The sequence below is a fragment of the Theobroma cacao genome, chromosome 2 (assembly GCF_000208745.1).
Source record: "Theobroma cacao cultivar B97-61/B2 chromosome 2, Criollo_cocoa_genome_V2, whole genome shotgun sequence".
NCBI lineage: Eukaryota > Viridiplantae > Streptophyta > Magnoliopsida > Malvales > Malvaceae > Theobroma > Theobroma cacao.
In genome coordinates, this window is record NC_030851.1 from 36,480,252 (window position 1) to 36,623,605 (window position 143,354).

The 143,354-nt window shown below is 33.3% G+C and overlaps 14 protein-coding genes across 19 annotated transcripts; 5 read left to right on the top strand and 9 right to left on the bottom strand.

The window, feature by feature from the left end:
* On the bottom strand, window positions 9,756-10,934 carry LOC18609870 (probable calcium-binding protein CML25). Its single transcript, XM_018114659.1, has one exon. The coding sequence runs from the start codon at window positions 10,578-10,580 to the stop codon at window positions 9,981-9,983; it is 600 nt and encodes a 199-aa protein (XP_017970148.1). The 5' UTR covers window positions 10,581-10,934; the 3' UTR covers window positions 9,756-9,980.
* Window positions 14,112-17,380, top strand: LOC18609871 (ankyrin repeat-containing protein At2g01680). The gene is made up of 3 exons (XM_007045199.2): window positions 14,112-14,638; window positions 15,218-15,627; window positions 16,238-17,380. The coding sequence occupies exons 1-3, from the start codon at window positions 14,320-14,322 to the stop codon at window positions 17,111-17,113; spliced, it is 1,605 nt and encodes a 534-aa protein (XP_007045261.2). The 5' UTR covers window positions 14,112-14,319; the 3' UTR covers window positions 17,114-17,380.
* On the bottom strand, window positions 18,187-28,642 carry LOC18609872 (protein VAC14 homolog). Its single transcript, XM_007045200.2, has 20 exons — window positions 28,260-28,642; window positions 28,037-28,150; window positions 27,859-27,924; window positions 24,894-24,983; window positions 24,682-24,801; window positions 24,560-24,588; window positions 24,302-24,444; window positions 24,123-24,217; window positions 23,784-23,870; window positions 23,535-23,642; window positions 23,314-23,405; window positions 23,042-23,123; window positions 22,230-22,295; window positions 21,210-21,325; window positions 20,915-21,035; window positions 20,629-20,790; window positions 20,370-20,498; window positions 19,592-19,660; window positions 19,036-19,326; window positions 18,187-18,689 (listed from the first exon to the last, which is right to left on the bottom strand). Exons 1-20 carry the CDS (start codon window positions 28,347-28,349, stop codon window positions 18,591-18,593), a joined length of 2,169 nt encoding a protein of 722 aa, XP_007045262.1. The 5' UTR covers window positions 28,350-28,642; the 3' UTR covers window positions 18,187-18,590.
* Window positions 39,328-51,501, top strand: LOC18609874 (nuclear pore complex protein NUP155). The gene is made up of 13 exons (XM_007045203.2): window positions 39,328-39,813; window positions 40,359-40,528; window positions 42,843-42,969; window positions 44,305-44,567; window positions 44,818-46,477; window positions 46,558-46,770; window positions 46,915-47,162; window positions 47,260-47,674; window positions 47,872-48,077; window positions 48,549-48,906; window positions 49,417-49,635; window positions 49,827-50,155; window positions 51,236-51,501. The coding sequence occupies exons 1-13, from the start codon at window positions 39,655-39,657 to the stop codon at window positions 51,351-51,353; spliced, it is 4,485 nt and encodes a 1,494-aa protein (XP_007045265.2). The 5' UTR covers window positions 39,328-39,654; the 3' UTR covers window positions 51,354-51,501.
* Window positions 56,305-62,895, bottom strand: LOC18609876 (E3 ubiquitin protein ligase RIE1). The gene is made up of 5 exons (XM_018115412.1): window positions 62,023-62,895; window positions 59,429-59,548; window positions 58,789-58,921; window positions 58,540-58,698; window positions 56,305-56,856 (listed from the first exon to the last, which is right to left on the bottom strand). Exons 1-5 carry the CDS (start codon window positions 62,532-62,534, stop codon window positions 56,695-56,697), a joined length of 1,086 nt encoding a protein of 361 aa, XP_017970901.1. The 5' UTR covers window positions 62,535-62,895; the 3' UTR covers window positions 56,305-56,694.
* On the bottom strand, window positions 64,620-72,297 carry LOC18609877 (probable UDP-3-O-acyl-N-acetylglucosamine deacetylase 2). 2 transcript variants are annotated; one of them, XM_007045207.2, is made up of 7 exons: window positions 72,152-72,297; window positions 71,772-72,080; window positions 71,039-71,245; window positions 69,631-69,729; window positions 68,101-68,165; window positions 67,243-67,387; window positions 64,620-65,490 (listed from the first exon to the last, which is right to left on the bottom strand). In XM_007045207.2, exons 1-7 carry the CDS (start codon window positions 72,269-72,271, stop codon window positions 65,437-65,439), a joined length of 999 nt encoding a protein of 332 aa, XP_007045269.2. In that variant the 5' UTR covers window positions 72,272-72,297; the 3' UTR covers window positions 64,620-65,436. The 2 variants fall into 2 exon arrangements, with proteins under 2 accessions (XP_007045269.2, XP_017970902.1); XM_018115413.1 differs by lacking the exon at window positions 64,620-65,490 and adding an exon at window positions 65,497-66,891.
* Window positions 73,322-75,141, bottom strand: LOC18609878. The gene is made up of 3 exons (XM_007045208.2): window positions 75,022-75,141; window positions 74,859-74,935; window positions 73,322-74,328 (listed from the first exon to the last, which is right to left on the bottom strand). The coding sequence occupies exons 1-3, from the start codon at window positions 75,096-75,098 to the stop codon at window positions 73,517-73,519; spliced, it is 966 nt and encodes a 321-aa protein (XP_007045270.2). The 5' UTR covers window positions 75,099-75,141; the 3' UTR covers window positions 73,322-73,516.
* On the bottom strand, window positions 75,546-87,512 carry LOC18609879 (cleavage and polyadenylation specificity factor subunit 3-II). Of its 2 annotated transcripts, XM_007045209.2 has the most exons (13): window positions 87,397-87,512; window positions 87,132-87,309; window positions 86,953-87,025; window positions 86,732-86,846; window positions 85,906-85,979; window positions 84,847-84,983; window positions 83,623-83,686; window positions 82,194-82,259; window positions 80,806-80,875; window positions 79,332-79,436; window positions 78,129-78,270; window positions 77,431-77,527; window positions 75,546-76,568 (listed from the first exon to the last, which is right to left on the bottom strand). In XM_007045209.2, the coding sequence occupies exons 1-13, from the start codon at window positions 87,419-87,421 to the stop codon at window positions 75,741-75,743; spliced, it is 1,974 nt and encodes a 657-aa protein (XP_007045271.2). In that variant the 5' UTR covers window positions 87,422-87,512; the 3' UTR covers window positions 75,546-75,740. The 2 variants fall into 2 exon arrangements, with proteins under 2 accessions (XP_007045271.2, XP_017970900.1); XM_018115411.1 differs by lacking the exon at window positions 79,332-79,436.
* Window positions 88,176-91,045, bottom strand: LOC18609880 (pentatricopeptide repeat-containing protein At2g01740). Of its 4 annotated transcripts, XM_018114672.1 has the most exons (3): window positions 89,166-90,630; window positions 88,670-88,795; window positions 88,176-88,561 (listed from the first exon to the last, which is right to left on the bottom strand). In XM_018114672.1, the coding sequence occupies exons 1-2, from the start codon at window positions 90,550-90,552 to the stop codon at window positions 88,716-88,718; spliced, it is 1,467 nt and encodes a 488-aa protein (XP_017970161.1). In that variant the 5' UTR covers window positions 90,553-90,630; the 3' UTR covers window positions 88,176-88,561; window positions 88,670-88,715. The 4 variants fall into 4 exon arrangements, 2 of the variants coding, with proteins under 2 accessions (XP_017970161.1, XP_017970160.1); XR_001926349.1 differs by lacking the exons at window positions 88,176-88,561; window positions 89,166-90,630 and adding an exon at window positions 90,644-90,946 and having other exon boundaries at window positions 88,675-88,795; XR_001926348.1 differs by lacking the exons at window positions 88,176-88,561; window positions 89,166-90,630 and adding an exon at window positions 90,644-90,941 and having other exon boundaries at window positions 88,703-88,891.
* LOC18609881 (microtubule-associated protein 70-2) lies at window positions 101,604-107,981 on the top strand. The gene is made up of 11 exons (XM_007045213.2): window positions 101,604-102,122; window positions 102,263-102,348; window positions 103,595-103,660; window positions 103,746-103,916; window positions 104,036-104,206; window positions 104,324-104,479; window positions 104,584-104,730; window positions 104,819-104,890; window positions 104,979-105,494; window positions 105,578-105,759; window positions 107,407-107,981. Exons 1-11 carry the CDS (start codon window positions 101,864-101,866, stop codon window positions 107,444-107,446), a joined length of 1,866 nt encoding a protein of 621 aa, XP_007045275.1. The 5' UTR covers window positions 101,604-101,863; the 3' UTR covers window positions 107,447-107,981.
* Window positions 109,399-125,053, top strand: LOC18609882 (dynamin-related protein 1C). Its single transcript, XM_018116327.1, has 16 exons — window positions 109,399-109,667; window positions 109,760-109,823; window positions 110,197-110,301; window positions 111,451-111,552; window positions 112,747-112,797; window positions 112,911-112,972; window positions 116,350-116,440; window positions 116,560-116,624; window positions 116,981-117,175; window positions 117,293-117,412; window positions 117,509-117,579; window positions 118,118-118,343; window positions 119,980-120,030; window positions 121,569-121,809; window positions 122,130-122,269; window positions 124,614-125,053. The coding sequence occupies exons 1-16, from the start codon at window positions 109,536-109,538 to the stop codon at window positions 124,737-124,739; spliced, it is 1,842 nt and encodes a 613-aa protein (XP_017971816.1). The 5' UTR covers window positions 109,399-109,535; the 3' UTR covers window positions 124,740-125,053.
* Window positions 132,765-137,101, top strand: LOC18609883 (adagio protein 3). Its single transcript, XM_007045219.2, has 2 exons — window positions 132,765-133,130; window positions 135,184-137,101. Exons 1-2 carry the CDS (start codon window positions 132,835-132,837, stop codon window positions 136,787-136,789), a joined length of 1,902 nt encoding a protein of 633 aa, XP_007045281.2. The 5' UTR covers window positions 132,765-132,834; the 3' UTR covers window positions 136,790-137,101.
* On the bottom strand, window positions 138,422-139,808 carry LOC18609885 (glutathione S-transferase U9). The gene is made up of 2 exons (XM_018115233.1): window positions 139,482-139,808; window positions 138,422-138,820 (listed from the first exon to the last, which is right to left on the bottom strand). Exons 1-2 carry the CDS (start codon window positions 139,806-139,808, stop codon window positions 138,476-138,478), a joined length of 672 nt encoding a protein of 223 aa, XP_017970722.1. The 3' UTR covers window positions 138,422-138,475.
* Window positions 141,023-142,476, bottom strand: LOC108660723 (RING finger protein 150-like). The gene is made up of 2 exons (XM_018114997.1): window positions 141,785-142,476; window positions 141,023-141,164 (listed from the first exon to the last, which is right to left on the bottom strand). Exons 1-2 carry the CDS (start codon window positions 142,474-142,476, stop codon window positions 141,023-141,025), a joined length of 834 nt encoding a protein of 277 aa, XP_017970486.1.

Here is a 143,354-nt window from a genome sequence, read left to right on the forward strand (position 1 = left end):
TGAGCACTCTTTCGACCTTGTATGAGAGGGACACCTAAGTACTTCCTCATATCCTCTAAAAAAGAAAAATCAAAACATGATATGGAGCTGTTAATGTTTTCTTTGAAAACATATTGAGAACTTTAAAAGGATGATTTCCCCACACTTACCCGTTCCTCTGAACAAGCACAGAAGTCCTCAAGATCACCCTTAATTGTCTCCATCTGAGTAACAGAAGCTTCCGCAAATAATATTAAATCGACTGAGTAATCTCAAGGCAGCAGAAAAACATGCAGAAGAAAGTGAAAAGTTATTTCAACAGGAGCAGTCACCTGCAAACTGGAAGCACCTACAACTATCATATGCTAAGCTTAACCACCTGCTAAGTATAGAAGATATGTATTGGCAGCAAAAATCAGGCGTCCGTTGGCTGGTAAAGGGAGAACGAAATACAAGGTTCTTTCATATGCGGATGCAAAAAAAACGTGTGAAAAACTTTATTTTCAGAACTACGAACAGTGAAGGAATTATTCTTGAGGAACCGGAGCAGATTGAATCTTCAGCAGTAGATTATTTTGCAAATCTTTTGAAGGTTGAATCTGCCAACTGATTTAATTCCTCATTTAATCTCTGATAATGATAATCATGTCTTATGTGCAGAACCTACGATGGCAGAACTGAAGGCAGCGGTTTTTGATATTGAAAAGGACAGTGTTGCAGGGCTGATGGTTTCTCATCAATTTTTAACCGGCAATGTTGGCATATAATTGCATATGATCTTTTGACAGCTGTGAGAGATTTCTTCAATGGAGCAACGCTTCCAAGGGGGTAACTTATACAATTTTCGTCCAATAAGTTAATGTACTGTATTAAATAAAATAATTACTAAACTATTGGCGAACCGGTTAGCTAAAGTTTTACCTTCTTTAATTTCGGATAATCAAAGTGGCTTTGTAAGTGGCAAATTAATTAGTGACAATATTATGTTAGCTCAGGAGTTAGTCGGCAAAATCGACTACAAAGCTCGAGGTGGCAATGTGATTTTGAAGCTTGATATGATAAAGGCCTATGACAGATTGAATTGGGATTTTCTATACTTAATCTTAGAGACATTTGGCTTCAACTCTCATTGGATTGACATGATCAGGAGGTGCATTTCTAATTGTTGGTTTTCCTTATTAATTAATGGGCATTTGATCGGTTACTTCAAATTGGAGAAAGGCTTAAGACAAGGTGATTCCATCTTACCTCTATTGTTTGCATTGGCTACTAAATATTTATCTAAAGGCCTCATTTCTTTATTTGCTCAATATGGTTCCTTACACTTTCATTCCGGTCGTTCCATGAATATTAACCACCTTGCCTTTGCGGATGATATTATGATATTTACTAATGAAAGCAAATCAGCTTTGGAGAAAATTCTTGGCTTTTTATAAGAATATGAGTAGATTTGGGATAGAGTAAACCATTAGAAAAGTTGTTTTGTTACAACTCGTAATATGCCTAACTCCAGGAGGCAAATTATTCTCAAACCACATGGTTTCTTCAATAGACTTTGCCAATTATATATTTGGGTGCACCTCTTTACAAAAGTTCTAAGAAGGTAATGCCTTTTGACTCACTCATTACTAAAATTCGTGAGCGGATCACTAGTTGGGAAAATAAAGTTCTTTCTCCTGAAGGCCGTATCACACTTTTGCGGAGTGTTCTCGCTTCTTTGCTAATATACCTGCTGCAAGTTTTCAAGCCCCTGATGAGCATTATTGAAAAAATAGATAGACTTTTTAACAGTTTTTTATATGGAGGTTCCACGAACAGCAAATGAATACATTGGACATCTTGGAATAAAATTACTTTTCCTAGCTCAGAAGGTGGTCTGGACATTTGTAGTTTGAAAGATGTTTTTGAGGCTTTTACAGCAAAGCTTTGGTGGAGATTTCTAACATGCAGAAACTTGTGGGCACAATATATGCAAGTCAAATTTTGCACTGGGCGAATTCCTCATACAATTGCTACTAAGCTGCATGATTCCCCAACATGGAAGTTACTAATTGATGGTCGAGATATAACTAGGCAGCAAATGCGATGAAGGTTAGGTAAGGGAGAATTGTTCTTCTGGCATGATGCTTGGCTAGGTGACAAGCCTCTGGTAAATTCTTTCCCTTCATATCATCATTCCATGATTAAAGTTAATTATTTTTTTCATGATAATGAGTGGGATGTGGATAAGCTCAAAACTGAATTACCAGACATAATTGTTGATGAGATCTTGTGGATTCTTATTTGCAGCAACAAGGAGGATTTGGCATACTAGGCTCTCACACCAAATGGGGAATTCACTACTAAAATTGCATGGGAACTACTTCACCAAAGAAAACTTACAAATCCATTAGGTAAGTTTATTTGGCATAAGAGCATTCCACTAACTGTGTCTTTTTTCTTATGGCGCCTAGAGCATAATTGGATTCCTGTGGAGTTACGGATGAAAACAAAAGGCTTCCATTTAGCATTAAATGTCTTTGTTGCCAATTAGAGGAAACAGTATTACACGTCTTATGGGGAAGTCCAGTTGCACAACAAGTTTAGAATTTTTTTGCAAAATTCTTTCAAATCTATTTTCATAATCCTCAAAATGTTATACATGTTCTCCATTCTTGGTACTACTCAGGAGATAATTCTAAACCTGGTCATATTCAGATATTGTTTCCTTTACTAATTTTTTGGTTCTTGGTATCTATCCTGATAAAGTGATATGGCAAATTATGAAAATGTTGAGGCAGCCCTTTCAGGGGAACTTATTATGTAAATGGCAATGGAAATGAGACCTTGACATTGCTGCACATTAGGGCTTCCGATTTGAACAAGAGAGCCATGAACCACCAAAAATTATTTACTGGACTAAACCATTGATAGGGGAACTAAAGTTGAATGTTGATGGTAGCTCCAAAGATGCCTTTCAGAATGCTGTTGGAGAAGGAGTTCTTAGGGACCATACAAGTACTATTATTTTTTACATTTTTAAAAATTTTGGGCCACTTAACTCATTGCAGGCAGAATTAATAACATTACATCGCGGTTTGCTCTTATGCATTGAGTATAATGTGTCTCAAGTACGGATAGAAATAGATGCTAAGGTGGTTGTGCAAATGATCCAGGAAGGGCATAAAGGTTCCTCCCAAATTCGTTATTTGTTGGAATCCATCAGAAAATGTTTGAGTGTCATGTCTTTTCGCATTTCGCACATTCATAGAGAAGGGAACCAGGCTGCAGACTATCTCCTTAATCATGGATATATGCACCAGAATCTTCAATTGTTTTCCCAGGCACAAGGTGAGCTTTGAGGAATCCCTAGATTAGAGAAATTAAATTTACCTTGTGGTCGTTTTAAATAAATGTAAAAGAATAGTACTCCTAATTTACAATTCTTTCTTTTTCATAGAATCTTATATTGAAGTAATATTACTTTCTAGTTACATTCTAAATCATTATGCATGGGAAGTAATATCTTTAATAGGTGAGCTTTATCCTTTTTTATCATGTTTTTCATGTAATTTTGGAGTTACCGTTTATGTCCCCCTCCATTTTATACCTTTATTGTCATCAATAAAATTTTAACAGGATAGCTGGGCCCTATGGGAACTTTCACCATAAAATAATAATAATAATAATAATGATATTATTATTATTAGTATTATTAAATCATCAAGAAAAAATAGATGAATTGGAGGTAAGCATTGTCTACTCAATCTAATTAGTTTCCATAAGCCTTGCGACACAACCATTTAAATACCATGGGCGAGTCTCTCCATGCATAATACAAAAAGATATAGTAATAACGAGTCATCCTATCTCACCCCTCTAGAAAGAATAAATTTATCTGATGACAACTCATTCCATGAAATCTAGAAGCCATGACTCTTCAACTACGAATTAATATATCAATAACCTTACTTGGGATTCGAGCTTTCAATAAAGTATCATGGATAAACTCCCATCTAAGTCAATCATAAGCTTTCTCGAAGTCAATTAAATCATCATCCACCTAACTCTCCCTTGTTTTTTCGTAAATGAATGCATCACTTCCTGGGCAACAATTATGTCATCAATAATCTACCTCCTTGGGATGAAGCTTGCTTGCGTCTCTACTATCAACGAGCTTATACATGGCTTTATTCTATTAGTAATCACTTTCATTAATACTTTGTAGACTATCGATAACAAACTGATAAGCCGAAATTGAGAGATGTACTTTGGTGAGGTAGTTTTTGGAATTAGAGCTATTAATGAGCTACATAAACTATCACCAATCTCTGCTCCATCAAATACATCCGAATATAATCAATCAATTTTTGTCCCACCACATTCCTTAATCACAAAAGCTATTCAAATGCATATATTTATTATTAAATTAAATGTTCGGATGTATAAAATGAGAGTATTTGGAAATTGTGTGCTAAGTAGATTCATCCAAAAATAAATTCAACACTTAATTACTTGTGCAATGCCATTTCATTAATATTTTTCTTGTTTTTTATTAAAAAATAAATTAATATATAATATTAATCTGAGAATAAATAAGCAATTAGCTATTACAAAACCTAAAAGTAACTCAAGCTTGGCTTAACATTTTGAAATTTATTTAGAATTCAAACTATGCAATATTTTCCATTATGATATGAAAATGGTTGTGGATATTACACATTTTGTTTATGGAAATTTTTTTAAAATTACTTCATACTCATATTATGGATGTAAATATCGGATATTATTGTCAATCGAGTTAAGATAAAATTTGAATATGAAAACATACATGTATATATCATTTAATCAAATATTAAGATAAAATTTGATATAATTACTTATTTCAAAGAAAAATAAATAAATTTTCTTAAAAAAAGAATAAATTGCATTGATCCATAGCATTTGCACACTCTTTCATGTTTTAGAAAAAAAATCCAATTACAAGTTGACAGTGAATAGTCAATGAAGTTAAATCACAACATGATTAGTTTCGACTTTCAATAATTTACAGGTTCTTCGAATAGACTTCTCACTCATTCTTGATGGCACGTTTTGTTCGAAATAATAACTAAATTATTCTTCTTTTATTTCATTTTGCAAACTAAATGTTTTGTAAGTTATATATGTAGATTTACGATACAACTTCAATCTTTTTTGTAAATAACTTAAATTAATATTACTTTTTACTAATCAATTTCTTTTTAGGCTATTATTATTAATAACAAATCTATTACCTACAATTGAAAGGGAGGTCAAAAAAACCCTACGTTTGGCCACGCTTTTTGCTTGCTTTGATTGCTACATTTAGGGGTCCTTTGTGTGACACGTGGACTTTTGGATGCCTCAGCAAAGCTCCTAGCCTTTGCAATGCTTTTGGCCTCTGTGAGTCATATTGGGTTACACGTGAACAAGTTTTATTGGCGTTTTTGTTTTGCACATGGAAGGAAGAAGTCAACAGAGGAGCCCGTGGGGCTTTGCAATGTTTTTAAGTGTTGGTGTTGTAAACGTTTAATTTGGTTTCTTTTTCTCTTTTTGGTTTTGGCACTCTCCATTCAATGTCTTTACGTCCTTTCTTTCCCCGTGCTACAGGATCTTTTTTTTTGTCCTTTTCAATTTTTGCACTCCATCCACTCTCTCTCTTCTCTTTCTTTCTCTAATCTGTTCTATACTTTGTTTTCTTCTTGGGATTCCTGCCCTCGTTTTCTTTTTTTGTCCTTTTGTCATCTTCTATTCTTTGGTTTCTTCCTCTCTTTTTAAACTACGATACATTACAAAAAAGAAAGAGAACTTGAGTCACTCAATTGCTTCGTTTTTATTGCACGCACGGTAGCAATGAAATCTTCTTTAAGAAGGCAGTTTCTCAATCACGTCAATGTGCTAGCAATGTGGACACGTGATTGTCCTCTTCACTCCTCACTCACTTTTTGCCTAATGTCAAAAAAAATCTCTTCACTAAGAATTCTCTCACAAAACGCGACTAGAGTGGGTAGGTTTTGTTTGTATTCAACAAAGAAGAATGGTTCAAAAGTGAGCTTTTATACTTAGGTTAAAAACAGTTTTGGATTTTATTAAAGATGTAATATTATAACTATTTATAATATTGATCACATACTTAATTAAATTAATTTTAATTAAGTTTTTGAAAATTAAAACCCAATGTATGATTTAAATTCAACTTAAATCATCACATTCTCAATTTAATCCTTATTGTCACTTATTGTGTATGACACATTAGATTCTTAGCATGTTGGTAATAATCTTAATATGTAATCCATAAATTAAATTTAGGATTAGATAAATTCAAACCACTTTAAAATTATCATTGATCATATCAACCACTTTATGATTATAGACTATGAATGAGATTTAGCAACTTATCATGGTCACTTAATTATTAGAAGAGTTAAATGGTTCTTTAACAATCTTTCAATGTCCAGACTATTAGTGTAATTCATTCCCTCATCATGTATATCACAAAAAGAATGAGAGTATGGTATAGTGTCTACTCTCATATCCTTTTGTGTTAGTTCTTTTGGGCTTCACCACTAGTTCTATTTGAAACTTAGGAAACTCTTTTCCTTATCTCCAAGTCGCATTGGCCAAGGACTTCGTATGGCTAGTGTGAACAAAGAACAAGTAGAATATGTCCCTTAAATCACTTAGAGTGATGATTCTTCTCTTGACCGCTCATTTATCTCCATGTGTTTCATACTATACCTAACATTAATCCTTTTTAAGCATCTTTAGTTTGGACTCAGAGAGTTGAAGTCAAAGCATAACAATCCACACATGAGACAACTTGGTGTCTCAAGTCTAAAGAGTATTTACACAATTAACACATGAGAAGTGTTCCATATACAAAAATATAAAAATATTTTTATATTCTTACAAAAATATTTACTTCATTTTTTCATTTCATTTAAATTGCATAATATAAAAAAAATTATATCTCATTTCATAATAAAAAGCCATAATACATTAATTAACAAGGAGTATCCGCTACAATCTATATGATTGGCTTTTGCGCTTATTCCAATAGCTTTTTAGTTTGCTTTGTAGAAAATCATGGATGAGGCATTTGAAAAGCTTAAAAAAAGAGGAATTCAAGTGTTGGGTGTGGTTTGTCATGTGTCAAATGCACAACAAAGGAAGGATCTTATTCAAAAGGCTATTGAGGTTAATATTTGCCGCAATGATTTTCTGTTCTTAATAACACTAAGTTATCATTTCCTTCCATATGATTCTCTTTTGAAATTGGAAATTCCAAACTTAATCTTAAAGTGCCTGAAAATGAAATTTTTACTTTGGAAAATACAATCCAATAGTAAAGTTCAGCTGTAAGTCTGTTTATGTAACAAGAATATCTTTTTTTTTTCTTGAAAGGTTGTAGCAAGAACATCTTTAATTTAAAAGTTATTGGTTTTGTTTCAAAACTGTGGAAAGATAGATGTAGTTGTATTAAATGTTGTTGTAAATCTAATGGTGGATCCCATTTGTTGCAAACCCAAGAATCTCCTTTTCACAAGTTATGGGAAATAACCATGAAAGCAACTGTACTTCTATTACAGGTAAATCACTTTGGTCAAGAATAATGTTGGGAAATAAAAGAACATATATGCTTTAGGGTAGCGTATATAATGTACGTATTATTGTGAGTAAATTGTTGGTGTTGCATTGTTTAGCTATACCGTAGTTTTCCATAGTGATTTACTTGGTTATATTCGAATCCGAGACAAGGTACCATTTTTATACAAATAACAAATAATGTGTGAGAGAAAAGGATTTAGAATTACAAATAGCTTTACTTACTGCACTTCTTTATCCTATCATAAATTTTTTGGTTTAATGCAAAAACAACTTAATGCAAGACAAAGCAACAGGACCCAAAAAGGACTCCACGTCAACTTGATAACACAGTTTAATGCAAGGCAACAGCACCCAAAAAGAACTCCAAGCAAAGCTGATTAACATCTTTCTCTTTAATCTTTATCCCACTCGTCTTAATTACAAGTTTCTATTGACTACCAAGTTACCAGCCTAAAGACAAGAAGGATTGTCACGGTCTATGGTATGATTAAACTTTTGTGTTTTCATTGTTTCTATTTATCATCTAGTTTTGATTTTTCTATCCATGTAACAATAGTTTTTTCCCTATTTCTTTGTTTTTTATTATTTTTTCTTGTCTTATCTTATTGTAATGTTCAATTTGTTTTTGTTCCTTATTTATTGTTCATTAATAACCGATTAGTTATTTTATGAATTTTTATTTAAAATTTTAATAAACTTTGTATATGGCTAATTTTTATCCCTTTCTATCATTTTCTTTTACGGTTAATTTTCACAATTTGTTAAGTTCACCAACAGTTTCTTCTGTCATTGATGATCCATTAGTTGTTGGAAAAAATCGTTTTCGTTGTTAAGGGAAGAATTGGCTGAAAAAGAAAGGCTACTACCAACCATAGCTCATCTTGATTCATTTCGTTTCGCAAATCACATATTGAATTTGGACCGTTCCTTGACAACACAACCATTATTAAAATAATACAATTGGCAAAGAACGCACTACCAAATTACATGAATTTTATGACTGTTAATATAGTGATGGTAATAATTATCGATATAAAATTTATTTCATACATGATAAATTCTTGCCAAAAAATAATTTTTAGTCATTTGTTTTAATGTATTTTCAGTTCTGTTTAGTTTGTTTAGTCTTTCATCTATTATTAAGAAAATGTTGTGCCCTTTGACTTTTTCCATAATCTTTTATCCGAGGTTATAATAAACTTTATATATCTATCGGTGTTTATTTTTTATTTTGTCACATGTACATAGTTTTCGTCTTTCTTAGTTTGTTTTCTATTTTCATTGAGGCTTTATGCTATCATTCATAACAAAATGCCGCTAATACCAACACAGCTCAACTACAAACTTTTTACCCACTTACTTTTAACGATCAGTTACTAAATTTTTAACTGTCAGAATGTACCTTTTTTGCATCAAGGCAGCATACCATATTCAACACTTTGATCACAAATTTTAGCAATATATTGGCAAACCATCTTGATTGTCGAACATTTTCAGCTACGTCAAAATCCAAACAATTAAAAAGAAAATTATATTTTATTAATAAAGTAGGAATGAATGTACAAAATGATAAACACTAACGATATAAGCCTTCATTTTGTTTTTGCGATTATAATAGTTTTTGTATTCAATTTTTCTTGAAAAACAATCAAGAATAGGTTCTATATAAATGAATATACACAACTATACCATCCGAAGTCCTTTTCAAGTAGAAGGTAAATGGATGGTTAAAATATAACAAAGATTCAAATTTTAGATTTCAATTTTTAGAAAAAAAAATTTAAGAATCGTTAAAATATCGTATAATTCATAATTAAAAAAGAAATGTTTTGTTTTTAAATAAAATCTGTAAAATCATTAAAATATTATATAATTCGTAATTTAAAAAAATATTTCACTTTTATATAAAATCTTTTAATTTATGTATAATTTCTTTCGATTTAAAAGAAATGAAAAGTGATTTAAAAGCAAGTTTGACCTTCAATTCATTAAGAGCTTCATTAAGAAAGTGTTTAGTTTGCGAAATTGAATAAAACAAGTGAAATAATTATTTCGTTAAAATAGAATAAAGTAAAAATAATTATTATATAGTTTAATTTATAGAATTGAAAGACTATTTAAATTTGTGTCTCCCATGGAAGCAAATATAAAGAAGCTGAAATTTATACTACTGCTGAAATAACCATTCAATTCCATAGAAAGTAAAATCCAAAATAATCCAAGAATATACACAATTTCCATAACAACCAATAAGAAATTAAAAAGGAAAAAAAAAAGTTGATCCTAACCAATCAAGCAGCCACCTTAGATCCAGAAAACCAGAGAGAAGAAAAACAAAAACAGAAATAAAAGCCCCTAAAAGATCATCGTTCGATTTTGACAGTAACATCTCTCTAAGATTCAATGGAATCATACCTGGCCCCAGCCATCATCATAACCTTAAATTCTTCAAAATCAATCATCCCATCTCCATCGCTATCCACTCCACTTATCATCTTCCTACATTCTGCAATCGAACATTCATCTCCAAGGCTTTTCAGAACCTCGTGAAGTTCCTCGGCCGAAATCGAGCCGTTCCCGTCTATGTCATAGACCGAGAAAGCGTCCTTGAGGTTCTCCAAAACCTCGTCCGAGTCGACTCCTTTGGTGTTCAGCTCGACGAATTCTTTGAAATTTATGGACCCATCACCGTCAGCATCGAATTCTTTGATCATCTTTTGGAGTTCGTCTTCGGAGGGCTTGTGGCCGAGGGAACCCATGATGGAACCGAGTTCGGATGACGAGATCTTGCCGTCGCCATTGACATCGAACTTCTTGAAGACTTCTTCGAGCTCTTGGAGTTGGGTTTGGGTTAAATTTCTCGTCGGGGTTCGCATTGGAGATTGAAGGAACGATGATCCATTGGCCCCGACGGCTGGAGAACCTGTTAAATTCGAGGCGTTCGAAAGAGAATGTCGCTTCTTTTTCCGATTGAAAATCGACCCAAATCCCATTAGATTGCTGGCTCTTCGTTTCAAAGATCGATATAACCCCAAAAAAAAAAAACCCCCGAAGTTGAAAGGAGATCGGAGAAAGAAGAAAGAGCAATGCTAGAGATTAAGAACGCAGAAAATTGGTTTTGGGAGAGAGGGGAAATCGGGGTTGGTGGTTATATATTGAAGTTGTAACCGGAGCCGGATTTCGATTCGGGTTTTCGTTTTGGGAGTTTAAAAGTATCGTTGGATGCTAAATATGGAGGATCGGTGGGTTTGTTTTAGAGGGAGTTTAGGCGTGATTGCATCGTAACAATTTGTGGAGAACAACAGAACTTGTGAGCATGTCTTTTCAATTTTGATTTTGCGTGAGACATATTTGGCATGGGAAATGCCATAGTGGGGCTAAGCTCCTTCATTGTTTTTTTCTTAAATTTCTCCCAATAACATTTTGACACCTGTAAATCCGCCTCAAAACATTAACTTCCCTTCCTTCCTTTATGATTTTTCCTTCTAAACTTTCCTCCAACAAAACATCAGAGAGCAGTCATAAATGGGTGAGTTATTTGCTGAGCAAGCCGACTTTTAAAGAAAGATTTTACGGAATCTCATCTAAGTTTTAAAAGAAAGATTTGCATATGTAGGGTAGTTGGATTTTTACCATGCTCTATTTGGATTCAAAAGAGATTAAATTGGACTTCAATGCGTGATAATAGTTAATAACCCATGATTTTCGGGATTTTTGTTGAGATTTGTTTCCTTAATTGAAGAGATTTGAGATTTTTTTGTATATATTGATTTACTATTTTAATTTTTAAATAAATATTTCTATTGTGTCAAAAGCAAAAATAAATTGTAACTAGGTATTAATTTTAACATGGTATGAGATTTAATAGAGTAAATTCACTCTACTCATGCAAAGTCATTACTTCCATTTATTAGGAAAAAAAATATTATATTCATCTAAACATTTTTCTCTCGATTAATAAGATAAAATTTTATCATTTTAATTTTAAACATATATATATATATAACACTCGAACATTTGATTCAATAATTAATATATCAGTTTTCTTAATCTTTGTTTAGGGTTCAAATTCACCTAATTCGATAAAAAATTACGAATCTATTTAATGGACCAAAAATGCATTAAAAAATAGAATCATATTGTAAGTGTGAAAGGACTCTTTGGTGCTGTTTCATTAAGCAGCTGCAACTCTCGTGAAACATGCAAAGTCGATGATCAAATTGCACAAACCCTTTTTATACTATAGTTAAAGCAGCCTATTCAAATTTTAGCGGCTTACTGTTGACCAAAATCAAGTTTTTCTTTTATTTTTATAAAATAAATATATTTCCGGAGCCCGCCACGTGCCCTTCAACTTTCCTCATTCTCTGTCGGTGTGCTTCTGGTATTTTATTTTTATTTATTCCCACTTATCTGCTTCGATTGCCTTTTCATCTCTTGTGTCAAACATAAGTAAATAATAAATAATGTTTAATATTTTAAAAAAAATTCTTAAACTAATTTTATATTTTTTTTTGAATTAAATAATTTTTTATGATTTGTAGTTATTAATTATTATTAGTTAAAGTATCATTTTATCATTAATAAAAGTTTATTTAACTTAAAATAAAAATATAAAAATTTAATTGAATATAATAAAAAATTAAAAATATTATATTAATATTATTTTTTTTGTTATTTTACTTTCCTTCTTACCGGCCCATCAGAAAAAGTATATTGAGTAAGGATTTGGGCTTCCTCGAACCAAACCCATCCAATTCAGGTCTGACCCACCATGGCTATGAAGTTACCAAATGAACTTATGGTTCCAATTTTATTTGTTGTTCTTTCCAATAGGCCCAAGATTAAAAAGCTCAGGAATCCAAAGGTCACAAATGGGCCTCTGTAAATCTTTTGTTGCGGCTTTAGTCTAAATACGAGTTGATTTACTTAGTTACCATCTTTTTATCTCATTCATTTATTTTTAATCAAAATATATATACTATACAATTAATTAAAAAAAATTTCATTATTTACACAACGTATTCTAAGCTCCCTTTTGTGAATGTTTTTGCTACTTTTTTCTACTTTAATAAAAGTTTCTTTTAAATATAAAAATATTTTTTAGATATTCAAATAGTAAAATTATGTTTAATTAAAAGTCAACAACTGCCAATTGGTTAAAGTATAATACCAATTTAGATATAGTTATTCCATATAAATAAAATCATGCATTTTATTTCAAATATTTTTTACTTTTACATCAAACTCAATTTTTAATTTTACTTCCATAACCAAGCTTTAAGTGATAAGAAGTATTAAATGTTGAAATGTAGAGGTAGATATTTGACATAATATCTTAAAAAGCTCTTAACCTATTAAAAAAATTTAAATAAGATCTTATATTTTTTTGAGTCAAATAAGTTCTTATATTTTTATTTTAAGTTAGTTTTTATGATTAATGGCTGACTTAATCAAAATGTAATTTATCGTTTTTTATGTCACATGTCACTAACGTGGTATGTTAATATGCCATAATGGATAATGACATAACATATTGATGTAGCATTATGACATCGTCATATTGCATTTTTAATCTTTCGCATAAGACAATTGAGTGTCACATGGATATAAAATGATAATGGACATTTTGATTAAAAATAATTAGTCAATCATTAGTTATAAAGATTTATTTGAGTCAAAACAAAAATAAAAAATTTGATTGAACGCAATAAAAAAATAAAAACTTAATTAATTTTTTTTTAATAATTTAAGATTTTTTTTAACACTATGCCTAAATACTTCAACAGAAAAAAATGCAAGAGGTTGAAAAGGAAAAAGGCAACTAGAAAGACTTCTTTTTTTTACTTGTTCCTTTTTCATTCTACTTATTCAATACTAACTAAATTTTAATAAAATCTCAGGTTGAATTAATTCAAAGTCATAAAGAATTCAATCCAATTCAAACTGATTAATATTTTATAGTCACAATCATATGTAAATTTGAACAAAAAAAAATTATATATTGAATTTCTTCTGGTTGGAGTATATTATATAGTAGAATTTCAAACAGGGCAGAGGCCGAATGGTTTTCTGGAAGCTGCTCAGTCCTCCTCAGTCCTTACCTGAAGAAGAAAAGAATAAAAAGAAAGATCAGGAAAACAAAAAGAGAGGTACAAGTCTAAAAGACAAATAGACATGAAAGTTACTTTCACGAAACAAAACATCTAACTGATGTCACTCCCAAAATGTTAAGTGTTGCATTGTACAACTTACTTACCCAACAGCAACTGACCCAAGAAAGAGCAACGAATTCCTTAAGGAAAAAAAAAGAAACCCAACAGTTGAGATTCTTAGATTCTTGACAGCATTTAAGCTTCCATATGTATGCATATTAGATTATAGTATTACAATTACAGGACATACCAAAAATCCAACAGTGAAAAACAACTATGCTGTTTGTCGAGTTACCAGGTTCTTGCTTTTCCTTAATAGTCAACTCTGCCACATGATTGCAAATACAGACCCCATGACATTTCTCAATCATTCAAATAAACCATTACCATAAAACCAAAAGGTCTTGTTGAGGAAATTCAAAGGCTACCACCACTCGTACGCCATAGCTCCATTATCCTTTTCAGCCAAGAAAACAACAAGAAACTTTAGAGAAAAGAAAAAAAAAAACAACCCTGTAAATGAATAGGAAAGGAGAGTGAAAAACTGACGAAGAATAAGAAGAAGAAGGCAGAAGCTATGGTGATGGAGTCAAAGCCTTTACGTTTCCTTACTCAGCAATCTTTCTTTGCAGCTGTCCGATCTGGGGACCTTGAGTCTGTCAAGCAGTTGTTGGATAAGTTGACAAAAGAAGAATCGCCTGATGGATCATCGGCGGTGTCTGATCTGATGGCAGCACAGAGTGAGTCAGGAGCTAGTGGATTGTATATTGCTGCAGAGAGCAATTTTCAAGAGATTTTCAGTTACTTGCTCAAGTTCTGTGATGTTGAGATTGTTAAGATCAGGTCTAAGTCTGATATGAACACTTTTCATGTTGCTGCTAAGTTAGGACACTTAGGTATGATTCTGATTCCTTTGCCTAATTTTTGAAATTGGGTTCTATTATTTAGCTTGATTTTGATGATGGGAAATTTTCTTTCTTTCTTTCTTTCTTTCTTTTATGTGTTTTTGGTGGTGGGGGGATGAATTTTGATGGAAAAGATGCATCTGGTGGAGGAATTGAAAGATTTTGTGTAATCGGTTTAACTATTCAATCAACTCATAATTTTGTCATTGCCTTGTGTATGTACTGTTGTTTAGCTGTGTTCCTTTATAAGTTGGGATAACACATAGAGTTGAATAGATTTTTGGAGCTTGGTTTTGCCTGGTTGCTCAATCAGTCCAGTAAAGCAGACCCAAATACCCGCAACTTTGAGCTGAAAACGGGTATTGTTGTTGTGTAGCCTTGCAAATATTAACTTCCATGTGATTTAGGAACGTTAACAATATGGCTACGTCTTGATCAATTAAAATTGAGCCTGTTCCTCGTAGGATTGTTATTGTTATCTTGGTGCATCTTTATCTTCGATTGCATCTTGCCTACAGTTTCTTACTATTTCTGAATCGTGATTGACAAATATGGATTAATGCATTGTAGGTATAGTGAAGGAACTTTTGGGCATTTGGCCGGAGCTTTGTAAGTTTTGTGACCCTACAAACACCAGCCCGCTTTATTCTGCAGCTGTTAAAGATCATTTGGATGTGGTAAATGCTATACTGAATGCTGATGCAAGCTGCATAAGGATAGTGCGCAAAAATGGAAAGACAGCATTGCATACAGCTGCAAGGTATGGCCTTACTAATATAGTTAAAGCTCTTATAGACTGCGATCAAGGAATTGTGAGCATCAAAGATAAGAAAGGCCAAACTGCACTCCATATGGCTGTGAAGGGTCAGAATACTGCTGTAGTAGATGAAATATTGCTTGCTGATCACTCCATACTGAATGAACGTGACAAAAAGGAAAACACAGCATTGCATATAGCTACCAGGAAATCTCGTCCGCAGGTATCCCTCTTTCTCATCTCACACTCTCTGCCATATACCAGATATGGTGACAGCAGATTTCTATCTATCTATACATTTGTCTGCTTTAGATAAAAGTAAAATTAATTGTTCGTTTTTATAATGAACATTCCTCATTTCCTCCCATTTTCAGTTACTTTCCGGTAGTTCTGGCGCTACTAATTAAAGTCAGCGCTTCTATTGACATTCAAGGAGAGAGGATTGTTAGTACATTTCTGTAATTATACCATAAATGGTGGCAGTGAAATTTTTATTATTTGATAATGAGCTTATTTTGAGAGGATAATTCAAATTATGTGCTGCTTGCCAAAAGTCAGTCTCCTCAGTTCACCCTTCAAAAGGTATTAATGAGGCAAGGCAAGTTCACTTAAGAAAGAATATAATAGAATCTCAACGAGAACTAAAAATGATACTTCACTTCTGCACACTAGCAGCTACATCTCTCAATCGCATGAGAATCTCTTCATCTGAGACTAGCGAATCACACAAGTTATGAGTTATAACTTAAGATTATGAATGTTGAGGATTATGTAATCCTCATATTCATTTTTGGTCTTGTTCCTCTACTCATATTCTGTTTTCTGCTTTTCAGATTGTGAGCTTGTTGCTAACTTATAGATCTATCGATGTCAACACCATTAATAATCAGTGTGAAACTGCAATGGATTTGGCTGATAAACTCCAGTACGGAGAACCTGCACAGGAAATTAAAGAAGCTCTGACAGAGGCGGGTGCTAAGCATGCTAGGTATGTTGGCCAAGTAGATGAAGCCATGGAACTTAAGAGGACTGTGATTGATATTAAGCATGAGGTGCACTCACAATTTCTACAAAATGAAAAAACCAACCGAAGAGTTTCTGGAATTGCCAAGGAACTTAGGAAGCTTCACAGAGAAGCTGTCCAGAGCACCACCAATTCTGTTACTGTTGTTGCTGTGCTCTTTGCATCAATAGCTTTCTTGGCTATCTTCAACTTGCCTGGTCAATATGTAACAGATGGACCAGATGCGGGGAAGGCTAACATAGCTTATCACGTAGGTTTCCGTGTGTTCTGCCTCCTGAATGCTATATCCCTCTTCATATCTCTGGCCGTAGTCGTTGTTCAGATCACTTTGGTTGCATGGGACACAACAGCTCAGAAGCAGGTAGTATCAGTAGTTAACAAGCTGATGTGGGCTGCCTGCGCTTGCACTTGTGGAGCGTTTTTGGCCGTAGCTTTTGTGGTTGTGGGAAAAGGGAGTTCATGGATGGCTGTTACCATAACCATAGTGGGAACACCGATTCTTGTTGGCACACTCGCGAGCATGTGCTATTTTGTTTTTCGACAACATTTTGGGATATTTCGCAGCGACTCTCAGAGACGAATAAGAAGGGCAAGTGGGAGCAAGTCTTTTTCATGGTCATACTCAGCAAATATATCAGACGAGGATGAGTATAATTCTGACCTTGAGAAGATATATGCTTTATAAACACTAGTAATAAAATTAAGCCTGTAAAAAGCGTGGTACAGCTGCAGAAAGTCTTCGTGGTATTAAGTATGCCTCCTTGTAATTAAATGTCCGGTGATTTCTTCTAGAATTCTAGTATCGAGCAGACAGTTTTGAAATCCAGTGGCTGTATAAAAGAGTTGGTTTCATGCTTTCTAGTTGGCAGATCTCAAGGCTGAATATAGATTTGTGTATAGCCAGGTTCATATAGGAACAGTCTATTAAACTCTTGGTTACATGGTTTGGCTATACTGTCTACAGGTGCTAGACTGGGGAGCTTGGCAAATTACAAATAGAGAGTGGATATAAGGGCTAAGAGGATTGTTTGAGTAGCTCATATGACAGTTTTGAACTGTAAATAGGCAACTGCTTGTAGTTGATGATAGTCTTAACACAAGCATAATCTGGCTGAGCAACTGCTGGATTCTAGACCCAGTCTTAATCTTAAAATAACAACCATTTAGCTTAATCATTGGTGCATAATTCTTTTTCTTAAAAGAGCACGATTCGAATAAGATATGAGGACTGCTACATGAAAAGCATGGAACAAGTTGGAGCCATGGAAACGTTAGTGGTTCAACAGCCACCAATCAACGTGCCAGCAATAACGCGGCATTTAATATGTTGTTTCAAAGAAAGATAATTAACTCGGGGGGCAGGAGAGGAGGTTTTTATGCTTTGTTTGACTCGAGAAATGGAAGGAAAAAGACCCGACTCGTACAGGCACTCCTTCTCCGTTGTTCAGACCATGACAAAGACGAAAAAGGCATCACGACTCAGGAGGGACCATCAACAAATGTCTTTCTCATTTATTATTCTCACCTATTTCTTCCAATTAAATTATCACTTAAATCATTTTCTATATGTTTTACTATATAATTAAGAAAAAAAATTGACTGAGAAAAAACATTTGAAGTTCATATATTGAATAAAAAATATATAATAATGATTGAATTAAATTCTTGAATACTCAAACCCAGACCCGAGGGTTAGCTCATAAATATGATATGTGTGGAGTCAGCGGGCAACAAATGAGAGAGTACTACACAACCCAATAGAATCAATTATGCATGGAATAAAAGAGTAGATGCATAATTTCACCAAAGATGTATTTGTACATGAATTAGCGATTCCCTTATTTAGTAAGATCGCTATGAGACATGAACGGATTTATAAAAAAAAAACAAACTGCATTTTCTAGAATAATTATCTCCCTCTAATCCATGTGGTTTTCAATAAAAAATAACAGAACCACATGTGGTTTTCCTGTTTACAAAGGAAAAATGAATAGCTTGGAAAACCCCCAAGCTTATATTCAAATCCCAATTTTTCACCATCCCAACTCCCATTAAGCTTAATAAAACAAACTACTATGATATACAATTTTACAAACTATACCACATCTCACCCTTTGAGATCGTAGTATAATTGACCTTCAACTACCAACTGGCAACGAGAATTAAAGTTGCAACTGCCCCGGGCCTTTCCTAGATGATCTTGAAGGAGGCCTGCTTGTGTCTGATGTAGGAGGTCGCCGAGTTAGTGCTTTTTGTCCTTCCTGCATATACACAAGGAGATAGGAGATAAGTGACAAGTTGATCATCGGTATGGCAATCCGGAAAGATGTAAATAAAGGTGAAGCATTATAAAGAAAGGACAGCCAACACGACCTTTCTATTTCTGCCAATAGCACGACATACAGCATAATAAGAGTATGAAGCCAACTTTCTTACAGGAGGGGCTTTGTTTGACCTCTCCCTAACATTCAACTAAATGTTCTAATTTGCAGTTATTCCACTCTTTTTTAGCCTAATTCACAATATACTGCCATACATCTAACACAAATCATTAAAATAATGATGCAAGACAATGAAAATGAGACTATCAACACGCAGCTCACACACCTTTGATAATGAACTGGAACTGTTTCGTAGTTGTGCTTGTGATTTTGCAAGCAAACGGTGTTGTTGCTGCATTTGCTCAAACTGTTGCAGCCTCAAAGCAAAGTTAATTCCATTCTGTAAATTCCCATTATCTTGGCTTATATCACCATCCTCAGTGATTTGAGATCCACTGTGATGTAAAATTTGGGTGTATGGGTTCCCTGATGATGTTCGTTTGAGTTGATCACCATTGAAGGAGTATGATGGCACGGTTTTTAAACGAGTTTGCAGTATCTTGAATGCAGCACTTTGCTGCAGTTAAATCATATGGTCAGTATCATTTAGACATGAAAAACTAATTCACAATGTGTGTGTGTGTTCAGTTTGTGACTAGCTCAAAAACACACAGTGAGATCTGCATTGTCCCCTTAAAACCAACCAACCATCCACATAGCCAACACTAGAGTAAAAGAAATGTTTTGATGAGGTCAAGTTTGCACCAATGTTCTTTCTTTTTTTTTCTTTTTTTTTTAGTTTGGGAGAAGGGTGCCTAAAAAAGAAAGCAGCACAGACATACCTGTGGAAGTAGCATTAGAAGACCATATAATAGTTTCAACAACCATATATATCTTCCGGGTTCAAGAAGCTGGAAATCAGAAAAAGGATCAGCTACATAAGAAATCTTCTAGATTCAGAAGACAAACAAGCAAAATAGAAATAAAGCAATTACTTGAAAAAAAAAATGCAACTACAACGACAACTAATTAATCAATTTTCAAAAAAAAATGGGACAACTATTTAATCCACCTAAGGCTAATATAGTTTGGCACACTAAAATGACCAGAAAGCTGCAGACTACCCTTAAGTACATGAAGATATGCAACTATCTAATAAGGACACTTGTTCATCATATAAAAGTCTGTTGACCAATCACTAAAATGCTGATGCATAACCTTTTCAATAAGGAAGGTTTCAGAATGCCCATCATTATCCCATCATAAAATGCTTGTGCTAAGGCAAATTTTTTGACATCACCATGTGAGTATGCATCTATATTATGGCAAAAAAAAAAAACAAACAAACAAACAAAAAATAGCATATGCGATAGCATAGTTTTGTTTAATAGAGTAAAATACAACAGCGCATACCCACTTAGAGAAAGACATTATAGGTAGACAAAAAATCATGAATCAAAATACTGTTCAAGACTAGCAGGAATATAAGCAAATATCAGAAGCAAACCAAAACCTAAATAAAGAGAGAACTTATGCAATGTTACAATCTCCTGTAAGTCATGTTAAAGCTATTAAAGGACAAGATTGTAAAGGCGAGTGGCTAGTATATAATTTAAGCACCTGCAATCTAAGATAAGCGAAGATTGGTGTCTCGAGCAAGCGAACCAATTTATCAAGCTGGACCAAGAATTTGACATTAATATCTTCCTCGACCAGGGACTGAATCACAGCACTTGCATGCTGGTACGTCTATCAAGCAAATAAATACAAGATTAACAACCACAAAAGTAGATGGTGCAACCCTGCACCTCTTCCCTCAGCCCATCACACACAAAAAGAGCATGACTGGCTTGCCATTTAAAGGAGTTTAGATTCTTACCTGAGCTAATAAACAAAGACTTATGATTGCCATGGGTGAATGGCACCATGAAGCATACAAAGAAACAAATAAATCTTTTCCAGCAGCATTAACCAGTGACTTTTTCAAAAGTTCCCTAAGCTCGGATAGCTCAGCAGAAGTGAGTAGAATTAAATTCAAAGCCTGAAACACAAGAGGAGAAAATTTATAGTCGGGTTCTTAATCGCAATACCATTCTACTAATAAAGACCTGAAGAAACTATTTCAACGTTACTGCATTATTGTATTCTTAAATACATGACAGGACCTGAACCATAATGCAGGCAAAATCTAAGTCTGCTTCTCCCTCAAGTATGGTGGATAGCTCACGGTAGACCCTTTCAGCATCCAAGAGAACACAAAGTCTACGGATTATCAAAGCACCACGCCTAAGAAAACAGGGGAATGATTTGCAAATGAGATGATTAACATGTATGTAATTCCAACAACCATAGCAAGTAGGCCATGTAGCCTACCTGAGTGCTCAACAAAACAATTCATAATAATAATATTTTTCTAATTAAAAAGAAAAATGGAACTGGGGCTTGAAGGGCCTAAAATACCTCTCTAGAAGAGAATGATCAACCCGGAAATTATGCACCAGAAAAACAACAAGCTGGCGGAAGTGTAGGGGATCTTGTGCTATGCATGCATGAATGTCAAGAACAAGAAGCACCACCTGACGCAAAAAATCCAAATTGCAGATAAATTAGTATACACAAACAACAGCACCTTTAGGTCAACACCACACAAACACACACATATTAACAAAGAGACAATCTGTAAATAGTTGGACTTCCAAATCATAAAATCATATATGAACAGTTTTAAATTTCAATTTTATGACAATACCAGGTACTTGAGAGTAAAAGCAGACGCTACATAAGATGTGTTCCAACATAATGACATCCATTTATATATAGGCAAAGAAAATTCCCTAACCATTGTTTCATTATCATCCATTCAGCATAATAGAAGGACAAAAAATTCGGTAACAAGCTTCAAGATAAAGATAGCAGCAAGCAGAGCGAATTGTTGGAAAAAAAGCACAGCCACAAATGATGGAAGATTCTAGGAATGAAACAAAAGACACTAAAAAATGAATGTTAAATGGACTGACTAGTAGTAACTTGTACCTAATTTTGGAATAATGTCAAATGGATTAAGATAGAAGTTATTCTAGCAAAATGAAGAAAACAATCATAAGGACGGTAACAGAAGCAAACTAAATTGAGTGCTCTCACAGCAAAATATAGGAATTTTAGCCTCCTTCAAAAATTTTCTATTTTACAAATTCCTGCCTCACCCCCCCCCCCCNCCCCCCTCCTTCTCCATTTGTTATATTTTAGGTCCAATGTTTGACAACAGAAATGAGATGATGACTACAGAGATATTGCCATGCCAGCTGAGTTAGCTAGAATTTTCAGTAACAGTTTCATCCAAGGTGCAAAATAATACATATTGGGAACATTCTATTGAAATTGTAATTATAGTGAAACCAATATACAACACAAAAATAAAGAAAAGAAAAACCTTAATAGAAAAATTAAATACAGAACACTTAAGCAGAAGCACAAATTTACCTCATCAGAAGAGTCAGATAGAGCTTTCAAAAGGGTGTCAAATATGTCATTTAGAAAACACAAGACCTGTTTCAGGTGAAAAACCAAACATCATCTATATTAGAGCAACACTGGCATCAGAAACTGCAAACAAATATAACATTCAAATTACAAATTTGATATGAGGTTATCCACTCTTTTCAATTTATGTTGAAATTATCATGCCTCTACACAGGCACTGTGGTCATTATCATACATGAAAAGATTTAAGGTATGCAGCATCACATATGCTTCCTCCAAAAGTGCTTACAATGCTCCAAAGAAAGGTCAATTATGTCTTTTATTCAAATGCAGATACTATGCATATCCATTACCAAAAGAAGAAGTAAAGAAGGTTTGTTTGTTTTTGGCAGCCATCAAGATCTCATGGTTGGCTGTTATATCAAGTCTACTTATATTATAGTTCAGAATAAAAAAGGCTAGTTTAAGTTTTGATCAAGACCTCTTGAACTTTGCATCTACCTTTAATTTAACAACCATCTTCAAGTGCCAATACAATGCATATAAAGAGAGAGACACTCCTTGAAACTTCAAAGTGAAGATAATGGTAGAAAAGAACATAAACATGAAAAAACAGCCATCCTAGAGGCATAACGTTGAAAGATTTGAGATTTATCACAAAGAATTTTTAAATATTTCAATAATACAAACTTGAACTTTGATGACGTTTTTGTGCAAATAAGATCAATATGATGATAGTAAAAAACTAAAATGATGAGAAAACAGGCACACAACCAGATGTACATGAAATTAACAAATAACTGCCTCCTCACCTCAGCACGATGTCTGTTTAAAAGGGTTGATATCCAGTGCAATGCTTCAATTCTAGTGGCCTCCCACTCACTAAGCAGTTGCCTGATCGATCAAAAGAACTAGTAATTACTAGAAAATCATTGCAAAGTTAAATTATTTCAGGAGTAAAACAAGACACCATTTTAAGCACTTTTCTATAGCTCTTCAAAATACAGAAGAGCTATATATTGGACATGCAAACTGCTAGTAACATTTCAAACCTAGCATTTTTCCCAGGTTACAAAAACTACACCTCCTCGCAATGGAGAGAATGGCTCCCACATCAAATGCTTCTGCTGGATCAGCCTTGATTGCACGAAGCTCCTCATTGGTTTCACGAGCAACCTAATACAAAAATATGAAAACAAACACACAAAATGAACACAAAGGAAAGAACTCCACATGAGTTTCTAAAAGACATGGCAGATAGTCCTTTAAGATACATTAAGGAGACTCTAGAAGAAACAAACTTACAACTCTAATTTTCTCTTCTTTATCAGATATGCAGGGGAGAATGGCTCCCAGTATGTCAGCGTAATAAGGAACAAGCTGATCTCCACCAAGTTTTACAAACTCATTTATCTGTACAACAAGAAAAATAAAAAATATCATAGTATGGACAAATGAATTGACTGCAGAAGATTCCATTTTAAGATTCTTTACATCTTTTCTGCTTTAAACATTTTCCCTTTCTACGGCAACATAAAGTCCAATTCTACTTACCCATGTGATAGCTGTTAACCGAGTGAATTCATCAGGAGAAGCTGCCCTCTGCACCAGTATTTCAGCCATGCGACCATAATCTACAGACTTCAAGAGTAGCACTGCTCGAGTCAGAAAATTACAAATGAACAAAAGATTTTCTTTTTATGAGAAATACTTTGGTAAATGCTACATAATAAAGTCATAACTTCTTTTACTAAAAACGGTTGAAGGTATCAGTCATGTTATTCCCATAAAGATGTTAAAAAAGACAATTATTGGTGTAAGAAACTTAAAAAAAAAAAGTGGCCATGGAGCCAATCCAATGTGCAAAGAGTAAAAAGTTAGTAGAAGTCCTACTGGGGAGTTCTTGATCTCTTGGAGAAACTCTGAAAGTGCTGAATCAGCTTGTTGTCGTATTTCATGACTAGAATCACTTAACATATTAAACAAACCTGAAAGTTATCAAGAGCTAATTAATTAAAATAATTTCTCATAGAGAGGGAGCACATTAGTTTAAAAGAACAAAACTTTATTACCATCAAGAAAATCAGGGAGAAAACCCAACATGTCAATATCTGGAACACTATCCAGTACAGTTATCCATCCAACCAAAAACTGACGGACGTAGGGATTCAGGACATTCATGCGCTCTCTCAACAATGGTATGAATTCTTCAATACTGAAGAAGAAGCAACCATACAAATAACATTATAACAAAAGGTCCCAGACTATTCCCAATAGAGCTCTAAATATAATAGATTCATGGAATGAAATTGGAAGAGAATGAAGCACACCTGAACTGGTCACTTTCAGTAACAATGTCCTGTTTCACATGGTAAAATAGAAGAGCAATAAATTCCCATATTTCACATAATTACCAAGATGCCAACATTTAGATCAGGGAGCAATAATTAACCTTCACAAGCCTATCTAAAAGGTGAGCAGCACTCTGTACATTGGCATCTGAATCAGCCGATAGCTTGCATAAAGCGTCAAAGATCTGATTAAAGAATATGATAAAATCTCCTCTGACAACCTGTACAGCAGAAGACAGAATACCTGTCCACTATTAGTCCAGAAAAAAAGAAATGATAAAAAAAAATTATAAGCAACCTAATCTCCTTTCACCTTTGCAATGTTATATAGAGCTTCGCAAGCATAATAACGAACTCTGCTATCTTGGTCAGAAAAAGAATTAAGCACAGGCGGAACAATTTGCTGGCAGATTAAATTGAAAGCAAATTAGTCATTAAATTATATACAAAAGAAGAGGAGAGAATAGATGTCAACAAAATAAACAATTGACTGGGAAAAAAAACTGACACTTTTTTCAAACACAGTAATAATCATCCAACATAACAGCAGGCAAAATTTTTCCAATTTTACTTTCCATTCTAATTGAGAAAGAATATCATTTGAAACAAGGGCAGGGTTCCCTTTTAACTACATGAAACAACATACAATCTCAACCCCTATAGTCTGCCACAGCCCAACACTCACCCTCTCTCCCCCTACAAGACTAAAAGGGAGAGGAAAAAGATAAAGACCCTGCCACCCAAGCTAAGCTGCATAGACTGGCAGAGAATAGAAACCTACTGATAGATGCAGTCAGAATACCAGGCTATTCCGTGGTTTGGGAGCTTTTAAATCAACCTTTTTCTCAGGAATAAGATATAAAACCAAAGGAAACAATAATTTAAGGACTTGCTCAATTATATGTCATTAGATGTGCATCAAATGTCAAATTCAATCTTTCTAAGTGTTTCCAATTCTTTAGAAGCGTATACAAGTGTAATCCAAAAATGAGAAAAGAACTCACATGTGCACATTAAACAAATAAGAAAATACACCAATGCATTACCAATTACCAGAATGCCTTGGCTTGCATTTCTACACAGCTTTGATTAGTGGCACACAAGGGAGTTTTTTGCACTTTTTTTTTTTTCAGTGATAAATTATCCATGGTAGTCAAGTATAAAATCCATTCTAGGAATGGATTCATGCTCCCAAGAGCAGTAAGTCATTTCTCTGGAAATTAAACTTGATTTCCCACTCAATAAAGATATTTTCTAAAATAATCTGTTTTTATAACCAAAACTATGAACAGGAAAGAGCCAAAAAAAACAAAAGAAATTCTCTGTAAGTTATTTTCATTAAGTAAACAGGCGTAAAATTAGAGTATAATAGCAAATTGTTTACTAGAGTCTTTTTAGTTTTCCTACTTTTCTTATGCCCAAAGGTAAACTAATTCCTTCATACCTTGTCTTTCAAAACAAAAAGCAATTCGCTTAAAAACATGAATGAGCAAGAACTCAAACCTCAATACTCTATAACGAAAAAATTTCCTTCCAACATTCCATAAGATGAATATATACCATCTAGTGGTATTTTAGAAAGAAAAGGTCACACCACCTCCTTATCAAATCCTTCTCCAATTAAAAGCATCAATGATAAAATATTCAAGTGATAGTTGAAAGGAATTAATGCTGCAAAAGAACATTGTCAGCTGCCACCATCCTCTGAAGCCAACCTAGCTAAGCTACTAAGTAGGACCCACATGACGTGATGCTAAATTATCAATTCCCATTGCCCAATCTAGCTGGTTTTGTTGTCCACCCTCAATAATATGGGAAGCAGTACACTCACAGGCTCAAAACAACTTACCAATGACTTTAGCTCACAATCCTCAAGCTAAACCTATACCTCCATGACAAAGCAATCTTGCATAAAGATAGCTCTAGCAACATTTTTTAGAAAAGTTTAGCTGCATTGATATAATGCCTCTCACATCCACACAAATGGCACAAAAGCAAGGGGTTAGAGAAGAACAACTACAGTGATCAAAGCATCATCCAAGCTGTTCTCTACAACTTATATGACAAATAGGAATGGGCTAAGCTCACAATATGAACATCATGCAGGTAATCATAATAACAATGTTCAACAAAGCAACCATGGCAATTCTAGAAACTCTCCAACTAATTCTGTAAAAAGAGGATTATTTATATCCCATTAAGATTTCAGCAAAAGCCAGCCTGATTTCCCATTATGAGTAGTAGGACTGCGCACAGGTCGGATTTAACCGCTCAACCAACCAGAATCGACAGTTTCGGCCCCAAACGGGCTGGTTATTCAGTGCCGGTTTCCTCAGCTAATCGGTTTGGTCGCAAAACCAAGGGGGGATTATTTTTATTATTTTTAATATATGGGGGAGTGGAATCCTATTATAACCTTCATTAATTCCCCTTCCCCCCCCCCATTTCCGTCCCCCTCCCCCAATCAGCAGCNTAAAGAGCCCCTAAAATTAAAAACCCTCCCTCCCTCCATCTTCACTTGCCATCTGCTACTCTGCCGCCAGCCACCACCGCATCACATGTGCACTCGCAGGCCGCCTTAGTCTTCCTTATGCATTTATTTACAAGGTAAAATGAGCATTTATAGCTGAACTTTATGTAATAAATGAGTGATTTATGTAATAAATGGTTAAATAGTTGAGCTTGAGCATTAATAGATGCTGTGAATGGAATGGGTATTTCATATTTGAGAATTAATGCTATAAAATCTATAACTGAAACCTACATGGTCGATTTTGGTTTGACCAGGTTTTCATGATGACCTGTCGGCTTCAGTCGGTTATCCTAGAGCATCAGTTTGGTCAGTTTTGGTTTCCCCATTAACTGAAACCGACCAACGTTCAGCCCTAATGAGTATATATCTCCAACTTCCCACTAGAGATCACAGAAGTCCAAAGGTCAAAAACTAAAGTTTATTAAATCTAGGATGAAAAATCTCATAGCTTATGTCAGGTAATAACTAATAAGGCAAACCAAATGTATGCCTACTGGCAGTTGCTTTGATATTCATAAACAGTCGCAATACCCACATTAACAGCGCTAGAACATTATGATCACACTTCCCCTACCTTCAATATCAACAAAACTTATGTATTCCAATCATAGAGCAGAAATCTTTAAACCTTGAAAGACGATTCTTAGTTCTCAAATACCATTGCCACGGTAAAATTATTCTACATGTTTCTAATAAGATTTTATCATGTTTATATAGAGCTATATAAAGGCAAACTAATCCTTACCTCAAGATGTTGGGCAGCTTCAGAAGTCAACCCAACAGTGGCAGCAGCTAAACCTATCAATCCTCCCTACATGAACGCAACACCAAAATTTAACAAAAATAAGCCAGAACTGAAATTAAATAGATACAAATTCTCATAAAAAAATCAAATTTCTCGAAATTATTCATCATCCACCAACCTTACGATGATTTGCTTGTGGCGAATAGGTAAATTCCGTTGTCAACAAATTGATCACCGCCGATATCTTCTCGTGATCTCCCGACGACGCCAGCTGCTTCACAATTCCTTCAACCTGCACATAATTATGATAACAAAATATTAAGCAATTCAATTACTAAACCAAAAAAAAACCCTAGAAATGAAATTCCATGGAAATTCAGAAAAGAAAAGGAAAGAAAAACCTCAAGAGCCGCATTCTTTCGCTTCTCGTACAGCTTGTCGGAGAGATTACGGAGAACGGAAGCGGGAATCACGGAGAGAGCGTCGGCCATAACGGGAAATGTTTTTTTTAAAAAAAAAAAACAGAACGAGAAAAAGGAACAAACTAAAAAAATTTCCCTGTATTAAATCAAATTCGTTTCCTGATCTTTTCAAATTCGAATCTGAACATAGCTTTCTTTATTTTCTTTTTGCTCTTTTCGGTCTTTTTAGGGTTTGCTGTTTGTTTTGGGATCGACAAATGAAAATTGAGGGAAACCAGATCTGGTGAAATTGAGAAAAAAAAAAACGAATCCGGATTTTGATTTTTAAAAGGCGACCGAATTTTCTATTTTTCTTTCTTTCTTCTGTACTTTCTTTTTCTGATTACGTGAATTTGTTTTTAATTTAATTTTTTTGAGCAAATTTGGGGTTTTGGATTGTGTCGCTGTTGTTTGTGTAAAAATGATGGAGAAAACAGACAAGGAGTTTGGGAAGTGACGTGGATTTAAATGAAATGACCAAATTACTCTTTCAGTCTTTTGTGCAAGTTTACAACAAGCCAAGCGTGTCAGACGGCCTACCCAGATAAATTAGTCGAGGGTGGGGCTTAAGGATAAAATTGGAATTTCAAAGTTTTAGAAAAAAGGAGGTACTTTGTGCATCTAATTTTACCAATAATTAATCACCTTTACTTTTTCTAATTGGTGGATTAATCCACTTTAATGTTTTCAATAAATTTTGGTAACTAAATTAAAAATAGCATAATACTTAAAATAATTTTTAATTATTTAAAAAATTTTAAGAAAATTTTTATTTTTTTATTATATTTAATCAAGTTTTTATTTTTTTATTTTAAATTAAATAACTTTTTATAATAAACAATTAACTAATTGACGTTCGTCAAAGATTATTTATTATTTTTATACCATATAGTGTTAACATGGCACGTTGACATGTCACTATAAATAATAACGTAGCATAATGATGTGGTACAATGATATGGTAACTTGATATTTTTCACCTTTCATATTAGTGTAATATTGGCATAAAATGATAAATCGTATTATGACTTGTTGTAGTTAATCAACCGTTAGTTATAAAAACATATTTAATCCAAAATAAATGTAAAAGAACTTAATTGAACATAATAAAATAATAAAAGTTTATTTGAATTTTTTTAAATAGTTTATAACTTTTTTAAAATATAATGCTAGTAAAAATTAATTGTTTAAACAAAGAAAGAGGAAAAAAAGTTTCTGCTAAAAATTTTTAAGAGAATTTGATTTGGTTAGCTTAAATGACAATGAAATAAGGGTGAGTCACCAAGAAGAGGTGAATTGAAATGTTATAAACTTTTTGCAATTTTGAAAGTAACAAATATTTGCAAGCTTGGAAACCTTTTTGAAACTTTTATAGCACACTAAACTCTTGTGAAAATTTGATCTTTAGTAAAATAATAGTTTGAGAGTATTAAAAAGTAGTTTAACTTCTCTATCTTTTCAATGATTAAGATATAATCAACCATCTACCTTTTAATAGTTAAGGCATAACCTCTCTCAAAATGTAACAAATAAAGATGTACAAGCTAAGATGCCTCTCTGAGGTCGATAAATTCAATTAACACAGAAAATTTGAGAAATAAATAATGAGAAGTAAATGAATTTCAACTCAATAAATATAACGCTTTGAAGATTTTAAAATAAAAGGTAGAGAGAGAGAGAGAGAGTGAAGATGTACTTAATGCTTGAAACTTGTACCTCTCTTGTTGTATTTTTCAGAGGCTTCTCTCTTCATACATGTGGTGGGAAGCTTGTCGGACCCGTTGGAGTGCATTTAATGCCAAAAAAGGCCATTGGTTACTTGGATTTTGTGCCCAATAGTCAGTATTGATACTTTTAGGCGTAATAATATTTAAATATGTTAGGATTGTTAATTTTATAATAATAAAAAAAAATCTAAGAGGGGATGAATCGAAGTTTTAAAATTTTTTTTTAATAAATTTAACTTTTTATGAAGGTAAGTTTGAAAATAAATTTTTCAAATTTGTTTTCACTTTAAAACATGTTAAAAGTAATTTAAGTAAAATAATGACCAAATAAGTTGAAAATAAATTTTTAAACTCTTTTAAGGTAAAATGCACTAGTGTAAAATTTTCTCAAGCTTTCAATCAAGTCAAGTTAAAAATAATTTTCATAAATTTGTTTTTCTATCAAAGTGAGCCAATAATAATTTGAAGATTAAATTAAAAATAAGCAAGTTAAGAACAAATTTGATAAAATTTTTAATGTAAATGCGTAAATTCAAGGAATGAAAAATAAAAAAAAGAAGACACAATGTTTTTATAAAGGTTCTGCCTCCTTACCTACGTCCTTTCTCTTAACTCATTAGGAAATTTCAAATCTACTATGAAAATTACTTTTTAAAGCTCAAGCAAAACCATCACAATGACTTTCAAGGATAAAGCACAATCTCTTAATACAATGTCTTTTATGGATCAAGCACAACCTTTACAATACCTTTTAAGGCCAAGGCACAACATTTTCTCTCTTACAATTTTGAATAACAAATATACCTCAAAGGTGAGGTTTGCTAAATAAGTACAATATAGGAAAAGTATGATGAGTATAAAAATGATTACAAAAGATAGGAATGAAGGCACAAAGGAATTATGGCTTAAGAAAGCTTAAAAGCTTGGTGGAAGAATTGAATTTGCTTGCTCTAACTTAGTTTTTCTCTCTTTTTCTGTATAAGGTTTTATTCTTATTCAAATGATATCTTTCTCCACTCTTCTAACCTTGTACATGTGTTGGAGAAGTTATTTTTATAGTAAGAGAAGCTTTAAAGCCATTTGAGAAGGTTTGATGAAAAAAATAGTCATTTTTTTTTATTTTCGTATGTAACGGCTAGTTCTAAGCTAAATGTATCGATACATTTAGAAATATATCGATATATTTTGAAATGTATTTGTACATTTTGGGCAAAATCATTCTATTTAAAATATCGATACTTATAGATTAAAACATAGAAAATTCTTCTTTTTGAACCCAAATTCATGCCAAATATTAGAACATTTCAACATTAAACGCAAAGGGAGGTTTAAACCTAATTTAAACAAGTTTTAAAAACTATTCAAACAAGTTCAAAAATCATTAAAGCAATTTCAAAAATCATTCAAATAATTTTGAAACTTTTCACATAAAAACACTTAGGCATTTCAAAACTTATTTAAAAAAGTTTAAAAACTATTCAAACAAATTCAAAAACTCATTCAAGCAACTTCAAATATTATTCAAACAAGTTCAAAAATCATTCAAGTAATTTTGATCATTTTTCATAAAGAAACACTTATACACTTCAAAAGCAAATGTATGAAAGTTTTTAGCATTAATAAATTAAATTCAAAACATATTTAAACAACTTCAAAAATCATTCAAACTTGCTGTCAAGTGGACTTGATGATGTCATAACTAAGTAATTAATCATAAAATAATTAATTTATTGGTTGAATTATTTTAAAAACACATAGTTGAACCAATTCACTTTTGTGTCATATATTTATCGTTTGAGATAATTTGAAGATAATACTTAAATTGGACCAACCAAAATTTAATTATTGGTCACATAATTTGTCTCTAAATAAATGAAGATAATTTAGAGATAATATTCATATTTTTGATCAATCAAAATTTAGTTATTGGTCATATAATTTGTCTATAAATAAAGCAAGATAATTTAAAGATAATATTCATATTTTTGACCAATCTAAATTTAATTATTGGTCATCTAATTTATCTCTAATAATTATGCCAATTTAGAGATAAAAATCAAATTTGATTATTTAATTTATCTCTAAATAAATTAAGATAATTTAAAGATAATACTTAACTTCGGTCAATCAAAATTCAATGACTCAAATTTCGAGCAATCAAAAGACTTTCAATGAGTTGTAGACACTAAAAAAATAAATAAAATAAATAAAATATATAAAATATATATATATAAAAAAAAAGAGGAGTACTGGCAGGGCTTGAACACCCCTGCCAGTACCCGTACTACCACCACTACAGTACTAGATGCGAAAAACTCGCATCTGGCAAGGTAGTGGAGCGTGCTCCCTCTAGAGGCCAAGAATCGGGTATAAAAGGGAGGGGGCACTGTAGTAATGAGGCCACAACCAGCAATGAAAAAACCAACAACCTATAAAAATTCATAAGCTTCCTAGCAGTTGAGAAACCACAACCAAAAAATTCCTAAGTTCTTTAGCAGCCAGAAGAACCCACAGAAAAATCAAAAAAAAATATATACCAAACAATACCCAAAAATACAAAAAAAATGTGTGTAGTGAGAATGGGTTGTGCCGCCGGTGTTGGGTTATTTGCCACTAGTGGGTAATTAGGGGTTTTGAGATCCATAGGATAGGAAGGTTTTTAAGGGTAACTATCGGTGGAAGGAAGGCTGAAAGCTGGGTCTTAGGTAACTGCTGGCGCAAGGGAAAGAAAGGTTACCGGTTAAGGGAGAGAGTGAGGATTTGGGGTTTTTGGGACCTGATTCATTGCCGCGGTGACAATAAGAAGGGAAACAGAGCTCGATCCTGGCAACAAAGAAAGAGTAAATCTAGGCGCCGGCCGGTGAAGGGTTTTTGAGAGAGAGAAGCTGACGCCGATGGTGGGGTTCTTTTTAGAGTTAGGTTTGTGCTACCGGTGGGCCAATTAGGAGCCAGCAAAATGCATGGAAGATAGGAGAGAGAGTGGCCGACGGCTTGGGTAGAGAGAAGAGAGAGAGTATGGGTTTTAGAGAGAGAAATAAGAAGGAAGAAATGAAGAAAGAAGGGAGAGATGAGAGTTTAAATACCTAGGGTTAGAAGCGTTAAACGACGTCATTTTGGGCACATCAAGGGCTGCTGATCAAGGCACCGAAACGGTGCAATTTGGAAGAGATCTGTTGGCTCTAGAATATCATATTGGACTGAAGCAGGCTGGGTAGTTGGGACAGTTTGGCCCCCAAAGGTATATTCCTTATCATTTTCTTTTGTTGTGATTTGGGTTAGTCCATCTGGTTGATCCTTAGGATTATTGATTAATAATTATGTAGGATTAGGATCATATTATGTTAGTATAATATTTTTTTTAAAAAAATTTATATATTATTTTTAGGATTAAAAAGATGATAAAAATAGAGGATTATAAATATATATAAATATTAATAAAAAATATAAGCAAGGAAAATTAAATGTAAGATAATATTTATTAAAAGAATTTTAGCTAAGGTAAGTGAAGTATATATATATAAATATAAAAAAAAAATGAATTGCAAATTGGGATGTGTTTCTAGAGAAATGTAGATGGAGATAAATAATGAATATAAAAATGAATGAAACAAATAAATGATAGACTAAACAACATATATAGATTAAATTAAAAAATTAAAAAATATTAGATTAATTATTAAAATAATTACAATAAAATAGTTATGAGAATCAATCTTAGAAAATTTAACTCTTAAAAAAATACCATGATATTACTTACAAATATAATATACCAATGATGGGATGGTTGGTCAGGACGCGAGAAGTCGTAATCCCGAGCTAATTTTTTCTAGGTTCGGAATTCGAATTAAGGCTCCACCAGTACGATGGGAGGACCTCGATTTCGAAATCTCGAAATTTTTTACAAAAATAAAAATTAACAACACAAAATCATCGAAAAATAATAAATAAACAAATAATAGATAAAAAATAATAAATAAAATAAAACAATAATGATAATAATTCAGATATGTAAAAAGGTAATATCCATGACATTAAATAAATAGAAAAAATAAAAAATAAATAATAATAATAATAATAATAAATATAAAATACAAAAATGATAAGAAAGAGTAAAATTTAAAATTTTTATTCACTAAAACAACATGGAATCCTAAACAACTTATCTAATTATAAAAAAAATATAAAAATATAAGAGAAATTTAGAATAAAAAATGTAAAGTATGAAAAAATAATAATTAGAAATATAAAAAGAAAATATGATAATAAAGAATAAAATAAAATAAAAATAATAATTAAACAATAAAAATAACAATAAAATAGATAATTGCATTAGCCTAGCATATATATGTTGCATCATGCTTATCATTGCATATAAATATTTTTGTTTTCGAGTTTAAGCCTCGATAATGGGATCTTCCGAGGATCTTGCGAAGGTGGGTATTCCTCGAAAAGTTTCTTAAGTGAAAAAATATCCTCGGGTCCCACTAGTATGATGGGAGGGCTCGAGAAATATCTTTAATAAAAGGCTTTGACTCGAATTAGGTTCATATGCAAGAAAATATTATTTTAAAAGAAAATGTATGATGATTTCGATGATGGGAATTATTCGTTGAATTTACGAAGGCGAGTTTGTCGGATAATTTCCTAGGTGAGAGAACACTCCGGATCCCAACAGTATGATGGGCGGATTTGGGAAAATGTCAACGATAAGAAGTTATTCGTCCGACATTTTTATCTCACGCCATGCATCTCATCTTTCCTCACATTTGCATACCATTTTAGGTTAAATATGAGATAAAATAAGAGAACAACGACTAAGGAAATGTAGTGAATTTAAAAATCAAAGCCTAATAGGATAATCTAAAATATGGTACCGTTCATGGAACGGGCATCCTGGGGATGCTAATCCTTCCCTGGGCGTAATCGTACTTCCGAACTTAGATCTAGAAAAACGTATACCAGTTTAAGGTTCTTTTTGGTGGGCTTAAAATTAATTTAAGGCTTCATCGATTAGAATCGAGTCAATAGGTGGCCAATCGCACCTAGTAAAAAAAGATTGGTGGCGACTCCTAACTCTTAGTTTTTAGTGAGTTTTCACATCACGTCTGGCGGTCGGGTTCCCGGACCTGCACGTTACGACATGAGTCATCATAATTTATCTCTAAATATATTAAAATAATTTAGAGATAATTCAAAAAAACTACATTCTCATCAAAGTCTCCCATCTAGCATTATAAATAAAGGGCTCATCCAAGCCATTTTCATTCATTTGGAAGCATTCGAAGATTGGGAGGCATTCGAAGATTAAGAGCATTCAAGAGATCAAGATGAGTAGAAGATTTTTGAAGTGAAGATCAAGCGGCAATGAAGTTCGTGATCAAGATCAAGCAGTAGCGAAGATCGTGATTAAGCGGCAGCGAAGTTTGTGATCAAGATATCAAGCGAAGTTGTACAAAATAATTTATACACATAAATTTCTAGTCGAAATTTCTTGACTTGAAAATTATGAGACAAATATAAATATTTGACGATGTGAGTTATAATCTCTGAAAAATTCTCTAATTAATTTCTTCACTTCGTCTTTAAGAGTCACGAACTCAGACTTAGTCTTGATCACGAACTTCGCTTCAAGGATCTTAACGACTTAATCTTGATCACGAACACTTGATATCTTGCTCACAAACTTCGTTTGATCTTCACTTCAAGGGTCTTAACGACTTAATCTTGATCACAAACACTTAATATCTTCACTTCAAGAATCTTCACGACTTAATCTTGATCATGAACTTCGCTTGATATCTTGATCATGAACTTCACTGTCGCTTGACCTTGATAACGAACTTCGTTGCCACTTGATCTTAATCACAAACTTCGTTGTCGCTTGATCACGAACTTCGTTTTTGCTTGAACACGAACTTTGCTGCTGCTTGATCTTGATCACAAACTTTGTTGCCACTTGATTTTCACTTTAGAAATCTTCTACTCTTCTCGATCTTTGAAATGCTCTCTATCTTCCAATGTCTCCCAATCTCAGAATGCTTCCAAATTAATGAAAATGGCTTGGAGGAGGCCCTTATTTATAATGCTAGATGAGAAGCTTTGATTAGAATGTAATCTCTTTAAATTATCTCTAAATTATTTTAATATATTTAGAGATAAATTATGATGGCTCATTGAAAATTTTTTGATTGGTCAGACTTTAAATCCTTCAATTTTGATTGGCCGAAGTTAGGTATTATCTTTAAATTATCTTAATTTATTTAGAGATAAATTAAATAATCAAATTTGATTTTTATCTTTAAATTAGCATAATTATTAAAGATAAATTAGATGACTAATAATTAAATTTTGATTGGTCAAAAATATAAATATTATCTCTAAATTATCTTGATTTATTTAGAGACAAATTATATGACCAATAATTAAATTTTGATTTGTCCAATTTAAATATTATCTTCAATTATCTCAAGGGATAAATATATGACACATGTGAATTGGTTCAACTACGTGTCTTTGAAATAATCTAACCAATAAATTAATTATATGGTTATGACATCATCAAGTTTACGTGGTGGCACATTATTGGCTCATAATTTTTCTCATTCTACATTAACATAAAACTGAATTGCAGACAAAGACATATAACGCAAATTTTCTTATAGTTTCTCTTACTTTCTCACTAGCCAAACAAACTTTAACTCCAAACCTCTCTAAGTTATTTTGTCTCCATCCTTCTTTCTCCCTTTCAAACAACCATTTTAGTGTAGGTAAGAGAAACCTTCCTTAAAGATAAGCCATAGCATACCTTCCTTCTCTTGTCATACTCAAAATTGGATGAGTTGAAATTTCAAACTCCAAATACGATGGCTACATTGTCCTGACCGTTGATTTCATGCTTAACGTATTCTTTGTAAAAGCACCTCCAACTCCTACCAACCCTTATCCCCATCCCCACCCCGTTTCCCTTATCCCTTATAATTCTCTCATTAGTTGAGAACGTTTGTGTTAGGAATGGTGATGAGTTAAAAGGATATGATAGAAAAAGAGCGATGACCTAATCGGAAAGGGGAGGTGAAGAGAGAAGGATAAAAAGAAAGAAAGTCCAAAATTACACTTTAAATATCATAAAATTTCAAAAATAGGTATCAACTATAGAGAAAATTGTGTAGCTTAGAATCATTATAGTTTAGATTAAAACATCATTGGTAAGAATGTTTCTAAGAATTAAATGAAAATTTCACAAAATTAAATATAATGTTTGGATAATTCTTCATTTATTACTCAAATTATAACCAAATATTTGATTTAGTATTTAAAAAATATATAATGTTGTAAAAAGTTTCTATTCAAAAAGTTTTAATAAATTTTTTTATTACGTTTAATTAAATTCATGTACTTTTATTTTGGATTAAATAGATTCTTATGACTAATAATTGACTAAATGTTATTAGTTAAAACACTACTTGTCATTTTAATACCTATGTGGTGTTTATGTGAATGGTAAAAATAACACATGATCATGTTATCATATAACATCAACATATCACGTCACCATACATTATGACATTCCAGTATTCACAACAACATTATAGTAACGTTTAGTATGAAGGAAGTAGGAGTATATTCCTGCAATGTACTCAATTAAAATTACATTACAGTAGTTTGTTATTACAATGCAATCACATTAATTGTAGTCGAAAATCAATACAATCAGATTGTATTGTACTATATAATGTTATTAAAGTTTTTTAACCCTTCAACTTTTAATAAAATTACTCACAATTTTTTTAAAACTCTACTCATTATCACTCTGGCTTACTTTACTCCTTGCTGCTTCTTCTTCATCAAGCTAAGGTCCTTGTTTCTTCTCCGTCTAGTTGAGAAGTCCAAAATTGTGGGTTGAAATCTCCCATTCTTCTCTTCCTTTCTCTTTTTTATATTCTTTCTTGCATGCTTCAAATTATTTTTTTTAATTTAAGTTTCTTTTATATTTATCATTGTTATTTTACTAGTGTAACAATTTGACCTTTGATTGACAAGAGGCATTGGGTTTTTTTCTAAATGGAGAATAATAACCAAGAAAGGGTAGAACAAACCTGTTGGCTTGATTTTGTTCTGAATTGATTTTGCTTGAATAATTTTTTGTATGTTTTACGGGATGGCTGCTTTGTTTGTAAAGGAGTAGGTTTTCTTCTTTATTTTGGACAGGGGTTGCCATTGTAAAGTGAAGATGGGATTTGTTTGGATGCAAGCTGTTTTTGTGTTGCCTGCTTTTGTACACGGGAATGAAGTTTCAAAGGAAAACCTCATTGCTGTACAAGTTTATATTAATGATATTAATGCCTATTCCTATAAAGCTTAAAAATTTTAAAAATTAAGCTAAATAGAGTAAAAAATAAAAAGTTAATTTGTTTTTATTTTTATATATATATTTTGAGAGATATCTTTTTGTTACTTTTAATAGTAATTTTTTTTAGATTACGATTGTCAATAACATTTATATTATTTTTAAAAGAAAAAAGTTAAATTAAAATATATAATAAAAAATAAAAATAATATATATAATATTAAAAATATATTTAAAGGATGATATTATATAAAAATTAATAATAAAAATATAAATATATTAAACTTTCATTTTAATATATAAAAATAATTTTGAAAATTGATATTACATTTTCAATAAAATATTTATAAACCAAACGTTGTAATGTCATTTTTTTTTTTACATTTTAATTATTATTTTACTTATATGTCAAACACTATGATGTCATATTTTTTTACAATTACATTGCATTATAAGATACCAAATGTCACTTATATAATATAAAATAACAAGTAACATTTTGAATAACGATAATCAATAAACTATCAATCATAATTACTTATTCGACTTAAAATTAAAATATAAAATCTTGATGAAATATAATAAAAAAATAAAAATTTATTTGAATTATCATAAATAATTCAAAATTTTTTTAGATATTATATTTTTATAAAAAAGAACTGGCAATGAAATGCTTGACCTTTCACATAATTTATTAGATTGCACATTTTGTTAAACTTTGTTAATCAAAAACTATGTATTCTAGACCTCCAATGACAACAAACCAATTGTCCTATAAATGCCAAGTCATTCGACACGTGTCTAAAAAATTTCATGTCAATTTAACGCTGCAAATAGTATCACATTTTTGTTAAACAACATTTTAAGTAAAAAAAGGTTTACCAATTATTGTGAGAGACTGATGATTTATTGATCAAATTCGTAACGGGCTAAAGCACTTGAAAACTCAAAAGTTGAAGAACCGCTCTTCCAGAAGTGGCTTAATTTGCCCGCCACTGCCAAAAACCCTTGAATAAACCCTATTGTTTACACTCACGCTTTTACGCTCCCTTTCTTCTTCCTGGGCTTTGCTTCCATTTCACTAACCGCTCTGCTCTCTCTTTCCCTCTCTGGTTTCAATTCAAAATACCTCTTCACCAGAACTCAAAATCAAATCTACGCTTTCATTCAATTTCACGCCCCTAAACAAAAACCCTGGGGCTCTTCTTTTCGAATTAAATCCCATTCTCTCTCCCCCACTTTCTGATTCTAGGGTTTGTCGATGTCGTGGGAGGAGGAGATTGTGATGCGCGATGTCACCAATGCGGGGCTCGTCGTCAGCGACCGCATTGGCCGTGAAGTGGCGGCGCAGTTGGACCTCGAGGAAGCTCTAGAAGCCTCTAGATACGCTAGCCATCCCTACTCTACTCACCCCAGAGAGGTACTCTTTTAGCCAATTCCGTAAAAAAAGAAGCCTTTACAATTTTTTTTTTTGCTTATTCAATTAGACATTGATGAAGAATTGGGATCTTTTAGTTTCATTTACTTGGTTGGAAGATTTGTTTTTCTGTCCAATATGAAATTGAAATTCTTTTTTGTTTTTTTCTTTCCTTTTATGTTGAAATTTGTAAAGGTTCAAATGTTGGTTAGTCTTATTTCTTCTATGTAGGTACTAAGCATTCATTGGGACTCTAGAATGTTTCTTTCTCATTTGATAATTTGGCTTTGTAAAATAAGAATGCTATCTTTAAGTTTCATTAGTAGATGTTGTTTTGCCAATACCATGTTCGGCATTCAGGTAGCAGCTTAGATGCTTATTGCTAATTTACATTTCAGTTCATTTCTAGTGAATGTCCCTTCTCTATCTCTTTTATTAGTTATAATCCAACATTTTGGATGGCACAGTTGGCCGGTCTAAATAGGTTGCATGGTTTAAGATGAGTTACCCTCCTTATAAATGAATCATGGTGTCATATTCCACTGCAGTGGCCTCCTTTGATTGAAGTGGTGGATACTTGGGAGCTGCCTCCTGTACTCATTGAAAGATATAATGCAGCTGGTGGAGAAGGAACTGCATTATGTGGAATATTTCCAGAGATACGCAGGGCATGGGCATCTGTGGATAATTCTTTGTTTCTTTGGCGTTTTGACAAATGGTGAGATTTTTGTTCTTTGCTTTAATGTAGTGATTTTGTAATTTATTAGACCACCCATTTCATTTTTGTGAGTTTTAGTTGGCTGCTTGTTGAATATCTAAAAAATCTTAAACTATTTTGGTGTAATAGGTATGAATCTTTGAGTAAGAGAAATAACTTGGTTGAAGGCAGCATTAAAGTTTACATAATTTAGAAATTGGAAATAATTTTGGTAATTATTGAGCATCTAAAGTATCAAGAGGTTTGCTATAAAAAAAAAAAAAACAAAAAGAAAAGAAAAGAAGGTGGCAAATTTGTCAAAATATGAGAAATCGGACAATTGACTTACCCGGCCAGTCTTTCATTTGCGTTGATGGTCGTGAATTTTATTTTAAAAAAATTCTGCTTTTTTGATTCAGGATTATAGGGTTTAATACTATAATTCAAATGTAGCATTTGTGAATTAGAATTAGGATTCGCAATTCAATCTAAAAAAGCACCCACAAAGAATTCAATCTGAAAATAGGTTGGGATAATAACGAGGATGTCTGGTTGTGGGCAGTAGGGTAATTAGGAGCTAGAATTTTGAGGACAGCAATTAAATAGTATTTCTGAGGATCGTGGGTTAAAATTGAAACGAAGGTGAATTAGAGATTTAGAATTGTTCTTTGAGGGGTTTGAAGAACAGAACAATGGCTGTCTGTTCATGTTATTACTATTGGAAAAAGAGAATTCAATTCAACAAGTAGGCTAAGGGATCACAATAAGGATTTGCATTTGTGCATAAGGTTACCTGTTCAATCACACCTAGGAAAGAAGAAATGCATATCCTTAGAAATAGCTTAAATCTTCTTACCATTTTAAGTAGGAGTCCAAACTTTAGGGTGTATTGAATTTGGAAGATTCTGGACTCAACCTAATCAAGCTTGGTTCACAAGGAATTTTAGAGTTGGACTGGAATTCTTGAAGAACCAATCCAAAGCTTTGGGTTCTTGGGTCTGAATTTCTGAAGAATTGACAGACCTAAAATTGGTTTTGAGCAAGTTAACTCAATGAACATTCTGAGAGCATTTACTTGTTTTTAACCTTTTATTTTTTCTCATTTCCTCTATCTTAAGCAAATGGTACCAATCAAAAGCAAACCCAAATCTCATTGAACAAAACAACAAATAAAAAAAAAACAAAAAGAAATGACCCAGGAACTGGGTTCTGTTTTAGATTCAGATCTTTTCTGTAAGAGCCAAGAAAATTTTCTTTCATAATTTCACACAGTTCACTTGCTATAGATCTGCACCTGTGGCTTTTTTGGACCCAACAATTGTTGGCTTTGGGCACAATTAATAGCAAAATGTCATTGGTGCTTATTCAATTTGAAAGATAAAGCACCTAAGAAGTTATTTAGAGAGTTGCTTTTACCCATATTTTTGTTCTTCATTGTTCATGTTTTTTTCACATTCAAATACATGCGTTATGCATTGTATCTATTTTTAGTAGCTGCCTTGCCATGTAGATGGGGTGTTAATTAGAGTCCATGCCCTGTCTGGAAAGCCTGATATATTTAAATGTTTTAGTCCACAACTCTCATGAGTGTCTCCTTGGCAACTGTTGGTTCTTGCATTATTTTATCGAGCTAAGAAACTGGTTTCCCTGTTCTCTTTTCCTAGGTGGCACATGTTTGTGTGATGCTGGGAACAGGATAGGTGAACAATGGTTTGATTTCACCCCTCATTGACCTGTTCATAATGTTCTAATGTAACTGTGCAAGAAGATATGTATGTATGCCAAGATTATTGAAAGCCACAATGTAGCCAAAAATTTTAGTTAAGCTTTATTATAAAAGAGGTTGATATGCTACCAAGATAAGAGGACGTCTATCACAAACAGGGAAATAACCTCTACCAAATGTAATGTTTTCTCGTAGAATCTTGCTTTGTTAAAATGTCTCCAATTTAAATTAGAAGGTAAACTACGTGTCGTTTAAGTCAAATCATACCCCTTTTTGGATGAAATATTGAGGCCCTTGCTAGGTGTCTCAGTTTGATATATTTGGCGTTTGGTATACCTTGTGCTCTTTTTTTGTTTAATGGATTAGCTACATCACGATGGATAGCCTCCACTTTTTCTGAAGCCCCCTAAATCCCAGGAGCCATTTTTTGTTTGAAATTTAGGACCTGCATACTTCACCCCTCAAGTGATGCTTCTTGAGCAACCAGACTAAAGGCACTGTTTGCACTTCACGATTTTTAGTAAAAAGTGCTTGTCTTCTTATATCTTGTCTAGACTTTTATATGATATTTATTTGTTTACCCTTCTTGACATCTTTTCTTTTGATTAGGGATGGCCAATGTCCTGAATACAATGCAGAGGAACAAGCAATATGTGCTGTTGGACTCGCTAAATCTAGACCTGGCATTTTTGTTGAAGCTATACAGTATCTTTTAATATTAGCAACTCCTGTTGAGGTAACAATTTGGCTTTTTATATGCCTCTGGAAGATGTTATATTCTGAATATCCAATTTAGGTTTTCAGACTTAGTATTGGTAGAGTATCATATCAAGTTATTACCAGCCAAGAGACATCCTTGTAACTGCTGGCAGTCTGTTTTGCCCTAGCCACTGAAAGGAAAAAGAGTGAGTTAGTAGTTTAAAACATCAAGATCTTACACATGTACTAATTACAATTAATTTTTTTGGCTGGATATTATATGCATCTTGTTTAAGAAGGATTTTAAGCTTCAACCTCATTCTTGGATTAGCTATTGCTAAAGCTTCTCATTCCTTTTACTTTTTTTTTTTTGGGCGGGGGGGGGGGGGGGTGGGTTATTTTGGTGCATGAAGATTAGTTTGGTTTGATAGATATTTGGACATTTGCTTGATTCTACGAGGTGTGGTTGTGAATGTGAGTTTCTGGTTGTGTGGCATTGAACTTGTATGATTGGCTCTTTTCCAACCTTAACTCACTCAATTGACTGATAATGCCTGAATCACTATTTTAATGGAAAGGTGCATATCTACAAGATAGTCTGAAAACAATATAGTGATGTCTCTTGCCAGTATTAAATTTGGAAATAATAAAATGAATATTATGAATGTTTTATAATTTGTATAGAACATGTATTATGAATCATAGTCATGATGAAAGCCAATTAAAAGAAAAAATATAAAACTACAAAATAATGAATTAATCATCATTACAGAGATTTTTATATTTAGTAAGGAAACTACTATCTTATATGATATTTTAGTTCATAAATCCTGATATCCATTAGACCTTTTTGTTCTGATTTTTGGTTGGGAAGTGTAGAAAAATAAATAACAAATGTATGTGGTGTTTGTACTTATAATTCTGCTCCTATAAGTTCTATTACAGTTAGTTCAGTTGATTAAAATGATAAATTTTGATGCCTCAAATGAAGAATGCCCTGTAACCACGCACTGAGGCTAATACTTGTGAAACATGGTTAAATTCATTATCTTTTACGCTGAATTAACATACAACATGTGAAGCTAGAACAGATATTGTCAGTAATTGTAAAGGTTAGTTAATTTTTTTTTTCTTTGGGTGGGTGGGTTGGGAAGGTGGGTGTTGAAGCTGTTAATTTTTTTCTGAACATTCTTGTGGACATGGATTTTTCCCTTTTTCAGTTTTTATAAATTTCATTGCACTTTTAACATCATTATTGATTTTTTTTTTAAAGTTTCTAACTTTCTATTGAGTTGCATTTTTCTTCCTAATTTATCCTTGTCTGTAGGTAAATGAAATGATATCTTTCTTACCAGCTTTTGCTTGTTATCAGTTGATTCTTGTAGGAGTGTGCTGTTCTGGAGGGGGTGATGGTACAGATCCTTATGCAGAAGTTTCACTGCAGCCTTTGCCAGAGTATACAGTACCTTCTGATGGAGTTACTATGACATGTATAAATTGTACTGATAAGGGTCGTATTTTCATGGCTGGCCGAGATGGCCACATCTATGAACTGCATTATACGACTGGTTCAGGATGGCATAAACGTTGTCGTAAAGTTTGCCTCACTGCAGGTGTAGGCAGTGTGATTTCGAGGTGCATTCTGTTATTCAATCCTTCTGGTTTGTCTGGCAATTTCACTTTTTTATCTCACGTATATGTTAGGAAGTTGTATTTTTACATGATTTATCCCCTTCTGAATTTAAAAGTTCTATACAATCTCACTCATGAGGACCTTGAATTTTTATGGTTTTTCTTTCATTAACTTGTGTGTAATGATTTTAGTTTTTAGTTTGGTAAGTTTTCAACAATTGCTTATAAAATGGAGATCTTTGTTGGTTTTCAGGTGGGTCATACCAAATGTGTTCAAGTTTGGAGTTGTAGATTCCATTGTTGAAATGGTTGTTGATAATGAAAGACAGATTTTATATGCAAGAACTGAAGAGATGAAAATTCAAGTTTTTGTTATGGGGCCAAATGGAGATGGTCCATTGAAGAAAGTGGCTGAAGAAAGGAATCTGTTAAATCAGAAAGATGGACATTATGGAGGTAGACAAACAGCGGCACCAAGAGCCTCAAATCGATCAGCAAAACCATCCATCGTTTCAATTTCCCCATTATCCACACTAGAATCGAAGTGGCTGCACCTTGTTGCTATTTTATCAGATGGTAGGAGGATGTACCTTTCCACCTCCTCATCTAGTGGAAGTAATGGTACTGTTGGAGGTTTGGGTGGATTTAACAATCATCACCACAGGCCAAGCTGTTTAAAAGTTGTAACAACTAGGCCTTCGCCTCCTTTAGGGGTTAGCGGTGGACTTACCTTTGGGGCAATGTCTTTGGCTGGTAGGACCCAGACTGAGGATCTCTCACTGAAGGTAGAAACATCATACTATTCTGCTGGAACTCTTGTCCTTTCTGATGCGTCACCACCAACCATGTCTTCTCTTCTCATTGTGAGCAGGGAGTCAAGCTCACAGTCATCTCAGTCAGGTGGCTTGGGAGCAAGTGCTAGGAGTTCCCGTGCATTACGAGAATCTGTTTCTTCCTTGCCCGTTGAAGGACGGATGCTCTTTGTAGCTGATGTTCTTCCTTTACCAGATGCAGCTGCCACTGTGTTATCACTGTATTCTGAGCTTGAATTTTGCGGATTTGAAAGCTCAGCAGAGTCCTGTGAAAAGGCATCAGGAAAGCTGTGGGCTAGAGGTGACCTTTCAACTCAGCATATACTGCCAAGGAGGAGAATAGTTGTTTTCAGCACCATGGGCATGATGGAAGTGGTTTTCAATCGGCCTGTTGATATTTTGAGAAGATTGTTGGAGTCGAACTCTCCAAGATCAATATTGGAGGACTTATTTAATCGTTTTGGTGCTGGTGAAGCAGCTGCAATGTGTTTGATGCTAGCTGCAAGGATAGTTCATTGTGAAAACCCTATAAGCAATGTTGTTGCAGAGAAGGCAGCTGAAGCTTTTGAGGACCCAAGAATTGTTGGAGTGCCACAACTCGAGGGCAGTAGTGGATTATCAAACACTAGAACAGCAGCTGGGGGTTTTAGCATGGGGCAGGTTGTTCAGGAGGCTGAACCTGTTTTCTCTGGTGCACATGAAGGGCTCTGCCTTTGCTCTTCAAGGTTGCTATTTCCTGTTTGGGAGCTCCCTGTTATGGTTGCAAAAGGTGGTCAAGATGCTGCATCAGAAAATGGGGTGATTGCATGCAGACTTTCTGTTGGAGCTATGCAAGTCCTTGAGAACAAGATTCGTGCATTGGAGAAGTTCTTAAGGTCTAGAAGGAACCAAAGAAGGGGGCTCTATGGATGTGTAGCTGGTTTAGGTGACTTGACTGGTTCTATTTTGTATGGAACTGGTTCAGAATTAGGTGCGGGTGATAGGAGCATGGTAAGAAATTTATTTGGTGCTTACTCCCGGAGTGTGGAGTCTAATGGAGGTGGAGCATCGAATAAAAGACAGAGACTGCCATATAGTCCAGCTGAGTTGGCTGCAATGGAGGTGGGGTGGATTTTCTTGATGCATTCATTTATCATGTACTTGTCCTGATTTCTATTTCTTATAAGAGTGTTGTGCTACAGGTGAGGGCAATGGAATGTATCAGACAGTTGCTTCTTAGGTCTGCTGAAGCTCTGTTTTTACTACAGCTTGTTTCTCAGCATCATGTAACACGCTTGGTTCAGGGGTTTGATGCTAATCTCCGCCAGGCATTGCTTCAATTGACTTTTCACCAACTTGTTTGTTCTGAGGAGGGTGACCGCCTTGCTACAAGACTTATTTCTGCTCTGATGGAGGTAATTGAGTCTTATATATGGTATCATAGGAGAAGTTCCAGTTAATGAGCTCTAATCTCAAGTCTCAAGATCTTCTCTTCTCCTCCTAAATATATGTTAGAGTTGCTGAATTATTTCATTGATAAATGTTGTGCATTGCTCCAGTATTATACTGGCCCTGATGGCAGGGGAACAGTTGATGATATTAGTGGGAAATTACGTGAGGGATGTCCAAGCTATTTCAAGGAGTCTGACTATAAGTTCTTCTTGGCGGTGGAATGTCTTGAAAGAGCTGCTGTAACTCCTGATCCTGATGTAAAGGAAAATCTTGCCAGGGAGGCCTTCAATTTCCTAAGTAAAGTTCCAGAATCTGCTGATTTAAGAACCGTTTGCAAACGGTTCGAAGACTTGAGGTGAGTTTATCATTCAACTAAGAGGCTAGAATAGGCTCTTTTAATGAGATAATACTTAAATTAGATTGTTGCTCTTTAACTTGAGATTTCATCACAGATTTTACGAGGCTGTGGTTCGCTTATCTCTACAAAAGGCTCAGGCACTTGACCCTGCAGGTGATGCCTTCAATGAGCAAATTGATCCAGCAATCAGAGAATATGCAATTGCACAGCGTGAACAGTGCTATGAGATAATTACTAGTGCTTTACGTTCTCTAAAAGATGGGGGCTCACAGAGGGAATTTGGGTCTCCTGCTAGGCCTGTTGCTGTGCGATCTACCCTTGATCAGGCTTCACGGAGAAAATACATATGTCAGATTGTTCAGCTTGGTGTTCAATCACCTGACAGATTATTTCATGAGTATTTGTATAGAGCTATGATTGACTTAGGTCTTGAAAATGAGTTGTTGGAGTATGGAGGTCCAGACTTGGTGCCTTTTCTGCAGACTGCTGGTCGTGAACCTGTGCAAGAGGTATTGTTTTTTATTTCCTGTGATCTTTTGGGTCTTGTTTCAAGCAGTAAAGTTGGGTCATCCTGTATTCTCAAAGTTTTGACTATCTTAACTTGTTATGACCACTCTGTTTTGTTTCTTCAGAGCTTAGACAATGTATTTCTGTAATAATTTTTGCGTTTAGTTTTGTCCTCATTTTTTTATTATCTGCCTTGTAGGTTCAAGCTCTCTCTGCATTGACATCTGCAACCCCTTCAATGGGTCAACCAGGAGCACCTATTCATTCTGATCAAGCCAAATATTTTGATCTTTTGGCTCGATATTATGTCTTAAAGCGGCAGCATGTACTTGCAGCGCATGTGTTATTGAGGTTGGCTGAAAGACGCTCAACTGATGGGAGCAATGCTCCTACTCTGGAACAGAGGTTGACAGCTTCTTTCATTTTATAATTTTTATCCATGAACTCTGAGCCTTTATAGATAGACGTGCTCTGGGTTGTCAATCAGTAAATTCTTCTCTATAAGCATATATGCTAATCTAATTTCTCGTTGGCATGTTGAAATCTCAAATCAGTGTTCTTTGCTTTTTAATCTATTTTACATTTAATAACAAGATTAAGAGGAAGAGCTGCTGTCCTTCGGCTTTCTGGAGTTCATCACACTGGCATGAAAAGCATACAACATGCTAGTTGTGGTTTTGGACAGTAGTTCTAAAATTTGGTGCTGAATGAATCTTAAGTTGTTTCTATTAGCTGGTTTCTGTATACTTCTACTCTATCAATGATGTAACCCACTCAAGGTTGGGTTTTGCTAATAAGAAAAAAAAAAGGAATAAAAAGATCTCTTCCCTTTCACAATTATTTGTCTAATTATTATTTTGATTCTGTCAATGCCAGGCGTCAATACCTAAGCAATGCTGTTCTCCAGGCCAAGAGTGCAAGTAATAATGATGGTCTGGTAGGTTCTAGCCGGGGTGCTTTTGACAGTGGATTGCTAGATTTACTTGAAGGGAAACTTACTGTTCTCCAGTTTCAAATAAAAATAAAAGAGGAACTGGAGGCAATTGCTTCCAGGTTAGAAGCTACACCTGTTACATCCGAATCTGTTCAAAATGGATCTGTCCCTGATAGCAGGTATAATGGGGATGCCCATTTAGCAAATGCTGCAAGGGAGAAGGCCAAGGAGTTATCATTAGATTTGAAGAGCATTACTCAGTTGTATAATGAATATGCAGTTCCTTTTGAGCTTTGGGAGGTATAGATTCTGGTTTTTCATTCTCTTTCCCTCTGTTTTTATGTTCTTAGTCGAAATTTTGTATATAAGGGAAAGGTAAAAAAATTAATTACACATGTATTTATTCGTATGTACGCACAACAGAAAATCTGCTTGGATGTTTGAAAGCTGGGAAAAATACTTTGGATGTCCACAGCAGAGCATTGGGTAGCAAAATGAGGGGGAGGGAGAAATTATATCTTATGTAAATTTGTTTCACTTGTATTAGCAGATAGCTGAAACTTTCTTAAACTAACAATTGCATTTCCAAATTTTTTTAGCATTATTTTAGGAATCATTTTACATTATGGCTTTTTTAGGGTAATAAGTTTTTTTTCTCAGATAAAGCTTCCAGGAACTGAGTTGAACTTCCCAATGTCTTAGCATCATTTCCTTTTATCTAGTTACACGATAACAATTTATTTGTATGTTTTTTATTGCTATTCTTCTTGTTGTTAATGAGATTCTTTGCTTTTTCATTTCTGCTTTTAGATATGTCTGGAAATGTTGTACTTTGCAAACTATTCTGGTGATGCTGATAGTAGCATTATACGAGAAACCTGGGCTAGACTAATTGATCAAGCTCTTTTGAGGGGTGGAGTTGCTGAAGCTTGCGCTGTTCTGAAGAGGGTTGGTTCTAGAGTATATCCTGGAGATGGAACTGTTTTACCTCTGGACACTCTATGCCTTCATCTAGAGAAGGCTGCATTGGTATATCTTTATCTTTAGCTAGTTTCATTTAAATAATTATGTAAACTTATTTGATTCTCTTGTTCACAAAAAAAAAAAAAAAGAGAAAAAGAACTTATTTGATTCTCCTTACAGTAGCTTCCTTGAATGCCAATTTGGTTCCTGTTTTATTGATTACTCTTTTTTCCCTTGCATCTTCTTCCATTTGGTAGGAGAGGGTGGAATCTGGACTTGAAACTGTTGGAGATGAAGATGTGGCAAGGGCTCTTCTTGCTGCTTGCAAGGGTGCAGCTGAACCTGTATTGAACACTTATGATCAATTATTATCAAATGGGGCTATTTTGCCATCACCAAACCTCAGATTACGCCTTCTTCGATCAGTGCTAGTGATACTTCGTGAGTGGGCAATGTCTGTCTATGCACAGAGAATGGGCACAAGTTCTACTGGTGCTTCTTTAATTTTAGGTGGAACATTCTCACTGGAGCAGACAACAGTTTTAAATCAAGGGATTAGAGACAAGATCACGAGTGCAGCAAATAGGTGAGTTTCTTCATTTTCTGCTTATTCAACATGAGCTATAAAGCATTAAATGTAATCTTTTAGTGTTGGATTGTCTCAAATTACTTTCTATTAAATCATAAATTAAATAGTTAAGCTAGCTTCTTAATGTTTTCACCAATTCTGCCTAAATTGATGGCCCAGGTTTCATGCCTTAATATGAAATAAAATTGGTTTCCCATCTTCTACTATAACTCATCTACCCTGGACATTCATTTCCTTCCTCATGAGAATATTAGATAATTGGAGCAGTCAAATAGCCCCTCGTATTTTCATCTTTTCTCAATTTTCATGGTGCCAATTCTGCCAGGAATGTTCTGGTCTCAGGCTTTAGTCATTAATAATCTTCTACTATTGCATTTAATACAAAAATTATCACCATAGTGATTTAAATCAAATTAGAAGAAAAAGTCTGGCGATAGAGACATAAATGGCTCTTGAATATACATAAAGGTCAATGTGGCCTTTGAATTGAAAATTTGTTAAAGGTTTCTCTGTTGATCTTTAAATAAAAGATCGAATGTGATAGGGATTACATGAGTATTCAGATTTAGGTTCACTTAAATATAATTGGGGATAGAAATCCCTACCGTGTAAGCAATATTTTCATGTAACTTCCTATTGCCAAGAAAAGGCAGTATGGTATTTATGTTATTATTATTTTTGTAAATGTGTGGCTGGTCATTTTCATTACTATGTTTAGATATATGTTTTATTAGAATGGTGGTCAACATCAGCATTTGTTTGTGTTGGATGTTGCCCTATATTCATTTGAGAGAATCTTAATTACCTAGCTTTCATGAAAACTGGTAATGTCTTTTCTGCTTAGTCAATATGCTACTGGCACTGTTGATACTGAGAGAAAGTAGGGAATAAAGGAAATTGAAATTGCATGGTAGGGAAATGATTCGAGTTTCCGTATCTGGTCTTTTGTTATAATATGGATGTCTACTGCTTTTTCATCTCTTCTACTGTTGAATTGGTGTGTTGTGGCTGCAAAGGATTTACCATCTTCAGTTTAGAGATTGAAATGTTCTCTTTGATTTTGATTTGGGGTTGCAGGTTCATGACCGAGGTGCGGAGGTTGGCCCTCCCACAGAGTCGGACTGAGGCTGTTTATAGAGGATTTCGGGAACTTGAGGAGTCTTTGATAAGTCCATTTTCTTTTGATCGATTTTGATTTGATAATTTGTTCAAAACATGTTGTTGTATGATAAGCATATAAACAAAATATATTTTGACTCAAATTTGCTAAAGAAGATGGAAAGTGAATTGTGTTTCAGTATGCGACCAAAATAATTGACACCCCATTCCTTGTTTCTCTATCATTCCACTCCCATCTCCTTTCCTTTGTCTCTTTCCATCAAATGCAAGTTAAGGGCCCAAGACTAGTGTAATTGCTGTGGTAAGAAGTTTGGATATTTTCCGAGGATACTACAAGTTGAGGAGGAAAAGCCATATCGAAGCAGGATTGCTTTGCCACCGCAACTGCTTTAAGTGCAGTGATGATGCTCTGTTTCTAGAGTGTGTTTGGTGTTATGTTGGTAGGAATGAATCGAACAAGAATCCAAAGGATAATAAGATGGAAAAATTGATTCAAGGAGAAACTCGACTTCCAGCAAATTTGTTATAAGTTGAGAGAGCTATTCTATTCCCGTGTCTTCTGAGTAGAGAACTAACTTCAACATACATTTTCCTCTTCATTTCTTCCACGCCATGTACCTCCAAATGCAGGCAGAGTTATGAATCTCTGTTTGCCTAGAAAGCAAAGAGAAGAAGAAAACTTGTTTAGCTAAACTAGAAAATATGTAATACAGAAACAAATATGCACAAGTATGAAGGAATTTCAAGAAAACATTAAAACCAATGCGGCTCACGTTTCATTTCGTTTTCAATTAACAATTCACCGAGTCAATAAATTTTGATAAAATTATCCAACTTTTTCAAAAATTTGATAACAAAAAATAGAAAATTCCACCATAATCTACTAATTAAGTACCATTGATGTGACTTTATTCATACCCAAAAATGAAAACGATTGTCTAAAAAAAAAGAAAAGTGAAAATAAGTTAGAATATCACCTATTTTCTTAAACAAATTCATCGTTTTTAAGAAAAATGATATCTTACATGTGAGCAAGTGAACAACTCCAAATTCTCAGCTAACAAAGGATTAAAGTTTTCCTCGACCCCATGAACAATCACACTACCGTCATTGTAGATATTCCAATGGGTGAGTGATTCTAACGTTGTTAATGGTAGGGATTTCATTGTGGTAGTTTGCCATAAGAGTGCCCCAGTGGGGATAAAAGGATGGCAGACTTAAGCAGTCTGAGAAATCTCCACTATCGATTTTCACAGCTGCAATTTGATATCGATAATGTATTCGATTCCATTCCTTGAATGAGATAGCCTCATTTGGCGGAACAAATATGGTGATTTTGCTACCGTTGTATAAAGTAATCGTGTTGTTATTCTTTTTATAAGTACCATCTTCTTGGGTTTCAAAATCTGAATCTGCATAAGGTACTAGTGAAGGAAGATTTCTGGCAAGAATCAATGCCATGAGTTTGAAACCTGTAAGCCATAGAGCTTTTGTGATTTTAGCAACTCGTATAACTACTTTATGACTATCTGGTCTTGGTTTGAAATTGGAGTAAAGCTGGTCCCAGCTCAAACCATCGCTCTCAGTCGAGACATACTGCGAGGGGTTAGTTTCATTAGGTGAAGTTTGACGACGACGATGAATAAGAAGGAAGATAATGGCAAAGAGGAAACACTGGAAGATGATAGAATAAAGGAAACGCTTGGAAGCCATGACACAATACTATATATACAGGGGCTAATGTAAGTTTCAAGTCTCAAAAGAAGGTAAATTCTTATTTAAGTGGACTTCTTACTTAGATAAATTATAGTTTTTTTCTGTTGCTTGTATTTTCTTCTTAATTAATCAAAAGGTGTAATCATTCCCAATAAAAATTGGATTATTAATTCTCATGAATTTGACATAAATATCTAAAACACAAATGTCAATTATATATTATTTTTTTATAAAAAAAATTTTATGATTCAAATTTAAGAACTTTATCCAAATCCTGTCTCGATCTAATTATCATTCTAACTAAATTCAAACCGATGGAAATTGTAGTTTAAGTTGTTAGTTTATTGATGTCCCTTTTTTCTCTTAATTAATTACATTATTTGTTTTTAACATATATTTTGTGAAATTGAAATTAATCATCTATTAGAATTTTTAAGTATTTGACTCAATGTTGGATGTATATATGCCTCTCTTTATTTAAAAGTGTCATATTTAAATCCCTCTATTTCATAATTAAAAAAATAAAAATTATTCATAAAAATTTAATATATTACGTAAAAAATGTAAAAGTTGAATTACAATCTAATGCTAGATCCCTTTACTTCTGATGTGATAACAACAAACTATTTTTATCTTCAATTTATATTACGACCTGTTGGATGAGCATAGGTTTATCACTTGATTAATTAAGTAGCATTGGAAGACTTTCAGAAGTCACAATTGAAAAACTGGTGAACTCCATGAACAATTATGTGACCATCATCGTAAATGTTCTTCCAGTGTGTTATGTTAACATTGTTGATGGATCCATAACCATTAACAAGGACATTGCAATACGAATGGCATGTGAGCAACTCGGAGCCTAGTTGGAGGGCTCCCGAATCGAAAGCTTCTTTATCAACCTTGGCAGTCACAAACTGGTACTCCAACACCTTCCAATGTTCATCATCGGAGAAAGATTCGTCCGCCGGAGCAAATATGGTGATTGTGTTGTTGTTGTATACGATCACACTGGGTCTGGCATGACAAAGGCGACAGCCAAAAGGATACCTATCACCGAATGGAACCAACGGTGCGGAGATGGTTTTGGAGAGTGAGAGACATGATTCTGAAGCCAGCATCCCACACAGCTTCGATAATCCCATCAACTTCTACAATGGCTCTGGTATCTGATGGCTTGAACGTCAAGATGTGCTCTTTTCTTGGTCGAAATGGAAGTTGACATGATTAAAATGTAGGCAGAGTATGAACAAGGACAATAGCAACAAGCAAGGCTCGGGTGTATTTGGATGCCATGATCAGGATTCAGATATAGGATTAATAGTAGAACAAATCCCACCTCAGCTGGAGGCTAATAGTGGGAATTAATGCATTAGGATTATTGTTGGATTTAATTAATGAGGGAAGGTGTATAATTTGATACCAACTCAGTAACTAGGAAGGATGCAGCTGGCTTCAAATTAAATTATTAAATTTTTAGAGATAATGCATGGAGTCTTTTAAGGACTGTGACCTTATAAATATGTATGATCAGAATATTTTGTTAGTTAACTCAATGATAGGAAATAATTTTTCTATGCAGTTAATATATAAAAGTCAGATTATAATGCTAATTTTGATTAACAGGTAATATGAAATCAATTTTCATTATAAATTAGATTTGAATGATTTATTGATAAATGAATAGTTCATAGAACATCAATATTTGAATAATTTTATTTTAAAACTTTATTTATTAAATAATGAATTTATATTTATCAGACATCAAATGATTCCACCTCACCGAAAAATAAATTTAAGCATTTAAAAGATTTAAAAATAAATATTTTATTTATAAAAGTGAATAAAATTTTTTTTTCTCTCTCTAACTCCCTCTCACCCAATCTCCTTTTCTTCTACCCTGTTTTTCTTCCATTAACAGCAAAAAAAAAAAAAAAAATTCCAAAACACAATTCTTAATTTTGATTCTTGAAAATAATATTTATTTCACTCTTTTATCTTAATTTACCCACTTGTTTTATAATATTTATGGCTGAGCTAGTTTTAAATTCAACTAGAATATGACCTGTGCGTGACATATAAGCCTCTTTGCACCTCTCTTGCCCTCTTGACATTTTTTGGTCTCTTATAAAATATAGAAAAAGTAGAACTATCAGAGAAGCTGTGAATATCTCTCTATCTCTCTTTCTTCAAAACTGAGCTTCTGTTGTTGTTATTGTTGTGTTTTACAAAAATTTTACCCGAAAGAGAAAAACTAATGACATGCTTGATTTACTGAAAAGAATAAAATAGGAATAGAATAGTCATTCCAAGAAAATAGAATAGAAGAAAAATAGTTATTATGTAGATTGGTTCATGAGAATGAAATAGGATAGAAATTACTATTATTATTTATTTTATTATTTGGTTAATAGGAATAATTTCAGCTCTAAGTTCAGCTCTATTTGTTTTTACTCTTATTTTTTTTATGTTAAAAAAATCCAAGAAAGAACAAAGTCTAACTCTTTTGCGGGTAATTTCAAAATCTACTATTGTACTCTGATAGAATTGTTAAGAAACAATTTTTATTTTTATAATTTTACTCTCACGTTTAGACAATTTAAGATTTTTTTAAAAAACTTCTAAAACTTTTGAAATCCGCTCCTTGAAGCCTTACACGCCCCTTTGGGGCTTCCTTTTAATAATGTCGTAGATAATAACAATTGATAACTAACTTTCATGGACTCCCACCCATGCAAAGAGACCTGGCAGGCAATCTTTATTTATATTTGCAAATTAAGGAGGAATATCCTTCACCCACTCCGATTGGTTTTCGGGTTAGCCTGCTTTCCCCATGGGGTTGACCTCATTTACATGTCAAATTTCTGGCCACCAAAGAAAGTGTATGCCTAGGTTTTAGCCAACCAAAGTATATTTTTCTTTATACAGAAATACTGGAATTCATTGTACAACTTACTATCTACAATCTACAAATTTGCCTCTACAAAATATGCTTACAACCTAAAATATAAGTCATATATATGTCGACCCACAAGCATATCTATATATCAATATCTCTTTCCATCACCCATATATTTCTGTCTCCTTTAAAATAATGGGCCTTATCACTTTTGGGGGAGTGCTCATGGAGTAGTTTTCAGTTGAAACAAGCAAAGTTTGGACTTCCACTAAAGAATCAGTTCTCCAACTAAGCCAAGTTTGCATTTCTAATCCTCAAGGTATGGCACTTTTACACCTACATAACTCTTCATTTGTCTTCTAAACATGAAACAAACTGTAAATAAGTGTATATTCATACAAAGCAATTCCCATGTGCAGTGCGGAAATAGGGAAATTCACTGGCAAAAATTCAATGTCAACATTCCTCAGCCGAAAAAAAAAGTACACTGTGTATGATTCACAAGTGAGGTTGATGCAGAAACAAATATACAAATAAGCATTGATATTCAATTCTACCGATAATGAAGCAAGTACGACTGATAAACATTTGAAGCACGAAAATTATTTCCATATTCTTGAAGAGTGTGTCGAAGAACTCACACAGGGCTGAGAGGAATCAAGTCAACTCCAAAAGGCCAGTTAAATGAAAAATGTAGCTAAAAATATAAAGGACTATCGCTCTTCATGATCTGGTTTCTTCTGTACATATGCAGATAGTGTTGACAACTGAATCCAGCATTTGAGGCCCGCTCTGCTTTCTTTCATACCTGTTCATTTCCCTTCAAAATATTGTACTTGCAGAGAGGGCATGTTGCATTCATCTTAAGCCATTTCACAATGCAAGCTGAATGAAAATGATGGTTGCAAGGAAGAGCATGGAGGTCCGCACCATCTTCATATGAACTTAGGCATATACAGCATTCCTACAGAAAAGGAGAATAATGGCAAAGCAATTAGGCAAAAAAGTTGCATTCTTCTTAATATAGTAGGCAGTAAAATGCCAATAAACTGTGTCATATAGAGACCATCACTAGTCTTCATTTTTTTTTTCTCTTTGACAAAAGGAAAAAGAGATGAAGAATGTTGACTGCACTCTTTTATAAAGAGATCATCACTCATCCTTTTGGCTTCCCAGGAGAGGTGGGAACAAGGCCAGAATTAAGAACGCAGATAAAAGGGAAGGCTATATTCCTTAGCAAACAATGATGCATCTCCAGGCATCTGAGATGGGCATAACACACACACAAACATGGGCTGCATGCTAAAATTTGTCATCTATCAGTGGCTGCATATTATGCAACTCTTGCTAAAGCAGTAGGAAACACTGCCTGGAGTTATTGCAAATCAAAAATCTGATTTACACATCCAAGACAGCACAAAAAGTAGTTGCAGAATGTCTAAACAAACCAGGCTTGCTAATTTTGATATTTGCAGGTTTCAATTTGGTTTTCACCCCAATGTTTTCAAGCAAAAAATGGAGAAGTTCTTAATTTAATTGCATTAATAATGATAAGAGAAGTACAACCTGAAAACAGAAATTAATGGCATATTACCAAAAAGCTTTGCTTTACTAATTGTAAACTCAAACTCAAACCAGATATCAGACAAGTCCTCAACATCCAGCTCCTCAGATTGTTTATGTCCACTTGTTCCCAAAGCTCTTAATTATATCAGAGAAATTTATCTAAAGTTAGCCGCTTCATCTATTTCAAGATGACCACACAATTTGTGCCATTCTGGTCTCATCTAAACCAGAAAAATGTCACTTTTTGGGGTGATTCACTGATACCTAAAGCAAATAAAGCCATTAATAATATCTGAAATCTTATTGTGATGAAAGATTTAAAAATCACCCAATGATTATATGTATCGGCAATTCCAGGCTTCTGATTATGCATAGCCAATTACCAGATCACCAAACATTTATTCTCTGAAAATATACTTGCCTTAAACTCTCATAACTGTTTCTAAGTGTTCTCTATGCCTCCTCTACCTCCCTTCATAATCCCTTTTCTTTACCCTCAACAAACTTCAAACAAAGACTGCTTAATCTTCTTCTGTAACAAGAACATGAAAAACCTTAACACAATTTCTTTTCAACTATTTGTTGACACGCTATGCAGCTAGTCATATCTAACAAGAAAAGCTTTTAAGTGATCTCCACACTCCAGACATAAGGAATACATCTTTAATTATCCCTTTTATTAAGCTTTGTTAAACAACATAGAGAAATTATTTAGTCCAAACATGTTACAAATACCAAATCATTTCTTTGGAACCTTTAGCAAAAATAAATAACTATATACTTTCTTTGAAGCAAAAGAATGGGAAAAAAAAAGTTGCAACATTCTAAAGATTAAATGCTCCTTATACTGAAACTTTAAACACTCAATTCCAATTTCCTATATATGCTTATAAATTGTTGGAACATAGGAAACAAACAGAAAATACAGCATTCCGCCAAACCCTCCCCCACCCCCCCCCCCCCCCCTCCCCCCAACAAAACAAAAGCATGCGAGATAGAAGGGAGTGGGGCAACAATAATGTGATGGATTAGCATCATTGTGAAAAACCATTTTAAACTCAATGATAAAGTTGTAACTTACTGCATCCTCAGGTAAGAGTATGCGCTCATTTGCCAAGTATCCACTGCTTGTTTCTACTGGGACCATTTTCCCAGCCCCCACACTAGCCTTCCCACCATTGTTTATAATCTGAAACCTATATTTTGGAAGGATACTAAGATCTGCTTCTGATGCACCTTCCTAATGAATAGCACAAGAAATGAAATTGTAAGCTATTACCAATTTGTTTGAGATTTTCATTCAGTATAACCAATAAGTTTTCTTTCACACCTGTCCTGCAACAGCATAAAGAATTGCAATGATGCATGGCAAGCAGCAGCAGAGAGCAATCCCAATCAAACATGCCAAAACAACACAAAAGATTGCAAAGAACACATCAAATGCCAGAAAAACCACAGCCAACCTGCAGATATCACAAATAAGAGATCCTGAAGCCTTTGCATACACCATAGTATAACACATGCCACAAACAATAGAAGACAAGAAGGGTCTAGACATACTTTTAGGAAACTATTTTTGAAAATATGATATAATTAACAGGTAAAAACCCTCTGCTTCTTTTTCTTTCATTTTTTCCTGCTTAACCTAATACATTAACTTTAATAATGGCACAAGTTGAAAAACAGGGAAAGATATTCTAAATGTGGCAGCTAGATTGTGATCACATTTCAAGGAGACAGAATATCATAGATGAATCATTTTATTATGAGGTTGGCCAAAAAAAAGTCATTTAGTATGAGGTGATAACTGCTTTGCAATTCTTCAATAACTTGGCAACTGAAGGTAGAAACTCTTGTAGACATTTCTTGTCTCCATGAGGATGGAAGTCCAAATATTTTATAAACAAATATGTTACACCTAAACTGGCAAATAAGTTGCTTGTTAAATAACAGGTTGGTTAGAGGCATACCAGTATAAACGTGGAGCATTTTGCAGAAGGTAATCACCACCGGAAACTACCCAATAGAAGCCAACTATCCACCAGAGAAATGATGCCATAGTATTCACTGATTCACAACGTTTAGTTACACTGCCCATTCATCACCAAAACTGTATGAGAATAATAATTTAATCATCCTAAAATCACAGCTTTTGAAACAGCAAAGAATTTGCAACTTCAGATGGAAAATACAAGTAAAAAATCCACTCAAATGAAAGCATGCATAGTTTAGAGCTTGATCAATTGGTAAGTGGTAATCAAAATAAATAACTATCTGGCCAATAGATAAGTTGGTATGACGAGTTTAGAGACATCAACTTAGTTCATAAAATTACAAAACAAAAAAACAGAGAGGGAAAATAATAAAAATACATAGAAAAAGGAACATTTTAGTGATTTACATTCCTACAATTCAGGACTTGGGTCTCACATCTTTTTACACTAACTTAGTTATTTATTCAAATTAAATTTCTTTTTAACTTATTTATCCTCTCTCCTGAATAATTGTATGTTTGGTTATTTCCACACTTCTTCTCTTTTATGTCTTCAAATAACATGTTATATTTAAAACTATAAACTTTTTTATTCTCTCATTATGAAAATTTATTAAAAGATAAAAGAGATATTTATTTTTTCACCCATGTCGTGGGTGTGCATAGAACTAGTATAGCTGACACAAATCTGCTCCAGAAAGAATCTCCCATATTGTACACTGTTCTAAAATGCAAGAAATGCTTATGAAGCTCAAACATTTCCAACAATACCATCTTCGAGGCTTCATCTGAATATCTCCCATCCACATAGCAGATGCAGTAAAAGATACACATGCTATGCTTGTGAACTTCAATCATTATATACCCAAGCTACCCCTGTCGAATTCTTGTCTGACCTCTTAGACCACTTATCTCCAGCACAGAACCAGTACACCATCTATATCCATGCTTCAGGGTCAAACATTACTTGAGGTATGTTCAAATGGAATTTCTCCATAATTTAACCAATTAGACTCTAAACATGGTAATTATCAGCATTAAGAAAATACAAATTAAGAGCTTTCCAAAAGCAGTTTTGTTGGATATAAAGACAGATATTCAGTTTCTCTTTTTCAGAGAAGAATAAATTTCGACAGCAAATTTGAAAGCCAAACAGAAAGCATTCTCTAGATGGATGGACGGGAAATCAGAAAGCGATGCTTTACAATAACATTGCAGAATCAGGATAGGAGGAAACAAATATCCATCTTCTCTTTTTCATAGGAGAATATATTTCTTCCACAAATTCAAAGTTCAATAAGAAAGTAAGTTTGTGACATGACTATAACTCAAGAGACATTTTGCAGAACAGTCAGGTCAAAGGTTGCATTGAAGCAAGGACCTGCACTAAATGAGACACAAAGCCAAAAAGAAAAAGCACCCACCCGGCTGAAGTAAGACATTAATTGCTGAAGAATTTAATGAAGAAATATTAAAAAAACAAACTTATATTTATAAAACCTAATAAAAACTTTAAAATATATAATTTTGTTAATAAAACTAAAAAAAGGTGATCCATTGCATTGCCTAATGTATTTCACAAATCAACTTAAGTAAAAGGCATGCCCAATCTAAGTTTCCTTCACTTAAATCTCCAACAAGATGCTACAAACTAACAACATTAGCCTTTTCTTAATTTTGTAAAAGAAATATAATCATCCTTTTTTTTAAAAAAAAAAAAAGGGGCACTTAACTCAAGTGTGGCTCTTGCTTTCAAGGCGCTTGCCTACACATGTTCCTCACTATGACCACATTGTTTTAGTTAGTGAGATGGCCACTTGATGCTTAAAAGGAAAAGAATGGGGCAGGTAATCCATTGTCTTGCTAATAAAGTATTTTTGCAAAGGCTGCTTTCGTCAGGGCAGCTTTATCTAAATACGTTTTTGACACACCATCCTGGCCAGAGAAAAGGTTACCTCAAATTAACCATCTTTTGAGATTGAAGACAAAAGGGCACTCTTTCACGCCATCTTATTCATTATGATGATTGGTGATCACTTCCAGTAACTTAGCAGTTCACCACATTTGGTTAAAATGAAGAGCTCTATCTTGAGCAGAGGGAGTTATACATATTAGGTCATTGACTTCCATCAATGTTGTAAATACTTACCACAAACCATCAATAAGTGCCATAACTGGCATATGATAACACCAAAACAAAACCTTCCAATTCCTTGGGAATACACCAGAGACTCAATCCTTCAAAAACCCAGACAGCCAAAATCACATTCAAACCCTTATGTAATTCCATTTCAAAAACCAATAAAATCCCAAATTGAACTAAAACCCTCATCCAGTTCAGCACAAAAACAAGCAATACTTCCGTCCAAATTCTTATTTAAAAAACATAAAACCTCATGCTACTATACAAATTCAGTTCCAAAAGAGGAAAAAAGAAGGCTAAAGCCACATCCAAATTCATCTTAAAAAATAATAATTAATCACTCAAAAATCTCAAATTGAACAAACAAAAAAAAAGAAAAACAAAAAGCCACATCAAATTTCAAGTCAACCCATACGAAAAAAACTGACCTTGATTGATTTGAACCGAAAGCACTCCTTTCAATTCCATCTTGTTCATCTTCACTATCATTAGCATCCCCAGAAGTAGCATCTCCTCTCTCCTCATCCCTAGCAGATGTTCTTCTAACGTTCCTTCTCCTATACTCCAACCACACCAAAACTACATGCACCAAGCACTGCAAAGCATACCCACAGATCCACAGTCTAATAGGAGTATTAGTCCTCTCATCCACCGTACAGATCAACATCGCCACTGACACCGCCACGAACGCCGTATTCCACAGCATGTCCAGCGCCACCACCGGCTTCGAGTACCCCCAGTCCGCCCGTCGCTCCTCTAACTCACGTGCCGCGGTCTCCCTCACCAGCATGGAAGCGCCACGCCGCCCCGTGGCCCGCCCCAACAGAAGCGCCAGCGTGGCAGGGCGAGCAGCCGAGGCATCGGGCTGGCGGGGGCGGAGGAGCGGCGCGTGGGAATCAGACGCCACCGTAGTAGTCTCGGACAAAGATGTGGAAGACATGTGGGAATTTGATTCCGGGTTTAAATTTCTAATTTTCTGTGGGGTTTAGATTTTAGAATGAGCAAATGGGCATAATTGAACTTTTATTAGCCCCCAAAACCAAAAGTCTATTCCTTTGTTTAAAAAAGAAAGAAAGAAAGGAGACGAAAGGGAGGTGAGAGAAAGGTTGTTGAAGGGAAAGTCATAGCAATTATAGAAAGGAAAGTGAAACAAGGGAATGTTTGGATCCAATTGTTGTTGTTGGTTTGGTTTAAGAGCAGAGCTGACTGTTAGATGGCAAAGGGCTTCTGTTTCTGTTGTGTTAGAAACAAAAGGATATACCTGTTGTTTTTGCTCCCCCTTCACTTATTTTTGCCCTTTCGCGCTTTCTTTTTCCTTTTGCCCTTTTACCGGGTCGGCACCCCATCGCAACGGCGCGACCTATCTATGCCGTTCCCCATCTGCCACGTCTTGTTGTCTTTTTTCCTTTGTTCCTTTTTTTTTAAATTTGACAAAAAAAATATTGAAGCTAATTATTTTCATTCGATTCATTAATTAATGGTAAAGATCATTCGATTTGATTTTCTAAAATACTCTCAATCTATTTCTATGATATAATATTTTTAAATTTTTAAATAAATTACTAATTATTTATGATATTCTATCAAACTTTTATATTTTATTTTAAATGAAATAAATCTTGATTGATCAATTATTATTAATCAAAACATCACTTATTATTTTATATTCATATGATATTGATATAAAAAATAAAAAATATTACATGAGTATTTTAATCATACCATATCAATACATCATATTATTATCCATTATAACACGTCAGTATGTTGTGTTAGTATCATATGACTTAAAATTATAAGTGACATTATGAAAAAAGATCATTAATCATAAAATTTTCTTTTATTTTGTATTCATCAAAAAATAAATTTTGAAAATTTCATTTTTATTAAGATGATTATATTTACATAACATTTTTTTAATATATTAAAATTTATCATATTTAATAATATAAAAATTTGTTACTACTAAAAAACTAAACCAACTAATTAAAGCTATTGGAAGAATTAAGAGTATGAAACACCCATACCTACAGTTAGCTTCTTTGCATTTAATTGGCTTCCACTTGATACTTGAGGAAATTTACTTTTGGCTATTTCTTCTTTTAAAAGTCTTCCTTTATTTTATGACTAAATCTTATGATAACTCTTTAATAATGTCAATCATCAGTTCATCACTGCCCTCACTTCATCTTTTGCTAAGTAATTCACGTTTTCTTGAACCTCATCTTACTCTTATTGCTCTTAATCATTCAAATTTATTATTAATAAACTTATTATTATCTCCACCATTTAATACTGTCCTTTTCAAATTAATATTTCTGGATCTATGAATAATTACACCATAATGTTAAAATGCATGAAAAAATGGTTAAATGCTCATTTTAAAATTTAATAATCTTCAAATTGTTTATTTTAGAATTTAATTTATTAATTTTTTGAATTATATTTTGAGGAAATTAGTTCTTAAAATTTGAAACAAATTATTTTAACCCTTACAAATTTAAAAAATAACTCGATAGTTTATTCTCTTAACATTATAAGGAAATTGTCCTCGCACGTGAAAGCTGACATGTAAATTAATTATTTCTTAAAAATATGTTTATTTATGTGTTTTATTATTATTATATTTAATTTTTCCAAACACAATAATCGATCTTTTAACAAAGATAATAAATAATTAGGTATTGACGCGTCCAGAGCATGGCATTCATAAGACATGACATGTGGTGTTTGACTTTCATTCACTCGAAGAATAACACACGTGTCCTTGGCCCATCGCTTTTCCAGTGGCTGGATTGGAGGTGAACTTTTCATTACGTTTTTTTTTTTTAAAAAAAAAGAAGGTTGTGAAACTCTTCATTAAAAATATTGAGTTAAAATTTAAAATTAATAAAGCTTAATATAAAGATCAAGAATATATAAAACTTAATTAATTCATACATAAAATTCAATGAAAGAATATTGAAGAATAAAAACTTAGTTATAAATTTTAATAAAAATGATTGTTTAAATAAAATATAAAAACTTACTCAAATAGTACACCTGATTTACATTGGAAAAAGAAAATGAAGCTGCAACGTCAAGTTAACATACAAGAATAAATGATTGGAAAACGAAGGTTTCCTGTGTTTTGGTTTTTCCTCACCAAGATTCAAGAGCCTTCATTTGTCTGTAATCTGTACAAGTTTTCAGTTTCTCCTCACCTTTTGTAGTACTCACACCACTTGAACAAGAAATTCATCATAAAGAGAAATGAAAATAAAAAGGAAAAACCAAAATAATAAATGCACCCAAAATATGTTAACAAAGATTAATGATGACGTAACAGGAAAAACCAATTTTGAGCTATAAAAAGACAACAAGCTCATCTCTCAAAAGCCTAAAAAAAACACAAGCGGCGGTTGACCCAATCAAAATATAAGCATACCCCCATGTGGTATTTCCATCTGGAAATTTCCTCCAACAGTTTACCCGTATCGGACAACTAATTTACCTATGCTTTCTGGTATGTTTGAGCAGCGTATATAGGAAGAATGTTGCTAGCGGAAATTGAAGCAGACAAGTCCAAGCAACGAAGCAAAGACTCATCAAGAATTTTAGTCAGCCCTGAAACTGAACACTTCCTAACCTTTTTCTTCTACTAACAGAAACCATCCTCAATTAACTTCAGTCAAAACTTCCCCATCCCTTGGACATCCCTAATCTCATACTTGAAGGCAAAGCATCAACACTATGCAAAACAAAGTGTTAGACCTCTAACATTGTTTTGAACTAGTCATACTAATAGGTAAACCTTTGACCATTCAACTAGAGAAATTCTGAAGAGGTACAACATATGCTGCTCATATGATTCCAGATAGTCGGCGTACAAAATCAGCATGTAGTGAATGGCCACCCTGTATCATGTTCAAAATTGCAAAGTCAATTGAATGGTTTAAAGCTACTGACAAAAAGGAAAATTTTAGCGCTGATGATATCAAAACCATCACGTCCAAGGTACATCATATTATACTAACTACCAGCAAAGTAATGAGGCTAACACACTAGCACCAGTGTAAACTCGGGATGATTATAAACTATCACTTTAAAACAGAAATGTTGTACCATGAATAAATGAAGATTCCACTGACTACCAAACATTTTGAGTAGGATTTATTTTTGGTCAAAAACTTACAAGATATTAGATGGAAAGAAATATGCACAAGGTCTTAGAAATCAATCACAAGCAACAAAGCAAAAGAGTATCAGAAAGTATGCAATTCGCTGAATCTATCTCTACATAAATCTACAGTTAGTTCAGACTTCAAGCTACATGTTTCCAGTTGTGAAAAGAGAATGCCAAAATCAATTCATGACTACTATCTCATTGCCCCGCTAGCAGTCTACAGCTATACAGAAGAAAACATATCCCAATCTCTGTTCAGCTGCTTGTTATGAAAAATAGAGGAAAATTTTCAAGGATAAAAGCACCATCCACACTGCCTCAGCTCATCAGATGTCAAAGGAGAGAAGAGAGGTCCGCAGGTAGCATGCATACCTGGAGGCCAAAATTATTGCTGCCAATATTTCACAGAAAAATTACCACCGCCAGTCTTCCTCCCTAAACCCAAACTAAGTGCTTCACATGTATACTAGATCATGGTCAATCTTCATTCAACTAGAATGGAAGGAAGACAAAAAGCCTACTATGATCAACCATGGAAGTAATTTTCATGATCCACCAAATCAACACTCGATTGCCACAGTGACACAGATTCTTTGATGTACTAATCAAGTGATGTAAAAGATTAGGAAGTAAAGGAACACACTTCACCAATGTGATAATGCATGGTGGAAACTTGAAATGAGAGGGGGTGCAGGTGGAGAGGGTGGCAACATGAACCTTGCTTTTGCATGTAAACAGAGAGATGAGGGCCAATAGAGGATGTAGACTTATACAACTGGAATGGACTAACTAGGATAATGGTATAATGAAATCAAGCATTATTGGAATTATGACTTGGGAGTTCTGAAGTTCAGGAACACATACCTCCACCATGTCTTTTGTTTCTTTAATAAACACATACACCGTTGTTGGAATGGAAAGAGAATCAAAATGTCAGGTCAGTTTTCATTATTTTCTTAGTATAATTAAAAGGAAGAGACTTTAAAACAGTTCTGGGTCTCATTTCCACTTTCCTGTGAAGCTAAAAATTCAGCTCATAGAGCACGAAACAGAAATACAGAATGAATTATATACAACACCATGATCATGAGAGGTCAATGCTGTCCTTGCTGTATAACTAGGTACAATGAACCTAAAGAGCAAACGAATGGAAAAGAATCAAAATCGTTGCTAAGAACTTATAGCCTACACTGACTCATTAGTAAAAACTAGACCATATGTTAAATTCCAAATGATATAAACAAAAAAAATGAAATTGGCCAAAGAATTTTCTGCTCAAGGAAACACACAACAATAAATTTGGTGCACCAGATCCCAACATCAAAACCATGGCATAAAACTCAAGTCCATATCCACAGATCTCAGATTTAACTTGCACATGGCATTAATCATCTTTAACCACTTTTTACATGAAAAAAAATTATCAGTAATAAACAGATCACATATGCCAAGATGATAAAATAAAGTGAGAAGAAACACATACCTTGAAAGCCACTATGTGTGCCACGGGAAATCCTTGACTACCAGGCGATGCAAAAAGGGAAAGGTCACCTATAAGATCCAAGACCTTATGGCGACAAGGTTCATCATGGAAACGAAGAGGTGGGTTCAACCATCCTTTACTGGCACTGCAGAAGAAAAAGAGTTCTAAGTATTTCATGCACGCAGAAAGAAAATCAACTAATTCTTGGTTTCTAATATTCCACAGCATGCAAGTCATGTCAAGAAGACAAGAATGTTTTTGATGTTTGAACAATTTTACATGATTTTTTTATGTTCAAATATGAACCTCATAAGTTATCTAACACAGCTCAATGTTTGTCAAGCAACCATTTGTTACTCATCTAAAACAGAATCAAGGTTTGCTTCAGCATGGATCAATGATTCATGAACAGAAAACAAAAACCCAATACCATCTGTGTTGCTTGTCCTACATCAGATTGTACTCAACCTAGAACCAGGTAACAGCAATGTTGTGTTCCATCTTGTTTATTTATGTATTAATAACATAACTACTTAGTAACTCACGAAACTATTTGCTCAACTTCACCAATGTTTCACAATTACAAGTTGTAACTTTTACAAAACAGAAAGCTCAATATAAAAGTTTCCCAACTTGCAGAATTATTTGTTTTAATATAGATTGTACTATGAGGTTCAGCAGAAAAAGTTACAACATAACCCACATTTATCATAGATTGCTCAGGAAGCAAAGATGCTTGCTATAAATGGAGTATAAAATTAGTTTTGCCATGTGGGGTTGTGTGTGCGCGTAAATGACACCACATACAGGGATCACATGATCAGCTAATCTGACTTAAACTTAGCATTAGCATCTTACCTACACACGATTGCATTGTCTAGTGAGCCCCCTTTAATGAGTCCTGCATTGCACATTTGCTCCACCTGAAAGGATTTCACATAGATTTACCTTTAGCAACATAGAACAACAATGAACTACTTAAATTTTTTGTGACAAGACATGCGAGAGAAAGAAATATAGCTAGCTGAGAAATAAACTTCCCTGACGTGATACAGCAAAGTGTAACCAAATAGAAATATAGATAATTTTCTTTCAGTTCGGTCAGAAAAGCAGCACGACATTGATGTGACACTCCCTCCATCCCCCCAAAAAATTTGTCCCCTTTGCATGCTTTTAGTTATCCAAAAATTGATGTCAGTTTCTCTGTTTCTCAAAGTCAAAACCCACTATCTAGCTTTCCCATGATCTCCTAAACCAGTACTACAACAATCTTTTTTAATTTTTCCACATATCTCCAACTTCAATGCATATACTCTCAGGACAATTTTGGATAAAAATTCTCATTTCAGAGAGCTAATGCTGCTACCCAGATTAATTTTTATAAGACATAGCAGCAAGTTATTGATGTTATAATTTACCCTCTGCTCTTTGAAATATGCATAATATTTATAAAGTCACGGTTGATAACATTCTTTATATGTATAAGCTCTTCCTCTCTTTTCTCCTTTTCTTTTCCCAAGAAAAACAGTAATCCAAGGTGCTGACAAAAGGATATTAAACTAGACAGGAATAAGGTGTGAATCAAGTCCTCCTAGGCAAAATCAAGTTGAGCAGAGCAACATAGCAATCTTAGTTCATTACTTAAAAATGTTTTCACACAGAATGTACTGGCACTAATATTAATCTTGGAGATATAAAAGTTCATAAAGGCTCTGATTCTCATGGGCTAATGAAAAGTAGCATGTGGAGATAGGAAAATGCATGGGAAACAAGCATCAAGTGCAGCAATATAACATCATTCTGCTATTCGCTTTAGCTTATCTGATGGGGGACATAGTTGTTCAAGAAGATAAAACAAAGAGAGAGATGGTAATGACTTCTGACATGTTGCCACAGTAACATTCCAGATGAATTGCATATTTTTTTTACTTTTTCAGCACGATGTCTTCATGGTGTTTCAATTGAAAAGAATCTGAAAAGAAAAATTCATGGTTGAAGATGCCACCGATTCTATGGACAACTGAAAAGGATAAAATAATACTTCATACATAGAAAAGTCCAATTGAAGTTTATATATTGCTATATTTTTCTAATGAATCTACTTAGCAACAACAAAGAGATTGTCAATTTTTATCCCTGGATGTGTGAAAGAAATTTGTCATTGATAAAAGAAAATTTCACTAAGTAGCTTCAAATCACTCCTTAACATACATCAGCTACGATGTACATGAACTAGCACCTTTCAAATTTAGTGCAAGAAGAGACTAAATTTATTTTTCTATTGTAATGGCAAGGTTGATAAGCATTCATGTCTCCAAAGATTATATAACCATAACAAAAAAGCAGGAAATGAAAAAAAGGATCCAGATTGGAAAAAGTTGAATTAACCTCCTCATAGATACAAAAAGTTCTTGAAGAAGCTATATGCTTTTTGTAAAAGTCACCAAAAGCAGTTGAAGAAAACCATTGGCATCCAATTGCAGGCACCTGCAAACATTTTTAAAAAGGTATTGAGCATAATCCAATAACATATGATAAGTAAATCGTATTTTTCCACATAAATCAAAAGCATTCCAGATAAATTGTGTGTCAGAATCAATGACCAACAATCTTCTTAATCTTTGGTTGTAAACATCAAGCTGCCAAACTCTAAAAATAAGCAATAGACAACTAAAATGGAGATGTAAACACAAACAGAGTGTCAAGGTAAAACAATTGAATTGAGCTAACCTATCTAGGGCAGTAAATGAAACAGTGTGCTCGTTGAACAGCTCATTAACAAGCTCCATTAGGCCTCACTTGTGTTTATTTTTTAAGCTCGATGGATGACTTTTGAATGAGATTTATAGGCTCATTTACTTTAAGCTCAATCAATAAACAAGCCAAGTTCGAAAAAAGGCAGGTGCGACTGGCTAAGACTGGTGAACAAACTCAGTGTAAAAATGTCTAAAGCATGCTTTTAAGTTTTTATTATGCTTTAAAAACTTAGATCCACAGTACTATATTATTATGCATACTATATTTCACATTCTTGTACATGTTAACCATAAGATATTCAAATATTTGATACTATAAGGCATGTAACTTTGAAAGAGATCCGTAAGCCATTCAAATGAGAGGAAATAGAGGGGTCAAATTATGTGCAAAGCTCCTTCCACTATCAAGGATATTACTCTCCTGAATACTACAATCCCACATCATGGGGAAAGCTGAGGGAAGGTCATGTGCCTATAAATGGCCCCCCACCCTTCTTCTTTGTTCTGAGGGGGGGTGCCAGCACTTTGAAAATCCCCATTAACAGTGTTTGGTTTGTTCAGTGATGAATATTAGTATATCTTTTCACCATCTAGTTGGACTCTAGTCCCACATCTGAGCCAAGATATATATGCTTGAAAGCAATACTAATTTCTTTTAACAGTAGCAAGCAATTACTAGTACAGTTATTTAAATTGTCTTCACATTTGTGCTTGATTCATTCTAAGGACATTTAAGATAGCAACTTATTGAACTTGAAATACTCCCTATGATAGAAATTTTATATCAATCCAATACCACAGAAGATCTACTCATTTCAATAAACAGAAGGAGCAAGCACAAAAGTAGTGATGCACATATCTTAGACAGTAAGGAGAAAATAAAGTGGGAAAAGGACAAAATAAAGATCACTACATGGGACAGAATAAAAGATGGTACAGTTTCAGTTTTCCACAAAAGAGAGAAACAAGATAAAAACAAGAAAATTCCCATTTTGAATTCAAAGTGAAGAACAATCAAAACTGAGAACAGCAGATCTTACCTTTGGAAAGTCAATTCCATAACTTATGCGAACCTTTGGAGAAGGGAATGCAACCATAAAAGAATCATTCCTTGAAACATGCAATGGTTCATTCAAATATGGTGCCAGTTTCTCAGCATTGTTGCCACACCGATCCAAGGCCTCCTTTCTGCCAACTTTATCTATTGCCTCTACCCATGCACTTGCTGACCCATCAAAAATAGGAACCTGTGTTAATGTTAGTTGACATTCCCATGTCACCTCCTATATAATTGTATTAGAAAAGACTCATGAGTATCATTATAGTGTTTGTACATTTTACCACCACATTATATGTTCCACTAAACAGTTCTCTATACAAATTCATTCAACATGTTCCTAAGGCCGGGATGCATAATTGCAGAAAAGACTTAGTATTTACAATATGGCCTTCATAGATTCTGTTTAGTTGTTGCTTCAGGCTATTTGCTAGTCGAGAACTTTTACAAAGAAAAAGAACCATTAACTAAAATGCAAAATCGATTTTGATATATTTGTTCCGTATAAAAGTAAAATCATGCATTTTATTATCTAAAAAACTGGCAATTTTTTCAATATAAGCAAAGTGGACTTTTTATTTTTTAAAAAGAAAAAGGAAAGAACTAATTAAAGTAACAATCAAATGAGAAATGAATCATATAAGCTTCAAATTTATTGCACACGTTTAAGCATATTAAGTCAAGTTAGATAACCAAACAAAACTTATGGTACCAACCTCGACCTCAGGATCCTCAGAACCGAAACTTTGAATCTGAATTCTACAATTATCAATGCCTCTAGCTTCCAAGGCCGAAAGCAAATGCTCGACGGTCCGAATCTTGTATCCGTCTTTGCAAAGTGTGGTGCACAGCGGCGATTCTTGGGCAAAATCAATGCATGCAGGAATTAATTTCGATTGAAACTTAAAGTACCTTCCTTCGCCGGCGAATCCCGGCCATATCTTTACCATCGAAACCTTCCCCGAGTGAAGTGTTTTTCCCATCAGCTCTATGCATCCCGCCAGGGTTTGTTGAAGCGTACCGGTCTGTGATCAGAGTAGAATTTACAAAAAGAAAGATTATATGAGGGTTGTTTCGAGAGAGAGAGAGAGAATACCGATTTCCATGAGATGAGATTGGAGGACTTGAGGGAGTTAAAGGCGGCGGAGAGACTGTTACTTCCCATTCCCGCGGCGGAAAAGGTTCGAGGTTTCTTACAACTAACAAAGCAGACCATTTTTTGGGTTTTGTTTACGTCGCAGTTTGAGCAAGCAAACGTCGTGTTTGTTTTCTAATTAGAATGCTTGTAAGAAATTAAAAATAATTTTAAAAAATGATGTTTTAAAAATGTTCTAAATTATTAGAAAAATTTTAATAAATTTTTATTTTAAACTAAATATATCTTTTTAATTAATTATTAATTAATTGTCATACTAATTAAAATATTATTTATAATTTTATATCAAAATATCACTATTTATTTTCTATTCACATGATAATAGTATGTTACATGATCATATTATCATACCACATCAAAATATTATATCATCGTCTCTATAACATATCTACATGTCAAATAAGCTCACATGATATAAAATAAAAAATAATATTTTGAATAAAAAACATCAAATAATCGGTTAGTTATAAAATTTTATTTATTTTAAAATAAAAGTTTAAATATTTGATTAAATATAATAAAATAATTAAAATTATTTGAATTTTTTTAATTGTTCAGAAATTTTTTTAAGTATTAGGTCGAAAAAAAATAATTCTTATAATTTCTTAAAAAAAACCTACAATTAACCTATTATTATCCAAGCCACAGGTTAAATTTCAAATTATTTATTCATATTATTAAATCTGTAACAGAATAAATTAATTCTATGAGATATGGAAATAATGGTAAATCCCAAATAAATTTAATCAGAGGATTTTTTTTTTTCTTTCATTTTGCTCTCATTTATGAAATGGTTGGATTTTATTTTAATTTCTATCTGGTACATTAATTGGATTTTATGTTTATGCAAAAAATAGCAAAATACCACCATTTTTCTTCTTATTTTCTTGCTAGCAAACAATAAAAAAAAATAGCTTTTCCTTTTTACACATATCTTTCCTCTCCTATCAAATTACCTATAACTATCAACCTTAACAAAACAAAATAAAAATGTTCAGCCATGGCATAAATGAAGAGAATGTAAGTAATAGAATTAGAAAAATACAAATCCCACAGAACCAACCATCTGAGAAGCAAAGTGGGATTTGAATACAGAAAAGGCAGCAAGTGTTAAGAGTAAGGAAAATCATTGAAGAGTAATTAAAGAAATAGTTTTTTGTATTTCTAAACAACATTGCACTGAGAATTTTCTAAATGAAGCAAGATCTTATATGGAGTGCTGAGGACATTCATAGCACAATGCCAGAAGACTCAAATAATATACAGGTAAGCTAGTTAATGTCAAAGAGGAGCAGAAAATATTGCTTATCGCTTCTGTGCTTTCCTACGTCTAGACTGTGCCTTCTGCCATTTCTTTTTGGGAACCAGCTTGCTTTTTGGTTTCAACTTTAATTCAGGTGAGAACTTATAGTTCGGATCCCTCATGTGTGCTTGAATATCCTTAAAAAACTGCATATCCAATTTCTTAGGTCCCCCTTGTCGAAGCTCCTCATACTCCGGTCCAGAAACAATATTTTCAAAAGCTCCAATTAAAATGTCTATATCACTCATGACTTCCCAAACATTAGTATAACGTCCATCTGGCCCTTTCTTCAGTTTCTTCAAGGCGTTTTCGACTGCAAGTTTCCTTGCTTTTTTTCCTGGGGATAACTCCTCAGGTTCCTTTTCAGATTTCAAAAGTTCCGAGATGGTCCGGTATTTAGGTTTTTCCTCAAACTCAAAAAGTTTATCTATATACTTATCACTAGTTTCATTAGGGTAAGCTTCTGTAGGAATATCATCATCATCATCACATTCACTACCAGTCCACAAAGTCTTTTCCTCATCGCTTCCCGACCATACGCTTCTCAACTCATCGCTGTCATCAGCATCAATTAGCTCTGAATGCTCCTTTGCCTGCTGTCTCACTTTCCGTATCTCTCTCTCCAGACGACTTGGACCATTTTTAGAATCAGTTTCATCATTTTCAGGATCACTTTCATCTTCACTACCAGTCCATAAGGTCTCATCTTCATCCATTTCTTTCTGCCAGGCCTTCCTGAAATCTTTATCACCTGGCGTCTTGCTCCCAAAGAGATCATAATGTTTACGCCCTCCACGAGCATATGATCGCAACACTAGCAAACATTCAACAATACATGCCAAGGTTAAGATACTACATCAGTTAAACCAATGCCCCAAACATGAATTGCAATGTGATTAAACTAATTAATCCACTCTGAAGCTTTATACTTGCTAGTTTACCAAGACCAAATACTAGCATATTCCTAACCCACAAGTGAGGATTGCCAATGCCGAATGTAGCATTAAGGGTCATGATTCTTCAAAAGAAATATCCCAAAAAAAAAAGGAAAAAAAAGTGAAAAACATGTAATTCGAAACTACCATATTTCAATCTCACAAGAAAAACCCACTATGAACAATACTCAATTAGCTTCTTTTTGTCAGTACTTTCCACAAATACATTGACCACATTGCACCTGCCTCGAGTCACAAGCTAAACAAGTAACTAATGGCTTCTTCGCAGACATTCAAGAGATAAAATTCATCAAATCGGTATCAGAAAAGGACAGTTTACGCGTATATAAAAATATTACTAGTTTAAGTTGATAAGAGAGAAATCTGAAAATGAGAACTGGAATCTTACCTTGAAATTTTGGGTAAAACCCACCGATTATATGACTTGTTGGACCGCTTAGCAATGAATTAAAAGCAGATTCTGACCTGCAAACAGAAACGGTTTTTTTCTTCTTCTTTTTTATCATATTTTCAAGAGAAAATTAAATATGGAAAGAGTTAGAAGTTTTGACCTTGAAAATGATGGTGGCAGCGAACAAAGCTTTGGATTTGTGAAGGAAAAGAGGCGGGAACAGAGCCTACGGGCCATCGTTTGCGCAGAGGCGGCAAAGCTAAACCAAAATATAAAACAAAACAAGCTAATGAACCGGGGTTTTTTTAATCAATAAAGCATGGGCGGCCAATCCCTTATTATTATTATTATTATTATTATTGGCTAATTTTTCCATCTAAAAATTAAATTGAATAATAATTACATGTATTTTTCACTTATAGATTCTAACACCTTTTCTTATATAAGGAACTTTAAGATTTTATTTTAGTGGCTCAATGGCCCAAAAATTAAATTAAAAATTAGAAATAATTAATATATAATATTACTATTGATTGCCCGATTGATGCAATTTAAAGATTGAGATAAAAAATCGACCTAAAATACTATATAAATCGAGCAATAACTAATAATCAAAAAATCAAACCGTATAAATAGAATATAAATTGATTTAATTAGTTCGAGTTAAAAAAGCAAGACAGATCATTTAAGATGGAATACAAGGGCTCTTTAGACTAAAAATGGAAAAACATGTTTAGTCAAATAACCTTCCATGATCAAAATTTTGAACTCCATAAAACTCTGTTCACACCCTTATACATACTACATCCCTTAGGTATACAAGTTAGAACTGAAAAGGAATTTCCAAGCTGAAAGATTGGACTCCTTAAGTACTGGCAACTATATGTGCACCTGTAGACGACCTTCAAGTGGTAAAGTATAATTATTCATGATTGAAATGATTTTCCATGCAAGCATTTCATCTGCCACTGACCAAGAGCAACAACAGAACACTACTTCAGAATCATTCTGAACACTATCAGATATTCTATGAGGGCAATTGTCCTTCAAACAAATGGACAAACAGAATGATTCTACTTGAAGCTGCTCCCCCAAATCTTGGATGTTCCCATCAGAGAGTTCATTGGATAGCTTTGTTGACAATAGACTGATCAAAGTGCATTTGTCAAGACCACAGAGCAAATCATCAGCAGATGGGAGGTCCTCGCTTCTGGTCTTCTCTAACCTTTCAGTACGCATTGGGAAACAATAAGCAAACTGAACCTCATGCTTGTTTTCTCCCAACATGTGCAGAAGCTCATCCTGGTGTATAACCTTTGCCTTTTTGCCTTTTTCCACTACTAAGATACCTTCAGCAACTCTTTCATCACTTACCTGTAGTCCTGGAATGGCCTTTGAGTCATTTGAACCCGAATAAGATTTATCCACAGAACTACTTTTTGAGAACTTGAAGTTTGGATTCAAGCAACTTTTGATGAATGCATCTAAAGCATCTGCTTTCACATAGTGGGTTGTAGGAATGGTCACTGTGTCATTGTTTGCAGGACAATAACACTGGATTCCAAGTTCTGACTGAATTCTTTCTTTAAGAGTAGCCATTTTAGGCTTCTCACCATGTACAAGTATAGCATGCTTAGGTGAGAGAAATTTGACAAGATCCATAATTCCTTTGGCATCTGTATGAGGACTGAAAGATAGCTGATGAATCTGCAATACAAATATATGTTCAAGGAAATTATAAAGCAGAATTTATTTGATTCAAATGCATAGTAGTTTGTCATTTAATATAAGCCAAACTTTAATGTCAGTTAAACCAATATGTTATCCGCCAATAAACAATCAGATACAACCATCATAAACTTGATGCAAAGGACATCATTAAACTTTGTACCCCCAAAATTAAATTATTAAAATTACTAATCAGTGCCACCACTTGGTCTTATTGAATAAGAGAAAACTAAGTAGTCATCAAACCATTTGTAAATTTACGAACTCAAAGACTAGTCATTTTTGAATTACTGTTAATCAATTTGTAATATTGCCATACAACATGACATTCAAGAAAATAGAAAGTTCCCTTAAAACCAGAGTTTGTCAGAACGGTTTTGTATGATAATAAGGCATCAAATTAGTAGCTGGTTCCTTGACAGAGGCCAAAATAACTTTTATACTAGTATTTTATCTGTATACTTATTATTCACTTAATTTAGTTCATAAGAAAAGTTCCACAAAAGTTTTAAGCTCAGCTGCCTAGGAAAAGACTCCTTTTGCTATTTGTTCATTTACTGCTCTTATTTATTGGTGAATATATACTACAACAGTTGCAAAAGGAAAAAATGGAAGGCATCGCAAAAGAAAAGTTCAAATACATACAAATGATATCTTTTTAATTAATGGAGGGGCTGAATCATATAATGCTAAGTCAATTATATTTCAAAAACAGAAGCATTTTCAGAATCAGAAGTTGAATGCAAATCCCTAAAATCAAATAAGCTGGAAAAAGAAAAGAAGAAACAAAGAGTAAGAAAGAAAATGGAATAATTTTAAGTTTTTGGAGATGAATATCAACCTGGCACCGCACATCAACTTGGGTGTCCTTGTCCAAATCAATTTTGGTGGGTTTACCTGACATTAACTTATGTCCTATTGTTCCAGCCACACAATACCTACAAAAGTAGAAAAATGAGAGTAATTAAAATTCAAGCAATAACATAATTTTAATGTGCATAACGCTTCAGGTTAAACGGAGCAGTATAAGCACTCAAAATGGGGGTAGACCAATATGAACTACCAAAAAGGCAAGTATTCTTGAATTATTATTCCTGTTAAAGGAATTACAGTGGTCAAGTATGATATTCACACTATTTATGCTTGACAAGAAGGATGAAAGGAATTCTTATTCGAGTAACATGTAATAACATACAGATGAGTGCAATCAAAATTATAAAAAAGCCACAATCGCCACAATCCTAGGCTTTTAATCTGCAGTAAATCATGCGTGTCCACAAGTACTATGAATTCCAGCAAAACAATGAATGAAACATAATGCAATTAACAAAGTCATTGGTTGTTTTTTATTTTAAAAATTTTGCAAGATTACTAGGTACAGTGCCATGCATCAAAAAGTAGCTAAAAAACCAGCGATTCTAAGAGAGTTGCTGTGACATATACAAAAGATAATTTTTTCTTAAGCTTCAACTCATAGATGTATGAGTAATGGCAGCGACTAAAGATATACATGCTTGATAAATGTAACAAGATTCATACCCAGGCAATGTGATGAGATTTATTTCAGAAGGCGCCCATTGCATGAAAACCTCAAGTGAAAACCCACCACTAATCATGCCAGGTGTTGCAAAGAGAACACAAGGCCCAGGAGCATTTATCAAAGAACGGTCAAAATTTTGAACTGCAACATATAAGCACAGATGACCAGCATAAAATTATTATAGAAGAGATATTTTTCCCCTAAATGTTAACCCTCATATATTCATGTAATTTGCTATGCTGCCTCATTCTTCAGTGAGAAAAAATAAACTTAAGACAATTACAAGATGAAAAATGTGTTACCAAAGAATCAGCTTAAGCAACTTTTGCTTTCCTTGATTTCATGCTATTCTTCAATACCAACTAAGAGACATTTAACATCCCCAACTTCTCTGATTTTGCCTCTTCAATTCCAGAAGTTTAAAAGGAAAACAAACTAATCACTTTAATTAAGATTTTTGTTATCCCAAAAACTAACATCATCAATGACCTCTTTCTTTTGTTTTCTCCTACTTGACAATGAAATGAGAGAAGCAAAGAATCGGTTTCAAAAAAATTCAATTTATTTTGCATACAATAGTTACGACAGAAACTAAACAAAATAGGATGAAATGTCTTCAATAATATTCCAAATATTACAGATCAATTACTAATGCAGGATAAAAAGAAGCTACTTGAAGGATTAAACTATAAAAGATTATTTTCCATTACTTTGTTATATTTTATGATCTTTGTAATTACATTCGTACATACATATATACATATGATATTTTTTGATTATTTAAGCACTAGGACTTTAAAAGGTACATTAGGCATTTTGTCTTTGTTTTTATATTAGGGTTTAGGCTGTAACCTAAGTACTTTATTCAATTTTTGATAGATTTTGGATTATGATTTGTTGAAATTTTGGGATATTGAGTCGTGAGATTTCACTTGCTCTTGGTTCCCTCTGGTTTTTCTACCTGTTTCTTTCATTTCTCTTTCTCCCCTAATTTCCTCTATATCTGCCTACGGTACTTCTATTTCTTCACTTTTTCCTCAGATCCATGTTTCGTCCCTAAATGCCCCCCTGTTCAATCAATTAGACAAAAACTGCCATAAAAAAATAATAATAATAATAATAAAAAAGAACTTAGAAAGGGCTAAAAATGGAAATAAATTACTGCTGGCACTCATTAATCATTATTTCTGCAAGCTTAGTACCATTTTTAAAATCAAATGCATTATGTGTGGCATATGTCTCCTTAATCTTCTGGCTGGTCCAGTTAATAAGCATTTTATAATACATATTGGCTTGAATGGTCAAACCTGAAACAAGATAAATCCAACTCATCAGCAGAAGTCAATATCTACCAATTAACTTAAAATAATGCTAGAAATGAACACATTGAGAACTTCAGTGAAATCAGCACATTTCCACCATTGAGAATACAGGACCAAAATTCTGCAAAAACATGTTAAAGATGTCTGTAGTTGAAAAATGATTCCTACATGCAAGCATTCCAGACATTTTTAAGCAAACAAAATAAGTTGACATAATATTCCCTGCCATGCACTAACACACACCCAGTCACCCTATCCCGTCTGTTTAACCGGCAATGATCATAACAGCCTGAACTATGCACACACAATCAACAAGCTTAGAAAATTCCTCTGTAGTCAAACTTTTACCCTCCAAAAACTTCTTAAAACAAACCATTAGACAGGGTGACTATTCAATGTTCAAAGTGTGATCTGTGCAATTGTTTGATGAGGAGAGAAATAAAACATAAGGAAATTACATGAACAACTTGAAGTGAGAACAAAATTTAAGAGATGTAATCTTCTAAAGTCAACTGAAAAGGTAATTTATAAACTGTCAGTAGATTAAAAGAGTTGAAACAAGAACACAGAGAGACCACCGTTTGAGCAAAAAGAAAAGAAAGTAGAAAATATGCTTTTTATGATATTGGGTTTCCTTCTTAACTAGAAGAGAAATCAATAACAAGGTATCTCTAAGCAATTAATAAAGGTCAGTTTAAACAAGGAAAAGGAAGTTGCACTGTGGAGATACCCATCATATGTTTATAAAATTGGCTGACGACAGATACCAGCCGAGGAAAAAATAATATGCAAATAAGTCTTAAATTTGTCATTTGATTTTGATGTCTTGCCATCCTCAAGTAACCTCATCTAGGGTTAGTCAGGTTCTTCACAAAAGAAAAGAAGGAAATAAGATGGATATCACCAAATTCAGCCCTTGAAAGGACAAGAATGGAGAAACTTATTTCTCAGATGTAATGAAGAAAAATGCAGAGAGCAAAATGGCAAAATAGCTTGTTCACAAAAATATTTGCCAATATGTTTACAAATACTTGTAAGCGTTTGTGTTCAATCTAACACAATTTTACTAGTTCCTATAGTTTATAAAATTTGAAAAGAGAGAAGATGTTTATCAACTGAACCAACGCTTGCCAGTAGCTGACTTTCATTATACCTTGGGAGAAAAGATTTCCACAATCCAAAGATACAACATGAGATATGTAGATAGCAACAAGTAATCAATCTTCAAAATTCACAAATCACCATAATATAGACAGAACAAATTTAAGATTCTGATGCCATATAATATGCCAATTAAAAAAAAAAGAACAAAAGGCCCCTTATATGAAAGTTAAACACAAAAGATGAATCACACCTGATGAGAAGTAAATAGGAACTTTTAGATTCATGCGCTCCCAATAATCTTCCAATAATATACAGAGTTCCTATGTGATGATCATTAATGGAACTAGAAATTATTCCTCAAATCAAGTTGTATAGTAGCAGAACACTCAAAATGAAGGCATCCATGACTAGTCAACAGCATTATCATTAAAGAAGGAAAAAAAAAAAAAACAATAGCTGTCAGCAACTTGAATCTTGAAATACTAAATTTAGATCATGAAACTAAAGTAACAAAAAGTCAAAGAACGAAAAATGTAGAAAATTAAAATATTTCTGTAGAGATGTACATATATATGGTACAACAGATAAAAATGTATACCAACCTCCTCCTTTCTCCTAAAAAAAAATGCAAAAAAGAACAGAAACCAGAATGTAACTAAGATGAAAAAGACTTAATCTGGAAGGGATAACCCATTTGTCTAAATTTTATCCATAAAACCATAAAAACATAGTAAAGAAATCAGACAAGAGATAAAGGGGAACAGGAAAAAGTTTTTAAACAGGAGAGATTTAGGACATTAAAAACTGGAAGTCAATTACTTTAGTTCAACATGTTCAGCATGTAAATTACCCACCAAAACCGTTTCCTATCATAATTTATGGTACTTTTCTTTTTAAATTATATGAAAAAAAAAAAAGATCAATGAATCAAGTGAAATCATAAAGGGGAGGCTACCATCCTGTATAGCAGATGCAAGCCACATATCACCATACATCACAACAAATGCACACAAGAAGCTTGCAGATTGGTTGATGGCTCGACTTCATAATAAATCAGCAGAAGAGTTAACAGAAAACCAATTCAATGCAGTAAATTCTTTGAATTGGTTTCCCTCATGCTTAGTGGTCATTTGATAATTATGGGAATTTTGTGCTGCTACTGGTTGGAGAATTTGGTGTTGCACTACAATTGATTATATTACCCAAAGTAGGAAAAGTGTAGAAGAACAGAAAATCAGAAATGATGACCATACGATAAAATTCTACAATGAGATGCATATTTCATGCTGTTTTGCAGCTTAAAATATAAGAAAAATAAAAATGAATCGTTAAATGGCAAAAAACAAAAACAAACTTTAATTGAACTCAGTAGCAAGGAGGAGAATATAAGGAAACATCTTAGTATTGTATTATGATTGAAAGCCATAAAATTGGCAGCCTAAAATTCACATAAAAGTTTGTTGAACAAATTTTAGAACCTCATCGCCTACCTCTTTCTGTCCTGCATTTAGCATATCTAAGGTACCCTCAATAATCTATACTAGTAGTTTGAACCTTTGTACTAATTAAATCATTTTATTTGTCAAACAGGTCATAGCTACTCAAAATTAAAAATATATATTACTATATAATTAATACCTGAGCTCTTCCTAGAGCAAAAGTAGGAATAAGCACCTTTCCTCCAGCAGCAACACAGTTATGAACCTGCAGTGAAAGTTGGAAGAAGTACTAAACTAAGGCCAATAAACAAAACAAACAAACAAAATATCCATAGAAAACATGTGCAGGTCAATTGATAAAATCAGACTTCAACATTTATCTTTCTGTAGTCCATCACAACCAAAGTCTCTAGAATAATTTTAATCATGTACTTCAGAGACCAACTAAATAAATCATCTAACCTCCAGTTTACAAGATCTTCGCTTAAGTTCCTTTTTCAAGTGAAGTAGTAATATATCCAAGAGTATTTACTTACCTATTTGCATCCTCTGCTCTTAAGCAACTAACACCATTGTATTCACAACTCCACAACTTTCTACTCCCCTTCTGCCACCCCCACTTCCCCCAGAAAGGAACAATGTAAAGGAAATAAGGAAATATCAAAAAAACACAGAAGATGATGCAAGATAACACATAGAAGCCAACTGCATGTGGAATAGATACTACAATTATAGTGGTTTCAAAAAGCAAGTGAATAGCCATAAAGTCCTAGAGCAAAATTAAATTTCACTCTTTATTAATCATCAAGCTCTGCTCCTATCAACTTCCAAGTGTATTGAAGGAGGCCTAATGGACCCAAGGACTAATCAAATTGTAAATTTTGGATGCACTTCCCATTCTCGCTAAGATCATGACTTATAATGACATTACATGATTCATATATATAACAAAAACGGAAAACATTTTGACCACCTTAAATATTGGTATCATGAAAGAGTACTCATGAAAGTTTTGAACACTCAGGATAGTAATGAAAATAACCAAAAAAAATTAAATTTAGCATCTAACTGACCAGATCATGCATATAACCAAAGTGATTAGATATCTAGTTGATTTCTAATCCATTAACTCTAGTATTGGGTAAAATTATGCAACCAAAATTATATAAGAAAAACTAATTAAGTAATGAGGGAGATGAAGAAATTACAACGATAAGAGTTGGGCATTAGAATATTAAGTAATGAGGGAGACGAAGAAATTACAATGATAAGAGTTAGGCATTAGAAATATTGAAGCCACCTAGCAAATAAAAGAAATCACTCAACCTTACAATAAGAAACTGCTTATAGAGAGACACATGATCAAATGAATAGCATAACTCCTCCAGCCAAAATTATTAGTAGTCTCAATGCTTGGCTAAGTCTTTCTATTATGTTTCAAACATCAAACAGTGAAATCACATGGAAGAATGGCAGCTTCCTGCAACTTTTCTTAATGATATCCCTCTTTAAAGTAGTTAACATGGTGCAGAAAAAAAAAATTTTAACCAGAGTCAGTTAAATAGAAACACGGGAACACAAAAAGAAGAGAAAAAATGCCTGAAATTTTGAGAGTGGTGTAAACATACAGCTTTAAGGAACTCCCTCTCTCGGCCATATCTTGAATCTCGTATGGTTGTCGCATAAGTAGACCTGTTATAGGAATATTAGCAGGAAACTTATCAAAATTTTGCACAAACTAACCTTTTTTAATGATCTGGCATGCAATTATATGTATACAAGGTAAAGGTTTCATAACACTATGAGTAAGCAACAGTAAGTCAAATTTAAGAGGGAGAAAACAGCACAAACAGTGACTGAAGAAATGAAAAATAAGAGAAGAAATCAGAGGTTCAAAACACCATAATTCCAATGAGAGCTGAAACAAGCCTTAACGTGACAAATCGGAAGATCCTCTCCCCTCAGAAAACCAAAATAACAAAACATGGCACAGAAAGTCAGCTAGAAAATGAAAGAAACCCTCAAAAGAAAGAACTTATTAGAGCAATATCCATCAAAATTGAAGAAAATGAAAAGATAAGATGTTCTCAAGAATTCGGAGGAATGTTCTTCTCTTCATTGCTGCCTCTCATGGTCTTGACACCTGCCTAGCCACAGTGCAGGCGCCTGCCTCACACAACCATGAAACCTGCCTGGTCATGGTGCGAGCACATGCCTCACATAGCCAATGCACCTACTTGCACATCCCTTCTTTAGAAAGGTTTCCCACAAAGATGGACACAGAGAGAGAGAGGGGCAGGATTTCAATAATTCTCATTTGCCTCGGCAGGACAAGGGTTTTCTGTGATTTTTGCATGAGCTTAACACATTAGGGTAGGGAATGACTTTATGTCTAAAGTGTCCTGCATAGAGAGGACCTAAAAGGAAAAGAAGTGTCCAGCCTTTGCAACCATCCATGGCCAACCTTAATGGTTACAACTGGCACAAGGTTGCCTGTCTTCCAGAAGCAAACAAGCAAGATTGTACCTAGGATGAAAATAGTTGATTACTGATTTATGAGTTTTATAGGGCCTGTTCTGATTCTCAAATTTATGGAGGACTTCAGATTAATCATTTGATAGCTTTCACAATGGTAACTAAAAAGAAAAAAATGCTTGAGAAAAAAAATTTAACCCACCACAATCAAGTAAAACAAATCTTGCAAGCAATATTTAAAGATATAAATTTGCCAGTAAATAGTCAGAAATTCAGGAGATCCTAATATTATTAGTATATATATTTGCACACACTACACACAAGCTATTCAATGAAAGGAATGACTACATATGTGCATATATGTATAATTTTCATACTCTGTTATAAGAAGGTCCAACTGAAGTCGATCAATCTGAGCTGCCCCAAGATGTCTATCTGGTGTCATATTATAATCTCCTGTGTACACCATAGCAGCATCTCCCACCTTTGCATAAAACATTGCTGCCCCAAGAACCTTAGAACCACCAAAGAGAATGAACCACTCAGATAGAAATTACTGCCAACATTCTCAGTAAAGAATGATGGAAAACTTAAAAAAGGAAGACTTAACAATGAAATCATGTTTGAGATCTTCTCACATTGCAGGTTATATAGAATTTCACATGTCCTGAGCTCCCATCTCACATGGTAAAGGTTCCAGAAAGGGATAAATATATCTTATAATTCTTGTAAGATGCATCTAAAATGGGAATCCAGTAATAAAGGAGATACCAAATGCCCTTCTTCACCATAACTTCTCATTTATAATCTTTGGTTTCAATAATATGTAAAGTTTGGTCAGTAGTGCATGATGCTCTGCAAGTATACATGGTGGGATTGAACCATTCAAATGCCAATACCCCCCTCCGCCCCCCCCTCCCCCCTCCTCGCCCCAAGTCAGAGCCAGAATTTACTACTTGATGTTAGATGGCTCCTCTAAAACTAAATGTTCCTAAAGATTTGCAATGATTTACTCATATGAGTCCCCATACAACCAACCATATAATTACTTCAAGCAACCAAGACAGAAATCCCATCAATTTTCATGATCCCAAAGTTCTCTTCCACACAACCATGCCACCTCAAAACAACAACCTACAGCCATGCAATTCATATTTCAGACATCATTGTTCAGTCTAATAGGCTACAATGCAGCTAAAGGATTAAAGTTTTTAACTCCACTAGTGCTCCAACCTTATTCAATCAATTCCTCTACAGCCTCAGAACTGACCAAAGAGCTAGGTAGCTCTGTCAAAAGCAGATGAAGTTTAACAAATGTCAATAGCCAATCTGCAATGATAATGTGCACCTCATATACCAAAGGATCAAATGTACATCAGTACATGTGCTACTAATATAAGATAAGACTGAGTTAGAACTAAATTCAAAATGGTTACATGTCCTGCATAGTAGGCACGGATTTGAAGATCTTTATCAACCTGCACAGTCTGCTTCAAATCCACTGGTATAACTGCAATAAGGAGCCAAATCAGACTAACAAAATGTTAGACAGGATACCCCAAGCAAGGAATAAAAAATAGGAAATCGGTCTTGCATAAAAATATATTTGTGAATATGTAAGAAAACTAGATCACATATTAAGTAAGGAAATCCATTCAATTCTATTCCACTTGTTAGACCATAGAAGGTTCAAGATGTAAATTTTGAAGAGTGAAACTAAAACTTTACTTCAAATCAAAGAATCTAGCGGATAAAGAGGTTCAAGTTAACCAGCACTGCAATTTTACCACCTAGATAAAGCATGTAAATACAATGAGCTAACAAGTACTAGAGATCACTGGTGAAATGCTACTCAAGGAGAATTCGTAAGTTCGAAAATAAACTGATTGCATGCTTGAGTGCATTTCTGAATAGTTAACTCCATCGTAGCTTGATACAAGGTACAGGAGCAGTATGGAATATCATCTAGATATACTCCTCAGCAAAATGATTGCTGGGAAGATTGGAGAACTTAAAATTTTGATGGGGGTTCCACATCCAATTAGATCATAACAAATATTTAGCCAGAACCATATTCTAAATAGCAGAGTGAAGCAAAGGATTCTTTTTCTGCAGATGACATGACTGCTAGGACAGTCTCTGAATTGCTACCCGATGTACCACAAGGACAAGCAAACCCAGCATATGCACATAAAAATAATCAATTTTTTTAAGTACTGAAATGTCTTTATAATACAGTAAAACATATGGAGATTTGAGTACCTTTTTTCATGCATTCCGTAATATGATCAGAAGTAAATTGTCCGTCCTCACCCCTTCGATCCATATTCTTTCTATAATCCTCTAACATCAAAGGAGCCAATGCTTTTGTCGGATACTGCCAATACAAGAAACATCACCAAAATATAAAATCAAAATAACAATAATAATAATATTAACCCAATAGGGTCATTTTATCAAATACATAAAGGAAGAGAAATTACAGTCATGTAAATAGGGCCCCTATAACCGCAAACTTCAGTGAAGTAAGGAAGCGCTCCAATATGATCCAAATGACTGCAAAAACAGTTCATAAAAAAAAACACAACCAATCAATAAAAATTATCAACAGAAAGAAACTAACATAAAAGTGTTAATGAGTAATGAATGAATGAAAACATACAAGTGAGTAATGATGACACAAGTGAGAGCATTATCGAAATCTCCAGTCTTTGAAATGAGAGAGAAATCTGGATATCGACGAGAATCGGTGTACCCCATGTGCATCCCACAGTCGAACATAATTCTCTTGCCGTTTATCGACACCACCACGCAGCTTTTCCCAACCTCTTGGCCTGCCCCTGAAAATCGAACACGTTCATTTGTTGGTGAAAACTTTCAAAGGAAGTCCATGAATGAAAAAAAGGTGGATGGGTTTTGGTAGTTACCAAGGACGAGGCAGTCGATGGCCATGACTGATTGGGAGTTAATTTTTCGAGCTTGAAGACACTTACGAACCACTCGGTTGGCGCGCCTTCGCTTGATTCTTTCCACTGGGTTGAAATTGGACTGGACCGCTAAAAGGAGTTTTACACGCTATTTTCATTTACTTTTTAGTACTTTTAGATTATTATATATTAAATAATGAATTATTATATAATTTATTAATTTTTGTTATTGCTTATTTCATCTCAAATGTGTTACACATCTTGCATCAATAAAAAATAATGAATCTTGAATGTATAAATATAAATTTTTTACTATTTATTAAACATGTTTTTTGAATTGAAAATATAAATTTAGATTTAAATTAGATCACACATTTAATATCAGAGTAAATTCAAAGTTTCACTTATATGGGATCCCATGGATATTTGATTTCAAAACAAACTCAAATGTCTACAAAATCAAAACAGACTCAAATATTTACAGAGTCAATGCAACGAAGATGTTGCATAATTGGATGAGTTAAAATATCACAGATTCCATATTAGTAAGAACAAACTCAAATCTTCACTAATGTGACATTTGATATCAGAGCATACTCGAATGAGTAAAGAGCCGGTGCAACGAGAGTGTTTGTATAATTACGTGAGCTAAAATATTACGAATCTCACATTAATAAGCAATGTAGTGCATCTCGGATTATATAATATAACCTTCCAATAACATTGATATAATATTTCAGTAACTTAAATTAATAAAATTTGCTAAAAAGGATTGAGCAAATTAAAACAATCAGCCTTTTTAAGAGATATATATGTATCTATATATAATTTCATTTCTCTGGAAGTGCCAAGACATGATATTGGGCAGTACAAACTCATCTAATATTAGGAACATAATGAATGATATTACCCCACCCCCTCACCCCCACTCAAAAATTAAAAGTAAAAAAATGGCAGTGTACAATGAATTTTGTTGTGCCTAGCCAATATAGATATTGTGATGGACCTCTTCTGAAATCAAAAAATCCAGCAAGACCCACTTGAAAGCTCATGGAAGCCACATCAACAGCATGTGCTCACCGGATGGAAGTATGTCTGTTGGCAATTCTCACCTATCAGATATAAGCTGGCAAACATTTAATGCAATTCTGAGTTTAGAACACATCTACCAATATGTAAGAAGCAAGATAATTAGTAAGATGGCTGAAAATCAACAGATGTACAATCCATAAATAAATAAATTAACTTAAATTTTTTTTAAAAATTCTATTACCAATCAATTTTTCCATCATATATGATGGTTCGCAAAGCCATGCTTCTTATGTTCCTTCTCCAGTTGGTTCCAGCGCTGAAACATCAGGACAAAATGGTGGAATGTCCTTCTGTAAGCTAAGATCCACTGCAAAACCCCAAAACTAGAACATCAGGTGACTCCGAAGGTTTCCTATTCACTGAAAAATATCAGACCAATCACTCTTCTTTGCTCCTCAGTGTCCTGTAAAACAGCAAGGCTTCATTTATCCTTTCAGTTGCAATCCCAAATGAATTCTATTTAGTTAAGTGCATGTGTTATAAATATCAACTTGGCAGAATCCCCAAAACTGGGGTATTGAGTCTTACTATGAAGGCACCTCAAAATTAATTGTCTAATAAGCAATCCCAATAGAAGGATTTTTTTTTTCCTTTCTAATTTCAAATAATGGGTAGACAAGCTCAAATTAAAGTCATAATTGAAGGCTTTATGTGCTATCAAAATTTATTTTCTTCACCGTCTTTGCATGCTGCAGTTGAAAAACCTCTCTTTCTCATTTCTTCAAGCAACTCAGAAACGGCAGCTTCATTATTCTGCTGCAGATACCCTCTAATCATAATATCATAAACTGCAGCATCAGGAGTAATTTTTCTTTTTAACATATCCTGAAATATTTGCTTTGCTTCAATCATCAAACCCTTATTTGCTAAGCCAAAAATGAGGGAGCTATAAGTTAATAGATCAGGTTGAAAACCCTCTTGAACCATTCTATTCTTTAGTCTAAAGGCCTCTATCAAATTTCCTTGCTCACAAAGCCCGGCAATCCAAGAAGTATATACATATTTGTCTGGAGTGAACCCTGCCTCCAACATCTCCCTAAAAACCCTATTAACCTCAGTAAAATCCCCTTTCTTAGCCAACCCATCAATGAGAACAGTATAAGATATTTCATTAGCCTTTTCTCTGCAAAAATAACTTTCAGCTTCATGCAGACAGCCACGTTTGCACAAGCCATCCATTAAGCTTGAAAGGACTACAACATCAGGGTCAAAACCACGGGCCAATAATTCACCATACACATCCAATGCCGCTTTTACATTCCCAGCCTTGAAATGAGCATCCATCATTGTGGTTAACAGCAACTTATCAGGAAGCAATCCGCTCTTGACCATATTTTCCATAAATTTTGATGCTTTGTCAAACCTACCACAATTAGAAAGGCCAGATATGATTACACCATACAATGCCATATCAAACTTGATCCCTTGAACACACATCTTAGCCAAATATTTCAAGGCATCACTTACATTCCTCTTTTTGAAATGCCCGTCAATGATCGAAGTATAAACAACAGAATTTGGCTTAACTTTATCTTTCAACATTCTCAAAAACAAGCACTCAGCCCTTTCCAACATTCCCTTCTTGCAAAGACCATCAATGAGTGCAGTATAAGTAACCACATTCAGCGCAAGCTTAGTCTGTTTCATTTCCCAATACAATTCAAAGGCGAGCTCAAAATCACCAACCTTACAACACCCATCAATCAAACAAGTAAACACAATGGAATTCAACGATACACCATCTTTCTTCATATCCCTAAACACCTTAAACCCCATTTTCAAATCCCCTAATTTACAAAACATATCGATCCACGTACTATATGTAATTACGTTCGGCAAACAGCATTTCCACATATAACCCATATAAACAAAAACCTCTTTGTTCCTCCTCATCTTACAAAACCCATTAAACAACGCATTGAAAGTAACCAAATCAGGCTTACATTTACCTGCCCTAATATCATCGAAAACCAAACAAGCCTTAACAACATCACCGCATTTAAAATACCCATCAATCAAAGAATTATAAGTTGCAATATCTGGCTCACACCCATAAAAAGGCATCGAATTTACAAGCTTTTGAGCATAATCAGAACGTCCTAACTTACATAAAAAGGAGATGCTTGAATTGAAAGAAGAAGGGTGAGGGGTGTACCCTTTGGAGAGGAAGAAAGAGAGTAGCTTGAGAGAGAGTGTGCCGCAGTTAGAAGCTGTGAGCCTGTGGAGAAGCTTGTTGAAGAAAAAAGGGTCAGGGTACTTTGAAGTTTTCTTCAACTGAGAGCAGAATTGGAGGAGAGTGCCAAAGTTGGAATCTGGAACTGAGAGCCCGTTGTAAGAAATAGGGTCCGGGTGATTTTTTGAGGCTTTCTTCTTCTTCTTCCTCAGGTGAGAGAAGAATTTGAAGGTGTTTTTTATCATTCATGGGATGTTGCTGAATTAGGGATGTTCGTTTGTTTGGAAGGCTTGGCTTGGGTTTTTTTTATTTTTTATTTTTTCTTTCGTTTTTGAGTTTGCCTAAACCCTGGAAAGAGAAAGCATGTAAAATCTTAAACCCTAGAGTGGACGAAGAGGGGGGAGAGTCGAACGACGCCGTTTAGCAATGAACATTGTACTATATATTGAATTTGAGTTGTTTCGAAGTTACACTGCACGTTTTCTTTTCAAATAAAAAAAAAAAAAAACAACTTACTAATTTTATTTTTTCTCTATTTGATTTTACTTTTTATTTTAAATTAAAAACTACTCAACAAAATATCAAGGTCATATACTTTAAAAATATAATAGAAAACATTTAAAATCAAAATTCCTTACATTTTTGTATCGAGTGAAAATGAAAAATTCAATCTAAAATAAAATTAAAAGATTCTTTTAATGAACCGACAAAATCATATGAGAAGTATTTATTTTTTATTTTTTACTATATAAACAATATGTATTAATAAAATAACAACCAAGCCAATCAAAAAAAAAATGTTTCTTGATATTAATCTATACTAATTAAAATGCATTTTAATTGATGTCGGAAAAATCACAACTTGGAAATAATATGTGAGCCTTGGCTAACCTATTTTTAAGTCAAAGTTGTTACTTGATCATTTTCACTCGCTTTGTGGGACCCTCATTCTCAGCAATTCCTTATTTGCAATATGTTCAATCAAGATGGGCCCTCCCTCCTACATAGCTTTTGCCACCTAAACTTTCACATCACCATATCTTTAGGCTTTGAAACTGGAAAAAGATAAATCAACCTAAAACTAAAAACATACTTATTTGGTTATAAGCTAAGCTAAGCTTCTTGCAGTTTTGGAACACCTCCTTTTCTACTCCACGTTTCTTAATTCGGTTAACGCCCAAAGGTGTTGCGGCACTTCTAAAAATGGTTAAGCCAGCCAGCCACCCACATAGGTTTGGAAGTTGCGGGCACTACTCGGCTCAAACCCCCCCGACGTTGGGCAGCAGAGAAGGTGAAGTGTCGAGGTCAAAGGTCGAGCCCCCAGGGTCCAAATGGCTCCATAGTTTGTAAGATGTCACCCAAGACAAAAGACCATAGCAAAATGAACTTCCCTCGAGCAACTCAAAGGTTTATATAGAATAGTCCTTTGTCAACACCTTTTATTTTGGTTCTACATCTATTATACTTGTTCCACCACATAATAATGAAAGGCTAGCTTTTCCTCTCTCACCTTTCTTTTTTTTTTGAAAAGTAATTACATTGATTTTGTTATTTCAGTATTTTTGTACGGTAGTGATGCAGCAAAGCATATGCAAGATATAAAATCCCTTGCAGTTGCTTGTTCTGCGTATAAGGTAAAAAGGAAAGCAAAAAATAATTGAAGTTATAAATGAGATCAAACTACAAATCCAGAAACACGAGAACGAGCTCCTTGACACGCCCTTAATAGAAAAACTTGAATAACCAAATTGGAAAAAGTGAAACCCAACTTCAACTCTTAAACTAATCTATGCAGTAGTCATTTTGGATTGATTTTATTAACCAAATGAGTAATTTTATTTATACATTAAATTTCGAGACAGATAAATTACTCTAATCTAATATTAAGTTAATCACAAAGAAAATTAAAATTCAAAATCATTTATGTTGAGACAAGTATTCAATTTCTTTTTCTTGACCTATATCTAATGTGTCTTCATCATCAATTATATGCACTTGAACCTAATGATTGTTTAAGTTAGTTGAGCTTGTTTTTAAAGGTGAGTAATTAGGCAGTTCAATTAGTTCGGGTCGGGGGGGGGGGGGGGATCAAATATTTTTAAAAAATAAATCAAAATCAACCAAACATAAAAGATGATCAAATCAATTAAACATCGAATTAATTTAGTCAGTTTTATTTTGGATCAAAAGGATCAAAATTTTTCAATTTTTTATAAATTACAATATTAAAATTTATAAACTTTATCCAAATTTATAAAATATAAAATAAAAATTAGTAATAAAATATATTTTTTAAAATTTAAAAATAATATAGATAATATTAATTAAATTTTTTGATCGATGTGATTAAAAAATTTTAAAACTAAAAACCAATCAAATAAATCGATTAGATCAAATTTTTTTAACTAATAGATTCAATGGACCAATTAAAACAAACCGTTTTATCTAAATCGTATTTTATTTGACTTGATCATGTTTCGGGTTCAATTTTACTCAATCTTACTTGTTTTTGTGTCAATAATGTTCATGATGAGCTTAGATCGCTTATTCAGCAATTGCCACCATTTTCGTCTGTTCCAGACCTCTCCAAAGCCCATACTTTTGGGCCAATGCAATACCTTATTATATTATTATATAAATATTAAAAATATAAAAACCGGATGGTGCTAGCCTTTAACTAGGTCAAAAATGCACTTGCTGTTTCAGTGTCCTTTGATCATCAACCTATCAAAATCAAAGCTTTGTAAGCTGGGGAATTCTCTACCTAACATAAAAAAAAAAAAAAGGAAGTCCTCCTAGATGGCTAAATTTCTCTAATTTTTTATTCCCCAATGATGGGATTTCCTCCTCTTTTCTCTTTTTTATTTAATTTTTTTAAAAACGGCCGACAAATTTAAAAGCTAAAAATTGAGCCATTAGAAGGAATTGTTGTATTTTTGAATTTTTGAGAGGTATTTTTATTTTATTTTCTTCAATCATAAGATATTCCAAGGTTACTAGGAATGGCCTTTCAATCTTTCATTGTCCACAATTGGTAACATCATTGAGAAAAAGATAGGAAGAGGTGTTTGTCTTTCTTTTTCTTTTTTTTTTTAATTAAATTATAATTATAATTATAATTATAATAATATTACGATTATGTTTATCCTATGAGAAAGACCTGATTATGATTCGAAGTTATCTTTATTGGGCCTTTAATCCAGCTTATGAAATGACCCCAACAACCGACATTGTGACTGAGTGTTCCTTTTGTTTTCTTTCTTTTCTTTTTTCCTCTTTTGCAAATAATAGAACAACAAAAAAAACTTCAAATCCAATGGTTACAACATCATATTTAAATGAATTTGTTTTTTATTATATTTAATTAAATATTTATATTTTTATTTTAAGTAAAATAAGTTTTTATAATTAATCATTAATTATTAACTATCATGTCATTTTATTTTCTAACTGAACGTCACATGGGTATTAAAAATGATAAGTGATATTTTGACCAATGACAGTTATTCAACGATCAATCATAAAGATTTATTTGATTTAAAATAAAATATAAAAAATTAATTAAACATAATAAAATAATAAATACTTATTTAAATTTGTTTAAATAATTCAAAAACTTTTCAAAACATCATTCCTAGATTTATTATTTATTTCACAAACAAACTCTTTGTACTAACTTACACATAACAATAAATATCTATACTTATAATCTATAATTGATAATCTACCACAAATAAATAAAGGGCAATGATGTTGCAAAAATATTATTTAAAAAATAAACTATATAAACTTTAAGAACTTTGTAGTCTAAATCAATTATTTAATTTCAAAAAAAAATAATAGCACAAATCAAGTTCCATTTCCTTGTTTTATTGTTTACCTTTTATCATTTTTTCTTTTACATTAACCTTTTTTTTTTAAGTTTCCTTGAACTAATATTAATAGATTCTAAGTACCTGTTTGGCTTCAATTTTTTTTTATCTTATCTCTCTAATAAAAACAAAAGTCATGTCAAATATAGATTTTGAAAAACTTTAAAAAAAACTAATTTTCAAAAAAAAAACTTCAAGAAAAGCTCCAGATCTAAACACACCTTTTTTTCAAGAGAATTTTTTTTATTTAAAAAATATCCTTATCTATTAAAAATAATTCCAACATTATCCGTTTTTATTTTTATATAATTTATTATTAATNTTTTTTATTAAAATATGTTTTATGGTAATTTTAACCAAAATTATAATTTGTATAAATTATTTTACCAAATAGCTTATTTATAAAAAACTTATAAAAATAAATTTACCAAACAAATTTAGCTTAATTTTAAAAATTATTATTTTTCATAAGAGTTTCACATTAATTTTTAAGTTAAAAAAAATCAAACCAAACAAGTTCTAAGTAAATGTCATAAATTTATAACATTTTTTTCTAATTTTTTCTGGGCAATAAAGAGTTTGTTAAGGATGGCGAAAAATTAGCATCTGAAAACCAAAACCAAAAACCTTAAGTTGGGCTTGAAAGGGAAAAAGGTAGAGAAACCAGATAAGAAGGCCCCATATGAACCCCCAAAGGCCGTACATTGAGCTGGTGTGGTGTCAGCATCAGAATGCTGTTTGAATCCCAAGCAGCAAATGTATATGTCTCTATGTGTTTGTAACGAGTATGGAAGGTTGATTTGATTGCAAACACCAAAAGAGAGCACAGCTCAGGTTGTTGGGTTTGTCCAATAAGACCTTTCACAATCTTAAAAAGAATACTAAAGTACTCCCTAATTCCATTATTTGTCAAAAAAGATAAAAATAAATATGTAAAACTTTTATTATTTATTATTTTCATATTTACAGAGTCGAAAATTACTGAATAATAAATTTGAGAATTTTGACTGTTTTTGTGTGAAACTCGTTCATATAATTAACAATTTCAAGAAACTGTTGGATTATCAAATAAAATAACATATTATACACTCCATGACATTTCCCTGTTATATCTTGAAATTAATCCACTATACATGAAAGCAGATGTGGGACTTGAAAAGTATGAATTCTCACCCTCTACCTTTGTAGCCTCTATGGCTCTATCTGTCCACTTCCAGGTTGATTCTTGAAGGGATAGCAAAGTTTTCCAAAAGGCCAAGGCTGCAGCCTTTGCTTCCTCTTTTTCTGTTTTCTTTAATATATTCTCTCCTTTTCCCCCCCTAAAAAGTGCACAAAATTTGAGAGGATTTGAGCATGGTGACAGCTGGGGGGGAGGGAACCTAACCTCTGGCTAGGTGCAAATTCTATCACCAGTCAAGGACATTGATTTGCTTGCATATATTGCCCCTTTGCATATGTAAAGGAAAAGTCGGGTAGTACTATACTACATGCTATATATGATATGTACATGTACACACTTAACAGTAACAGATAGGCAATCATATTCTTCATGGGGTCACTATCTATTAATGCTTTGGTTTTTAGTCCCTCCTAAATTATGGGAATCTTACATGCATAATTAATGAAGCTTTAAGTGGGCAAACAAACCCATTGCAGGTATTTCAGTCCTAGAAAATGCTATTGCCTAGAGGGTTGGCAATTCTTATCAATTGTATAAAATGGGTTGAAGCTTGGATATTATACAATGCCAACTAGTGCATTGACAAAGTGTTTGATCTTTTATATCAAGGATTTAAAAATGGAATGTGGATTTACTAGTATAGTGATTAAGGGAAAGAAAATGATTATGTTGTCACATGGACCCCAAGTATCAGATTTAGAAACCATGTATGTTAAAGTATAATATGTCCATCTATACTAATAATGGAAGTAATTAATTTGGCGTCACGAGTTATGAAGCATAGATACGATTAGGAGTCTAAGATAGACAAAAGTTTCATAACACGGGAGTTACTTACCTTAAATCTTAAGTAGTAAGAGTAAAACGGAATTTGGATTAAAGATTTTAGATTATAAAAATAAATAATTGAGATTTTATCTGTCATATATGTTAATTTCGGTATTAATCCCATTATTTCCATCAATGAAGATAAAAATTGACTTATAGAAGAAAGATGTGAAGTTGAATTAACTGTTTTACATATTTAGTGTGATTAAGCCCAGTAAATGGCACCAACAGATAATAGAAATTGCAGAAGAAATCTAAAGATTTGTACTTAAAAAGGGGCCCCATGGAAACAAATGGAGGTTTAAGCCCATCAAAATCATAATTCGTTGAGCTGAACCCATGTAAGTTTCAAACTTCATTAAAAGCATTAGTTCATGATTGTTATATTAAGCCGTATTTAATTTATGTAGGTGACAGAGAAACTGAGGACGTGCCATTTATTAACAGTAGTTCTGTAAACGCTTTTAGTATTAAAGAAAGGTTTCTGGTTTGGCAAATTAGTACAGTTAAATTTTTATAAATTAATTTTGTATTATGAAAATTTATTAATTAATTGATATATTATTTAATTGATAAATTAATAATTTATTAAATTACATATCAATTAATAAAAATTAATTTATTAAAGTTTTTTTTTCCAAAATATTGAACTTAATATACATGTATTGTGTATAATTTTTTCTTACAATACGAGATCATTACACTAAAGTTTTTTAATACATTAAGAAAAGTTAGAGATGAGATTCAAGGAGATATCAATTTTAAGAGAAAACAAATAAAATTGGAGTCATATTTTATAAAAGTTTTATAATTAAGTTATGTATATATAAAATTTTGATATATAAGAAAATTATTAATTTATTTATAAAATGAGACTTATATTTTTTTTAAATGTATTATATTATAAAATTAATAAATTATTAATTTATCATATTGATCTCAAGTCAGAATCGATCAAAAGTATTATTTAATCGAGATTATTAATTTATAAAGGTTATATTGTAAATGGTTTATGTCCGATTAAAAGATAAGTTGTATATATATAAAAATCAATATAATATTTTTAAAAAGTCTCTAAATTATTTAAAAATTTTAAATAATTTTTTATTTTTTATTACGTTCAATCGAGTATTTATATTTTTTGTTTGGACCAATTAGTTCATTATAACTAATAGTTGACTAACGATGTTACTTGTTATTTTGTCATGTCATGTCATCGTAGATGGTAATATAACATGATGATATGATCACGTGATATTTTTACCTTTCATGTCAAAGTAAAATATTGAGTGACTGTTCTGAGTATTGATAATTAATTAATCATTAATAATAAAATTTTATTTGACTCAAAATAAAATTATAAGAGTTTATCTGAACTTAATAAAAAAACACTTATTTAAAATTTTTTGAATAATTCAAAAAAATTTTAAATATTATATCTATAAAATACAAACTAAAATGTTTTTTTTTTTTTAATTAAGGGTGGAGGTGGGTAAAGTAATAACCAAAAACTTGAAATAGCTCCAAGTGTTTATGAATGCAAAGGATTTCTTGGGAAATTGCTAGAGGGTTTTTTCCTGGGCAAGTTCTCAAGTCTTTCCTATATCTCAACCATTGAAGATGACTACAAAGGGCAGCAAACAGATCTCCATTTGTCTTCAAAAAATTCCAATTACATTTGGTATTAGGCAGAAATGCACATGGATTTGGTTCACAACTCACAAGCTCTGTTGTATTAATCAGATCTGATATGAAATTCTATTAAATTCTTCATCAATGACAAACAACATCTTCCCTCATATTTTTATATTTGCATTTCATTTTCTGCCAAACATTTAGAGCCAAATTCCCATACTACATTTCTATTTCAACAAACACAACCACAATCAACATAATTCGATATAAGTTTAAAATGATTACATTCGAACCACACAATTTTAGAGGTATATATAAACACAAATATTTTTCATTATTTGTAGATATATGAACATGTATATATATATATTTTTTATAATTGAGGGAGGGAGTATTCGAACTTTACTCTTTAAGCAGTGAATCACGCACTAACCAATGAACCAAATGTTCGGGTGCACGAACATGTATATTGTTAAAACCAACTTTATCGTATTAAAATTTCAGAATAAACCACAAAGGATATAAACATAATTAAATAACTAGCATATATAAAAACCAATATATGAATAATCATCCTTCCTATCCTCCGATCTCATCTAGTGATCTCTCCATACCCTCTATAGCGATCTCAACTATAATTGGATAATTATATTTTGGAGTATTGAGGGGAGACAAGTTAGGTGATTTTGGATACTGCAGTTGGCTTCGAATGGAACGTTTTATTCATTTTTGGGTAATTACAATGGATACTTGTACTTTACTTTCATTGGAACAACCTTTGTTCTACTTTATAAGTTGCTAGCTTTGGATTGCGATAACTTCATTACAAGCAACCCAAGCAATTTGATTTAAAACAAACTATAATATATATTATTGTTTTTTCAAGAATCTCAAATGAAAAATTATCGGTGTAATGTTTTAAAAAATTTTCTTAATTATATATAAAAATTTAAAATAAATTTTTATTTTTCTATTACATTCAATTGAATAATTATATTTTCATTAATAATTAATTAACTCTATCATTAATCAAAATACTATTTGTCATTTTTATACTTACTCAGTGCTAAGGTGGAAGGTGAAAACATCATAACACTATGTCATCATACTATATTATCATTTATTATGATGTTTTATAATAACTTATTTGAATAAAATAGAAGAATAAAAATTTATTTAAATTTTTTAAATAATTCAAAGACTCTTTTAAGTTTTATATTAAATTATTTTTAATATAAACAAATTAAAATCTAACTTTTTGAATATAAACATAGATAAAGAAATGAAGAGAGAGAGAAAGAGAGTTTTTGATGCCTATTTTTTATGCAAAATATTTTAATTATATTATAATTAGATATCAAATATATCTTAAAGGTAGAAAGGTACATTTTAATTTCACAAGGAGAAGAAAAAAGCAATGCAGAAAAAATATTAAAATGTGCATTTTAATTAAAATGTAGAAAGTAGTATGGCTAATAACTCGTGTGAGATTACACCACCAATATAGTACTATTTTCTTGAAAATATTTGATATTCCATTGATGAAAATTGACTTCCTTTTTACTGGTAGAAATCATGTCAAGACAAGAAAAGAAAGAAATCTACTAAAATTCTCCATTTGACATCTTTGTTTCGTTATCAAAAGTTGATGACTTTTTTTTTTTTTTTAAATTAGGAGAGGGATATTCAAATTTTACTTTTTAAACAAGAGATAATGCATCAATCAATGAGCTAAATAGTCGAATGCAGTTAATGACTTGATTTCAACTTATTCTATTTTTGCACGGTTGTATAGATAAAGATATTCAACCAATTTATTTATACATCTATATAGTCTGTCAAATATAATCAAGTTTGATAGTTAGATTTAATTGTCTTTTGGTATAAGCATATGTGTGTGGATGCATTTATTTTAATTTTTAAATTATTTTAAAAAATTTTAATAAAATTTTTTATATTTTATTTCAAATCAAATAAATTTTTATTATTAACGATTGACTAATTATCATTAATTAAAATAATATTTCTAATTTTTGTATCCACATAACGTTGATATGATATTGACATAAATGGTGAAAATGCTATATGATTATGTAATCGTGCTACATCAACATGTCATGTCGCATGCAACGTTAGTATCACATGATATGAATTAATAAGTGATACTTTAATTAATAACAAATATTCAACTATTTATTATAGCGATTTATTTGATTCAAAATAAAAATATAAATACTTAATTAAATATAATAAAAAATAAAAATTTTATTTAATTTTTTAAATAGTGTAAATATTTTTATAAATATTATATTGATTATTTTTAACATTTTAAGCAACGAAGGGTGAGAGAGAGAGAGAGTAACATATGGATGGATGCAAAAGACATGCGCTAGATAGATTGAGTATTATGAAACGATCTTCAAACCATTTTAAATGCCATAATAATAAGTTACTGAGATAATAATCTTGTGGATTAATATAATGAAATTGTCACATGGCAAGCAAAGACATGATAAATATGCAAATAATAGTGACCAGATTGCTTAAGTTTGCGATTGGTAAACGGAAAAGATAATACTCTTAACCAAATACTACTGTGTATTTAAGAGGTTTTTTTTTAATTATTTTTTTGGGTTATATCACAAGAAAAGTTTATTACTCAAAAGTGAATCTAATAGGAGCTTACTCAAGGAGGAAAAGTTTACATAAGGAAAAGAAAAAAGCAACGTAGAAAAAAATTTAAAATTTTATATTTGATTTTCTTCTTTTCTTTTATTTTTTTTAATTTTTATAAATCAAGATTAGAAATTTTATTATGAATTTAGGTACGAGAAAAAACAGTTGTATTTGGAAATTTGTTTTTATGTGAACCATACTTTGCCTTGTGGGTAACGACATGGCAAAGTAGCCAAGTCATGTAATGTTACAAAAATAACAAAAATTATTTAAAGGAAAATTTTAGTGAATAAAAAAAAATAAAAATCACAAAACTCGGAACATCGTCATGGGAAAAGAAAAGAAAAGAAAAGAAAAGAAAAAGTCTGCTAAAACGCTTAGCAGTGCGCATTAGGCACCCTTACCCGTTTTAGCAACCTCAATGCGCATTGCACCCCACGCTTATCTTTAATAAAAAACCTAGTAAAAGAAAGAAAAAGAAAAAGAAAAAGAAACTAGATGTAGAAGTTTTACTGTCCGATAATGCCCAGTCGCAGTTCTCAAGCTGTTTTGTCTGCTTAACAGCAAACGCTTTCACTTCTTTAACACACTAATCTGTAATATCTCCACCACCATTAAATTAATCCATGATTAATTAATTTAATTTAATTTAATTGATCTCCATCACTAATCACTCTCCCTCTCTTTGTCTCTCTTCAGTCTGCCACTGTAGCCAGATTTAAATCCACAATCTAGAGAGAGAAAAATAAAAAAGCAACATTATTTTTCTCTCTCTCTGTCTCTGCTCAAACTCTCTCCTTACTCTCTCTCTCTCTCTCTCTCTTTCTTTTCTATATCTAAAAATCTGTTTAACAGCTGTATTTCAACTGATTTTGAAACCCTAGCATTTGGATCCACTTCAAGTTTTAGATGTGAAACAAACTTCTCTCTTTGAAAAGAGGTTTTTTTTTTTTTTTTGGAATTGGTTGCATTTTGTGTTTGAAGTGGTGAGAGGAAGTGTTTGGATCGGAGATGGCGGATATTGCCGGCGAAGCGGCGGAGATAGGAAGCATTGGGAGGAGTGAGTCGCCGGTGAGGATGACGTCGACCACCGCGGGGGTACCTCCGCCGTTGACGGTGTCGGCGTCGTTTAAGGAGAGTGGAGGGAAAGGTTCGTCCAGGAGGAGAGCTGTTAGACCTAGCTTTGATGCGGATAATGAGTTCATTACTTTGCTTCACGGGTCGGATCCGGTGAAAGTGGAGCTTAATCGGCTGGAGAATGAAGTTAGAGGTGACGAATGTGGCTCGATCTAGTTGTTTTTCACCTTGATTCGGCCCAATTTAGCTGCTTTTCGGTTAACAGTTAACTGTTTGTAGTTTCTTTTAATTTAATATTTTGGTTTTCGTTTCTGTTTTTGGATTGGGTCACAGATAAAGATAGAGAATTGGGAGAAGCACAAGCGGAAATTAAGGCATTAAGGATGTCTGAAAGGCTAAGAGAAAAGGCTGTCGAAGAGGTTGATTAAAATATTTTATTTTATTTTTTGAAAAAATTATTGAGTTTTAATTTTGTTAATAAATTAACTTTAATTGATTGGTGAAAAAACGCTATAGTAATGGTTCTAGTTAAAATAGTAATTTATTTTGAAAATTCTTTAAATTTGTTAATTTTTGTGGATTTATGACTGATCTTAGTGGAAGTGTCCACTGTTTTTTTCCCCATTAGTCAATGTTTTTTTTTTTGGGAAAATTACGATTTGTTTGAAGTTTACTGTACATAATACTGGTAAAAGAAATAAGAAATGATGGAAGATGGGGCTCTTTGTATTTTAGTGTATATTGTTAAATTACTGAAGCAAGATAGATCCTGTAAATTTTATATATAAATTTCCGTGTATGCCTATGTCTTCATTGCTGATAGCAAATCTATGTTCCTTCTGATGGTTGGGAAGTTGGTTTCCTGGTTTTTGGGGATATAATTTGGTGAAATACGTTATACATAACTGTGCTGTCAAAGTCATGTTGGGTGGAATTTTCATCATTGTTATTTGTTGCTTGGTTATTTTAGAAAGTCAGTGATGGGCTTTCTCATCTAACAGCATGAATCCTTTTTTGATGCTTTATCCAACTTCATTTTTAGGTTGTCTTGTAATTCCTGTATGTTTTTGATTTTATAACTATAGATTATGAAAAATTAATTTCATTGTTATCTTTCAGTTGCTTTGGTCTTGTCTGTTAATGTTGTTGGCTTGTCATTGTTAAAGCTGTCACAAGATCAAGATTTCATGTCTACCTGTAATCTAGAACTTATGTCATAGTTTTCCTATTAGATTAAATGTTCTTCTTCCATCTATATTTTCTCTTCCTATGTATAATTATCTGATGGGGTTTAGGGTGGTATTTGGTATCATGATTGAATGGATTGTTTTGATGTTTAGGGATTTAGATGGTTAATTATCCTTATGTTTCATGACTTACTGTTTCCGCATATTGTGAATGATCCCTATTTTTGTTCAGAAAAAACTCATGATCTTTATGAAATTTACAGCTCTTCTACACGCTGGCCAATGCTCTTGCATCAAAGACTGTAAAGCTAAACTTTTTTGTAGTAATTGAAGAAAAATATAAGCTTATGACCATTTGCAGTATTGGACACAATTGAAGTGTTGTTTTATGTTGGTCATCTGACGTGGCATCCTTATAACATTTTTTGTGATTAAAATGGATACTGACTTTGTTTTTTGTTTTTCTTTTGTACCATAGCTCACTGATGAGTTGTCAAAAATGGAGGAGAAGCTCAAATTGACAGAATCTCTTCTTGAAAGCAAGGTATTGCTGTAAAATTTTCTTCAAGCCTTGTTTTTTATTTTCTGCCGTTGTGTTGTTATATTTAGTTAATAAACATGTTTTGCAGAACCTTGAAATCAAGAAAATAAATGATGAGAAGAAGGCATCCATGGCTGCTCAGTTTGCAGCTGAGGCCACTCTGCGAAGGGTTCATGCTGCTCAAAAGGATGATGATATGCCTCCAATTGAAGCAATTCTTGCACCTTTGGAGGCTGAGTTGAAGCTTGCTCGGCAAGAGGTATTTCTTGTGTCTATTGAACTATTGCTTCTGTCTCACATAGAGAATTACAGAATGTTTTATAAACTTATATGTGATTGATTATTCTCTTACTGATTAGTTCCTTTGGTCCTTTGCAGATTGCAAAGCTTCAAGATGATAACAAAGCGCTTGATCGTCTCACTAAATCAAAAGAAGCAGCTTTACTTGAAGCTGAAAGGACTGTACAGGTTGCATTGGCCAAAGCCTCCATGGTGGATGATCTCCAAAATAAAAACCAGGAGTTGATGAAGCAGATAGAAATTTGCCAGGTATTCCAATCATTCTTGGTGTTTTCTTTTGTCAGGTGTATCAGGAGTTGGAGCATATACTTTGTTCTTAGTCTATATAATGAAGAAAGTCACATGTCTATAACTTGCCCCTGGTAGGAAGAAAATAAAATTTTGGACAAAATGCATCGCCAAAAGGTTGCAGAGGTTGAAAAGCTTACACAAACAGTAAGGGAGCTGGAAGAGGCTGTTCTTGCTGGTGGTGCTGCCGCAAATGCAGTTAGGGATTACCAGCGGAAAGTTCAGGAGATGAATGTAATGCGCCCAGCATTTAAGTTTCCAAGTTTGGCAGATTTTTTTTTGGTGCACATAGTCTCAAAGCTGTTGTCAAAATGAATGATTGTTTCTGTGTTCCTTAGGAGGAAAGAAAAACGCTTGACCGAGAGCTGGCACGTGCAAAAGTAACTGCTAATAGAGTGGCCACGGTTGTCGCAAATGAGTGGAAAGATGCTAATGACAAAGTGATGCCTGTAAAACAATGGCTCGAAGAGCGGAGATTCTTGCAGGTTATTGTGGATGGTTTTTCCCATTGAAAAACACAATAGGCACTTAAATTTATTACTTTTTATTCACTGTGGAGTTCATTTCTTACAGGGAGAAATGCAGCAACTTCGTGACAAGCTTGCTATAACTGAGCGGGCTGCAAAATCTGAAGCACAGTTGAAAGTAATAATCTAATTGTGACAATTACCATTCTGTTCTTTATGTTGATACTATTGGTTTGGGAATTAGAGCTTTTGTTTTGATTTGGCAGGAGAAATATCATTTGCGGCTTAAAGTTCTGGAAGAGAGCGTGAGAGGATCTTCTAATAGTGTTAGCCGCAGTACATCAGATGGAAGAAGCATGAGCAATGGGCCTTCTAGGCGTCAGTCTCTGGGTGGAGCTGATAATTTCTCAAAACTTACATCCAATGGGTTTTTATCCAAGAGATCGCCAAGCTCTCAATTAAGATCCTCTATGTCATCTAGTACAGTGTTGAAGCATGCTAAAGGAACATCCAAGTCATTTGATGGAGGCACAAGATCATTCGACAGGGCGAAAGTGCTTTTAAATGGAACAGGTTCAAATATTTCGTTCAACCAGCCTTCTGAGGGAACCAAGGAGGGTGAGGCACCAGATAATGAAAAACCAAATGATTTCCAGCCAGTAGATACAGAGGATAATGTCCCGGGAGTATTGTATGATTTACTGCAGAAAGAGGTCATAGCTTTGAGGAAAGCTGGTCATGAGAAAGATCAAAGCCTTAAGGATAAGGATGATGCGATTGAGGTTGATACTTGTGTTCTTTCAATGTAATAGCATTTTGATTTATCTGTCCGGATAAATGCTCTAGTTATCCTTGTATTTTTCAGATGCTTGCTAAGAAGGTAGAAACATTGACAAAGGCAATGGAAGTTGAGGCTAAAAAGATGAGAAGAGAAGTGGCTGCAATGGAGAAAGAGGTTGCTGCCATGCGTGTGGAGAAAGAACATGAGAATAGGGCCAAGCGGTATGGTAACTCCAAAGGATCTGCTGCTCAGCTGCTTACTGGAAGGTGCTTTTATTATTTTAATATTCCTTATTTTCCTACATTGCTGTAGGCTAAAATTAGTCTCACTATTAATTTATTGCATTTGTTCTTTATAAATTGTGGGGTTAGCAGCCATGGTGTCATCTGTCTGTTCTCCCTTCATATATTTGCATTTTCCTTTCCCTTTGAATTTTTAAAGTTCATTCTTATTTGATGTTTTTATCTTAGTTCGTGCTAAGTTTGAATTTACATGTGATAAACTCACTTAGGTTTCTAATGGACAAAACACTATCCCATATATGAAGCCTCTGTCTTTATTCATAATAGTGGCCTTGTAAGCTTGTTGGCCTGTAGCTATTCTGTTGCTTGCTTAGGGCTGAAGTGAAGTGGTAGCGTAGACTGTCGTCTTGCTGATTAAATTAATCCATTTTTTTCTTTTTAAAAAAAGTATGGAGCATCTCTACATGCTTTATCAAGCTTTTTCTAAATATTTTCATACCTCAGAAATTAAAATTTACCTCAAGCTAGCCTCATCTTAGTTCTTTGACTTCTCTGCAATATTTATTCCATGCCCAAGTCTGGAATTCACTCACATGAGAATCATTTGATGAACTTGGCTTTTTCTCTATTATTTTGTCGACTTCTTTAAACCTAAAGGCAAAGATGGCAAAGAAGACGAAAGTCAATTAGACTAAGTCAACAGATGCAAAGAAACTTGGGTTTTTCCGTATTTGTGTGAAAGGAAGCTGCAGGGTGCTAGGGAAGTATCTGAGTAGATTTAAGATTGATTATCTTGCAAAACCCTCAACATCCTAATGGTTCACAGGTTTTGTTGACATTCAGCAAAATTTAGTAATTTAGGCATTTGCTTTGGCACTGGACAACCATGTGTTCATGGTGGGCCTCTTTCATTAGGCAATTTATAGGTTTGTAATATTGCATATTTAATAACTCTTAAAGAAACACTTAATACGTGTAGTAAAAATAATTACTGAGATTCACTCATAAATGCTTGTTAAATTCTATATAGAATATTCCCAAAATAGAAGGAAGGATCACAGAATTCTATGAAATTAACACGAAGTCCTACTACATGATAATTTTTCGGAAATCTCCATGATATATATATATGGCAAGTAAATGCAAATAATTTCTGAGCTACAAGATTATACTGTTGTAGTAGAACATATGGCAAGTAAATGGAAACACACGTAATCATTCTAAAGAAAAACTTCCTAGTCAGAAGTATAATTTGATTTAGTTGTTGGTTTGTCTGTCTCCTCTGTCTTCACTGCACTTTGATGTATGAAAATGTGCATTGCAAGAGATTATAGACATAGTACTGGGGATTGTTTCTTACTCTTTTGGATAAGGTACTTGAAGACCACCCATGAACTTTTCAATCTGTGACATGTATCTGTTGGGGTTCATTTTAATTTGGTACTTAAAAAGTTGTATTGATCAGCTCAAATGGATCCACTTGTTAATTCTTGTTGATTTTCTGCCTAATTGATTTTGGACGGCTTGCTTGTCCCAGAGTCAAGGCCTGTAATAGATAAATGTCACCATGCCAGTTTAGTTTTCATTGACTACATAGGTAGAAGGTATTATATTCTGAATATTGATGTAATGATATATTGATTTAGCTGACAGGTTGTCAAATTTATGCAGAAATGTCTCTCGAAGTGGGTTAACACGCAGCACTCAATGACAACAAATATTAATTGCAGCGGGAGAAAGGAGTAAATTTGCATAGGTCTCTTGGGTCCTTTGTTTTATTTTTTATTTTTTGTTACCTCTCCTTTGGCGATTGATTATAAGATTATAACTTGCATGCCGATGAACCTATGTTCACTGAAAATTGGCGAAGAGAAGAAATCTGGGAAAAGAGTAAATCAGAGGAAGAAATCGGTATGCTTCTGACATAGAGTGGTATTCCTCTGCTTAGAGATCAGCGAAAAAAAGAAAGATAAAGGAACTATTGACTGTGGGCTAACCTTTTGTCAGGTTTTCTTGAGTGGCCAGTGGTTGTGTGGTTGTATAGGTAGCTTATTGGCTTTTTCCGTCGTCTACTCATCCCCTCCCCTCCTTTTTAATTCTTGCAGTTCATATTTTGTAATCTGCAGCTAGTGTGATTTGTCTTCCAAGTTTGTTAATATTTCTTGTAATCAGATCCTTCTGTGGTTGTGTTATTCATTAATAGTTACTTGCTTATAAATCTGGAACCATGTGTATGTTTTTCTTTACATACTGACTCACCCTGTTCTATAGATTTTGACATTGTCAAGAGTCCCACAGCAAGTTTAATGAGGGGAATTTTATGTTTCCCTACCAGGCATTGCCTAACAGGTTAAACTCATCTTCACCCAAGCTTCTAGAAGAAAAAGGTCTGACATTTGGCTTTCCTCTGTGATAGAACGTTAACTACAAGCCTGTTTTTTTGTTTAAACGTAGGAGAAAGTGAACGTACTAGCTAGGATTGATTCTTTAGAATGGAAGGGAGGCAAAGCTTAAAAGGTACTATTCAAAATATGAAATATGATTGGTGGGGCCGATGCTCAGCTTTTGTTAATTTAGTATTAATACTTTATATTAAGTTGTTCTTGAATGAGTTAATTATGTATAAAAGATGATTAATGTTTTAATTTATATATGTAAATATTATCATTCTCAATTTATAAGGAGAAATAATGACTTGGAATGAGGCATCTACACTCTCATCTAAGCTCTGCTTTAATGCTATGGAATGAGGGAGCAAACCATTTTCATTTATGAGATTTAAATCTATTAAGAAGATTGCATTTGGTCTAGCTATGGATATGCCTTTCAGTTTTATTATTACTTTGTATTCTACATTCATGCCACATTAAATTTTGATTCCCCCACGATGGATTATAGCGATGATTAGCTATTTCCAAGTTTTAAGTGATAATTGAATGATCACAGAATCCTTTAAAATAAAAGTTATAGATAAATCTTCCCATTTCAATTCAATATATCTTTAGAAAGAGTATAAATAAAAGAGGAGAATTTTCTTTTTCTTTTCTATTTAAAGTTAAATAATAAAAAATGATTATATATATATATATATATATATATATATATATATATTATAGGACAAATAAGAAATCAAAATCAAGGAAGTTGAGAGGTCAGCATAACGAAACTAAAAAACTTAGATTGTACACTAACGTGGCTGAAGTAATAAATAATATTATAATTTAAAAATGCTAAAAGAGAAAAAAGTTACAATTATTTAATTTAAAACATAAAAAAAGTAAGAACAACTGAACGTACAATTTTAAAATAAAAAATTAAACATAAATATAAATTAAAAATGTATTTAAATTATTTTTTTAAAAAAGAAAGATTCATTTATCATTATTAATTTATATTTTATTACTAGTTGATGAATTTTTTAATTAATTTATCATTCGCTTTAATAATATTAAAATATAAATTAAAAAAATAAATTTTTTACATTTCAAAAATAAAAAAAATCAATTTTTTACATTTTAAAAATANATATTTTTACATTTAAAAATAAAAAATAATTTTTACATTTCAAAAATAAAAAAAATCAATTTTTTAACTTAAAAAATTGTACATATAAGTACTCCATGCAAAACATCACTTTTGTCAACCGTTTTTCCGTTTATTTTCTTCTCTCTCTCTCTCTCTCTCTCTCTCCCTGTGCAACAAACTTCCATTTCCAATAATTTTCTGATCCGAAATCCGAACTGCCGATTTCCGATCCGGCATTGTCTTGTCCGATCCGAAATCCTGCATTTGGTTAAAAGATGGCGACAATGGAGAGCTTGATTGGGCTAATAAACAAAATCCAAAGAGCCTGCACCGTCCTTGGAGATCATGGCGGCGAAGGATTGTCGCTCTGGGAAGCTCTCCCTTCTGTTGCTGTTGTTGGTGGCCAGGTCAATTTCACATTCAATCCATTTCTTTACTAGTTTTAATCTTTCACATTGTTTTTATTTACACTTTTTTTTTTCCTTTTGGTGGAAATTAGAGCTCCGGGAAATCTTCGGTTCTGGAGAGCGTTGTAGGGAGGGACTTCTTACCTCGTGGATCCGGTAAAATTTCATTTGTTATACTGGAATGTTAATAACAGAATGAATAATAGCAGAATAGAACACTTAAGTGTTAGATCTTGCTCCTTAAAAGATTAATAAAAGAAAAACAAATAAGAAACAAATTATTATTAAATGTTATTTATCTAGCTAATAAATCATTTGAGAACTGTCATGGATCACGACTAAAGTGGATGTGATCCGTCGCGATCTCTATTCTAATTAAGTTATCACCATCATGTAATTATGATTAAGAATGACATTCACACCTACATATCTGCGCGCGTGTATGTATATATATATATAAAGAACATGTTCCTTTCAAATTCTAGTTTTGTTTTTCTTCTTTCTTTTTATGTTTTTCTTGCACTATAAGGTATTGTTACACGGAGGCCATTGGTGTTGCAACTTCATAAGACAGAATCAGGGGGTGAATATGCAGAGTTTCTTCATGCACCAAAGAAGAGATTCACTGATTTTGGTATGCCCATTATGATGTGCGGTCATTTAAATTTTTGACTTTGTTATCTACTAGTTTCTCAAAATTTTTTATTTCTTTTCTGGCATCTATGTTGTTGTTTTTGGTAATTCATACACGAAAATATCCTTTTTTTGGGAATAGGATAGGTTATAGGTACTAGCTGAGACTGGATAGCTTGATAAATACAAGTTTTATGAAGAGTTCGTATTGCTCCATCTGAAATAATACGACTTCTTTGATACAATAGTGCTTAAGATTTGTTTTATGTTGAGGCAGAGTTCTTGCCTGTGATTTGTAGGATATAGGTTGAGGATGAGGTTTATGTTCTTCTGGACTTATCTACAGATGTAGTGATATATGTCAAATATTATATTATGGTATATAGATAGCTAGCTTCTTTTTCCATCCCTTTTTAAAGTCAGAGAAGTGCTTGCCTACGTAAGTACACACACATTGTTTTATCTGGCTTTTTGATAAAAAGAAAAAAAATATCATTGCTTTTCAATGTTTGATGTATAATTTATAAAAAAAATTTTCCAGTAAAGCTGGAGAAACAATTCTATGCCGTTAAGTAAGAAGCTCCGCAGTTGTAACTATGAAGGAGTGACATTAATTTGGAATCTTCTATAAACTTTACTAGTTTAAGCCATCATGATTTGGCTCCTTTAGATTAGATTGTTGCAAACCATAAGTGTTGGCTTGGTAAAATTAACTTATGAGATACACAAAGCACCTTACTCATGGTAGCTACCGTTCACTACAACCCATAAATGGATGCCTCACTTTCTACTTTATTTTGGGTATTAAGTCAGAGATTGATTGTCATCCCAATACTGATGCACTTATTAAACATGTTCAACAACATACAAGTACCTATCTAATGGTAAATTCAGCTTGCATTGGAATAAATTTGAACGATTTCCTTGTTGGGTGAAATTGTTTTCTTTCATCTCCCTATCTGACATTGTCCTTTCCAGTTCCTTATGTTTTCTTCTCCATATAATCATTGTTTACTTTGCAATATGACTGCTGCTCCATTTTTTGTTATTTTCTTTTCACTAATCACTAATCATTTACTTTTTATGTTCTTATGTATTGAAATTCAGATGACTATATTACTAACAAATAATGAAAATGCTATTTTTGCAGCTGCTGTCCGTAAGGAGATTGCAGATGAAACAGATCGAATAACTGGGAAGACAAAGCAAATCTCTAATATTCCCATTCACTTGAGCATATATTCTCCACATGGTCTGCACTTACACCACCCTCTTGATTATACACTAAATGCAAGTTATTCATTGAACAACAATAGTAAAAGATACAAGAACAAATGATCATGAAAGATTTTATTTGGATATTATTTGTCCTTTTCAGATACTCCTCAGACGCTTTTGCTAATATTAAGCTTGTGAACACTCTTTTGATATGTATCTTCTCACCATAATAATATAGTGACACATGTCAGCTTCTGTATTTATATGACCAATGTTAACAATCAAGGATTAGTAATTGTCTCATTGGTGTTTCATCACCTGCAGTTCCTGGTATTTCTAGCTTGCTATAGAGTTGATTCTAGTAGATCATTACACTAAATTATGCTCTTGATATAGTACTGTTACATTACCAACACAGAAAATTTAGTCATGGCAAAACAAAACATGGGGAAATATTTCTTTTCTCAATTGTACATGAGATGGAGCACATTTGCGGAATTATGATTTTACTCTCCCCATCCTGTTTGTATAATGACAGCTCTCTCTCTCTTCTAAATATTGCACAGACAAATTTTTTATTTGAGGAAAGTCAAAATAATGGAAAACTAACCACATTTTGAAAGAGCTCACATATCATGCTCAAATACTGAACCTTACTTGTTTGAAAAGAAATTGAAGAATATTTTTTTGTTCCTTTGGAACGCCAAGTTTTCAAGGATTAAATGCCAAATACCATTTGACTTTTTACCCCCTTGATATAGATATGGTGTACAGAATAGAAATGCGTGTCTGAATCATGACTTTACATTCATAAATATCACTCTCTTTAGCAATTGTAGCTTAATTATATACTCTGTTGGACCTCATCATGGGAAGCATTACCTGTTAACAGCATAAAAGTGCATTGCTTTAGATTTCGTGTAGACATGCTTCCAGCAGGAATTTCTTCAAGGGATATTGGGTAATGGGGTCTGTGGGGATACTCTCTCAGCCTAAAACTCATATGTGGCTCTACTGCATGTATGATGTGACAGTGTCTATCGGTGCATTATGCTTGGTTTTTAATGGAGTGTTGTTGTTACTTTAATACCTAATTCTTGTTTCCTCAATTTTGCTTGTGGTAAAGTAGTCATTTCCTTTTCACATTCAATACATCTATTTGGTTAAGCTTTTAGGGTGTTTATTGATTCAATTTTGTATGACTAACATGTTTGGTTTTATTTGGCAGTTGTCAACTTAACACTTATAGATCTTCCTGGGTTGACAAAGGTTGCTGTAGGTAATAACAATTGTTTTTTCTCAAACAACCTAAAGCAATTTAAATTTTATCTGCCTTTTAAGCACACAACACAGAATCCTTAATCGTGAATGGTGTAACTATGGCTTTTGCAGAAGGACAGCCAGATAGTATAGTTGAAGATATTGAAAATATGGTTCGTTCTTATGTTGAAAAGGTAAGATTACTTGACTTTCTGAACTCTTAATGGGTGATAAATGCTGTTTAATACTAAATGTATATGACTCAGACATAAGGTATTCTTGCAATGAACAAGTAAAATAGAACGTAAATTTAGGAAACAATTAGTCACTGTGGCCCATTTTGAGAGGAAAAGATGATTGAGTCCACCCTACAATGAAAAAATGGATGGTAATTGAATTACTTCTCTCCAGTAATACTGGATAGATTGAAAGAACTGAATATGTGTTAATCAGGAACTAATGCACAATGATACAATAGATGATTATTAGACTGGACTAGGCTTCTGCATTTCATATACAATGTTTAATTATAAATTCTCGTTAATTTAATGGTTCAGCATTATATGTATGTCTTCCACAGTGCAATCATGAAAGTCTTTAAAAATAAACATTCTCATGCCACTATCTAATCCAATATCAGTCAATCTTCTGTTCATGCATCATAAATAGCCACTTTGCTAAATAAATCATCCTTATAGAAAATATGGTTGTTTCTATGTCTGATATTCTTGGATTACAATGTTTTCGCTCCACAAATTTTCCTTATTTAAGTCTATCTGTGGATAATAGGAGCCATTTACTTACTAAGCTTGAGTCTTTACAATCACAAGTTTGCCTCAATCCTTAAAATAGTAATTCAATTTGTTTTAAAAGTTTAATTTTTGTGAAGTGCCTTCAAATTTTCTTGACTTGGTGCCAACCAAGGCTAGTTCTTCAAAATTGAGGTTAAGATGATAGCATGCTTGCTAATCATCCTACATAAAACAAATTGACAACAGGTAGATGGTTCATTAATGTAGGATAATGCCACTTAACACTTCCCACATGTATAGGACCGATTCTAACAATTGAAACAGATGGGCCTATCACATGGACAACAAATTTGGTCAATAAACAAAAAAAAAAAAAAAGGCTTGGGCTCTGATACCATATTAAGCTCCAAAGCTAAAACTAATCAGCAACAGGTTGGGAGGCACAACCTGAATATAAAGGCTACAAGAAACCTTGAACCTAATGAATGTGGTACAACTAACACTTTCCCTCACATTTGGGCTTGATACTAACAGCTAAAATAAGTGGGCTAACCATTGGGCAAAAAGTTGCTGGAAAACTAACAATAAAGAACAAATAACATAACAAGCTAGGCAACAAGCAACCTTGTGCTTTGACAGCATGCTAAGCATCCAACCTGAGACCCATTGTTAAGAGGTGAAAAGGCTCAACCTGAACATAAAGCCATTAAACCAGACACTTATGATGGAGAATAACACCAGTTGGCAAAAATTCTTAGGAGCATTTCGAGTCAAAGTGCTATCTTACGGTTATTGTGGTTTCTCCTATTTTAAGACTTTGTTTAAATATTTTTGGAACCTTATCTTTGCAGGCATCTCTAGATTAAAAAAGGAAGAGGCCCCTTGAGTTAAAAGTTTGAAAACAAATTAACCTTATTGATTACTCAATATTTTAAGAAAATGTTTTTAAGTGTATATTTTGATTCAGAATAATGCTTTAGAAGGATACAACATCTCAAGTTTCATTAGCTAGCATTGTTTCATGAAAATATTGCCCCAACCAAAAGTTTGCTTTGCTCAAACCCTTAGATATCCAACTTTTTCCCCAAGAAAACACTTAGGTAGCACCATTGAATATAAAGAAGGTTTTGGAACTTGTAAAAGGTAGTGAAAAAGAGGAGCTTCAGAATGAACATAAAATCTTAGATTGGTTACATGTGGTTATGGAGCATTGTATAGGTTTGACTCATTAATTGCAATTTGCTAGTCATAGTGAATAATCTTTTCACGCTAGTAATCCTTGAATCCTGAGTGTTGAGAAATTTTATTGCCATTGTCAAGGTCATATGTTTTGAAAGCTCATAATGAGACGATGGGAACAAATTTGCTTCATTTCATTTCTGGGATGCTTTCAGAGGGGTAGGCATTTCTTGGTCAGTTTCCTTATGGCTAGTGAGGGATTTAATGCAAGACCCAGAAGTTAGAGATGCAGAATGATTAATGCGTAATGGTTATCTTTCCTAACCAGGGTTTTTGAAGGGGATGATTCATGCAAAATTTATTCTTTAGTGTCTTTTTCATAATGTGGTTATTGCAGTGAGTTAAGCCTATGCATTCATACCTGGTGGTTCACAACTTTTACCATGTCATGAGAAAATAGTACATCAGGTGGAGCAGATCTATTTGATGCAACATGGGGTTTTCTTTGTTTATTAGAAGAATGGATTTAGAGTTGTGTGGTGAATTTGATTGATTCAAGTTTTCATCTTGTAGCTTCTTTTTTAGCTTCTGTTGGTGGAACTGCCGCGCCATAAAAAAGGAAATAACATTTTTTAGTTGATTGTCTTTGATTTGGTTTTTCATTTCTTTTCTTCCTTGTTTGGTGGAAGACGGTGTAGTGAGACCCTAATATGTGATTTATAGTTTCAACTTGAGGCCTTGCCCCTGCCTTCCCTTCCCTTCCTTCCTTCTGAAGTGGGGACATTGTCCCCTCCAACAGATTAACCAGCGCTAATTGTTGTTTGATGAGGCCAGATATCTCTTTAAACCATTCATTTAATTGTGTCTATACAAATTGCAGAAATTGAGCTCTCAATTGTGCCATTGATATGCTCACATCTGGTGCTGCCTTACTTTCCTTGGATCACAAGGTGTACTTGCAATGATGATCTCAAGGTCACCCTACCATTTAGGCCAAAACTGTCATAGAAAACTGGTTTCCAGTTATGTATTATTTACCTAAGAAAGATCAGATTAGAATAAACGAAAAAGTTGCAATTTCACTTCAAGTTGAGTGTACAATTATATTTTCAAATTGTGGTCTTGTTACAGGTGATGTGTTAATTATTTAGTTAAGGTACTAGTCAAATCAATGTATGAAGTCCTTGAAGTATATATAATTGGTTTCTCCTATGCACTTGGTGGAAGAATGATGATAATTGGAATTGAATTTCCTAATTCTTTACTGGTATGAGTACAGAATCTGTCCATTCCGACAAATATCTTTGATTTTTCATCAATCTCATCTCTATTCCCCTTAAGTTTTCTGCTACATCTCTAAAGTGTCATGAGCTTCATCTAAGGCTTTTAAGAGGAAGTGTGGGGAATGGGAAATCAAGGTTCTAGTTTAGCTGCAGGCCTGGATTCATTTTTCACTTTCCATCTAGTTTACTTCTTTGTTAGCTACTTACTAGGTTAAAAACTTCATTGCCTGTGAATCAGTTTTGAATTTAATCTATATACCATAGCTGTTTTTCATCTAAATTTCTTTTGGCCCTAATATCTTGTACCATTGTTATGTTTCTTACTCAGTTTGCCCTTGAAATTCTCAAATTTTGTAGCCTAACTGCATCATATTGGCAATTTCTCCTGCAAATCAAGATATTGCCACTTCAGATGCCATAAAACTTGCAAGAGAAGTAGATCCAACAGGTATTTTAAAAATGAGCTTTATGCTTGTAGACTTTTGTCTTCTAAAATGTTGCTACGCAATAAAAATTTTGTCTGATGAGCAAGGAGATTAACATTTTTATATTATTTGGTGTATTCAGGTGAAAGAACTTTTGGTGTGCTAACGAAACTTGATCTGATGGATAAGGGAACAAATGCTGCGGATGTATGGATTCAATCATATTTGGTTCATCAGTTGCTTGTTCATAGAATGCTTGCATAATATAAGCTGAAAATGTTATATGTAGATATCAGTTTTAGGCAAAATTATCCTGACATGAAATTTTGCATGCCAATGCCACATAGGTGCATTGTGTCACATCTGCTTATTGCCTATCATGTTCTTTTTGAAGTGATTTCTTTAAGGGTTTTTTTTTTTCTTTTCGTATGTGGTATATATTTGTTTCTTGTGCGGCATTGGTGCATTAGATTGTAAGATGTCACATCAGTTACAAAGATTTCGATATAGATCTTAAATCCTTAACAAATAAACATTATACTTACCCCATATACATCTTTCAGGTTCTCGAAGGAAGGGCGTATAGGCTACAACATCCTTGGGTTGGAATTGTGAATCGTTCCCAAGCTGACATCAACAAGAATGTTGATATGATTGTTGCTCGTCGAAAAGAGCGTGAATATTTCGAAACAAGCCCTGATTATGGACACTTGGCGAGTAAAATGGGATCAGAGTATCTTGCAAAACTATTGTCTAAGGTCTTTTTCATCTTTTTTTGTTGGTTGCTTTAGTTAATTTTAATATAAATAACCCACACAAGCTTGGGACATGTCCCTGTACGAGTCCTCATCTATTTTTTTTTTTTTCTGTTTCAGCATTTAGAGCTTGTTATCAGGCAGCGTATACCCAGCATCATTGCTTTGATAAATAAGACCATTGATGAGCTTAATGCAGAGTTGGACCGCATTGGCAGGCCTATTGCAGCGGATGGAGGGGTAACAATTTAGACTTTTCAGATACCGGTTTGCTTAGTTGTGAATGGGATACTTCCACAGTCTAGTCCATTATAATTATATTAAATGTATGTACAGGCCCAGTTGTACATGATTTTAGAACTTTGTCGTGCATTTGATCGTATCTTCAAGGAGCACCTGGATGGAGGGTAAAGTGCATTATCTTTTTCAGCTTTTCTAGTATCTCGGCAATGAAACTTCTATACTGGTTCTATTTGGATTTATTTATTTTGCCAGCTTATGCACTCATATTCATACTTAAAATTTCTACTTACTAATTACACTCACTTAAGTTTCGAGACCTAATTCCTCCATAGTACATTCACATAATGAGAAGTGTCTTGTGATTGCAAGACTTGCAAGTAAAGGAAATATATTATTCAATTTTATAAAGCTTCAGTGACTATTTGGCTATGCTTGTCTTAAGAATTAGAAAGTCTTTCCAATATGGTTGTTGACCCAAGCACCAGTCTGTGTTGTCCGGTTGGCTTTTATATGGAAATCTGCTAGACACAGTCAAATTAAATTAGTATACTTTCTAGAAACTACTATAAGAGTTAGACATTATTTGCCTATTGTTCTAAAGTATGTTTGCTATGAATGTGGTTAACTATGCCATTGCTGTAGTATAATTTTAGTTTTCTCCCCTAAAATTCTATTTAGTTAAACACTAAGTTGCTCCTTCAGGCGACCTGGTGGTGATCGTATATATGGAGTTTTTGACAACCAGTTGCCAGCTGCTTTGAAGAAGCTCCCCTTTGATCGTCACCTTTCATTAAAAAATGTCCAAAAAGTTGTCACAGAGGCTGATGGCTATCAGCCACATTTGATTGCTCCAGAACAAGGATACAGAAGGCTCATTGATGGCTCTATCAGCTATTTCAAAGGGCCAGCTGAAGCCTCTGTGGATGCTGTAATGTTCTTACTTGTGCAGTAGCTTGGTTAACTTTCAATTTTGTGGTTATGATAAGGGCAACTAGTTATTCCTTTTACTGGAAATACACACACCCACATACGCAGGTTGATATGTGTTTAATGTGCTCAATTATAGAAGTTATTTTCAGTCCTTTTTCTTTTCGGTCCTTTTAAGGATAAACCTGCGGAGGGGGGTATTTGGACTTACTACATATTTGAGAGAGAGATGTGGCTGCAAATCAAGATGTGCCTTGGCAACTAAATTTTTTTGTTTTCTTCTTGATTTCTTAAAAAATGCATAATATGGTAAAATTTGACTTTGTGAATGTTCTTTATCTCTTTACTGTTGTTTTCTCATTTATATGTGGGTGGTATTATTCCTTTTTTATTTTTTTTTTTGGGGGGAAGGGGGGTGGTTATCTATGATATCTTTTGTTCTTATATTAAAATATCATCTTGCCTTTAACTATTGTATGGTTTATGATTCACCAGACATAGGAATGCAAAAATTATAGACCAATCTTTCGCTCAATAACAATGATAGTAGCACCACCAGTAGTTGATTCTTTGTCATAGTTGGTTTCAGGTTAAGCTCATACTTATAACAAGGAGCAGCATTTTTATTGCATAATCAAATGAAGAGGCAATCAGGAAGAATTGAACTTAAATGGGAGTTTGTTATGTCATAATATCAAGTCTTCTTGGGAAAAGGGAGTAGCATTAACTAGCTTAAGTGTGGGATAAAAGTTTTACAATCGTTTCCTTCTCACATCAAGATCATTTGTTTATTTACTGTATTTGTTGTGTAATCCGTTGGGTCTTTCTGTCATTACATATAATTCTCGTATAAGTAGTCAAATGATTCCTTCAGAGGGGTACATGGCTAGCATTTGGGACTGATTTGTCCATCAGACTCTCCAAAAATTCAGTTATAGGTGTTTCTACATATATGCAAGGTGCAAGAGACACTTCAATGATATATCTAGTTACTGAGAGATATTGCAAGGATATATCTTGCTATTCTTGTTTTCCTTCTAATGAATAGATTGGCAGAGGAAACTACAACTTGAATATATTATTACGATTAAAAATAGAAAAAGAAAAGCTATATCTGTCAGAAAATTTCCTAAAAAAGAAAAACAGACCTCTTAGACTGAGAAGGCATTTGCTTTAGCATCCTTTCCATGAAGTTGGATTATAGTAAAAGTTTCTTAAACGTTTGAGGTTTTTGATTCGTAGGCATTTGTTATCTGGTCTTTTCTATTTGAAAAATGGTATAGCATCGAGAAAGGAGTGATCAAACTTGATGTGTACTTCTTTGGCTATCGCATATAGACTATATGGTGTGGGTTTGTCATGTAGACCACCAGGAAGATTTACAAGAACTCTTAAATACAGAGAGAGAAAGAGAGGTGATGATTCTGGTGTAGGCTATTTGTGGAAGATTTGTGTCTCCTTCTCATAAGTCTAGTTCTCACACAAGGTCATTTGGGCGTGTCTTTCAATTAATAGCTTGTTACTTTTTAATTGCAATTTCTGTTTATTTTATCTTATGCCTGATAAGGTTGCAGAAAAATGAAATTTCTGTCTTGCTTTGGTTCTGACTATTGAATGTTGTATGCTTTGATCTTCAGGTGCACTTTGTATTGAAAGAACTTGTGAGGAAGTCAATTGCTGAAACAGAGGTAAGTAGTTATTAGCTGAAGACAACTGTGGTCATGAGATACTTAACACTAACGTAAGAGAAATTTTTGAACAAAAGAAAAAGTTGAGAAATTACTCATGTTCCTTGTATGTTGATTATGTACCAATTTTCTGCAGTATTTCAAGTTTTGGTATGTAATTAACTTGTGCTGCCATTGTGAAAGTGTTGAACTTGTCCCACTAGCATCTATCTTTTTTTTCCCTCTTTTTAATTGTCACATATCTTGAAGTCAGTGTAAGCAGTTGAGTTTAAAAGATCTTGTATCTCTTTGAATTCATATGATAACAACTTGGGATATACGTTTCATGCATTGTTGTAGTCAGTTTATCTGAGGCATACTAAATGAATATTTTACATTGATGAATCATCACATGTGTGTCTATAGGGCATTTGACTAGGTAGAGATACATATATTGCCAAGCATCATAGTGGATGAGCTGAGTGTCTGGCCCTGTGCACCTAATTTGTCTCTCTATTGCCAGCAACACCAAAGCAAACCCAATATTTAACCAGAAATTTCTTATGCTTTAAAGTGTTAATAAGACCAGCCTAGATAGTATTATGTTGAAATTCAGTCACTTTTTTGAAGTCAATGAGAATGTTGATGAACTTGAGCTGTGCGAAACCTGCAAGTATTTATGGAACTTTCAGAACTTTCAGCATTGCTCTATAAAGATGAGCAGTTGATTTGTGTTATGAACTCACATAAGTAATTTTCTAATTAGGACATATTTCTCTTGAGTCCAGCCAAAAGTATCTAGAGAACTAACAGAACAAGTAAAATAAATTTAGTCAACTTCACAGTGACAATCACTGCTTTTCAATCAAATGGAAGGAGGATCTGTAGTTTTACTTTTATTAAGAGGAGAAGTTCATAATTTTTTAATTTCAATTATCTAATCATCTGTTTGTATGAAGCTTTTTGTTCTGTTGTGTTTGAAGTAGCAAGTATGTCCACAATGATAATTGCTGGATGGCAACTGCTAGTTGATAATGGAAATTTCATGTGCTATCTGGAATAACCATAGTGTCGTTTCATTCTTTTCATACTATATGAAATATTGTAAAGTGGTCACTTTCATAACTTCTTTGATAACAAGGCTCATTGTATTCTTAGCACTTCCATTTTCCATTCAATGCAGTACTACTAATCATGCATGCAGAACAGTTTAGCTGCACCTGTTGGATGTGCAGCATCTTCAGTGTTGCTTCCTAGAGTTCATGAGAAAAAAGAGTAGTAATGTGAATTTATGTCTTTGAGAAGAAAAAATATGGGTCCTATGAATCTTTTCCCTGGTTTTTCTCCTTAAGTGAACAAATTCTTATAAAAAAGGAAAAAGAAAAAGTGTACTTTAGTATGGGTGGGTTGAGGAGGCTGTGAAATGGGTTTTGTTTTTCGATGCTGCTTTTGTGGGTTCCTAGAAGTTGACCTTAATATTCACAACATATTCTTATGAGATGATTCTAACAACTAATAGAATATACTGTAAATAATATGCAACTTCAACGCAACTGCAGGAATTGAAGCGATTCCCAACACTTCAAAATGACATTGCAACTGCTGCAAATGAAGCTTTGGAAAGATTTCGTGAAGAAAGTCGTAAAACAGTGATACGGCTAGTGGAGATGGAGTCCAGCTACTTGACAGTTGATTTTTTCCGGAAGCTTCATACAGAACCAGAGAAGAAACCAGAGAAGAATGCAAACCCATCTGGCCCAAATAATGACCGTTTTAATGATAATTATCTCAGAAGGATTGGTATATAAAGTTTTATCTGTTGATTATGTTACTACTCTTGTGGTTTTGTTTAGCCCAAACTGACATATATGGTGTTCAAAGATTCACATTTTAGCTCTCCAAATTAATCTGGTTTATATCAATTCTTAAATTCAAGTTACTCTTGAAATCATGGAAATTGCTTACTCAGCCGTGTGCATGTCTAACTTTAACTTTGAAACATTTTCATTACTTTTTTGTGGTGCTAGTTTCCCTTTCTGAGATATAGGATGTTCCAACATTATGGTTAGAGGAATATATTGCTTAACAAATACTAACATATATCCTGTTACTTGGTTCAGGATCAAATGTCAAAGCTTATATAAGCATGGTTTGTGATACACTGAAGAATACTATTCCTAAAGCCGTGGTATATTGCCAAGTCAGAGAAGCCAAGAGGTCACTCCTGAGCAACTTTTATGCCCAAGTAGGGAGGAGAGAGGTAAATTGTTTACAATATTACTTTTTAGTGATGCACTTTTTCTCTTCTATGCACCAATGCTTAAGGAAAAAAGAAAAAGCTTAAAAGAGGAAATTCATTTCGCAAGTTATTTGATTAAGAAATAAGATGTAGAGTTGATTGCTAGTTATAAGGAAAAACAAAAGTGAGAACACAATAAATCCCTTGTCAAACACTGGTAATACTTGTATGATTTATTTGAGAAACTACCTTAGTTCTCTATCTTCTAACACATGCTCTATATTAATTATGAATAATAACTTTTAAATTCATATAATCCTATATAACCTATACAAAATATAAAGCCAGCTACTAGGTTGAACTGCAAAAATATCAATACCCTATATATAAATTGTTTCAATTTGAGGTGGATTAGAGTTGGGGATGAGTGAGTATTCATCTCTTTCTCACATTTTTCTCTCCCCATCATCCGAATTCTCCCTTTTCTCCATTCTTTGGGTTTTTGCAATTATTAAGACAATGGAAAGCGCATGTGCAAGCATATTCTATATCCCAAAATCTGATACTTTCTTTGTCCCATAGTGATTGTCCTCATTTCTATTTTTAGATGTCCCACAACTTTTTCCACCATCAAAAGGCAATGGCTTATTATTCCTAAATTTTCATCAACACCATTTACTTTAATAACTTTCTTAACTCAGGAAAAAGAAAACAAAAATGTTGCTCCATTTATATAAAGGTAGAACTGGCCACAACAATTAATATGATTATGCTCTTCATCTCAGTTTTCCAAAGAGGACAAATTTTGGGACAAAGGAGTAGTAGAAAATAATGCATGTAGCTGAGTTGGTGGCCACGTAGTTAGTATCTTTTAATTGACTTCTGAAACTATGAATATAACTGCATATGATGGTGAAAAACAATAAAACACATAAAATCTAAAATCCCAGTTTTAGAAGTTGGTCTTACTCGCAGTTCTTAAAATCCTTTTCACACCCAACTTCCCCCTCCCCTAGCCTCGACAAAATGTATTGGAAAGGAAAAGTAGTTGAGAATAGACTAATTACACTCTAATGATGGATATGCTTATGTTCCATTTTGTATATCAATAATGAAAGGCACAACTATATGCATCTTGTTAGTAGCTAGAAACAATTAAATACCACTTCTCTTTTTATTAACTTTTTAGCATCAATAGTGAACGTTACAGATAATTTCTTTACTCTTATTGATAAGATAGGATTCTTTTGTTGCCCTTGATGAATATTCAATACCTCTAGCTCTTTCAGTGTTCTAAAATATCTTCCTTTTCAACATATACCGTGCATCCAATAAAGGAAAGTTATGAGGTGTAAAATGCCACAGACATTAATCAACCTGCATTTTTCTTAGATATAGCATTGGTAAGAAAGATAAAAGAGAACAAAAAATGTCACTGCTATTGAGACTTGACTAAGAATTAAATATTGAGTTTGTGTTATTCCTGCTTCGTGAGCCTTGCTATGACTTTTCTGATTATGACAAACTTGGGGAGCTTAGGGGACTGTCCCCAAGGACCCCGCCAATGGTTAGAACTTGAGATATCTAGTTAGAGGTCTCAAGTTTGAATCTTAGGAAAGGATAGAGTGGGGTTTTTATGGTTGGAGATAGGTATTATCTCCCTTTGTGTAGCTCAAGCACAATGAACTTATGGTTGGAGATAGGTATTATCTCCCTTTGTGTAGCTCAAGCACAATGAACTTTCACCTGTGCCCAAAAGATAAAGTAGAAAAAACTAGGGGAATAGAAAGAGATAAACAACATTCTCATTCTTCTTTTGTAAATTGCCTTGGGTGATAAAAGGCATTTTTGTTTGCTATTGCAATGAAGTTCTTTTCCCTTTTTTTTTTTTCTTAATTTTGAGTTTTTGTGATGTGGCATAGCAAACAAACTCATCTTTTAAGAAGTATCAAGTTTGAGATTTTTTTTTTTATAATTAGAGGAAGGGGGATCACGCACCAACCAATGAGCTACGTGCTTGGGTGCAAGTATCAAGTTTGAGATTGATTGTTGATCTCAAGCAATCTCTCTCTCTCTCTCTCTTTTATGTAAAATTATTTTCATCTTTTGTAATTTCTATTACAGTCCATATTTTTTTTTTAGAAAACTGCACTTCTTGTTTAGAATAACTTGATTTCTAGAACAAACTCATGAGGTCATAAATTGGGTAGAATGAGATTGAACCTCAAGCCATTCTACATGCAATTGCTGCTTGAGTTTCTGTCTAATCATCACGTTGGTGAACTTGAAAAGAACAAGATGGAGGCAGATGTAGCTATTTGTGTTCATACGTTTTTGGTATTAAATAGTTCTTGTGCTTATGCAGAAGGAACGACTTAGTGCAATGTTGGATGAGGACCCCCAACTGATGGAAAGAAGAACACAGATTGCCAAAAGGCTCGAACTTTACAAATCGGCTAGAGACGAGATCGATGCAGTGGCGTGGAAATGATAAGAGATATGACATCTTCTTTTCTCTCCTTTTTTTTACCCCACACGTACATTTCAGAGATCTATTCATTCACAGATGAACAGCACATTCTTATTTACCCTGATTGATAGTGAAGGTTTATATATATATAGATGATTGAGTGCCGAGGTCTATTTAGGAGTTAGGATGCTATGAAATGCATTTCCTGAGTCATATGCTTCAGCAATGTCTTCGGCAAGCAAGTGGCTACAATATTAGAAAGGTCCTTCTGTATTATTTCAAATTTCTCAGATAAGTGATCTTCATTCTTCAAGTACATTTCAACTTTTGAAGTATTATTATTTTTAATTAAATCCTTTATTTTGGATGAAAATCATTAAAATAGACTTTTAATGGCATGTAATATTAGTTTTGCATGTGAATGTGTGTGTGAAACTTTTAATGAAAAAAATAATCTTTTCATATAATTTTTTTAAATTACTATTTTTTATTAATTTTAATTAAAATCATTAATTTATAATAGGATTTATCTTTTTGAATTATAAAAGAGTTATAATAATATTTTTTTATAAGAGATAGTAATTCATACAAGATAAATTTTATGTCAAACTTTTTTTATATCAACCAAGTAAAAACTAAAAATTGAATATGAAATTTGAAAATGTGATTAGTTTTGCATGCAAATAAGTAATATAAATATAAATATAAATATAATGATTGATGAGGATCAGCTTTGTACAAGTAGCTTCAATTGAAAATATGAATTTTTGAAGAGTTAATAAAATTAGTTAATTTGTTGTATAAATTATGGGAGTGAATGCATATATCATGTTACAGTTAATTAAGATTAAATAGGCTTGTATATTTTTTAATTTTAGAGGATAGAAGTAAAATTTAAATTACCTATTAAACTATTTCATAAGTCAATTTGCATTTATACTACTTATAGTCAGATAAAAAACATAAAATCTATCATATTCAAATCTGATTCACGATTTGACTGGTAAAAATTATTTTTCAATAAATCAAGTTAAAAATAGAAAATATATTATCAAAAACTAAAAAGTGAAAATAATGTTTGTGAGCTTAGAATTTTTTTTGTAATTTTTTTCAATAATAATGAATATTTTTAATATTTGCATCATAAAATTTCGTTTATATATATAATTACTCAAAATATTTACGTAATTTATAATTCTATTTATACCAACTTGATATTGACTCAATGATCCAACGATTGAACTATGAACGCTTGAACGGTTCATTATCCAATCCGGTTCTGATAACTTTTGCATTCTAGACGGAATAATCAAAGTAAGCCAACCCGAACAGAAGATGGCTAGGATCAGGATACATTTATACTTAAAATCTGAGAAGCAAAGTCATGGTAGTATAAGTAGCAAGCATTACGAGTAGCAAAGACCTGTCCTTACACAATTTGGGGTACTCTCCTTTTCTTGCGAAATGGGAGTTTTCAACTTTACCTACAGGTTAAACTCGATACATTCGAGAACTAAATATTAACAAAGATTACCACATATAAAACATTTGGAATGATAATAAATTTTCTCGATAAAAGTAAAAGAGTGTTGATGGTCCGATTTTTTATAAATTTTTTTTAATTTGATAAATAAATACCTTTCGAAAATACATTAAAAAAAGTCGAATGATCATAAATTACACAGTAATAAAATCAAAGACAAGATTTTATCTTTTTTAACAAATGTCACATAAATAACTTTTTGATAAATAAATGTAAAAAGATGTTCATACCATTTGTGTCGAGCTTTATGCGGTAATACAAGTCATTCACAATCCAAAGCAAAATTGCATCCCTTGCACTTGTATGCTTGTTTTATCATTGGGCCACAAGCATTGCACTGCCCTTCATATTCGAAATAAAAAGAGAAGAGGATGCTCATGTCCTTGACATGTGAGAGTCTCAGGAGTTACACATCGAAGGCATATATGTCTCTTACAATCATCATGATAATAGGCAAAGCCTTTGCACACATATACTCACAGTAGAAACATCTGAAAACGTAGTCTGAAATAAGGAGAACGGGCTGTTGGCATGTATGAAGCCAAGCATGTTGCTTCCTAGGTAATTCAGCACATATTTTGTGAAGAAAAAAGTTACATTGGGAACAACAGCAAAATGAGTCCAAGATGGATAATGGGCACCCGTCATAATATTTATCTTCCTCTGTAATCTTGTCACTTAAAACTAAGTTATGTCATTGACTAAAATGTTTGATCTTTGTGGCTTCTCCATCATTTCTCTCGATAATATTGGTACTATATAGATTTTATACATAGATCAGACAACAAAGACGAATCATCATCACCAAGCTTTTCATCTTTGTTTTCTGGCTCTATTTCATGGTACCAATTTTTTCTCTTTGTAACACAGTTCACATGCACAATAAAATGACAATCTGAGCTATAGTAATTCCCATGCTTTGTATTCACTTCATCCCAACTTTTAGATTCATCTCTTTGAAGGAAATAGGTATGGAAAATGGGATGTTCATGCCACATGATTTTGATAATGCGGTACAATGAAATGCATTTCTTATGGGCTAGAAGGTTGCATTTTGTGTTGGTGTATTTTTAAAATTAAAGATTACGTCACATGATGAAAAACTATCTTACCTCAAAAGTTATATCACATAAAGTGATATAGTATGACTATTGAATTGTAAGTAGTTTTCATGTGAATAGTTATGTTTCTTGGTACAATGACATCCAAAGTTTATGAGATAAATTAAAAAAACACCATAACTCAAATGTTTAAATATGAAAAGTTATTATTTCAAATTATAACTTAAAGATTATGTTTTATGGAATGAATAGTTATCTTTTCATAAGATAATTATTGAAACAATACATTTTATCCAAAGGTTGTATCTTGCAAAATATAAAAATATTTTTTAAACAAAATAGTACCTTAATAAAAGGGTTGTATCCTTGAAGAAGAGACACTTGCAAACCTATATAAAGGGCTTGTTGTCAACTATTTTGACACATCAAATAAAAAACAAAACAAGAGCAAAAAAATCAAGAGTAAAAAAAGTGTTGTATTTTATTAATATAAATACTTAAGTTCCTATTAATTACAAAAAGGTCCAAATTCTTTATAATTGATTTGTTGCAAAAAGTGAGCTCTAAGGCTGAACAACTTTGTAAACCCTCGAGTGTATCTAACAGTCTACTCTCATAAAGTACAAGATGATGTTAGACATTGGCTTCATTGTATTCCTAAGACTATTCGCATTATTCTTCTTTGTATACCGAGTGGTAAGGGTGAAATAAGTTTTAAAGATAGCGTTTATTGAAAGGCTCGCCTTGAAGTCAATTTTGCCCGTTCCTTAAATTCCATCTAAACTCCATTTGCACCAACATTTTGAACATGTATATGGCACACAGTTCCTCTCAATGCCACATGCATCACAAGTAAATGAGACCTGTCTCCAAAATAGGGTGAATGGGTTATGGGTGTTGTCGATGACCTTTATCTTCAATAATAGACGGTGGTGACAGACATGCAGCGTGAATGGTAATATTTTTTTTTTTGAAAGGCAAATGGCAATATTGCAAGGTGCAACAACAATAAGAAATTCCTCTTTGATTGGTTTCTTGGCGTCTCATGCAAGAGAAGAAGATGCTTAGGGTGGCATGGATGTTCATGCCGGAAATCGTGTGATCCCATCTCTTCTTTCTCTATGTCCTATGCTTTTTTTTTAGGGCTTTACCCCAAAAGGAGCCCTTCCATAAATTCTCAAAGGCCAGGGCTGAACCCAGGCCTAAGAGGGGGTTTGGAAATAGTTTTCAACCAACAATAGATGCACCTCGGTTAGAACCTCACTAGCTGTGTCATTGCCCCAAGCGCAAAATTATGTCCTATGCTTGTCGATGCAGGGGAACTATGGAATATGAGCCCATTTATGGGGAAACTAGGAGCTTGATTTGAGATTTTGTCTCAATGGGAGAAGAGTAAACTCAAAGAGAAGAGCCTGATTTTGAGATTGAGATTTGCATGTGACAAGAATCAAGGTCGACGAGAATTTGATTTTAGCAATAATTGAACTTTTGAGTTCACACCCTTTCATACATTATCCCAATACCTTTGCATTCATTTCGCCTGTCAATACTTTATATTATTATACTGATTTGATTATAATATATGTATTTCATATTCATAATAAAGGCCAACGCCTATCCATGGCTACCAAAAACCAAGCTCGAAAAACACTTAGGTATTTGATTAATTGATTGGTACATGATCTTTACTTAAAAAAGTAGTATTCAAATCCTCATCTCCCGGTTAAAAAAAAAACAAAAATACATATATGGATCATAATTGTTCAATTGTCTAAGTTAAAATTAAATTAAATATTTATTTTGTTATTTAAATATATTTAGATATATAATAATGTAATTATATATATGTTAATAATGTATATTTTATAAATAAATTCAACAAGTTACTCGATAAAATATGAAGGCTCGTAGAGATTTAAGTCATAATACACTTACTTTAATTAATTTGAAAAACATCTTCATATCTTTACAAAATTTGGTTGAAAATACACTTGCCTTTGAAAAAGTAATAGTATTAATTACCAAGTTAATTTTAAATAAAAAGATAAATATACCATTTCCTTATTTATTTTTTCATTACATAACTTATTTCTTTTCTTTTTTTTTTCTTTTGTGCAAGAGATTTTATTTTTAATTACAACATTGTGAAACTTAATTAGTTATAAATACGTTTGATAGATTCAATTAGTTTTAAAATCATATGAAATTGCAATCAAATTAAATTTTAATTAAGTTAAATTATAATTCAATTAGGAAAAATAATTGTCACCCATGTGATTTTCTAAAAAATAAAGTTTACATCATTAGTTTGCAAAACACACTATCTTTCTTCAAAATGTAAGAATCATTAGTCAAGCTAATATTTATTCAAAGTTTACTTTAGATACTAAAAACATCCTAATTTTGTTTATATTTTTATTTTTTTAACTTTTTTTTACGGTCGAAACTTAAATATAAACTTAAATCTAACCTCGTGCGGTCTTAAACTCTGAAAATAAAGCTTAAGAATGTTTATAAATCACAGATCCCAATTCTCAATCTAAGAGATATACCTAACAGGTGGTAGAAAACTCATGTTTTTATATCCAAAACCCTCTTCATCTCTTACTGATGTGAGATACATGACATTTTACCTTACTCAATTGTGCAATGTTCTCGTTGCACTGTCTTTTTACCTATAGAGAAAAGAGACTCTTACACTATTCTGAGTTTATCTTAACTCTTGTATTTCTCATAAGGGCTCACATCAGTGAAGATCCAAAATTTGAGTTTATATCGACCTTTTATTTCTCATGAGGATCCAGACCAAATCTATATCAACCCTTATATCTCTCATAAGGACCCACGTAACATCAGTAAAAATCCGAGGCTGCTCCAATACTACTTGTCATATAATGTCTCTTTATCATATAAGAGAGGGACTCTTACACTAGTCTAGATTTATGTCGACCCTTTATCTCTCATGGGGATCCATATCAATGAAGATCTAAGTTTGCTCTGATATTACTTGTTACGAGTCGAAAGTTAAGTCCAATTCCGTGCTGCCATTTGTTTTGAAAATAAAACTTAAGTAAGTTTATAAATTACGGGTGCACGTTTTTAACTCAAAAGAAATATCTGATAGGTGGTAAAAAGTTTATGTTTATATACTCAAGACCTACTTTATTTTTTATTGATGCGAGATCCACGACACTTTCCCTTCCTTATTCATTTCCTTTATTTTGATTTTAATTCATTTCTTTATCGTTAAACTTTTATTATTATTATTTTAACTATAAATAATTTAATACATTCATCTCAAAAGTCAAATCTACTATGAAATTGGATCAAAGATAACTGTAATATATTTAATATGTAATAGACTTATGATAAAAATTAATTAAAATTTAATTTGATAGTAATTAAAAATGATTTTAAAACTAATTAAATCTCATAATTTTATAGCTAACAAAAGTCTTGTGAATAAGAAAAAATAAAAATAAACGGAGGGTATGTTTACACTTTTATTTAAAATTATTTTTATTTTATTTGTGATATTTTTAAATTTTATGTCAAATTTTTGAATGATTTAATTAATAAGTAGTTAGCAAAAATTAATTAATATTGACATGACTGACAGGGTTAAGGGACCATAAAATTGCGGGGAAGGAAGGGGATCAGATCATGGATTCCGATCCCCGCCACATCCTCACGCTAAATAAATATCTTCCTCGCACATTGATGACGTGGCAGCTCTGTGGTGTTTGATTAGGTTCAGATATTTTCTCTCTCGGATTTCTCTTCGACACGTGTTTGCCACTACATCAACGTGGACGCACACTCTTATCTTTTGCCACTAAAAATTCCGTTTAATTACCAAATTGCAACTCTCCTTTAGGATTGTAAATCAACGCTTTTGCTTTCCTGGATGAAAAATTCCTTCGATAATCATCCTCCCCTACCAGAAAATAATAAAAAATATTTTTAAATTTTAACTCCCCGTTTGATTTAATATACTTACTTTCTTATTTTTTTTTTGTAAAAAATAATAAAAACCCAAAAATAAGAAAATATAAAGAAAACCTCTCTATAAGTTTCGGTAGAGTTTTAAATTCTATAAGTAAAAGATTAATTAATTAATTATTATATTGACATATAACAATTTATTTAATTTTGTTTGTAGATTTTAAAAACTCTATTTCCAATATTTAAAATAATAATCTTAAAGAAAAATAATTTGGAATAAGGGTTAGGTTAAATGGTCTAAAATCCAAAAAAAATGAAGATATATAATGAAAGTATGCATAAATTATACAAATATTAAAGATAAAAGATTTTTTTATATCTTATTTAGAGTATTCAAATGACTATACTTTATCAACAGCCCACTGATGGGCTGCTTTGGATTCCAAAAGTGAAGTAGTATTTTGAAGTTTGCTCGTATTTAATTGATTGGGCAGCCGGCAAAGCTGGTGTAACACATTCAGGAACTTAATTCTTACTTCTAATTATCATGTGGCCTATTTTTTTTTTTTTAAAGGGTGGAAAGCAACTAAATGTGCTGTGAAAGCGTACCCTGTGTGCCTTGACACTGGAAATATTTATTTTAAAATATGAAAAATATTTAATATATTGATAACGTATAATTTTTATTCACACTCTACACAGTTATATCACCAATCCTAACACTTAATTAATAAGGTAAATATTGATATTAAAACTTAATGTTATTGGACCATATCAATATTTATTTCTTTTAAAATAATATTTCATTAATCAGATGTTAAAATTTGGTGACCTAACAGTGTATAGAAGTTATACACGATTAATGCATCAAATATTATTATTTTAAAATATTAAATTAATGTTAATTATTAATTTACAATGTTGTGAATGATTTTAAAATCTATTTTTTTGTTTTATGTTATATTGAGAATATAATTACTATATGATAAAAATAAAATATACATATTTTTTAAATAAGTATAAATAAAATAGGATAAAAATTATGATTTATTATTATTAATAATTGAACATTTTGAGTGATAATTTTATTTCATAATTTCATTGTTACACGTGAATGTTAATTTAAGTTAAAATATATAAGAAAATATAACTATTTTAAAAATGAAAAAAATATATTAATAACATTTACATGTATGTTTATAGTATAAATTATGTAATTTATAAATAATAATTTTTTAATTTTAATTTTAATTTTATTATAAAATTATATGATTATATGCTGACTAATATATATTAAAATGTGTAAAAAATGTTTAAATAAAAAAAAATTTGACTCACCTTAAGCCGGCCGAAATAGTAGTTAATTATTACAATTCACAAAAGATTGAATTGAAGAGTATGGGAGGTAAATTTGCAAATATGGTAGGTAAAGAAGGGCATTTCGGATAGAGAAATGCAACGCATAAATATCTTCAACAAAACATAACTTGAAGGGAAGCCCACACTTTCACACTCCTATAGAAACAGAAAAAACCAAAAAATAAGAAAGAAAAGAAAAAAGAAGCAAATGTCTAATGCAGAAGAAGTGATGCAAAGCAGTGGAAAACGGCAGAGATTTTCTAAAGTTGAAGAAGAAAAACGACGAGAAATGGAAGAAGAGGAAGATGAAGATGAAAACGACGACGGCGAAGATGAGGAAGAGAGCGAGCTTCCTTTAAAGCCAGGCCTGCTGTTTTTCCCTACAACTCCGACTTCTTTCGTTGTTTCCGATGCGCTTGAGCCCGATTTCCCCATTATTTATGTCAACAAAGTCTTCGAGGTTTTCACCGGTTATCGAGCCGACGAAGTCCTTGGTCGGAACTGGTAACAATTTTTAGTTCTTCTTTTTCTTTTTTAATTTTCAATGTTTGATGCCGACATAGAAGGAAAAGGAAAAAAAAACCTGAATTTCAAGTAAATATATATTTTTTAGGTTTAAAGAGAGAATCTACAGATCTGTTTGTGGAGTAAATAGAAAGATAAAATTGATAATTTGTGGTAGTAATTTGTTACTCAATTTTCAATGATCAATTTTGATCAAAATAAGTACCTGTTATAAATGCTTTTTTTTTTTTAAAAAAGTAACTGTTTATTTGATAGAGTAATGCTACTCAGAAATGGAATGAAGGTAGCAAATTTACAGACATTTATTTCTTGTGAGTAGTCAAATATAATCCTATAATAGGAGCTTGAGACTCACAAAACAAACTTTTTTTAGCTTTTGGTAGAAAATTTGGACTTTACTTGATTATTTCATTTAATTAGCAGTAGAAGGTTAAGAATAATAAAGTATAAATAGAAGAACAGAACAGGTTAGGAATTATATTCTTGAGAAAAGTAAATTAGTAAGGTACATACTAAACCTATCGTTTGCAGCCTATGGAGGTTAAATATGTAAACGTAGGCTCCAATTTGGAGTTATAAACATGAATTATAGCCGTGGCTGGAATATGATGAAGTTACATGGGGCGCCCTAACTCCTGAAGTGCAATAAAACTTAGATAAATTAAAGCAAAAGCAATCTTATTTGAATTTTAATGAACATAAAAGTCATTCTTAATAATAACTATATAAGCCTGTATAATGGTATTAAATACACGTCTTTCTCTGTTTCACTAGATTAGAAATGCTTTGATACCATGCCAAAGATTTTAGGAGTCAATGTTACAGACAATTATTTTGGGATTGAGGAGGTATAAACTATTGTTACTTGTGACAGGGACAAACAGACAGTAAGAAGAGTATGCACCAAATTGTGTTCGTCCAATTTAAAGCCGCTTTAGCACTCTAGTTTTTGAACATAGTGAAAGGTATTCTATAAACCATTTTCGGAAAATAAACAATCATGTATGACTTTGACATAAATGGTTGAAGATTTGTGATCTAGGGAATCATCTACACTCTACAGCAACTAGTGCCAGTTTCTCAAAAGTAGGACGGTTCCAATCAAAGTTATATTATAAAAGAAAGAAAATAAATGCAACATACTTCTCCTAAGAGAAAATTTTTCCATCCTATTCATAAGTAATATCAATTTCAGAGATAGATCAATATGAAATGAATTAAGAAGAAGAGAAAATGGAGTGTGCTTTGATTGTCCTAGTAAATTGCCAATAATTAGAAAAGGAGTGGTTGAGGGAGAAGCAGTGAAGTATCTACCTAATTGTGTTTGGACCTCTCTCTTTTGAAAAGATGGCTTTTTAGTGTATCATATTAGTCATCTTTCCAACTTGAAAATAGCAAATACTCTTCTAGGCCCTAAGCATACCCTAAATGTATGTGAATAGCGGTCGTGCCCTTTGAATATTTGGCAAAATGTTTGTCAAGAGCAAAGTAATAACTCGAAAGTGATGCCAAATCTTTTTGCTTTAACATGAACATACTGAAATTTTAAGCCTGCTGCATAATTAGCATTTCCCACTTGGCTGGATTAAAAACGAATTGAGGTTTTTATGGTCAGTGAGACATTCAGCTTCTAATTATGTTGATCTACACTTTGTTAAACAAATTTTCCTTATTCAAACATTCCTGCTCAGAAGGAGAAACATGGAATTGAAAGTTTTTTATTCTTCTTTTCTGGATTTGGCTGGTCTGCTACATGCATAAAAAATTGGTCTAGAGGTTAATTTCTTTCCATGTTACAGGCATGTTCTTGGCTGGTATCCACAATTTTGTAATAGAAGTTTGCTTCATGGACTTTGAGATTATCTTTATGTTTTTCTGCTTTTAAGGTTTCATATGTAAATAATTCACTAAAGCCATTCACCTTTATTTATGCTTCCTTAGTTGTGATATTGTTTTCAGTTTTTGATAATCTCATGTTTGGAAGGATCTAGATTGACCCTTTATGGGATTTTTGTTTTATTTTTGGTTTTAGTCGGTTCTTACAGTATAGAGACCCGCGTGCTCAAAGACGGCACCCTTTGGTAGATCCTTTTGTTGTGTCTGAGATCCGAAGATGTCTTGAGGAAGGTATTGTATTCCAAGGTGAGCTTCTGAATTTCAGGAAGGATGGTACTCCGTTAGTGAACAGACTGAAACTTGCACCTATTCATGATGATGATCGAACAGTCACACACATTATTGGTATTCAAGTGTTTTCTGAAGCAAAAATAGATCTGAACCATGTATCATATCCGGTTTTCAAAGAGGCTTGTAATCAGCAGTTGGATCAGTCAGCTAAATACTCTCATTTGAGCGAAAATCCACCATTCAGCCAGCATCAAGAAATATGTGGGATACTCCAACTCTCTGATGAAGTCTTGGCTCATAACATTTTATCACGTTTGACGCCAAGGGATGTTGCATCTATCGGGTCTGTCTGCAGAAGGGTACGCCAACTAACAAAGAATGAGCATGTGAGGAAGATGGTATGCCAAAATGCCTGGGGAAGAGAAGTCACTGGTACATTAGAAATGATGACTAAGAAGTTGGGGTGGGGACGTCTTGCCAGAGAACTGACCACTCTTGAGGCAGTTTGTTGGAGGAAATTGACTGTTGGAGGATCGGTGGAGCCTTCACGTTGCAACTTTAGTGCATGTGCAGCAGGGAACCGTCTTGTGCTTTTTGGAGGTGAGGGAGTCAACATGCAACCAATGGATGACACATTTGTTCTCAATCTTGACGCTGCAAATCCAGAGTGGCAGCGGGTGAGTGTGGAATCATCCCCACCAGGGCGCTGGGGCCACACTCTCTCGTGCCTGAATGGTTCATGGTTGGTGGTATTTGGGGGATGCGGAAGGCAAGGATTGCTCAATGATGTTTTTGTTCTTGACTTGGATGCCAAACAGCCTACATGGAAAGAAGTTTCTGGTGGAACTCCTCCGCTCCCTAGATCATGGCATAGCTCTTGCACAATAGATGGCTCTAAGTTGGTTGTGTCTGGTGGGTGCACAGACGCTGGGGTGCTTCTCAGTGATACATTTCTTTTGGATCTCACGACTGACAAGCCAAAGTGGAAAGAGATACCAACATCATGGGCACCTCCATCTAGGTTGGGCCAATCACTTTCGGTTTATGGTCGTACTAAAATTCTTATGTTTGGGGGGCTTGCAAAGAGTGGGAACTTGCGATTGCGATCAGGTGAAGCCTACACCATTGATTTGGAGGATGAAGAACCACATTGGAGGCAACTGGACTTTAGTGCCTTCACCAGCCTTGGCAGCCAAAGTGCTGTGGTACCTCCTCCTAGACTTGATCATGTTGCTGTAAGCATGCCTTGTGGGAGGATAATTATATTTGGTGGTTCCATTGCTGGGTTGCACTCTCCTTCTCAGCTTTTCCTTCTGGATCCTTCAGAGGAGAAACCATCATGGAGGACTCTCAATGTTCCTGGGCAACCACCAAAATTTGCCTGGGGTCATAGTACCTGTGTGGTTGGAGGGACTAGGGTCCTGGTATTGGGTGGACACACTGGTGAGGAGTGGATACTCAACGAGTTGCATGAGTTGTGCTTAGCAAGCAGGCAGGACTCAGACTCATGATTCAAAACGGACTCATCAGCATTACGAAGACAACCGTGGAAGAAATTTTTTCTTTACAAGCACTCACTGAGGTCATTTCTTCCGCATTGTTTACTCAGACTCCTATTTTTGACATGTTTGGCCTGGTGCATTGTGTTTTTGTTCAGATTGTGTCACTGTATAAATGTCCCTTCTTAGTGTCTGTTCTGGTTGTACAATGTAAACATAATAGTGAGTGTATATTCAGTGTTTGTGATCCGACTAAATAAGTGTTGTGACTCTTTTTGTAGGTTAGATATCTTATATATCAAAATGCCAATAGCTTGGGTATGAGAGTGGTGCATGTATTTCCTCTAATTTACTTTCATTTTTGGCCTATTTTCAAGGAATTAATTTTTGACCTGGTTTTGGCTGACAAATAAAATGGTTCTTGAACTAGGAATGAATGAATATGGTGTATTTATAATTCAGAACACCTTGGTGGATCACTTGGTTTCTTACGATCTCAAAAGCTGTGAGGTGACAAAGCTCTGGTGGAATCTTTCCAGGAAGTGAATTGAAGCAAAGGCTAAGAATTTTTCCATGGCGGAGATCATTTCCCCTAATCAAGCAGGTATAGGAATTTCCAGCACAGGCATTCTCATACAGATCAAGAGTTGGTCTGCCAAGTTGCCACCTTTCAAGTTGAACATTCTCCAGCATCAATTCTGGTGCCGACAGTAATATTATGAAGCCCTTCCAGCAAAGGCACCTTACTTTTAGTATGCCTACATGAGCTGTTATGTCAGAAATCTCCCCAGCTTTAGATTTCCAAGTTCCCCCTACCTTTCATTATTCTGGTCGGAAGATAACGAGGGACAAATGGTTGAGCCAGTTAGGGGGTGCAGTACTGCAAAGACTTTGCAGATGTGGCTTTGTTTTGTAATCGAGGAATAGATACCCCATTTGGAAGGAACTCACCTTTAGCTAAACTATGAATATGTTGCACATATAACTCGAAAACGATAGGTCCCCAAATTCTTGATGGAGACAAGATTTGATCTGTTATAGGTCCTTGTCTTTATGAGACATTTCCCCACCTAGGTAGCTGCTTGTTCATGTCACCCGACCCCAGCTAATCTCCCTGCGACGTCTTTTCTAGTCACTGCCGAGCTCTACATAAACAGCGTCAGGCTTTCGTCCGGGTCCAGCGCAGGGAAAGCTCTACTACAACAACACCATATGCACAAGAGGCCGCTCCACGTTTCCCACCGAACTGGCCATCGACCCGGTCCAGTCCTTATACTAGACCGGTAAGTAAATGATCCAGTCAAACTTGATTAAACCCCTGGTTAAATTGGTTTGACTTAATTTGGTTAACATTTAAAGATTTATATTAAATTAAAGTCACTTAATAGTCATCAAGTCGATCATTGGGTATTAGTAAAAACAAAAAACACCCCCCCCACCTCGCCCCCCCTTCGCTTGAGGTTTAGTTGTAAACGCTACATTTCAATGCTCAAATCCCACAAACCCAACACCAATTTTAGAGAATAAATTTGCTTAGGTTGAAATCACCAAAGCAGTGAAAGAATGCATACTGTTGGACAGCTTGACTCAATATGTTCAATTTGGTAAAAACAGTTCCAGGGATCCATTAATATGTCAACAAGATTCAATATGATCAGTAAGCAGCATATTGAGCCAATAACCGTTACTTCAGGAAAATCAAGTTGCACAAGTTTGAAGTGCTTTCTCTCTGACAACCTTAAGAACTTCAACCAGCTTCTCATGTGAAGCAATTGTCTCTTTTACCAGAGCTAAATCATTTAGCTTAGTCACCCAAGAGTATAGCAGTGGAGTCTTCTCTGAGTCTAGAATCTTAATGCCAAGAACTTTTTCCATGGCACTGCGGAAGCTAAACACTGAACAAATAAAAAAGTCAAGGTATCCCACATTGTAAATGTCCTTCACTCCCTCTTCAAGCACCTTAATTATCTCTAACATCTTGTTGATGTCTTTCTCCTGTGCTTCTCCGCCAGATTTCAGAACTGTGACCATAGTCTCCACTGTCTTGAAAGGGAAAAGTATATAGCCATAGAACTTTCAAGTAGCAAAATATATATGTTTGGATATAAAAGCAAGTACATCCAAAGAATTTAAAGCTATAATAGATGATTTTACTTTTATAGGAAACAAATGGAATTAAACTTTAACCATGTGTTTATATTTTATCAAATGAGTATGATTTTTGGTTTTAGTATTTACAACCACTTGTAGAAAGGAAAAGGTTATCAATAAAAGAAGAAAAATATAGAACTGGATCTGGATTCTTTTATAAACTGACTAAAGAAAGGGGAAGTTAACAGATAGATATTAGCTCTTAAATATAGAGCAAAATATGCAGCAGATTGCATGCAGCTTTCTCAGAACCCATATGTTGAGATTATTGGCATTAGTTACCGCCTTAATTTCCTTATTCCAATTTCTTGCTTCTTTAAATAGGGCCTTATTCTCTTTGAGAAATGCTATTACTTCCCTTAGATCTAGCAAGACTGCTATATAGCTGATCAGTATAAGCTATCCTCAAATCCACTAGGAAAAATTACTGACATAACCTTGCTACTAGTACTGGTGGATTATTATGGAATATGAATATGGCAAAGAAATGTAATCAATAAATAGGCAGGAATCAATTTATAATCTACTAGTATTTATATATATGTACTCTCACCTGCTGCTGGTGAATAAAGCTAGCCCAGAAGCGAACTTGGGCTCTTTTGTAGGGATCAGCCGGTAAAATTTGAGGGCGGCCATTTTTCCAAGTTTCATCAATATATTCATAGATGATAAGCGACTCTACAATGGGATTTCCATTGTGAACCAGTACAGGAAGCCTCTTATAAGCAGGATTGTATTTGAACACCAATGGGCTTTTGTTAAACATATCTTCTTCCACATACTCGTGTGATATGCCTTTAAGCTTGAGTGCCAACTCCACCCTTTTTGTGTAAGGACTTGCCCACATCCCCAGCAGCACCACTTTGTTTTCCTGCTCCATCTCTCTTTCTCTCTGCCAGTCCTCCTTCGAGATTTTTACTAGGATATTGAGTCCATGCCAGTGAAACGCTCTACTTATTGAGACCAGGAAACCTCTTAACCCTTATGTCGAGCTTTCTGTTAAATAAAGAAAAACCCAATTTGGCAAATTGCTGAATAGAATAATGGCTATAATTAGACAGTGCCATGTGAACTAGATCTATGTTTCTTCACCTGAACTGACAATCAGGCATAAAGGATAAATTCATTCATCAAAGACAAGATCCTTCTACTTATATCATATATTCTCTCGATATGGATGCTAGAAATCTCTCATTGTATGAACATCATGTATCTGCTGTACTATGAGCTTTCACATTTTGCTCTCTTCAAGCAAAATCTATATCAAGCGGGAGCACTGCAACATTATCCAACTTAATTAGTTTTAAATCATTGTTAGACAATATGATTTCAGTTCAAAAAAGTGCAGCTCATATTACCCTGCATGTTCAACTGTTTTATGATTCAAGACTCAAAAGGCGCCTTGCCATTGTTTTCTCAGATCTGGCAACAGTGATTGTGGGCAACTTATTGAGCAAGTTGGCCCTGGAAAATGTCAAATTAGCCACAATTATATAGCTGGTGAATATATCAGTTGCTCAAATTTCATTTGTGGGAAATTATAGTTACACTCTGATTCGGATATCCCTGTTTCCCAACCACTATATCTAATAGGTCTTAAGCATATATATATATTTAGTGTAGCCTTTATAAGTGCTCAAATCCCTCAAATTTAACAAAGTTGTAGAGAACAAATTGCTAATGTTGAAACAACCAAAGAAAAGAAAACTCATGATTGAGGAGCATGACTTCTGTTTTTTATGGTTGAACCAGAAAGACCTTCAAAATTGCTATCAAAAATAGTGAGACAACGTCTCCAAAATGCTGAACAAGATCAAGATCCTTCAACTTTTTGCGAAGCCCCTCTTAAAGGATTCCCATTTAAGGCCTTTCTCAACGTACTCTATCTTGGAAGGATCAAAATTAGGCCCTTTGATTCTCTCTTTGGACTTTACATCTGCATGCTCTAGCTGGAATTACACTCCTTGATGGATCTGGTGAACTCCCCATTAGCTCAAACACGAGGAGAACCCCTGATATATGGTAAACTTTTGGGTAAAGCAATGGAAAAAACTTGAAATTTAACAGTAAAGAGAGATGGACTTCTTCTACTTTTCAGCCCCTAGGGCACGAACAAGAAGTTCTCCTTCTAGTAGACTGACTGTACAACTCAATCATTGCAATCTCTTCCATGAAGCCAAGTTCTTCTTCACCACTTTCATCATCATATGCTCTTCTCCTTTGCAAAGCTCTTTGACTGCAGAACACTTTAAGATAAACTAGTTCACAGTAAAAACTGGTGAACAGATAAAATTTGTACAGAAAAAACAGGTGCAAAGCACTTTGATTGCTGATCTATTGTGCAGTAGCCACAAGAAAGAAACGAAAAATAATAGACCGCATATAACTAAGATCATTATAGTAAAGACTCTAAGATTTTTACAGCACTTGATTACATATCGGCCCTGTAATTACTCTTGTTACATTTGGAAAAATATGAAAGATTTTGTGCTGTATACAAAGGTAAGAACTCCCTAAGTTCTCAAGCAATAAGAACAAAACAAAATTCTTGGTGTTCTGCACTCCCTCGTCTCCTTCTTTCACTAAATTTTCATAGATTAGAGCATGCCTTATACTGATATCCATATAGAATCTAACTAAAATTCGAATGATATTAGTCGGTCATCAGAGAAATAAAAAGAAATTCAAACAAACCACAATTAAACATTAACTAAAATCACTAAACAATTTAATTAGAAGCAACTATTCTTGAAATGCAATTTACAAGTTATTGAAAACCTAGAAGGGTTTTGTCTTCGACTAATTAGAAACAAAAAGAGAAAGCTCTAATTAACTCCTCAAGTCGGCAACTCAAACCGACAAATAGGGCAGTAATGGCTTTGCTTCAACCACTTTTGAATGCAATTCTCATGAAAAGTATGAAAACAAGGCATCTCAGAAGCATCTGATCCAACCCCAAGTTCCTCCAAACATATCACGCAATCTTCTCCACCTTCGGCTCTAACTCTCTTCAGCATCTTCTTAACCGATGACTCCTTCGCCGAAAGCATGCCATAGTTACCCGTTTCAAACTCCGATGCCGATTCCGCCAAAGCTCTTGTGATCGAATCCGTCTCGTTGAAATTCACATGTTCCACAAAATTTCCCCATAGGTTTGCATGTAATGGCAAGACTATACGTCCCATGCTGGACGTATAGTTTGAGAGTCCAAGTCCACATCGGATAAGTTTACGAAGGACAACGTTAAACACAAGAGAGGAAGAGCTGAGTCCTAGTCTTGCTAGCATGGAACCAAGAATTTCAGTAACCCGGTAGTGGTCTTTCACAATGTGGAGGTCGAAACGACGGGTTTCGTGGGAGAAGATTAAAGGTCCGGTGTCGCTAGTGAAGCGGTTGATTGAGCAATAATGGCGGATGAGATTGAGTTCAAGGGTGATGGTCACTTCTAGTTGAACGAAAAGGGGAGCTGGGTAATGGGGTTCTGGTACAATATTCGCAGGTTGGAAAACGTGGACGTGTAAACCTTGGTACTCGTGACGGGAAGCCATTAGAGAAGTTTTGAAAAGAAACAATCTGATAGGAAACTACAGCAAGAGTTGAATTTATAATGGGGCCATGGCGGGAACTCTGGAATCCTATTAGGAGTTGTAAAGTATTTCCAATTTTTCTTAATAAATATTAGTAATTTCTACGTATAATTTATTATCGTTACTGCTCATTTAAAGATTGAATTATTCAAGAAAATTAAATTACATGCAGCAAAACACAAATCATGCAACCTTCTCAAGTATATTTCCTATTTTGCAGGCTGGGGATATAGGGATTTCATGCTGTGGCCTTGCATGTTGACTCCTGGTTTTTATGCTTGTGTATTTTCCTTGGATTTTTAATAAAATCCTCACTTTCATTGAGAGAAATTTTTTTGCTTTTATAAAATATCAGTGAAGATTCAAAATTAACCTACCTCAACAAATAATGTGAGTTTGAAAGATTTAAAACTACTATTATTATCAATACCAAATTAACTTAACCCGATTTTGATAAAAAACAAAAATAAATTAAATAATGTAATCGAGACCTTATTATTAGGTTAAAATCTCAGATTTTTTTTTATTACAACAGGATTTTTTGTCATTTGATATTTGTAAGTTCAGAATTTTTGTTATTGGGCAAACTGTTACTACTCGTAGTCATTTCTAAAAGTAATATCATAGTAAATATAGTTATCCAACATCACTAGTGATAGCTAATAGATATGGTCTGACCACATCTTTAACTGAATTTTTGCTAATACGTATGAGGAAGTCCAAAAAAAGAAAAAGGGAAAATTGAAATTTTGAATCTTATTTTTAAAGGAGAACCATCCCTAAATCAAATCTTAATAATTACTTAAAGAACAATTATCACCAATTCAAATACTATTCTA

Coding starts and splice junctions, on each gene's coding strand:
- LOC18609870 (XM_018114659.1), bottom strand. CDS start 10,580: ATGGGATTTGGGTCGATTTTCAATCGGAAAAAGAAGCGACATTCTCTT.
- LOC18609871 (XM_007045199.2), top strand. CDS start 14,320: ATGGTGATGGAGTCAAAGCCTTTACGTTTCCTTACTCAGCAATCTTTC. Junction 14,639..15,217: donor TGCTAAGTTAGGACACTTAG/GTATGATTCTGA, acceptor AATGCATTGTAG/GTATAGTGAAGGAACTTTTG. Junction 15,628..16,237: donor CCAGGAAATCTCGTCCGCAG/GTATCCCTCTTT, acceptor TCTGCTTTTCAG/ATTGTGAGCTTGTTGCTAAC.
- LOC18609872 (XM_007045200.2), bottom strand. CDS start 28,349: ATGGCCGACGCTCTCTCCGTGATTCCCGCTTCCGTTCTCCGTAATCTC. Junction 24,589..24,681: donor TTTTAGATAGGCTTGTGAAG/GTTAATTATTGC, acceptor CATGTGAAACAG/GACATTGTTACTGAAAGTGA. Junction 23,871..24,122: donor AAGAGATCAAGAACTCCCCA/GTAGGACTTCTA, acceptor CTACTCTTGAAG/TCTGTAGATTATGGTCGCAT.
- LOC18609874 (XM_007045203.2), top strand. CDS start 39,655: ATGTCGTGGGAGGAGGAGATTGTGATGCGCGATGTCACCAATGCGGGG. Junction 44,568..44,817: donor GTAGGCAGTGTGATTTCGAG/GTGCATTCTGTT, acceptor GTTGGTTTTCAG/GTGGGTCATACCAAATGTGT. Junction 47,675..47,871: donor GTCGTGAACCTGTGCAAGAG/GTATTGTTTTTT, acceptor TCTGCCTTGTAG/GTTCAAGCTCTCTCTGCATT.
- LOC18609876 (XM_018115412.1), bottom strand. CDS start 62,534: ATGTCTTCCACATCTTTGTCCGAGACTACTACGGTGGCGTCTGATTCC. Junction 58,699..58,788: donor TTTATGCTGTTGCAGGACAG/GTGTGAAAGAAA, acceptor GCTATTCATTAG/GAAGGTGCATCAGAAGCAGA. Junction 56,857..58,539: donor TACTCTTACCTGAGGATGCA/GTAAGTTACAAC, acceptor CCTTTTCTGTAG/GAATGCTGTATATGCCTAAG.
- LOC18609877 (XM_007045207.2), bottom strand. CDS start 72,271: ATGGTCTGCTTTGTTAGTTGTAAGAAACCTCGAACCTTTTCCGCCGCG. Junction 71,246..71,771: donor CTGAGGATCCTGAGGTCGAG/GTTGGTACCATA, acceptor ACATTAACACAG/GTTCCTATTTTTGATGGGTC. Junction 69,730..71,038: donor ATGGAATTGACTTTCCAAAG/GTAAGATCTGCT, acceptor AAATGTTTGCAG/GTGCCTGCAATTGGATGCCA.
- LOC18609878 (XM_007045208.2), bottom strand. CDS start 75,098: ATGGCCCGTAGGCTCTGTTCCCGCCTCTTTTCCTTCACAAATCCAAAG. Junction 74,936..75,021: donor CTGCCACCATCATTTTCAAG/GTCAAAACTTCT, acceptor TTCTGTTTGCAG/GTCAGAATCTGCTTTTAATT. Junction 74,329..74,858: donor GTTTTACCCAAAATTTCAAG/GTAAGATTCCAG, acceptor AATGTTTGCTAG/TGTTGCGATCATATGCTCGT.
- LOC18609879 (XM_007045209.2), bottom strand. CDS start 87,421: ATGGCCATCGACTGCCTCGTCCTTG. Junction 87,310..87,396: donor CATCGACTGCCTCGTCCTTG/GTAACTACCAAA, acceptor TTCGATTTTCAG/GGGCAGGCCAAGAGGTTGGG. Junction 80,876..82,193: donor TTGCTCTAGGAAGAGCTCAG/GTATTAATTATA, acceptor ATCATCACATAG/GAACTCTGTATATTATTGGA.
- LOC18609880 (XM_018114671.1), bottom strand. CDS start 90,906: ATGATAAAAAACACCTTCAAATTCTTCTCTCACCTGAGGAAGAAGAAG.
- LOC18609881 (XM_007045213.2), top strand. CDS start 101,864: ATGGCGGATATTGCCGGCGAAGCGGCGGAGATAGGAAGCATTGGGAGG. Junction 104,891..104,978: donor AATCTGAAGCACAGTTGAAA/GTAATAATCTAA, acceptor TTGATTTGGCAG/GAGAAATATCATTTGCGGCT. Junction 105,760..107,406: donor GCTCAGCTGCTTACTGGAAG/GTGCTTTTATTA, acceptor AAATTTATGCAG/AAATGTCTCTCGAAGTGGGT.
- LOC18609882 (XM_018116327.1), top strand. CDS start 109,536: ATGGCGACAATGGAGAGCTTGATTGGGCTAATAAACAAAATCCAAAGA. Junction 109,668..109,759: donor TTGCTGTTGTTGGTGGCCAG/GTCAATTTCACA, acceptor GGTGGAAATTAG/AGCTCCGGGAAATCTTCGGT. Junction 117,580..118,117: donor AAGGAGCACCTGGATGGAGG/GTAAAGTGCATT, acceptor TTGCTCCTTCAG/GCGACCTGGTGGTGATCGTA.
- LOC18609883 (XM_007045219.2), top strand. CDS start 132,835: ATGTCTAATGCAGAAGAAGTGATGCAAAGCAGTGGAAAACGGCAGAGA. Junction 133,131..135,183: donor GAAGTCCTTGGTCGGAACTG/GTAACAATTTTT, acceptor TTTTGGTTTTAG/TCGGTTCTTACAGTATAGAG.
- LOC18609885 (XM_018115233.1), bottom strand. CDS start 139,808: ATGGAGCAGGAAAACAAAGTGGTGCTGCTGGGGATGTGGGCAAGTCCT. Junction 138,821..139,481: donor GCTTTATTCACCAGCAGCAG/GTGAGAGTACAT, acceptor TTCCCTTTCAAG/ACAGTGGAGACTATGGTCAC.
- LOC108660723 (XM_018114997.1), bottom strand. CDS start 142,476: ATGGCTTCCCGTCACGAGTACCAAGGTTTACACGTCCACGTTTTCCAA. Junction 141,165..141,784: donor CATTACTGCCCTATTTGTCG/GTTTGAGTTGCC, acceptor AGTGTTCTGCAG/TCAAAGAGCTTTGCAAAGGA.